Genomic DNA, 144,179 nt, shown 5'->3' with positions numbered 1-144,179 from the left:
GTACTTTTAACTATATTGTGAGTATTTGTGCGATCAAATTTTTATTATCTACTTTTCTCATGGAAATTAGTTGTATTGTTTATAATTTTTAAAAATTATTATTAAATTATAGTTAAAAAACAATCCCAGTTAAAAAGTTATTATTTTAACTTTAAAACTAAGAGGATAGATTTATATTTAGAAACTTTCTCATTCAGCGCTTTATTCAGCTAAAGAAAATAATAGCTGGATATCCTTAATCTCTAGCTGAATAAAGAAAATGATAGCTGATAATGCTTAATCCTTAGCTGAATAAAAAACTGATGGCTGAATATGATTAATCTTTGGCTGAATAAAGAAATTGATAGCTGAATATGCTTAATCTTTAGATGAATAAAAAAAACTAAAGCTAAATATTATTAATCTTTAGCTAAATAAAGAAATTGATAGCTGAATATGCTTAATCTTTAGTTGAGTAAAGAAAACTAAAGCTGAATAAAGAAAATAATAGCTAAATAAGCGCTAAATGACAAAGGGCTTGAAAAGCTTGGTAAGCGGTTGTGCTCTAAATCATTTAATCGAGAATATTAAATGCCTTGGATACCTTAAAATTTGTTTTAGTAAAAAAGGAAAATTCTAGCGGTGAATATAACCTTTAGAACTGCTTCTTCTGGGTAAAATTCTAATAATGTTGCACCAACATTCGGCATTATCGGTACGCATTCATAAAATACCATTTAAATGCAAATAAAAAAACAATTTTATTTTAGGCATTTATAATCCAACCCTCAACTAAGTGTGGCGTTATTTCCCCGCATTAACGGCAACCTTCCACATATTTTGTTCGGTGTTTTTGTTTGTTATTTTGTGCACTGCTTGTGTTGTCGCTTTGATATTGTTTTCAAAATAACCAATATCATAAAAATATTTCTGTGTACAAACTACAAATATTTAATATGCCCTCGTTTTTATAGCATTTTTTGTTAAATGCTCGCACGCTAATAGGCCAAAATTTATGCTGTACGCTCCTAAGTACAAACTAATAAACCTGACCTGTTTTTGATGAGCCATTAAACGCCTACAACAACATGCACTACAAGCTTGTATGTAGGTTTGCAAGTTTGCATATTTTGTTGTACTGTGATTTTATGTTTTTTTTGCAGCAATCGAACAGAATGAAGTTACGTATATTTGTTTTACATTGCTTGCATAGCAATCACTTTGCATATACGCAGATATACATATGTATATGGGATCGTACAATATACTTTTCAATTCATAATTAAGGGTTTTTCGCCGCCAGTCACCGTTCAAGCCGCATTATTGCCAGGTCAATGCTTGTAACATTGCGAATTGATTGTCATTCGTTTGTCTGTGGGATTTTCATATGAATGAAGATGTACATACCTATAAATGTTCATAATATATATGTATGTATATATATATAAATAAATAACATACATATGTATATTTATAGGTAGTTATTGGAAATTGTATGCAAAGTACGCGTATTTCGCTTGGCATTCCATTCATAGTTTTGAATGACTAGCCTCTGGGATTTTTCGCAATGATTTGTGCGCTCTTGTATACATATATAAATATATGCGTACATTAATATTACATTATGTACATTTTTATTAATAAACCTGCGCTAATTTTAACACAATGTTTATATATGAAGTGACGCGCTTTGTCAGCGAATTGTGCTATTATTTACTTCAATTCTCCTGAAGACATTAGCATTATGTGTACTTTTTTCCAATTATTGCGAAATTTCTGTGGTCAGCGGGGCGCTATTTATTTTCCGCCTTTTTCCCTCACTTCTTGGAATCCGCGAAATCACTCATAGCTGCAGATTTCATTCATGATTTTCAAGTAAGCAAATAATTGTCTGCTAATTGCTTGTGCATATTTTCAGGAATATTGTATTCATGTTTATTCTGACGATGACAGCGGATAAAAAATAAAATTAATTGTCTTTACTTACTTGATTTTAAGCGCTTAGTTTGTATGGCAATTATATGCTATAGTGGTTCGATAACGTCGGTTTCGGCAAATGAGCAGCTGCTTATGGAGAAAAGAACGTCTTCAAAAATTTGGATCTATATCTTATAAACTGAGTGACTTGTTTCGCGTATATACAGACATGCAGGCGTTACAAACTTCATGACAAACTTAATGCACGCTGTTCAGCGTATAAAAACTTGCTATGCTGAATCTATGTATACTACATGCTTGCAAAAAACACTAACTAATATTGATATTTTTTTCAAATAAATAACAAAAATGAATTACCTGAAAATTCAAATTAGCCAATTAAATTGTGTTTTGACAAAAGTACTCCATAAATTCTTGCAAAAGTTTACTCCTCACACTTAATGAGCTTGTTTTCAAACTTTGAAATAATTTAACAAATATCACTATTTACAACTTTGTATGAATATTGTGATAAGAAAAACTCATTAGCCGACTCAAATCTGAATTTTCGCATAAAACTGCATATTTAACATTAATTTTTGCAACAAATATGAGTGTGAGTAACAAAATTTACAACACAATTAAGTTCTTAATAGACTCAATTAGACAGACAACAAATTTAAGTATTTTTTTCGCCAATTGTCATCAAAGAGCATCTGTTATACAATGTTTTTAACAGCCTCTTCTATAGTTTTTCGTAATCTCACAATCTAACAGTGGTTCTTTAACCACTTTATGCCACTTGGTTGCGCTATTTTATCGAAGTAATATAATACGCAATTTCGCGTCAAAAATAAATAGTTGAGATAACGAAGATATGCGTCAAAATAATATTTTGAATAAAAAAGAGCTTAAAATCTAATTCGCACGATTTAAGGAGGCTTCAGAAAGTTCTCTAATGGAACCCATTAGAATTTATTATAAAAGTTGATTGAATGATTATATGTTCTGGTTCTTATATGAAGAAAAAACTTAAAAAGGCTTCAGAAAGCTTCTTGCTTGAACCCATTACCATTAAATTTTAAAGTTGATTCAATTAGGCAAAAATTAACAAGTTGCCTGAGTAATCTATTACATATAAATATTATTTTTAAATGAAATAATTCAGGTTGTACAAACGAAAACGAAAATATCCGATTTTTATGAGTATAGATTTGTTAAAGGAATTTCAGTTACCATTCTAGTGATGCTAATTGACTGATGGAATAAAGGGTTTGTTCATTGAAATCGTTGAAATAAAAATTATTCGAATTTCATTTAGTTAAAAAGTTATTGAGATGTCAGAAAGTCTCTTAAAGTGAGTCAATTATATTATTTTTCATATAGTATGGCTAATTGACCAAATTAAGAGTGTCTATTATAAAATATTTTTACATATTTCTTAATTGAAATCATATTAATGAAAATAAAAACTAAGTAGTATTTTTTTGAATCTAAAATGTTGTTTCTGTATGTTTAGTGTAAGCTAATTTCGCGAAATTTTAAACACGCACCGGCGTTCCCGCAAGTGTGCTTATTTCCCATTCGTATTGATTACCAATTTCAAGAACATTACCAAGTAAACATTTGTGTACATATGTACGTATGTATTTGTGTGTGATTGCGGTCTACACGTAAATGGTTTTATAACAAGCCTTGGCGATTGAAATGTCAACGATCAACGTGACGAAGATACGATTACTTATTGCAATTGCATTTTAGTGCGCGTACTGCTGACTTAAATACATACATATATACATATAAATGAATATATATATACATAACTACATAAATTCGCGAGTACATTTCCTGCTGACATCCATCACATGGCAACGCTGGCGACGTTAAAGTTAGCACAAGCGCAGCCAATAAATCAAGGTTGTACAACAAAATCAGTTGGTAATGCAAAATCGTTGAATTAAATTTAATACATTTTCAAAAAACACAAAAATTACAAACACACATTTTACATATCGCACAAGAGCCAACACGTGAGGCTGCAGCTTGACGCAGGTGATTGCTGATAAGTTGTGGGCTGGAAAATAAATGTGCTTATTTACAACTACAAGGCACATACATGCACTCTATATACATATATATATATATGTATGTATATATTATATGTGCGATATTGTTAACATGAAATTATTTACATGTGACATGAAAACTGTACAAATTTATACTGCATCCAGGTATGCATTGGTGATGCGACTCGCCCCTGCATTATCCAACCTTAATTGCTGTCTTTATTTGTGAAGCTAGTTGATTAAATTTATCGGCTCGTTTCTAGCGGTGCCTTCATGTGGAACATCAAACAATTAACGTCTGTATTGTTTTTTTTGATAGCTACTGTTTTTCATTTTGTCAACAAGCGTTTATGGCGACGGCGGAGGCTCTAAGCGTAATTGCCGGCCAAATTTTCCACAGGGCATATAAAGGCGGCGTTTAAATGCACATGAATTACATTTAGTTTTTTAAAGTCAACCTTGATGACATTTAAAGACCATTTGACGTAATATAATCCATGTGTTATTCATATAACAACTGTATTCCATTTCGTCACTTCTCTGCTCGGTGTGGTAAACCCATTGCTCTCGCGTCAATAAAATTGCATGTGAAGTCATCCAATTGAATTCTATAAAGAATAGAATGTGAATAACTCATAAAAATAGTATAGTTGCATGCTATTGTATATTTATTGGATTTATCGGCTCGTTATTTAACTTAGTCCAGTTGCGCGTTCGATTCGCCGCTCTACAAGTTTAAAGCTTCAAACAAATAAATTTGATGGGATCCTTTTCTCTTGTTTTCATTTATAATAATTACACTAATCACCTGGCTGATGCCCTACTGTAAATTTTTTGCAATTTTTTTTATATCTAAAATAAATTTTAAAAATAATCTCTATTTATATTTGTATATATTAAAAGCTTTCAAGCTCTGAAATGCTGCTATATATCACGATTTTACGCTTGTAATGCAATGAATGAATGCTTTATTAGAGAGTGTTTTCAGATTTTCATAAGCTAATCTCTTAACTTCCAAATACAAGTAAATATCAATTCTTTAGGGCTCATCAGAAATGGAAGTGAAAGCTTAGATGAAATTTATGGTATGCAAGAAGCAGCAGCTTTCACGCTTTCGTAAGCTTTAAACTTTTAAAGGTAGTGGCATACTACTTTTTTTTAAATAATCGAAAAGAACTCGTCCGGGAGTTTAAATAAGTTCTATGGTTAGAAAGCTCTTTTAAAAACAGCTTTTGAACTTTCAAAGAGCAAACGAAGTTTCTTTATACACCAAGTTTCAATACCCTTTTTGGGCTAAAAATACAAAATAAAAATTTAAATGAGGCTTATAATATGACATAGGTAGTGATTCCGCAAATTATCTCGGACTCGATATAAATCGAAGAGTAACTTGGGAAAGCCACATTAAAAGCTTGAGAAAGAAACTCAATATTAAAACAAAAAAAATGAATTGGCTTCTTGGGCGAAAATCACAGCTCAGTTTGGAGAACAAAGTTCGACTTTATAAGGCTATATTGAAGCCTGTGTGGACCTATGGTATCCAGTTATGGGGTACTGCAAGCCAAGCAAATATTGAAATCCTTCAACGATATCAGTCCATCACTCTTAGACTTATTGTTGACGCCTTTTGGTTTGTGGCTAATGATCAAATACCCAAAGATTTAAATATTAAATACGTTAAAGAAGAAATAAAAAGTATAAGCACAAGGTGTGTTGAGAAGCTACATGGTCATGAAAATGTTCTGGCAATAACTCTACTGGATAATAGCGATACAACTCGAAGGCTTAACAGAAATCACGTTTTAGATGTACCTTTTAGAGATTAAGCTTTGTAAATATTGTAAATAAACTCTTAATTATAGAATTTTGAATATAATAGCTGTTCTCACTAGAGTTCAACTATTTATGTTATAATATTATATTTTTTTTTTAACTAATTTACTTATTGCCTAATTGATAGATTGTAAATAAATAAATCCAAAAAAAAAAAAAAAAAAAAAAAAAAAAATGAGGTTTATAATATGAAATCTCCTGCAGCTCGAGCTTTTACTTTTTCAAGGACTCTAAGGTTTGCTTTTCTATAACTCAAAAACAATAACGCAAAGTTAAAATGAACTTTGTGGTATGAAAGTTCCTTTAAAGAGAGCTTTTAAGCTTTCAAAGATAATATAGTTTCATGAGCTCAACATACCTAAGGTTGCGGATGAGGATCCTCATCTATTTATCTTATAATTAAGCACTATATAATGTTATAAAGCACTGGAGTTTTATCTAAAAGAGTTTAGTTAATCAAATTATTATAATTTCTTTTTCTAAAGGAAACCACGAAACCACAAATTTTCTTTAATATTACAATATTTTGTTTATTATTTTTTGTTTGTACCATTCGTTCTATTAATTGTCTGAAAATTCATATTGAAAAACTTTCGTGGAACAATAAGTATCCTCACAACGAATTAAGAAATCTATGCAGAAATCGGGAGCATTAGGTTGGTAAGCTTTTGAAGCTTCTCTTTATAAAAGTTATGTACTTTTCTTCAATGAAAGCTTTCTACGAAAAACCTCAAAATATTAATATATTTCTGTTTTAAATTGCATACAAATTTCTAATACATTTATATTCCTGAAGTCAATATTTCATTATTTTTTTCTATACATGCTGTGACGTTAATCCCTTGTTCTAAGAATTTCTGATCCACACGGTTATTACCAATAGCTAGACATTCCATAACTGCTGATTAACCAATCAACCATAAACGAAAATTAGCAAATTAAACACAGCTGTCTGATTATACAACTGAAAACGGTGTACTTTCAAGTTACATACATATGTATATGTATATATATACTTGTATTTATATAAGCGAAAAGTAAAATCTTGTCAAAAGAAAAATAATAAATGCCGAGCTGAAGAAACATGAAAACCAAAAGTAACTTGTTTTTTTGTACATTCAGTTAAAATTAAGTAAATATGTACATACATGTATGTATAAATCTTTGAACATACATACCTACATATATGTATGTACATATGTATATTATTGACACTTTGAACTTTCGTCGCTCAAACAAAAAGCAGCAACAAACATTAATGAAGTAATGAAATAAAAAATTTTGTCGTTATTGCAAAAATAAAACTTCAAACACTACGTTTATACATATGTCATGTATGTGTATACTTATATGCAAATACCATGTACTCACGCTCAAACTAATTATATAAAATATGGCAATTAACACTGTGTAACATTGAGAAAGTGATTGAAACGAAGGTTTATTTGTTTTGAAGAGCATCATATAAATTTTATTGCTGATAAATTTGATGTGCTTTAAGCTTAAGCGTTGATTACGCTTAGGAAAAGTAAGTTTAGCCAACACTCTGTAATTATGCGGACCTATTTATAACCTCAAATGCATTCAATGAAACCAATTTGGCAAAAAAATTAAGTAGAAATGCAATTTACTATTAAAATTCTGCTCCGCTTTTTAAACACGAATTATCCAAAAATATAAAATCCCCTTTCATTAATATTTAATTTTAAATTTTTGTTTTTTGATTTAATTTAACATTTTTTAGTATTGGAATTTTTTGGCCGTTTTCAATATGCGCCTTTTATTGTAACATTTTTTTGTTCGTTGTTATTAGCGAACTTGATTGAATTAAATCGTAATTAACAAAAATTAGAATGCATCATAAATTTATACTAAATATAAACGTTTCTTTGTTGTTGTTCAATAAAATATCTATATTAGCAGCAAAAGCTGTAAATAACGAATGCGGATCATATCAAATGATCAATTTTCAAAAACTGATTAGGCCGGTCCTTAAAGCATTTTCACATGGGATTCAGAACTTTTGCTTCAACAGACTTCTATTCATAAGTCATCAAGCCAAAAATATATGATATATGTATATGTGTATACAAAGTGCGTTCTAAAGTAACGTAAAATCAATTTATTTTATTCAAAATAGTCTTCTTCCGCTTCAGTACAGCTTTTTGCACAATCCAAAGGCATGTCGAACGAGTGTTTCAGCTCGTTGGCCGGTATGGCCGCGACTATGCCGGTGGAAGCCTTTTAAATGAGCAAAGACATTTTTCCGAAAAGGAAGAAGTCGCACGGCGCCATAACAGGTGAATACGGGGAATGATTAATGGTTAAAATGTGATTTTTGTTAAAATAATTTGTCACAAGCGTCAATCGATGAGAGCAATTTTTGGTCGTCAGTCAATTTGTGCAGAACAAACCGTGCACACCTTTCGTAAGCCCAAATGTTCGGTAAAAATGCGATAAATCGATGTTTTGGAGATGTTCAATTCCATTTCCATGAATTTCAATGATGATTTTGGCTGATTTTTGATGAATTCATGCACAGTTTCGATGGAGTTTTCTGTGATTACTGATTTTGATTGGCCCACATTTTGATCGTCATTTATGTATGTCCTCACGACCACTTTGAAAACGTTGAAACCACTCGTGCTTTCAGCTACGGGATATACAATCATCGCCATAAACTTGTTTCATCAATTGAAACGTTTCGGTAAAAGTTTTACCAATTTTAAAACAAAATTTAATGTTGGTTCTTTGTTCGAAGCTCATTTTCGCACCGATAACACAAACACTTGAAACGCAATATCTTCACTTCCAATTGGTGAAATGTTATGAAATCACTTGACAATCGATGGATAGCAGATTCTAACGCACCAGTCGACATATAGATGGCGCCACCAGGGGGCGCTAGATACAAAAAGTCCTGTTTACTTTGGAAAGCACCTTGTACTTTGGTTCGCTTTGCAATATCGCTTATCGTAATTTTCAATTTATTAATAATATTTATTTATTATTATTATTTTTTACATTGTGAATTATTCTTTTCTGTTTGTAATTTTTTTTTGCTATTTTCTAAAACTTCATTTATTTTTTGCTTTTGTGGTTTTTGTGTTTTTTTAATTTTTTTGTTAGTTTTAATTGTTTCATATTGTTTTATTTTATTTGTTTTTAAGTGTATATTTTTTCATCGATATTTTTTTCGTAATTTTCTAAAACCTCATTAAATTTTTGTTTTTGGTTTTTTGTTTTGAATTCTTTGATATTTTTATATAATTTTTTTCTATTTATATTTTTTCATATTTTTATTACTTTAAAAAATACTAAAATTCAAAATCAACTTAATCTTTTATTAATTATTTATTTTATATAAATTATTGTTAATTATTTTTTGCGTATTTTTAAATTTTTTTTTTATTTATAATTTATTTAGTTTTTTTAATTTTTTTCGGTATGTTTTCACATATATTTTTATTTTATATCTATTTATTATTTTATTTTAATTTAATTTTTTTTTATAGCTTACAATTTTTTTTTATAGTTTTTATAATTTTTTAATTTTTAAGCATTTTCATATATTTTTATTTTATTTATTATTATTTTTATGATATTTTACAAATTTTTTTATTTATTTTAAAAATTATTATACAAATTTTTATATTATTTTATTTTACTACTTTATTTAAATTTTATTCAGCTTAATTGGTATCTAATTTTCAAAAGCTTTTTTTTAAATATTTGTCAGAATTTTATTTTCTGAGGACTAAAAAATTGAAACGCATTCCTTAGCTTATCACCGATCGATTGAAAAGCATGAAGTCTTAGTCTTAAAAGTGTTTTAACCAATTTTTGAAACTGCTGGAGAAAGCATAAGAACTTCACTTCTTGCTATCAATAATAAAATAAAAAATGTATAACGTATTTTCACATAAAAGTGGGATATTAAAAATTATTACTGAATAATATGCTTATATCAGCTTTTAAATTGCCGTAAAATGTTTACTTTTATTGCAAAAAGGCCTCCTTCACTTGTTGGATGTCTGTTATGATGAAGCTTTTAATAACTTCTATGTAAATGAGCACATTTACATACTCATGTGTTACATATGCATATATACACAAGTATTATGGCAAGTGTGCGTATTTTTGTGGGGCACTGTTACTAGTCGATTAGGTTACTAAAACCACAAAAACACACATATGTTAATATAACAATAATGCATAATCTCTTGGGTGTGCAGAAATATAAACAAACCCATTTACATATATTATTATTGTTACCGCTGTAGGTACCGTTACCTATTGCAATAAAAAACTTTTACTTGCGCAGCCTAAAAACATAAAAATATGCTTAGATTCACCAGCAGGGGGCAAGTAAATAAAATAACTGCATTTGCCACACATTAACCGCTTTCTCATGCAAACATTTACACTTTGCCCCAGTCGAAATTTTATGATTTTCTTTTGCATTTCCAGCTGCCGCGGCACACACACATTTTTATCGAAATTAAATTTCGCTAAAAATAGCTAAAATAATGGCCTGCGTGTTGAGTGTGGCATGTTATTATTAAAAACAAAGCAAACACCACAAACGCTGCCATAACGGTGCGACTTTTGTCGTGTTAACTGTGTTCCACATACGCCCCGGTGCATTTAAATGGCGCCAAAATTCAGATGAAATGCAAATATCCTGCCGCCGTTGGCCACTTGTAAACAAGCCACTTGCCACACTGGCGAATACAGAAAACTGCCACAAAACAACAACTACAGATGCACACAGTGGCAATTAGTGAACAGCAGTGGTTGAGTAGAGTGCGGTAAGAGTCGTCACCAGTGGCGGTTGTGTGGCGGCAGTCGTGTCAGCCGCTTGAAAAGCATCTGTTTTGACACGCCACAAACGCATCGGCTTCGTCGTCTATCGTCAGTGTGTCAGCGGCATATCCGCGTGCGGCTGCTGCGTGCACCGCTCGCTTCCGCCCGCCGCTCGTGCGTTTCATGCGCTCTCAGCTGTGTACGCGTGTGTGTGCCGCGCTGTGCTTTGCACCGCATGAATATGTATGTGACTGATGTGACTTGCTACTGTTTTTATTTCATACTGTGTTGTTTTTATTTTGCCCCATCAATCATACATATTTATGCGCGAGCGCGCGCGTGTCGTCGCTTCAGTTCCGCCCCCAATGGCGGCTGGCGGACGGTTGATAGCGACGCGCGCGCTCGCACATACATTACGTGCGTATAATTAAATTTCTAAATTCGTTGTTAACTGATAAAACATGCATGTTTTCGCTGCGGTTGCCACTGCGTCGCAATTTGTTACGTTTTGCAATTTTTTTTTTTTTATAAACAGTTTCTGTTTAAGAAAATTTAAGACAGCTCGCTTGTGTACTTACTATTTTATTTATTTACTATATTTATTATTTTATTTTTAACTTGGCGCCAGGAGCAGTTATGCTATTATAGCGAAATTTCCACGTTTTATTGCATTTTTTGGTTCGTGTGCACGCCTTGCAGGAATGGTAGGAAAAAAATTAAAAATGTTAATTAATTTTAAAAATTTTTCACCGAAGTTTTACTCTACAGCTCTGCTTTTTATAGCAATAAAGTAATAATAATAAATCAAATAGCTCAAATATATTTTTGAAAATAATTTTTTACTTTTCGGTTTCCCTAAAAAAACGGAACTGAGCTAGACGTACTAACATAAAATACAAAAATTAAAAATTGATTTTTTGGTTTATTCATTTTACTTTTTAATTTCTAAATTTTTTATTTTTACTGTTTCATTTTCAAAAAATTAAGTCATAAATGACAAAAAATTATTATTAATATTTTTTTTAGTTTTTCATTTAATAAATTTTTATGAAAAAAAAAATTATTTTAAAATAATAGTAATTTTAAAAGTCTTTAGAATTTAACAAACAAATTTTTTATATTTTCTGAATTTCATTATTTACTAGATTTAAATAATTAAATTTTGAAAAAAAAATTAATTTTAAATAAAATGATTTTTTTTATATATTTTTTCTACTTTTCAATTTTTTTTTTTACAAATTAATTAAAAATAATAAAAAATGTAATAAAAAAAAATATACATTTTGAGCACTGTAAAATTAAAAATTTTCTGAAACTTATTCTTTATCCTACTTTTTTTTTAAGTTTTTGTTGTATAATTTTTTGAAACAAATACAATATAATATTTCATGACAAAAATTTATTTAAAAAAATTATAAAAAATTTATTAATTACAAAATTAACAAAAACAACAAACAGAAAAATTTTCTAAAATCTATAATTGTACTTTCTATTATATTTTTTTTTCATAAAGTTATAAGTTATAACGATTCGAAAACATTTAGAGTTGTAAATGTGCAAACTCATTTTTGTATGAAATCCAACAACAATTTTTTTAAACAAGTGTAAAAATTTATAATTTTACGATTTTACGATGCTTTACGATGGGTTGTGAGTACCCCAAATGTAAAAAAACTTACAATTTTATGCTTTATGAAAAACATTGAAAGTCTTTATAGAAAACACAAAAGTATTAAGTTATTGCTAAATTAAAAAAACAAATAGAAAATTTTCTGAAATTTTTTATTAATTAATACTTTCCATTTTATCTTACTTCTAAAATGTTTTTATATAATAATAAATAAAAATGTAAATAAAAAAAATTTAATATTGAAACTCGTTAAAAATATAAAAAAAAAATTATTAATTTATTAATTTATTCCAAAAATGAAAATCAATAAATTTTCTAAAATTTATTATTTCTCGAAATATAATTCTTATTTACTGCTGACTAAGGTATGCATATGTATATGGACAAATGCACATACATATGTATGTACATATAAACCCTGCTTTGCACAATATGCGCATAACTGATTTGTCATTTCTCGCGCTGCTTCCACAACGTGCATTGAAAGCAGAAAAAACATTTGTGCCAAAAATGCCACTTGCCACTTGCCATTTGTCTCAGCTGTCATTTATGACTTTTCAATTGTTGATTAGTGAATGTGCCAGTTGTTTTGTTAGCCATTTAATGTTTGTTGTTGTGCTTTGACAAGTTGCTGCCTCAGCGTTGGCAGCACGTGAAGATTAAAGAGTATAACAAAAACAAATGTAATGTAACATTGCTCGATAAATGTGCAATAATTTTGCACTACAATTAAATTAAAAAAAAAAACGGTTAGCTACTTGTATATAATAGCTGAGAGAAAACAAGTTTAGTTTTTTAGTAATTATTTTGTATTACTTTTTGAGTATTTTTTGTTGTTGTCCAAATTAATAATATTAATATATAACAAAATAATACACTTGTAGGAGGAAAAAAATAAAAGACAAAAAAAATTAAAAAAGAAATTAAAAAAAAATATTTAAAAATGAACAAAAAAATAGTTTTAAACTATTTTTATTTTTATTTTTGTAAATGAGTATTATAGTATTATATTACATCTTATTCTCGTTATTCTTATATATTTTAAATACTTATTATGTTACATTTATAACTGTAATCAAAACAGTGTCACACCCTTTTCCACGTACCGTACTTCGCATCGGGTATTTCACGCCCCTTTGTTGTACAAAAAAAGAATCTGCTTACGTGTCGCAATGCATACATTCTGCCGAATGCACGTCTTCGTCATTACGTATCCATTATAACTGCGTTATATAGAATCACACTCTGAGAATTGCATGCACAAGTTCCATTGAAGTTGTTATTATTCGCTAGCTTTGTAAGTGTACATTCTCCGGGTCGCTCCGTGCACCTTACACGAATTTGTTGCAATCGGCTGGTGAGTAGCTTTCTGCGTATAGAAGTTTGTAACGAAGTGTACGAACGAATTACGCAGAAATACTCAAACTCTTATTTACACAAACTTTTGCGTATAAATTTCGTTAAATCCAACTGTTCGCCACTACAAAGAACATATTGACTTACCACACACGATTCATACCCACATACCTCCCTCAATACATACCACATTGTCTAATGCATGGCGTCGTACAATATTATTTGTGTTTATATCGAATCACAGCTATAAATTATTCGCATACTTTTTGCTCGGCTCTCGTGTTTCGTCCAACACAGAAAGGAAGCGGCGAATAAGACTTGATTTATTATTGACTAAAGTTGTCGACTCATCTTTGTTGATTAAATTAAGGCAGTTAATTGGCATGGTAAATATATATAAGTATATTGTTTGAAGATATGAGTGCATATACATATGTATATAAAAATAAAATTTAAACAAACATCCGTCAAATGAGTTTCGTTGCCGCTAATAACGCTGACCAACACTAAAAAAATTTCTTACAGGGCGCACCATTGTCAGCAAAAAGCAGTTGGTATAACGCGAATTGAAGTTGGCTAAAATCTCAATAAGCTTAGTATATGCCACTGAAAGCTGGAAATTTTAGTTATTCTCACCCTGTATTTATGCTGTTAGCCCAAAAACAAAACTGGAATCGTTGAATTTATTATCATCGCTGCGGAATTTAAGTGTAATTTGTTTAAGTAAATTTGGCAAAGTGCTTTGTCTAATTAATTTACATAACAAGTGAAAATATTGACGGTTATTATAACCATAAAAATAACTTATAACAAAGCGCGTACACTCTTACTTGCATATTTTTATCAGCAGACCACCCTAGCGTTTTAGCTTCATTGCAGAAAAAGAAAAAATTTAAAATTTCTCTGTTGCATGCCACTCTTAAATTGGAATTATATTACATTTTTTCTGTAATTATTTTCAAGTGTGCACAGAGACAAAATATATTAATTCATTCTGGAAAAATTTGTCTGAATAATACATCACACATTCCGAACCTAGTAGCCAACCATAATTTTTTATTATTTATTACCACACTGCCAAGAATTGTCAGTGAAAATTAATCAACCGGCTCAATAGTTAATTATGACATATTGTTATTATTATTATTAAACATGTGTTAGTTTAAGATGTAATTCGGAATACCGGTACAACAGATAGATGCCATCAAATCAATTGTTTATGTGCTCACTAATGTTCGGTAATGCTGGCACACGAATGTACTCGTTAATTAACGACAATACAGCAATATAATCGGTGAGAACCCGTAACAAAATATTTATTTTGCAAATATATATAAAGAACAAGTAATCGGTATAAATATCGAAAATAAAGAAAGAACAAGTAACCATTATAAATATAGAAAATAAATACTTTCAGGCATATATTCGTCAAGACAGGTTTATTAGATATTTGATTTTCTAAAATAAGAAAAATAAACTTCATATTTTCTGATATGTATGATTTAAAAATTTTAGATTTGAAATTCGTAAAGCTGCGAAATGTTTCCCAGATTGCATACTTCCCTACTATATATACAGTTAGTAGAACTTTACTAAACTAGCTATTTAATAACCGTTTCTCTGGAATTCAAGAATTGTTGTATGTTGTTTTTAATATTCCAATAGATGTTCTAGACCGACTTACAATTCCATAGGCAAGATAAAAGTGAATTCTTTCTTAAATATGAAATTTTAGAACTTGTAATTGATTCTACTGAAAAATTGAAGATCGTTGTTAGAAGTTGAAAGTTTTTAGACCGCATAAGAATACGATTCCGTTTCGGTTTCTTATTAATTAATTCAATTACTTCACATTGATGCCACTAGTAAACAACGCAGCACAACGGAACTGTTGAAAATTAATTGAAAACCACACTACCGAATATTTTGCATTGTGCTCGTTCTTTTGTGCAAAATTTAGGTGGAAAGTGCTATATGATTGAATTTATGTGTATGAAAATATAGCCATAGATAATACTAACATCTTTAGTGTTTGGTCTATGATATCTAGTATATATAAATAAAGTACATGTCACGATTTGTCCGGGCTAAACTCCTAAACTACTGAACCGATCTTAGTAAAATTTTGCACACTGTGTCCAGTTTGAACCAACTTAAAAGATAGCATAAATTAAATCTCAATTATATTAAAAACAAAACAATTCTTAAATAGAAAATTGTATAATTTGTAATTCTAAAATAAAATGGTTTCCAAAATTCAACAAAAAAAATCTATAATTTTCAGTAAATTGTTAACTGATAAATATTAGTATTCATCATTGTGAAAATTGAACTTCAAGTACAGTACCATGTTAAAGAAAGCCTTCTCGAAAGTATTTGAGCGGTTTTCAAACTAGATATATTTCCGCCGAGACTTGTCATCTAAAGAAAAGAGTTTATATTACTGGCTATAGGCTCTATTATAAATTACATTTGTACATATTTAACAATTTATTTCGTGCATATTTATATTTCTTAATAAAATTCAGAAAATCGTAAATTTCCTTCCACACATACATATGTGCATGTCACGTGACCACTTAATATTCAATTAATTACTGCAATCAATTTTTTATTATTAAAACACTATATTTTACTGACAAATGCGATCAATGATTGCTAACATTTTTCTTCTTTCTTTCCAGGTAAGTCAATTTGAAAATCCCGTCATTTCAAGCCGTACAACAAACGTTTGCCAAACGATAAGTATGAATTATGCATATTAAAGTAAGGCCATATTTGAAAAGCTAGATAATTTTTTCCATTGCAACTGGAGCAAGTAATTGTTTTGTAATTAAGTGTGTTTCCCCGGAGCAGAGGTTTAGACGAATGTTTGTCAATTCAATTTACTGACCGAACTGTGCGTGGGCAGATATTTGCAAACTTTAATGCAGTTAATTATTTCGCTAAGTGTCTCTAATGGGAGATGAGTAATTTCTTGACTTGCATTTTGCATTTTTCCTAGGAAAAATTTATTGTGCTCATGTTTGCATTGTAAATAATTTGCGCCTGCCCAATTAGGAGGGCTAATTAAGGTTACACTGTCGCGGTAAAACCCGATTTCTATGCGGTCATACGCGTGAAACTTGTAATATATTTTAGTATATTCGAATTACTTAATACAAAATTAAAATTATTACTAAATAACGCTGGCTCGTGCTATTCCCTCGTATTTTAGTAAACATATTGAGGTATTACAGCTGACTAGAGTTACCTAATTTCGCACCCAGACAGTATTTTCACAAATACACAATAAAATTGCGAGAAAATATTTATAGATATAATTATCTAATATTCTTCTGATTATTACTGAAAATTTAATAGCTTTTTAGCTTAAGTGTAACTTTACTTAAGCTAAGTCTAAATACTTAGGAGTCTGAGTTAAAGCTCACGCAAGTCTGAAAAGAAGAAAAATAACTGAAGTTGAAGTTAAACAAGTCGAATGAGTATGTTATTAAACTAGATTTTGATGAAAGCTCGCTTCTTCTAAAAATTAGTTAGATAAAACACTGTGTGAAAGCTTACTGCAAAATGCATGAAAATTTCAATGATGCGAAATTTTATGAAAACTGCTTTTGAAGCGTGGTACCGTGAAGTTAGCGTAATTTTAATTATAATATTTTTAATATGTTTGAAAGGAAGGGTTATTCATTTTTTTGGCTTGCGTTGAAAACTCTCATATTCATAAAGTAGTGCAAGATTTAGCTGAAAAGTCCTATTATATTCGCAAATTAATGAAAGCTCTCGATAAATTAAAATCTTTTTAATATGGTTATTTTGGCGCTAGCGATGAAAGTTCTCATTGTGTTTATAAAATAGTAAAAGCTCTGGGTGAAAGCTGTCATCATACGTACTCATAAATGATAATAATAAGGTTATTTTGGCGCTAGCGATGATAGATTTCACTATGTTCTTAAATTGGTTAAAGGTTTGGGTTCTGCAGTTATTCAAATAAAAAAAAAAAATTATAATATTTTAATGTGTTCCGTATATTCTTATTACAGTATTGTTTGATAAAATACTAAAACGTTTTGACTTAAAGAATATATGTACATTTCATTTTTAATGAAATCTCTAGCTGAAAGCTCTCATTAAGCTCGCAAATTAATGAAAGCTCACCATGAAAGCCCAAACCTTTTTGAATAAGCTAGCATACTAAGAACATTTCCGCTAAATGTAGCTAAAAATGAAAGCTTCGAAGTGATTTCTGTTGAAGTTCAGACTGAAAAACAATTTTATATTAACATTTTCATGAATTCCCTACATTCTTCTCTACAGTATCGCAAGATAAAATACAAAAACAATTCAACTAGTAGAATGTATGCACTTTTAATTTTTATCGCCAAGGCTTAGTCATCCTACGGGCGCACTTTGTTTGCCCCCAAAAAAATTCAGCGTAATTAAAATAATGTCTTTTAAGTTATTCTCCAACACATGTTGCATTTTTATTATGCCTACAGCATACCTGCATATATATAAGTACACACAGTTTGTGAGCTACATTTTATGCCATCAAAACCGTAAGTTGGCATTACTGTCAACTGAAGTTAAGATTTGATTTAACGTGCGAGTGCGTGGCGCGTGAGTGTTTGCAAAGTGTCACAAAGCGGCACGTCAGCAGCGCTGTACCCATTTGTTTTACGCGAGTGTATAGGCAAAATGACGCATAATGCTGTGACGAATTTGCAGGCCCATTAAGGTTGCAGTACCCACATACGCTTACACCGAAACACACCTCCACACCGCCAACCAAGTGCGCCTAACACTGACAAATGCTGCAGCAGTAGCTGTCACTTGGTTCGATTGACGTTCGGTAGACATAAAAACCGCGCGCAGAGTGGCGCAGACAAGCGGCAGACAGTGACGGTGGTGTAGTCAAGCCAAAAGCGGACGACTCACCTATTTATTAGGAAAAGCTACACATCCATACATTTGTATATGGTATATATCTAGCGATTTTTGTATGGATATATATATTTTTTAAAAACAACCAACAACATAACCATGCATTGCTCCAGACTTTCGAATACAAAAATAATTAAAATGGAAAAATATTTCTCTACATACCGATATATGTGTTATACAAAAACACCGTTGCATTCCAAATTCCAAGCTTTGCAGTCGACTAGCTGGCAGCCTGCACGGAATTATGTCAATAGCTGTAATGTACTGTTTTGCTGGCTGACGGATCGTTTGGCTGGCACAGTTGTTGTTAGGACATATGGCAGCAGTCGTCAATTTAGCGCACGAAACCGAAATAAACACAAACATTGCATGGCTGCAGTCCAATAAATATATAGGTTATTGCAAAAATTGGGATAAATTGCGAAACAACAAATGACAAAGTGCATATTAGGGTGGTACTCAAAGTAGGGAAAAAAATTTCAAAATCATATATCAAATCTCAACAGTCATGTATGTTGTTAATCTTAGAGACGCACATTTTATTTGTATAAGGAATATTTGTACATTAGGGTGTCTCTTAAATGTACAAACTTAAGTGCTTGTTTCGAAAAATCTTTTATTTGACAAGATATCTTCACGAAATTTGGCTCAAAATCCAATGCTTGTATGAAAATCTTTTGTATTTCTGAAGATATCTTCACGAAATTTGGTATAGGTTATTATCCGAGGCATTGCTACAATATCCGAACATATTGTTTATATCGGATTAATACAGCATTTGGCTGCCATACCAACGGACCGATCCTAGTCTAGAGTGCTTTTGAGCCCACTAAACTAAAAAAAAATAATTTTATTTCTTAAGAACCACCCTAGTAAACATTCTAAAGCGCAAATATCTTTATGAAAAAGCAAACTTCTTAAATTAGGACGCGATAATTGAAATATATATTTTTAAACAAAAAGCAAATAAGGAATTCTTTATAACTTCATTAAAAGCTCCTCGCCGTTGAAAACCATTATTTACTCATTCAACATTTAGCATTCAGCACAGTGTCTTCAAACGTTAATTGTTATCCTCATAATAAATCTTAATAATGTTTTGCTAATTTTATGCGGATAACTACTATGCAAATATTTGTTGTAGAACAAAAAGTAAATAAAATCAACGAATAAAGCAAATATTTACATTTCATGCTGTTGAACAATTCCAAAATTAAATTGGCAAATGTTTGCATTGAAAGAGTAAAACTTATTTTACATAAGCGTGTATTTATATACTTGTAAATAGTTTTATATATATCCAGCTTTTAATATGTATTAGTATGTATGTAAGCATATGCTAATTAGCAAACGAACATACTAATATCTAGATATACCTGAGGTTAATGCGCAAAATATGCAAAGTGACAACGAACATGGCGGCAGCAAAATGCCAAAACAACAACAAAAGCCGAACATCATCACTTTAGATAAGTGAAATGGCTAAAATCGCACTTAGTCGTGTGAATTAGTCATCGCCGAGCAATAGCTACAGCGCTACTTGCCTGGGTGCTAATGTACGAGCTACCGTTTTTCCCATTCATCAGCCACTTTATTGTTGTAATGGTAACGTATATTTTTCGTATGTATGGTTTTTGTAGCCAGCTTCTGTTGTTGTTTAGAAACTCTTGTAAGATTTATAGCAGGAAGAGTTATGCAAAATTGAAAACATGTCAACAATCGGCAACATTTTTTGTATTGCTTGCTTTGTTCACTTGAATCTAAGTGGCATCTCTTTGAATTAGTTTCTGGTTAGTATTCGTTTTACTTTTTTCTAAGTAATTTTTGTAAAAAACAAGAAAACACGAATCGGGAAATAATTTTATTACTGAAATAATTTTGTCTGATTCACTTTAAAACATATATTTATTTGCTAAAAGTTTCTTATAAAACAAGTTCTTAATATGAGCGATTAAAAAATATTATATCTGAGACATTTTCATTAGATTAAATCGTATTCATATAGGAGTTAAAATTTTCACGATGTAGTTGGTGCAGAGATATACTGTCCATAGTTAGGCATAAGGCAGCCTTTGAAGTTGCCAGACCACTGCAGTATATTTCAAGCTGAGGTCTTTGTTATTGCGAAGTTGGCCTCTAATGCACCTGCAGGCAATTCTAGAGTCAACGTCTACGTAGACAGCCAAGCAGCAATCAAGGCAGTAACCTCGTATCACATATCGACTAGAAGTGTCTTGGGAAGCAAGGGAGCAGTGGAAAGTGCCAGAAGCAAGCAACTTCACTTCTACTCTGTGCCAGGCCACAAAGAAATCGAGACCAATGAACTAGTGGACGAGTTTGGCAAGAATGGTGTACGGCTAACACTTTTCTATACGACGATCTTGACAAAATCATGATAAAGAAAATCAGAAGCCGATGCAAAGAGCTATCTGGGTGCAATACTGCAAAAGCCATGTGCAAAAGGGTAGATCGTAAGTGCACAAAATTCCTATTGGCACTCTATGGAAAAGACTGTGATAGTGATAACACGCGTCAAGCGCAAGCATCCTAAAGAATCCTGACTATTCCTCATGGACCTAGTACCTGAATTCCATCTGGTATCCCAAAGGACCAAAACTGATCTACCTAACATAAAATTAAAAAAAATCAGTATAACCCTTGTTCTGTATTTTATATAAAATTCGTTTCAAGCTGTGAACATACATATATCTCTTCAAACCAGGGTCGCTAATTTTTGAGGAAACAAAATAGGACAATGAAAGTCATTGAAAAGGGAAGAGAATATATGCGATCTGACTTCGGGAAGTGTTATGGGAACGTTTTATTTCGATTTCCGGAAAAACTATAACATCTTTTGTGCTAGCCTTTTCCACATAACCGCAAAATGTATTTAATATATATTTTTGTATTTTACAAAAAAAACAAAAAATTCTTTCCAAAAAAACCTTTTTATGACCCAACCACACTTTAATTTTTTTTCACTTAAAATATTTATTTGTTTACCTTTTTTACTTAATTCGGTTGGTCTTTTCCTTGCTGTAGTCTCTGCTCTCTGATGATCAGTAAATGAAAAAATAATAAATCCCACTAAACGGTTGAAATCTGCTTCTACGAAACAACAGAATAAAAAAAAAACAGTTTGACGTCATTTGATTGGGTATTTTTTGGCATTTTCTAAAAAATCTTAGAAGCTTCATAAATTACCTAAAAAAATACTCTAATTTCCCGAACGAACAACGAATATTTATTCGCTATTCATATTTATATTTATTATAATGCCAAAGAACGCTTTAGAAATCCCCAACCCTGTGTGTATTCACACACCACATTTTTTGGCAAATCACCATCTCTTTTTGCCTCATACTCTAATTCACCGCTAAACGCTGATTCGGCTAATGCAATAAAACCGAGTATCGGTTAGCAGGCATTACACACAAACATATATCTAACCATAAAAGCTAAAACACATTCAGGGGCATCATGGCGCCTACTAAATTCGAGATGAATCTGACCCAATGCGCCGACTGCGGTTAAAGCAAGAAGCTAACAAGAAGTGTGTAGAAAAAAACTTGTTTCTGGGTCACAACGGTTATATGGTTAGAACACGAAAAAATAACTGCACATCAAACTGACATTGATAATAGCTGCTGCCAACAACAACAGCACAACAAAAGTGGTGCACGAATTTTGAACTGTTTTGAATAGATTTGCAATAAATTCCAATCGTTTATTTTGTTCGCGAACTATTTAGGCTGAAGCGCGTTCGCAGCGCACAAAGCAAACTAGACTAAAACGCTGGATTTAATTAAAACAAATTTAAAAGCAATATAATAGCTTATAGTATGGATAAACAAATGCGAGCGTCGCTGTTTGGTAGCAAAGCGATTTTTAAGCGCTAACGAGGCGCGCGCCAATATAGTCAAGCAGCCAAATGGCCGAAAACTATAATAACAATAAAACTTTCTCTGCGGCGATTTGTTTTTACCGTTATTAGCCGTGTTGGTACTCTTGCAATTTTATTTCCTACGATTTGCATTCGGATTTCGATTGGCCGGTGAGATATAGCCAGTCGTGTGTGGTGTTTCCAGCTCAGCTGTTTATTGCATTTGTGATTTCTTTTTATATTTTTGTTTGTTTTGCTTTCATTTTAGTTGTTAATTAAAGCAATATTGGATTTTTTCCTTTTTTGTCAAGGCGGTAGTTGATTGCATAGATATTTTTCAAAGTTTTATTGTCAACAGGAAAATCATTTTAGATTTACTACAACAAAAATTAGCATATATTTGCATGCAAGTCAATTTAACTGAGTTATGGCAGCAATTGAGTGCACTAATTGAGTTGAAATTTATTTAAAATTTTATGTGAGATATCTATTTTCATAAAAAAGTTCATAAAGTCTTTTTAAAATATTGCGAGCTTCCCCATTCCTTTTTCTATTCATTTTTTATTTCATGAAAAGGCTGCAAGTGCAAGACCAAATACTAATGCATTCTTTAATCGAGTCACCTAACTTATTAATCACATAATCAAATGTGGTGTTCTTACAGACAAACACTTAGCATTTTGCAGCCAAGATGCAAACCTTATTGATGCAACTACATTAAGTTGTCATTCTTTCGCCAAGCGTTAGAGAGTAGCGAAACGAACATGCAGCAGCATTGAGTTATTTGATAGCACTGAAAATAAACAGACTATGCTTAAAACCACATTCTATCAGCCGATGAATCAAAAGTGCTGCCGGAAACAAAAATATTGTACTTAAGCGCCAAGAAACCGAAAAGCTGAATTCTTGAAAAGGCTATAGAGCTTATATTTGATTGGTTTGTTACGCTCCTTTTTTGGTGATTTTACATTTTACTTATTTGAAGTTGAGTTTTTAAAATAACTGTATACTTCGTGAAAAGTGTCATCACAAATATAGTGTTGCGATTTGCCAGTGATGTGTTATTTTAAGCTTAATTTGGTGACGCATGTTTTATAATTAGATTTCAGCCAAATTTAGCATTTTTGCTTTGATATCTGCTCTTTGTTTTGTTTGTAGTTATTTATTCACAGTTTTTTATTTAGTTATTCATTTTGTATTATTCTTATTTTGCTTTGTTTCTTGTTTTTATTTGGCCCTCATTTTTTGCTTTCTATTCACATGCTTTTTTTTAAGGTTTTTATGCGCTTCTTGCAAAATGCTCGTCGATACGTATATATTTTGGTTTATTATTTTTTTTTGTTATTTTTGTAGTTTTTAGTTAGTTGCTGATGTTGTAACAAATTAATATGACAAACATGTCGATGTTGGCTGGCAAACAAATGCACTGGCTCTGCCCATTGCTGTTTAAACTCCCATTCATTGAGTATTTCAAGCGATTTAAAACAATTGGTTTTCGTTTTTTATTTTGTTGTATTGTTGTTTCAATGATATAATCGACTTTTTAACATAATTTGTGTTTCTAAAGGGTTTCAGCGTTGCTAACCGTTGATTTTGTGCATGGAATGTAATAAAAGTAGATAAATGAATTTTAATCATAAATCCCTAGTTCATGTCATTTAACTACAATTTCCAACACAGTTTCTTAAATAATCCTAACAATTGTGGTTTTTTTGTATCAGAGTTTTATTATACCCTGAACAGGGTATATTAAGTTTGCCACGAAGTTTGTAACACCCCGGTGACCCTATAAAGTATATACACATATAAATAATCAGTATGTTGAGCTGAGTCGACTTAGCCATGTCCGTGTGTCTGTCCGTCTGCTGGATATATACGAACTAGTCCCTCAGTTTTTAAGATATCATTTTGAAATTTTGCAAACGTCATTTTCGCTTCAAGTAGCTGCTCATTTGTCGGAGCTGCCGATATCGGACCACTATAACATATAGCTGCCATACAAACTGAACGATCGGAATCATTTGTATAGAAAACTTTTGCATTTGACTTGGTATCTTCACGAAATTTGACAAGGATTACTGCTTAAGGTAATAATATAATCTCCGAAAAAATTGTTCAGATCGGATTACTATAACATAAAGCTGCCATACAAACTGAACTATCGGAGTCAAATGCTTGCATTGGAGACTTTTTCAGTTAACGAGATATATTCTGCAAATTCGTCGTGGTTTATTCTCTAAGTTAATCTTTTTATTATTTATATTTATTTATTCTTTTTTATCAGAGTATGTTTCAGTTTTATTTTTCTAATTAGAAAAAAAATTTATTTATATTTTTTGCTTATTATTTTTTTATATTTTCTTCTCTTGTATTTGTTTATTTAATTTTTGAGTATATTTTTATTATTTATTTTTATATTTTTTTTATTATTTATTTTTATATTTTTTTTTATTATTTATTTTTATTATTTATTTTTATATTTTTTTTTATTTATTTATTTATTTTTTTCTTTGTTTTAAGTGTTCTTGTTTCGTATGTATTTATTGCATGTGACTTTCAATATGTTTAATTTGTCATACGCGCATTTACATCAACTCTTTTATTTAAATAAAATGTTTAGTATTTTTATTAGCAGCTTTATTGCTTCTTTATTTCGCATTATATCGTCATTTCAATTCACTTCCTCTTATTTAAATAACATCATTTCATCAATTAGTATTACATAATTTTTTCCGCATTTTTTATGACTTATTTTTTGACATGTTTCAACCCTTTCAACCCACACGCAATGCCGCTTTGTTTGCGCATAAAAAAATTGTATGCCAATTTCATCATCAGATCCAATCGTTTTACGGCACTTAAGTGTGAGCACGCGCCCTCCCGCGCATTCACACGAAACAAGAGCAATGCACTTTTCCTCCAAAAACGCGAATAAACGCAACTGAATCTGAATGCTTTGGCAAACACATAAAACACAAGAAAAAGGCAAATAAATAAATTTAAGCAAAGTGTGCAAAAGATAAATCGTCCGGCAAAGCGGCCGAAAGCGCTAAACTGACCCCAACATTGCACGTCTGGAGGCGTGTTCGGCAAGTGGGCAATCGCTCAAACGGTAGCGCAAAGAAATGACGACTGCCTTTGCAGCAAATGCAAAGAAATTATGCCGTAAATTAAGTCAACGGCAAACATCTGATTGCTCAAATGTCGCAAATGTGCAAAGAGTGGTGCAAGGCACGGCGAATATGCAGCGCATTTCACACTTCGCGTTGACACTTGGTTTTACGGATATTAATTCATTTACTTTTTAATTTTTGTTGAATTTAATAGCTTTTAAAGCACATTTGCGCTGTCTACCGCCGCTTGTTGGTTGTCGCCTGCAAACATGCTGCATGTCACATCGTCGCACACGGCGTATACGCAACCCACCGAACATGAATTGGCCTGCCTGATTTGCTTATGCTTTTTCTTTGTTTTTGTTTTTTAACTTTTTTGTTTATCAGCGCGCTGCATATGCTTGTGCCGTTTTGCATTTTAAGTGCGCGCTTCAATTGCACAAACACATACATATTTATGTATGTATATGTCCATATGTTCGGCGCTCAAATATTTTTTGGGTTTTATTTTTTGGGTTTGCTCGTTGCTTTGTTTTTGTTTTTGGTTTTGAGTATGGAGTTTTTTGTGCGCTCTGTAATTTAAGTGTTATTTTGATTGCCACTTATTTGTTGTTGATATTTGTTTGCATTATTTTATTGTTATTTTTGTATGCACTGGTTTGAGCGCTGTTCCTGTTATCTGATTTTGTTTTGTTTTTGTTTTTTTTTGTTTTTGTAATATTTGTGCATGTTTGCTGTGTGCTGGCAGGTGTTTGTGTGTGTGCGCGTATCCGAATTTAGTAATTCACCACAAATTTTCAGTTTCAAGGTAGTGTCGTTAAACTCGGTGTGCGTGTCGTGTGCTCGGCTCGCTACAATTTCAGTATCTGCAAAAGTGGAAAAAATATACGATCAATTTAAATTATAACAAGTTTGCAACTGCACATGCACACACAGACACACACACTTCAATTGGCACTTGTCAATGAATGCGAAGTGAAGTAGCCATTTGGTAGTCGCTAAACTGTTGACATGCATTGCCAATTTGCGAAAGGGAATGTAACACCGAAGCTGAAGTAATACTTCATGATAGAAAAAATATGCAAAATTATTTTCCGCATGCAATTGATTTGAGTGTTGTCGTCATTATTATTATTATTTTTTTGAATTAACAAAAGTGAGCAATATTGGAAAATCTGAAAAATTGAAAAAAAATATTGAAAATTAAAAAATGTGCAATTTTCAATATTATTAAATTGTGAGTTTTGCCGTAAATTATTTTTAAAAGATTGGAGAAAAGTTGAAAATGTTAAACAACAACATAATGTTATATATTTATAATTAGCAAACATTTTAGGTTATTGCTTTGCCAGAATTGTTACAGAATGACTTTGAAATACGAAACATAATATTTTTGGAAATAATCGCTTATTAGACCAGGGTAAATAATATTCAAAAGCAAAAACAAAATTTGTGTAGACACTTTTTTTTCTTTCAAGAAATTTGTTGTAAACTTACCTTCTTATGTCCAAGCACACTGTATTTTTTATTAAAAATATTTTTTTTCTTCTTATTTTGGCTTAATATAGCGTCAAAATTTCAGGTTAAAAGGGTAAGAGGTCTACTGTTTATAGATTTTAAAATACGTTTCAAACCGTTTTTTTTTTTAATTTATCAACCTTTTATTTCGTAGTAGTGGGATCTTTTTTTCATTTTGTGCACGGCGCATAGTCGCCAGATCACAAGCGGTCGCACTTAGGCCAGTTACGAATGTTACTAAGCTCCAGTCTGTGCATCATCAACGCTTCCCCAAAGTAACTTTGTGTTATGCCCGGTGTTGCTTGTGTTCCAAGACCTGAGGTGTTCCTCCAGGGTCCACTGCTTCAAACCACGACGGCCTGTCGTCCAGCTTAGGGTCCAGTTCATCTGCCTATTCCTATATGACCAGCTATCCAGATGACATTAACTGCGTTTCCTACTGTTTTCATCCATTCGGACGGCGTGGCCTAGTCAGCGTAGTCGAGAGAGGACTTTTCTTCTCAATTACTCATCGGCGTACGCTAGCAGCTGTACACTCTTATAGAAGATTGTATCTTCTCGATTCAGATCTGCAGCTCGAATTATTTTCTCCAGCAGAAGATTGAAGAAGTAGCATGATTGGTAGTCGCCTTGTCTGAAACCTCGTTTGCTATCGAACGGCTTAGAGAGGTCCTTCTCTACCCTGACCGACCTTTCGGTATTGTTCAACGTCTGTTTATACACCTTTATTAGTTTTGCGCGGATACCAAATTCAGACGTAGCGACTTTTCTTGCTGTCAAAAGCAGCTTTAGAATCGTCGAAGAGGTGATGTCTGTCGATCCTTTATTCAAGGGTTTTTTTTCAATATTTGGCGCATTGCTTGTGCCAATATTAAATATTTAATTTGGTAATATAAATTATACATCAAATAAATTGTAAAATAATTATACTACAATTATTTAACAGCCAATTCTATTTGTCATCTCACGGAAATTGAATCTCGCTCGCTGCGCAACTTAATACCCATACACAAATGTCAGTTTGAAGCCTAGATGTGTCGGCAACATTTGTGCTTGCCTCGCATACTTTGGTGTTCTTATTCCTAATAAGCCATAAGCATCTATGCAATCATATACGAGTAATTATCGTGTATAATTCGCAAAAGGATGTGTGTAATTGCCTTTTTTGCACCATAATTAGCAAGCTTTAGTTGCAAGCGGCGCAGCCAAGCAATTTATATGCTCTTCAAGCCATCTCCAACGACTATTTTTAAACCGCAGCTCCCTCAGGCCGCACAGAGACAGCAAATACACAAGGAATGTACGAACGTGTGACTGTTTTCTATCAACATTTATGCGCATATAATATATGAGAGTGTATGTGTGTGTGCGTGTGGCATGGGCAGAAATTTATGCGTGGTCCATTGGGCACAAGCGCAGTTTGTATCTACCAATTACAATTAAATTGCATTCTCGTGTGTCAGCAGCGCGGCTACTGCTATGCATAGCATGCCGAGCAACGCGAGCCCATAACTCTGCGCACAAAGTGGCTTTGTACATGCGCCACACATATTCACTCACATATATATTTGTGTGTGTGCTTGTGCACTCGCGTATTAGTTGCATTATGGTCACTTCGTTGGTTGGTTTAGAAGCTCTATGCGCATGCGCAACGACCGACTGCGTAAAGTCATAGGCACAGCGATAAAATTACAAACTAAAATAAAACAACAGCAACATTAGCAGCGAAAAAAATGGCTAGAAACTGGCAAATCGACAAGTTGCGAGTTATATTTTTAGAAAACCACATTTGGCAGGCAACTATAAATAGTTTAAATGTTGGCCGCAAATGTTGGTTAGTTTAGCTGGTACACAGCGCGTCGTGCGCTTGCTCGCCGGCTGCGGCTGAGGAGGCTAGCCAACATCATGTGGTTGTGTCGGCCTGTTAGTCGCTAAGCCGTGGCTGCAACAAAATACCTTCCTGCCAATTTGAGCGTTTGGTCGTAGCGCCTAACAAAGGCTGACAGGCAGACTGACGCCACAGCTACAGCAGCGTGCTCATTGCTTGGCTTGGACGCGCTTTGGCAAACACATGCTCGTAGTTTACAATTGCAATTGTTGCTGTATGTACTATATATGTATCTGCTATGCTAGTGTACGCGAATTCTGCGGATGTGCGGCTTTATGATTTTTTTTTTTTTTATTATTATTTTTATTTATTTTTTTTTTTGTTTTAACTCCGCATTGGCTGCTGCGTTTTATTTTAGTGAGCTTGGAATTTTATTGCTGAGCTTAGTGGTTCTCTGCAGTAGCATGCGCTTTTATTGCTTCTTATTGAAAGGATGTTTGTCGCAGATTGCAAATAGAATAACAAAATATTTTTGAAAACTTAATTCTTCTGCCCTAGAAATATTTATTTAAGTATAATATACTCAATTTATGACCTGAATTTATGCATGGTGAAAGTTTTAGTATTAAAGCCAGCTTTGATTATTGAGATTTTTAGAATTTTTTAGACAAAAATGGCGGTCCCTACAAAGCTTATGGCAACCAAAATAAAAAAAAAAAAATTTTTGTTATAAAAATATTATTTATTTATTTTCGCTCTTGTGGATTAATTCACCATCATTTATATTTTAAAAATTGTCACATTTATACATACACCAAAATATGAAATATGTGGCAATCTAAGTTCATAAAAAAAGAAAATTTCTGGTGAAATTAAATAATTGTATTTATTTTTAATATCATCTAGTTTATTTTTTTAACTTAACTTTCAAATTAATTCTTAATTTCAAAAACAGCAATAACTCAAAATTTATAATACAACTTGTATCTTTGTATCCTGAATTGAAAAAAAAAACCTTTTATTTAAAAATTTATATTTTGTTAAAAAAATTTTTTTGTTAATAATTAAAGACAAAATATTTTTTTCTTTACATTAATTTAAATCTTGTTGAGATTTTATTTAATAAATTATCAATAGTCGTAAGCACTCTCAGTACATGCATGTGGCAACCTAAATTAATGACAAAAAAGTTGAATTTTTTTAAATCTGCTTTTAATAAAATTTGTGTATATATGTAGCTTTCAGCTTAATTTTCATAAATAATAAAATCAAAATGGATAACATGTGGCAACCTTACTTTATAAATTATTCCTTAAAATTTTTATTCGTCTATCAATTATTTTTAAACTTCTTGATTTGCTTAAAAAAATATTTGAAATAATAAAAACAAAATAGATAACATGTGGCAACGTTACTTTAAAACTTATTCTGTTTAAAAATATTTTTTTTTTTAATTATGTTGAATCTTCTTGGTTGGTTAACAAATATATTTGAAATAATAAAATCAAAATATCAAACAAGTGGCAACCTTATTTATAAATTATTTTGCTAAAATTATTTTTTCTCTAAATTATTTTGAATCTTCTTTCTTTTCAAACTCTTTTAAGCATAATTTGTGGATATTTCTTTCAGCTAAATTTTCATTAAAAAAATAAAATAAAAAATCCCCGATTTGTGGCAACATTGCTCTACTATTCTGAAAAAATATATATTCGCTTTAAATTATTTTCAATCATTCCTCATTTATTGACTTTTTTTTAACTATGATATCCAAATGGTAATAAACACATACATACATAACATGTGGCAACTTAAATTACAAAAAAAAATGTTTTCAATTTAAATATTCATAAATAATAAAATCAAAATACACGACACGTGGCAACCTTAATTTATAAACTATACTAATAAAATTTTTTATTAAATTTAGTTTGAATCGGCTTGTAGATTCATGTATTAAAATATTTTTTTTCATAAAATTTCAATAATACTTGTAAATCATTATGCAGAATATATGGCAACGTAAATTAATAAAAAAAAAACACTATTCAAGTATTTTTTTATTTAAATTTTAATTGAATTTAATTTTTCATTTATCGATTTTTTTATTTAATTCTGTAGAATAATTTTTTGCGTTTATTTAATCCAAATTCTCATAAATAATAAATTAAAAATGTCGCAACATAATTTACAAATAAAATATGTAAAATAAATTTTTTCTCTTTTGTGATTAAATAATAAACAAATCTTTTCATCTAAACTATATATTTTCTAGTGAATGTTAAAGTTGATAGGATTACAATACAAACTACACATCATGTGCCAACCTGAATTACAAAAAACAATCCAATTTACGTATTTCTCTTATTCTTAACTGTAAAGGCAAACTGACACGAAAACTCTACTCTTAATCATTTTCTAATAAAAAAATCCAACTTTTCACTTCACTGACTTTCCTTACCGAGTCGGTTGAATATAAAATTAATTTCAAGCTAATTTTTCTATTCTGCTTGGCACTAAACGAACTTACATATGTGCATATGTAACGAATGTACATACTTATAAGTATATATATACATATATACATGCTATATACGTTAATACTTAAATACATACATACATACATACATGTATAGTCATATCATCCCCTGTCGATTTTCTCATTTTTTCCAATTTCTTCGACAATTTCTACTTTTATTTGAAATTAAAAAAACATGCAATTTTCTAGTTGGTCTGCAATTTGCTGGCTATCAGCTAGCTATTTTTAAAAGCTCTAAAAATAGCCGCACATAAAACTGGTCAATGCACCTCCGCTGCTCGTGTAGTGGCGATAATTGTGAATAATTACTGCAACACACCGCTTTTATTGGAAACATTTGTTGTTTTTGTTATTTTTTTTTTAAGTAACATGCATGCTCAAAGTATGATGCTACCATAATTTAGCATCTAACCGCAAATCAATCAACTGGCGACGACCACGATAGCCAACTACAATGTCTGAGCAACCAAATTGCCGCTTGTAAGACCAAATGCAGCGACATGTGTTCGCGTGTAAGTGTGAATGCAGCGGCCAATCGTCTATTTGTGCAGGCTTAAATTCATACATGCATGTATATATCTATGTGTGTGCATCACTGTTTATGCTGCTTGTTTACAAACGGATATTAGCGGCGAAGTGTGATTGATATGATTTGATTTGTAGTTTGTTGTGTGCCACATCCTGATTGAAATCGATAAAAATAACTCTTTGAGTGGCGTTAGTTGGCTACCTGGAGTGCTGAGCTATTTTCGGAGATAGTGTTCGCTGAAAAGAGAAATGTGATATTTAGTAGATAGGAGTATAAAAGGATATATGTATGTAGCTCTCAAGTCCTGGCGAAGTTACTTTTTTTCCTTAGACAAAAAGGGAAGGGGAAAAAAGACATAGTGTTCTTCTAAAGTTTGAGGAAAGTCTGATTTATTGTCAAAGACCAACGACTTTAAAGAACCCCACAAGAAGTAGTCTGATGGTGTTAAGTCACAACTTCTTGTAGGCCGAAGGAATTACGCGCCGATGATTCCACCAGACTAAAAAACTTACCAATTGGTAATTTAGGTAAATGTAAGGCTGTTCATGAACAATTCGTAGATTTTCTTCGCCCCAGAATCGATAGTTTTGTTTATTTACCGCACCACTCAGTTTAAAGTGAGCCTTATCGAAACAGATGACCTTCTTAAAAACATCGTTATGGGTTTCAAGTTGTTCTGAGGCAAAAATCAGCAATTTCACGAGGTTTACGGTGGTTCTTGAGTGAGAACAATTTTATATGGACTCAAATCCAAAACCTATCTCAAAATCGGTCTGGTTGTGGTTTGAGACAGTCCTAATGCTTGAGAACGTCTTGGAATCGACAAGTTGCAGTATTCAGCAACGCTTGCTTGAACGGCAAGCAACAATATTTTCATTACTTCGAGAGGTGCTTTGTCTTATTGGCATGTGAACATTATGTAAAGAAAATGTACGCTCGAAATTTCAACAAATCGACGATTAGCGAGCACAGGTGGACGATTGTTACGAGCATAAAATGGCAAAAGCACACGAAAAATAGCAATTGGAGAACGATTATATTTTATTATTGGAAAACCCGGTATACCTTCAGTAAAAATGAGGTATATGCTGCCAAGGCTTATTCGTTTAAAAAATGCTTTAATTTTATATATTTTTTTAATAAAAAAAAAATTATACTCATTTCCTGGAACTGCATTAATGAGATGGTGATGTGAAAGGGCGCTCATACATTATAATCACCAAAAAAATCTATGAATAAAAACGGCGCCAAGCCGTTAGATATTCCATCGTTCTAGTTATACTCATAAAAGAGTGAATGATGTGAAAAATACACGCTTACATAACCGATACAACTTAGGGTCCGAAGCTTGCCAAAGGAAGTGAAATAAGTGTCAAATATCATATGCATATAGATGTCAGCTATATGTATATGTGCAGGTATATAGTATATAGTTAGACACTAAGCTAGCGGTTATATGTGTTGGTGAAGACACAGAATGATGAGTTTCTATTAAAGTTTCACACGCCAAATAGGGCACATCAGCAGCGCAGTGATGTGGTGCCAGGTCTCGTGGGGAATGCGCGCGATACAAGAGGAAATCATATATATATTTAAATATATATCTATATGAAAGAAAGATATGGCTTGTATGGTGCTTGTTTCTACAGGAGAGAAGTAAACTTGCAGAGGCAGAACTACTAGCCCGTGCAGTCACACATTTTTAGTGGGTTTAGTGGGTGCGAGAGTTGGCAGAAGAAGGCAATTGAACGGTTTTTTTATTGTGTGTAACTAGAGGAAATCGCCGGAAGGGTTGGCATGTTTAAAGTCCGGTCAGAATGGCGCTGGCGCCAGCTATCGCATACTTTTGGCGTCTTCAACCAAGTTACAAAGCAAAGAAACCTCACACACACACACACTTACACTTAAATGCGCGGCTTGAAGTGGAATTGTGAAAAAGTGAAACAGGAAATTCTTGGGAAAACTGAAATGCGCTCGCACAAGTCAAAGCAAACAAACGTTGCAAGTATGCGCAGCTGACGGCGGAGACACTCCTCCGTGGAATTTCGCTTAGCTGGGAAGTTTATTAAGATTTTTCATCCATTTTTTGTTGTCTTTCGCTTAGATTTGCCGCACTAACGCCGGCTGTAGAGACACAAGCATTGCTACATTGCTAAGCAGTAAGGCGTGAGAGCTTTGTTGCAACAATACGTAGTACATATGTCTTCATATGTTACAGCGTGCATTGCGGCAATGAAGATGTGCATGGACGACAGCCAAGAATGCACAGGCACACACACATACATAAACACAAAAACAACATATGTGACTGCATAAAGTTCGAGTGTTGCAGCGTCAAGAAGACTGGCTGCTGTTGTTGTTGTTGCTGCTGTTGCCTCTACGTCAGCTGACATGCATGCGGAATGTGCAGGTTGCAACGCACAATATGTACACATTGCTGGCGTTATTGTATTTAGACATGCCACATGTCGACCAGAAAGGAGGTGTAAGCTTTTATGAACGCACACATGCATACGTACATACATAAATACTTACTAAGCATTAAATACGTGTTTGTTTGTAGGCCGGTGTGTGTTTGCTGCTTGTGAGCGCAAAAGAAAAGTGCAAATTAAAATGACAGGATGTTGGCTGTGCGCTGACGTACTTGCCACTCATTGCAATGCAGCCATAAACACACACACATATATATATATATATGTATATACATATATGTACGTTGTATGGTGGTGTGTTTGCGTGCGTGTGAATTGCAAGACCCACAAGGCATTAAAAGTTGCAACGCTTTAATGGAACACATCATGCAGCAAAGTGCTACAACAACTCACAACATTTGGTCATTTTGCAACATTTTCTTTTTTATACCCTGCACAGGGTATCTTAAGTATGGCACTTAGATGGAAACATCGGAGACTCTATAAAATATATATATAAATGATCAGCATGGCGATTTGAGTCGATGTGGCCATGACCGTCTGTCTCTCTGAATATACGCAACTTGGTGCCTTAGTTTTTGAGATATCAATCTGAAACTTTGCACACATCATTTTCTTCCCAAGCCACTACTCATTTGTTGGAACCGCCGATATCGAACAATTATAGCATATAGCTGCCATACAAACTGAATCATCAAAATCTAGTCCTTGTACGGAAAACTTCTTTATTTGAAAAGATATCTTTCTGAAACTATACATATCTTATTGCCGAAGGCAATTGTATAATCTCCGCAGAAATTATTCATATCGGACTACTATATCAGGTAGCTGCCATACAAACTGTTCGATCAAAATTAAAATGAAAATTTCATTATACCCATTTAAGTTATAAAAATGTACTGTGAAGGGTATAATAGCTTCAGTGCATCCGAAGTTAACTTTTTTCTTGTTTCTTTTTGTTTTTTGTACTTACCCCCACACTCCACGCGCCTAAACACGCTTGTGGTCAAGAACTAATTAATGAATGCTGCGCCATAAATACACACACACACACACACACACACATGCATATACATGTACATATGTGCATATATCAGACATTCGAAAGTACAAAGCTCATTTGATGCTTATGAATGTTGCAAACTTAGCGAGCATTTCAGCGATGTTGTTGCAAGCGCATTTTGCTCCTCTGGGAAGCGCCTGTCAGCTGCGAGACTGACTATAACCATTTGTAAACGTGAATTTCTCGAGAATTTGCCATGTTTATAAATAGATCTCGATTAAAAGTGGTGTAAAATTAAATGACTGCAAAAAAATTTTTTTTTTGGTTTTTGCTCCTCTGCAATGTCCAAAGCTATTAAAAGTGGCAACTAAAAGGCATGGGGTACATTTGAATAATCAGTTTGAGTGGATTGTGTAATAAAAAAGCTACAAACTTGCGTTCCAATTAAATTGTGCGGAACAAAAACCACTTGTTGCACTGTAGCACGGTTACAATTAAAGCTAGTGATGAGCCAACAGGCATACTTCGATCCTTTTCATTATTCCTTAAACTTTGAATTAACTGTGTTTCATATTATATAAATATCATCACTATGGTTCATGATTTATTCCAAGAAGAAAAATAATTGTTTGTAACATTTTATATCATTGTTCTTTTCTTTCTTTATTGGCGCATCTTTGGCTAATTTTTAAACTATATTATATACGCTCTGTAGAAATTATTTTTAATGCCGGATAGCTATTTTAACAAATCCGCCGAAATGTAGGCAACACTTTCTGCAATATGTCTATAATCCTCACTTTGTCTCAATAGCGCCCATCAGGTTCCTGGAATTCTACAAGAGTGCTGGACTTTTTTAACTACGTGTAATATAGATGAAGCCAAAATGGACCTTAGATCACAGTGGAAGGATCAATTTATTTCTATTATATTTTATACCGCCATATCAAGGTCCATAAGGGAACGTTTCGTCACTCAAATTTCCAAAATCCAAATTGAATTGGATTGTCGAAATTCCGAATTGTAATAAAGGAGTTGCCACATTGCTAGTTTTGCAAAAAAAAATTGTGATTGAAATAAATTGATATTATGTAAAACTGTATAATTAAAGCAAATTTTTGAAAAAAATATTACGTTTTATATATAAGGTGTAGTAGATAAAAAATTATAAATCAGAATAGACTGGCCATCAAAAATATATCAAAACACAAACACATATAATATTTATGTACTAATTTTTAAAGCTCAAGAATTTCATAAACCATTTTTTTAATTTAAAAATTTGATTATAAAATACTGTTTTTTGTTTAAAATGTATAAATAATATTAACGAATGCATTTAATTTGTTGTGTTTCAAAATTTAAAGCCTTAAAAAAAAAAAAAAAAAACTTTTTAGAAATTTTTTTTCTTATATGTCCCTACATCATTTCTTTAATTAGTTTTTTTAAGTTTAAAAAGTTTAAATTCTTGTGTTTAAATTGTTGAAAAAATAAAATTGTTTGTTATTTTTGTTTAGTTAAAAAAACAGCGTTAAAATTATTCTTTTTCGTTTTGTTAAAAGAAAAATAATTTTGTTTGTTAATTTTTTCAATTAGTTTTTAATGTTTACAAAATTTAAATTCTTGTTTTTATGTTTAAAAAGCTTAAATTCTTGAGTTTAAATTGTTGAAAAATTTTTGTGTTTAAATTTTTTTGTTTAAAACAATTAATTTCCAGAAAAATTTCTCCTTTGTTCGATTTAGAGGTTAAAATAAATTGCATTTTAATGTAAAAATAATTTCTAAGTGAAAAATAGTTGTCATTCTATAAATTGAGAATGTGTTAGCAATCATTAAATATTTCGCATAAAGCGTGCTGCCACACGACGATAATAAAAATTGAAATATTATATTCGAAAACGTTAACTAACGCCTCATTACTTAAGTGTATGACTTTACGAAATATTATAAAATATTTTAATTAATATAAAAGCAGTTTTTTAAACCTTGACTGCACAAATACAACTACAAATATTTATTTCATAATATCTTATTTTGCGCATATGAGTTTGATAATTATTTGCTTAATACTCAAGCAGCTGCTGCAAGCGCTGCAAACGAAATTCCAAATATTTCAAATTTCATATAAGTACATAATATATGTATATACAACTATGTATGTAGATACATACATATGTATGTATAATATTTACGAATGCATTTAAGTGAAAGTCTTCTTAGCGACTTATTTGTCCATATGGACATTTATATGTATAGGTGTGTATGAGCGCACGTATGCCCTTTTTAGTGCTGTACCAAAAAAAAATAAATAAAGAAAAATTAAATAAATAAATCTCACACAACTTTCTTTGAAAAAAAAAACAACTTTCCGATTAATAAGATTGCCAGAAAAAAGTGAAACTTTTACTTTTCATATGCAAATGCCTTATTTGAGATGAATTTCTACCATAAAAAAATTTTAATATCAGAAAATGCTTACTGCATCAGTTAGATTATAGCATGTTCTTGATAATACGTATATAAAAATCCATATATACATATAAAAAGCAACAAATTTTCAAGCAAATGTAAATGCTGTCTAATGGCTTAAATCAATTTAGCCGCTCGTGTGCGCGTAGAATACCTAAAAATGCCGCTTACAGGGCTAATAAAACTGGCTGTCGTCGCTGTGTGACTGTGGCTAAAGAGTCAACACCGACTGGCACCGTTTCGCTCATCAACTTAACGCCGATGCCTAACAATTGATAACTGTTTAACTTGTTATTAGCGACGGCGCAGAGATGACAGACGCGCACGAAGCTGTGCATGCAATAGAATTCGTTAATTCACCACTATATACTTTAGTATATAACATAGAAAAATATATATATATATGTGTATATATAAAAATCTGTTACATGTTTGTTCTAGGCGCTTAGTCATTTTATTTTTTATGTCTTATATTTGTTTAGTGCTGTTTTTGTTTTATTATTTTGTTCATTTATTGACACTCGGCAATTTGCGCTGCCAATTAATGTCTAATAAAATTTATTAACAATAAAAATAAGAAATTAACTGTTGCCACCATAACGGCCATGTCTAGCTACCGGTGTTACTGTACTTCGCACAAATGCTGCCTTTGTTGTTGCCTTAGAGCGCCTCTAATATTTATTATTTCACTTTTGCTTCGACTATTTGCTGTTGTTGTTGCTTTTTTCTGGCTGGCAGCACGCCAATCATGACATTCATAATTTACTTCATTTTTTACCGAAAGCCCTTTCATAGGCGCTCGCATCACTTGCTTCGGCACTCAGGTGCGCATACATGATGCGTGTGTGTGTTAGCGTTGTAATTTGGCGTTTCACGCACATTTATTTGCTCAAACACTGCACTACTTACATTAATAAATATTGATTCGACATCTTATTGTGCATAATTCAGGCGAAGAGCGCTTGTGTGCTTTTCCATTTATCAGCGCAATTGTTCGCAACAGTTTGTTTTTGTGGCCGCTGGCAAAGCAACACAAACAAAATCGATCAAAAGTAGCAGAAATGTATTGAAAAAAAGGAAAAAATATATAACAAAAATATTGCCGTACTTTTTGAAGATTTTCATATTAAGGTCAATGTTAACGTTATGACAAAGCATTTTGATCGTCTGTAATGTATTAAATGCTGTTGTTGCTTTATTATCTGATTTAATTCAAAGGCTGCTTTGAACCTTTGCAGTTACGCTCATTTTATGGGTCAGGAAAATTGTGCAAATCATTGCAAGTGTGTATTCTTTTTTTGCAATGCACAAATATTCGATTTTTGATAATAATTTTTCAGCTATTTTTCTGCAAATTAATTTGTTGGTTTGATGTTAATGATTTTTCCAAAATTCGTCAATATGTGTTGTAAAATAAAAAATGTTTTCCCCTCAAGAACTAGATTTTGACCGTTCTGTTTCTATGGCAGCTATATGTTATATCTACGATTTCGACAAATAAGCAGTTTCTTGAGGAGGAAAGGTTGTATGCAAAATTTCAAATATATATCTTAAAAGCAGGGACTAATTCGCATATATATGATATACAGACCGATAAACTGATATGGTTAAATCGACTGAACTTGTCACGCTGATCATATATATTTATGTACATGCTTCTGTCCAGATCGTCATATAGGCAATGCATGGGTTTCCCAATGTTGATCACTTTTTGGGTGTTAGCCATACACCATTCTTGGTCACCTCGTCCACTATTTCATTGTCCTCGATGCCTTTGTGGCCTGGCACCCAGTAAAAGTGAAGTTGCTTGCTTCTGTCAACACTTTCCACTTTTTTGAACTTATGCGCTACAGTCTCATAAAAATTATTTACAACTCAGTTATATTTAACATTTAATACCAAATGATCAGAAAAAATCGTACCTATTTATCTGACCCACAAGGTATATGCAAAAACATTAGAACACGGTTCTTGAAATTCCGCTAATAATAATCATTCAAGCCCTCCTAAATATAGTTTAGCGACAACTGCTTGCACATGACATCATGTCTACTGATCATGTGATTAATGAGATAATAATTATTATGATTATAATCATTGAGTCAATAAATTCATTGAATACGCTGTGTTGTGACTTTTTGTTTTCATTTATAGCGTATAAAAGATAAAAAATTATTAAACTCAAGTTTTCGATACCAAACTGCCGGGGAAATTAATAATTGTATGAAATCGGCAAAACAGCAAATTAACTACTTTGTATTATTTCTCATAATAAATAATTTAACAGAAAAATGCATTTCACACAGATTGTTTATACATTCCCCTGCTATTACTCAGTATAAACATTCAAAGTAGCATGCTTAATCGTATTTAAAGCTATTTTTTACTAATTAAACAGCTTTAATTGCTTTAAACACACACCTGTAAGGATTTTCTAGAACAATCCCTAAAAAACATATTCCACAATATGCTTAGAAAATAATTACTAATATTTAAAAGTAAAATTTTCAATAAACTCTATCAAGGTAAGAGTTATATCTAGAGAATGTTTGAAAGAAATTTATTTTATTTTAATAAATTTAAGATTTTCGAGGTTAGAAGGTGTGTAAAAAGACTTTCGTCATAAGTCAAGTATTAACTTGCTGTTCGTAAATTTATTAAAAAATATGTAGAAACATAATTTTTAACTTGAAAATCTCATACGTTTAATGTTTGACACTAATAATAGCTTTGATTTTCACTATTACAAAAGCTCATTGAAAGCTTTAAATACTCATGAAACTTTATTTACAAAAGCTCAGTGAAAGCTTTAAATACGTATCATACTTAATTCACATACAGTTTTCAGTTTAAAAATTTATTAATTTAGGTTTAAAAAGAAGTCCAGTAATTTGCGACTTCGAAGTTAGAAAATCTCTCATTTTGACCATCATAAAAAATTGATGAAAACTTTGGGAAGTTTTGAAACTTACACAAATATAGGAACATTTAACTTACTCATGAAATATAAAGCACACTTTGAGGGCACATATCTATGTCTTTTAGGTTTCTATTTAAAGCTTATAATTACGTCCAAGCTTTCGTGAAACTTTTTATGGGGGTTTCAAATATAGTTCCATTATTCTTATTATCTAAGTAACAGTGTCACTTTAAAACATTCATAAGATCTAAAATAAAGGTAAAATTATAATTAAAGTGTATACAACAAAGCTTTCATGAAACTCTTTATGGCGGTTCCATCACTTACATACTTCCAAAGCCACACTGCCTACAGCAACACTTTAAAAAGGAAATACACTTTGTTTATGTTTTATAATGCGTTGCAGTTTTCTGAATTATGTATATGAAGGCAATATTTTTCATATCGAGACCACACTTATAATTCGAAACGCTATTGCTGCTGCGAAAATTGAGTTTTCACATGCTTTTCTCACGCGAAATTACGTCATTATTGCCGGCCTTTTACTGCCATGCTTCATTAACGCCGTCACAACAAAGCTATTAACACGTTTTATTGCCCCAGACTTGACCATCATCCACGCCAACTGACTCGCTACCTGCCGCTGGCGCTCTCTTCACTCATGACCTATTGCATCACAATGCGGCGTTCGGTAGCTTATCTAACGGCCTTTTTGTTTTATTATAGTTTTTCTAATTTTTGGTATTTTCTGATTTTGCAACGATTGCGTACGGCTCTTGATCACTTACAACTCATATGTAGCATATGGTATACTATATTTCCTTGTCTGCGATTAAGCGGCAAACTCCTCTTCTCATGAGCAATGCTATTTAATGGCTTATTACATTTTATTTCGTTTTGCTATCTTTACAGTTGGTACTTCCGCAAGATAAAACGAATTGAGGCTGAGAAGAAACTATTACTGCCAGAAAACGAACATGGAGCATATTTGATACGCGACTCGGAGAGTCGTCACAATGACTATTCGCTGTCGGGTGAGTAATGCTATAGAAAATTAAATTGAAATAAAAAAAAATAAATTAAAAAATATAAAAATTAAAAATAAAAAAAAATTTAAATAAAAATAAAAAAATTAAATACAAAACTAAAAAATTAAATTGAAAAATATTTGTTAAAAATATAAATAATTAAATAAATAGAAGTACTAAAATTTAAAAAAAAATAAGTACTTGAATAAATGTACAAAACAAAAATAAAATTAAAAATAAAAATTAAAAATTAGATACAAAAACAAAATAAAAAAAAAAATTAAATTAAAAAACAAAATATAAAAATAAAAAACCAGAATTAAAAATAAAAACAATAAATAAAAATACGAAAAAAAGTAACATAAATAAAAGTACAAACAAACAAAAAATATAAAAAATGTGACAAAAAATGTAAATACAAAATTAAAAAAATAGAAATAAAAAAGAAACAAATAAAAATTACAAAAAAAGTTTAATAACAAAGCAATTTACTTAAAAAAATTAAAATCAAAAATTCAATTGCGTATAAAATTGAAAAAATTGCGTTCGTTTTTTTAAATTTTTTTCTAATTGAGACTGCATGAACAATAAAAAAAGTATAATTTCCACTTTTCTTTGCGCAGTACGTGATGGCGACACAGTGAAACATTACCGTATACGACAACTAGATGAGGGTGGCTTTTTCATTGCGCGTCGCACAACCTTCAGGTCAGTCAACGCAAAAGCTCTTTCGATTTTTTTTGGAAAAATATTAATTTTCCTTGTCTCCTACAGAACCCTACAGGAACTTGTTGAGCATTATTCCAAGGATTCCGATGGTTTGTGTGTCAACCTCTGCAAGCCGTGCGTACAGGTCAGTACTTCATTGAAATTTATCAAATTCACCAACCACATTCACAGAATTCATCATCACACATTTAGTTTAGAACTTAAATATTGTTTTGTTCGCATCAGACATTCACATTTACTTACCGAGCATACATCGTGTTTGTTTATGTTTCTACTTCGTATTGTCTTACGAGTAACTAACATCGTCTCATACCCTTGCCTTCATTTTTTTGGATTGTATGATTTTCTTTGTTACAATTTTATTTATCTTTTTTGTCTTTCTACTTTTACAATACGCTCCAAAATAATTGTATAATTTTTTTTGCATACTAAATACTACTTGGAAAAATATTTAACTAACAACTTAAAACAATTCACATTTAAAATTGCCACAAAAAAAATATTAAAAAAAAAAATAGGCAAACCAATTTGCGGGTATTTTCGAGGTAGGAGTTTGTTCTAACTAAAACACCAACCCACACACACATACACACATGCCAAACGCCACCCACCAATCACCAGTCAGCAGCAGTCACCCACAATTCCGCTGTCACCTAGCTGCCTGTGTTGTGACATTCAATTAGTGTAAAAAAAAAAAGAAAATTGCATTCACGCCCTCATGGCTTGTAATGAATTCAAGTGTTTGCTTTTTTCACCTTTTTTACCATACATAAATATATTGGTGTTGTTGTGTTTATTTGTGTTGTTGTCCTCTTTAAAATGTGTCTTCTCGTTGTTGCATCACCTACTCACATAATCGTCGCATATTTGGTTCCAAAGAATTGTACTGCGTTGAGCATTTTTAGGGAGCAGATTCCATCTTCACCACATTACATATTTATTTGAAGCAGAAGTTTCTTATTGGCGATTTTATTGGTCAGTCATTCACAGCATTTCGTTTTATCCACATACAAGTACTCTACAAAAAACAAAAACAATAAAGGGAGCAGATTAAAGCATTCATGATGTTAGATTATCTAAAAGTAAAATAACATCAAGGAAGTTGAATGGTGGAAATTGAGCGAAGAAAGTAGATGTGCGCAAAGTTTCAGATCCATATCTCAAAAATTAAGGGACTAGCTTGCAACTATACAGAGAGATCGACGGCTATAACCAAATCAACTCAAATCGTCATAGTGATCATTTATATACAAAATTTTCAATGCTTTAGTCTGTCCCTCCACCCATCTATAACATAACGCATAAGTAACATGTACATACATACACAAAAATATATGTAATTGTCTGCCAAAAGCAGCTAAATGTACCGTTACACACCAGCCAATGTACATAACACGCCTACTCACAGTCCAACATAATATCTAACATACGAATGTCATTTAATCGTGTTTTTTATTTCATTTCCGCATGCAGATTGAGAAACCCGTTACCGAGGGTCTATCGCATCGAACACGCGATCAATGGGAAATCGACAGAACTTCGCTTAAATTCGTACGCAAATTGGGTTCCGGCCAGTTCGGCGAGGTATGGGAAGGCTTGTGGAACAATACCACACCAGTGGCGATTAAAACGCTGAAATCAGGTAAGTCTAAAAATGCCATGTGCATGCTAGAGTCTTTTATTAATTCACATTTATTATTTTCCAATTTAGGCACAATGGATCCAAAAGACTTTTTGGCCGAAGCTCAAATAATGAAGAAGCTGCGTCACACAAAACTCATACAGCTCTATGCTGTTTGCACCGTGGAGGAGCCGATTTACATCATCACCGAGTTGATGAAGCACGGCTCACTGTTAGAGTACCTGCAAGGTGCGTTGCCGTTCATTCTATACAATTAACAATTTATTCTTGCTGTTCAGCTATGCATTCTCATATACATACATACATACATATGTACATATAAATATTTATACGCCCATGTATTTGTATGCATTAGTTTGTAGTTTGTCATTGCGTTACATGAAGCTTGTAATGTGCAGTCGAAAATAATTTATAGTACTTGCAGGCAAGGGACGCAGTCTAAAGATGGCGATACTCATTGATATGGCAGCGCAAATTGCCGCCGGCATGGCTTATTTGGAGCAACAGAATTACATTCACAGAGACTTGGCAGCGCGTAATGTGCTGGTGGGCGACAATAATGTTGTCAAGATTGCCGATTTCGGTTTGGCGAGGTAAATATGCTGGTTTGTTATGGGGGGTCTGCTGTGGCGTTTAGCTATTAGACTACGCAGTTCACCGCACAGCGTGCGTGAATCACTAATGAATAGATGAAATGACAGAAATCTAGTGTGTAGTGCATTTGTGAACTAGATATTTAGAATTGTGATGAAAACGGGTTTGATATGCGATCGATTTTTACAATTGTACTCATTTCTGGTCCGAAATATATCAGTGTATTAAAGAAAAATAAATCAGTGGTATTACGTACAACAAAGAACATTTCTTTCAAAACATAAATTTGAACTCTCCAATAGCTTTTCTTTCTATAATTTTTGTTTTGCCTGAATTTTGAGAATTTTTATACAAAATAAATATTTTATAACAAATCTGTGTCTTTCAAGATGCGCAAGAAATGGTTTTGCTAACTTAAATATTAATGTAAAAACATAACCTTAATTTTTTTTACATTTTTTTTAAAAAAAAAGGTTAGGATAAAATATATCTAATTGTGTTTAAGTTTCTAGCACACTTCGAATTTAAAAATGGTTAGAAATTAAAATAATAAATCGTAACCTAAACAATTTTTGTACTTTATTTCTAAAAACTTTAAACTTAAAATGTAAGTTATTGCATTTAAGCTCCTGGCGCACTTCAAATTGAGAAATTTGTACTCGGACTGGTCTATTTTTGGTTGTATTGTTGTACAACCTTTTTTGGCTCGACTGAAGTTTAATCAAAATCAAAAGAGAAATCGTAGTATGTTGGAACTAATTGGAAAAGGAGTTTACCTTTGAAAATTATAAAAAAAATTATATAAAACCATGTTAGATAGAACTAATTGGATAAGGTGTATTCTTTAACAAATATGAAAGTAAAATAATTTATGTGCGATCTGTGGCCAGGTAGAGAAAGTGGTCGAACTTTTTGGGGTTAGAAACGGTTTATCTCGATTTCCATGAAAACTACGAGTGCTATAGAAAAAATTTATCTGGCAATGTTGTAGTTAATGAAAAGATCTATAACTCTTGTATACAGAGTTTTTCCACATAACCTGAATATTTATGCGAAAAATTCAACGAAGCCAATTTTTGGGTTCTTATTTTAATTGATTTAAAAAAACATTTTATGTGCGTTGAAATCTCTTCTTTCTGTTGGTATAAAAATATATTCCTTACATTACTAAGGTTACTTTTCTCGGAATTTTCAGGAAAAAGCCGCGACTAAATGCTTCAGTAACTGAGAGCCCCGTTCCAAAATACATTTTGAGTTTATATATACTCAACTTTACTTTGATATTCTGTCATTTACCTATTTTGTTTGATTCCTGTGGTTTTTATCATTTTTATATATTTTTATGTATGTATATGCAGTCATATATTCTTATGCTGATTTTCAAAATCAATTTCTGTTTTTAGACTTATCAAAGAGGATGAGTACGAGGCACGTGTCGGTGCACGCTTCCCCATTAAGTGGACAGCACCCGAGGCAGCCAACTACAGCAAATTCTCCATCAAGTCTGATGTATGGAGTTTCGGCATTTTGCTCACCGAGTTAGTGACATACGGACGCATACCATACCCCGGTAAGTCTAGAAATTAATTCATATTTTTTAGTTAAAATGTATTTGCTTTTTTCGAATTATTACTAAATTTTATCACCACCCCCTTTGCGCAGGTATGACCAATGCCGAAGTGTTAACGCAAGTCGAACACGGTTACCGTATGCCGTCGCCGCCGAACTGTGAGCCACGTCTATACGAAATCATGCTCGAGTGCTGGCACAAAGACCCGATGCGGCGACCGACCTTCGAGACACTGCAATGGAAATTGGAAGACTTCTACACATCCGATCAGAGTGATTATAAGGAGGCGCAGGCCTACTGATAAATGCTTTACACTTCCAGCAGCACGTCTCACATTAGCGATAATATAAAGAAACCACATATACAACATAGCAATTGCCAACGCCACAGGAACAACAACATCCACAATAATATACACAACAATTTGAGTAAGATGAGCCGCAGCAGTAGTAGTATGTTGCCGATTGGTGCAACAGCAGCAGCAACAACAACAGCAGCAGCAGCCGCACTTAATGAAACTGCCAAAATGACAACAAAAACAACAACAACAACGTCGATAGTGAATAGAACTGAGGCCGATGGTGCTAAGTCGATGCAAATAGCAGCAGCAGCAGCAACAACAACAACACCAAAAACAATTAAGCCAATACCAAAGTTGCGCCACATGACGAGCAAGAACAACACACATCGGCATGGTAGCAAAACAAAGCAAAGCAATTCAAAGCATCTTCCCAAATCGGACAATTAAGACTAATAACTGTTTTTTTTCACACACACACAAGACATTCATTTACTAATAATGATTAGTTGAAAAACGAAATGAAACTGCTTAATTAAAGCAAAAATTAAACTTATAATTTAAATTAATGCGAGCAATAGGGTGAGGTGAGTCTCGTGAAAATTATGTTTGTGAAAATGAAATTTGCATGATTTGAAAAATTGCGCGAGAATTTTCGAAAGCACATTGCATACGCGGTAGTAATGTAATGTAGTCTAAACTAGTTCTTATATAAATGTATTTAGCCAAAATTTTTTGTTTTTTCGATATTTTCGTATCACCTTATTAAAATTTGTCACGTTTTCTTTATTAATTTTAAAAAGATATATGTTTTTTACAAAAGCCACAAATAATAATGAAAATAATTAATGTATTATTATTTATAAACTATACATACATACATACGCCTATATATATATATATATATATTATACATATATTTAAAATGGACATATATAAATTTGTAGGCAAAAGTAAAACGCAAATAAACGTACATACACATCATAATGACATAGACATTGTAACAAGTCCAAGTTTGTTTTTTGTTTTTGTATAGAGAAAACAAGCATAAATCATCATACAAACATACAAAACGCATATGCAAATAAACACAATAATATATTTAAATTTAAGTAAAATTAATGAAATTTGTTTTACAATGACGTTTTGTATTGCTTATCATCACTACTTTAATATATACTTACATATGTTACGCAATTAATTATACTTATGCACACACACACATGCATACGTAAACGCATTAGCAAGCAGCAGAAGTAAAAAGACGAAAGTGAAAGAAAACAAAAATCAAAATGAATGCATGAGCTTAGCGCATACTCGTGCCTTCTTTGCGCATTTCAATATTTTATTTTTTCAATTTTTGATTTTTGTAAAAACTGCAAATCTCCAAACAGCAATTCAATTGTCTTTGTTTCATTTGTTATATTACCTTAGCCTACACTATGGTTCCAATGCCAGGTAAACAACAATTATTCTACGAAATTATTATTTTTAGCAAGTGTTTACAAAAGCTAAAGGAATCAACCAGCAGTAGCTATAATCTATAATCAAAAGCAGTTAGCAGTTAGCATAATAACACATACTTACAAATATGTTTATTTTGTCAAAAGCAAATGTTCTATTTTTCACGCGAATGTTTTGTAATTCTAATTTTAGTAAACTTAATATTTACATACATACATATATGTATATGAATAAATTTTATATTTATATATACACACATATATATATAAATACATATTACCATTTAAGTAATGTTAGGTTATAACTATTATTATTACTTTTATTATGAAAGTGAATGCAAATTGAACGATTAAAATAAATCTATACAAATTTATATTACAACAAAAAAAACATACGTCCGTTTATATGAATTGAATGTGTATTGGATTGAATTCAACTGTGTTGTTGTGGTTGTACTACATCCCCCTCCGTATAAAATGTTGGCATTTAGTATTAGTATATTGTGGATTGGCGAAAAGATAAACAAAATCAGCTGTGGGCCAGCTGGCGGCGCGGCTGGCCGGCAGCAAGTGAGACATATGTGTTGTTGCGAAGTGCAAGTTTAACTCTTGATTAAAGTAAAAATATGAATATGTAGCGAAAAACGCGTTAAAAAAAAATTGAATTTAATTATGTGTAATGATTGAATTGATGAAGCATGATTTATGCAAATATACATTAATGAATTAATAATTGCATGCGAAATACTTATAAATATGTACGACGTAGTTCGTTTGAACTATTTTGCATTTAGCTGGAAGGCAGTATAAACGATTTGTAAATAAGAAAAATTGCACTTGATTGATTTTTGATTTTAGTGAGATGTTTTTCTTTTTTGCTTTTAATGAAGCGTTTCTTTTTTACTTTTAATGAAACGTTTTTCCATGCAAAAGTTTTTTTTTAAATTCGTTTTAAGTTTTTTGTCTTTTGTTTGATTAATCCGCAGTACTTTCCAATTTAGTTACGTTGAAGGAAGCAAGAGGATTTCGCTTTTAAACGTATGCGTTTATTTAGAGGAAAATACGTGTTAAATTTCAATGCTGCACCCTTTAGTGTGCAATGACGACTTAAAAACGGTTTAAACGACGTAAAATTGCGAAGTATGAGCTAAGTGACTTTTTGCAAAGGTAAATTAACAAGTTCCATTTCAAACTCCAATACTTCCCACAATAAACGGGTCTACGGACCCCGATTTTTGAGCGAACAATAGCTATCATGTCAGCAGTTTTTCTTTAAACTTAACAGGGTAATGCTTTGTGGCACTACATTAACACCACTAAAGCGAAACGGACATGATAAACGAAAGTCTGTTCCCACGACGTAATCGGAACGTACACGGATTTTCAACTGACCGTAGACTGTTACCTATTTTCAAAATTGTGGCAAGAACTTCACGCAAATGCTTTGGAATACAAGAGTCTGCTTTTCTATGGCCTAGCCACAACGTAAATTAAAACTATTTGGCAAGTGTTTCTAAAATTATGTTGACTGTCTTAATAAGAATAGCAAAGCAAAAAATTTTCCAAATAAACTGTGCTTCAAATTTGTGATTTAAGGAATTATTTTAACTGAAGGGTCCCTAATAGTTCTCTGTTGTCCTTGCTATTGAAGCTTCAACCAAATACTACCGAAACCATTTTAGCGAGAAGTCAAAAAATGTGTTGTTGTTGTAATGAGTACCTAATTCCCGTTATAATGGTAAGGGTTAATAAGCTGTCATCGACGTCATCCAAAAAATGTGTCGTTCTTACGGGTTTTGTTGCAGGAGAGAATGACTAAAACTCACACGATAGTCTGCTGAGATACTCTGCGTTTCGTAAGAAATTACGATTTATCGGAGTCTAAATCTATAAAAATAAACACTAAAATCAACGTTCAATATATAATACAAAACAAATAAATTAATGATGGGGAAGACTTTGCCTACCTAGGCAGCATAATTCACCGCAAGTATCCTTCCCAAAATCCTTAACAGATTATTTAAATCCAATGTTGTCTCCATACTGCTTTAAGGCTGTGAAACCTGGCTTTTAACCGACCACCTTGGTGGAAACATCCGAAGATGGCTACCTATGGATTACCAACGTATACAAAAACTGAAATTTGGAAACACGTCAACTAAATTGCGAAAATAAAGATGTCGCACACACTGTGATACCAATGAAGTTTGGTGAAAACCTCTGGATAGAAGCCAACAAAGAAGTCGTAAGGGAGGCTACCCTAAAGACCATGTGGAGGAGATTCTTACACAAAGAAATGGGTGAATTCCGAAAGTCGTGGAACTAACTTCAACTGTTAGTAAAAAACAGGCTCTGCCGAAAATGTTTTCTTCAGATCCTGTGTTCCAGTGGGAGATAAAAGAATTGATGATAATGATGAATATGATTTAAATATCAATAAAAAGTGATCGCTGCGGTCAAGTTATTTACTACTCCACAAAGAGTTGCGGTTCAAATCTCGGCTGCGCCGAAATATTAAGTTTTTGATTCGTTTTGAAGGCAGAGAAAACTGTGAAAAGCACTCAGTGAAATTGAAGCTCAAATATGCTTTTTTTTTGTAAATATGGTGGCGGAATATCTCTTCTCTTCTTCTGTTATGTGGATTTTCGTTAATATTTAAGTTTCCTTATAAAAATGTATTTTATCCTAAAATTTGTAATATGATTTGAATATGTATCTATTTTACAGGCGATTAATTTTCCTTATGCAATTTGATTTTGTGCAATTATTGTTTATAAAAGGGGTTTTATTTCCGTGTGGACTGCTTTGTGAAGTTTTGGTTTGAAAAATTTGTTATTTTTTGTGCGATGATTACAAAGTCTATAAGTTCATTGTAAAAACGAAGTCTCCTTATTAAAAAAATGTATGTATATGCAAGCAACGAATTTTTCTCTGTTTTCTCATCACACAAATACACACATAAATATAATACTCATTCACACTCACAATTAAGCATGCAAACAGTTATTTGTGTAAGTAAATAGTTATATTATATATGTATAAACAAAAGTAAATTAAATATATTATGCAATTCTGAAAGCTTACTAGTAATCTTTTCTTAAAAGACTTTTTTTTATAAATAAGTATATAGTATATATAACTATTTAACTTATTGTTATTGAGTATTTATTTAGCTGGTAAGGCAAGTTAATTGGAGGTAGAAATTAATGAAATGGTAGCCTCTCACCGAAAGTCATGTTGGCTACAAAACTTCTAAGTTGGCGGGTCTGTGTAATACATTACTTGTTTTAGAATGGGAACTAGAACTATATATCGCCACCTCAGATGCAAAATAACGTAACATCACTTTTGATAAGTTTACAGGCGAAGGAAAAACGATATAATACTTGTAGAAATCACTCATACAGAAACAAAATTTGAGGTATGAAATGGTTATATGTCAGTTATAAAGTGGTTATACGAGTATCTGACAGCGAGAGGTTAAAATTTTATGATACATATACATATGTAATATGATTTAGTAAATCGTAAGCAATAAAAAACTCAATTTCGAGTTGTTTGATGATACGTAGTTTTGCACTTTAGGTGACGATATCAACTAACATTTTGAGATCTATATTTAGAAAGGATTTTACAATCATAAAATTCCGTATTATTTTTAAACAGATTACTTTAGATTGTTCATCAAGCATTTTGTGTTATTTTACGAACAAATTTTTTTGTGTCAAATTACATAATTTACAAATCATTTAACTTTAAGTTTATTATTTTTTTCGAACACATTAAAATACTTTTAATAAATGGTAACTTTTAAACTTGCTTTGAAGTTTAATTAATTAAGTACAAAACAAATTATTGATGAACAAGCAAGAAAAAAACTGAATAAATAAAAAAAACTGAAATAAAAAATAATAATTAATAACTTAAATAAAATTCTAATTAAAAAATAATGATATTTTTTTTAATGATAAAAATAAATTAAATAAATAATTATTTTCGTTTTTTAAAAATTATTTAATTTTACATTTATTAAATTCTTTTCAATTACATTAAAATACTTTTAATAATGGAATCTTAATTATTTTGCAAATTAAGTAATTAAGTACAAAAAAAATTTGTAAAATAATAGAAAATCATTTAAGAACAAACAAACAAAAAACAAATTTGAAAATAAAAAAAATAAATAATAAATGATACAAATTTAATTAATTAAGAAAATTATTATATTTTATTTTTACAAATGATTTAACTTCACGTTTATTATTTTTTTAAATTCCATTAAATAATTTTAATGTAAAGTTAATTACTTTGCAAATTAAGTAGTTACATACGTATGTGCAAAAATAAGTAATAAAAATCATTGACAAACAAAAAAAATAATAAATTCGGAGATGGAAAAAATAATGAATCAATGCAATAAAATTTTAATTAAAAAAGGTGATCTAATTAAATAAAAAATTATTTTCTTGTTTTAAAAATTGTTTAACTTTACATTTATTGATTTTTTTTTTCAATTATAATAAAATACTTTTAATTAATGGACAGCTAATTATTTTTAAAATGAAGTAATTAAATAAAAAAAAAAAAAAATTTTGAGAAATAAGAAAAACTCATTGATGAACAAACAAAAAAATTTAATAAATTGGAAAATAAAAAAAATAATTAATTATGAAATTAAATTAAAAATTAATGAAAAAAATTAATTAATTAAATGAAAAATTATTACTTTAAACTACTTTAAAAAAATATTTTCTTTTCTTCTTTTTGGAATAAAATATTGTTTTATTCTATATTAAGTATTTACTTTCTCCACTAAATCTTCCATTTTCAAACACTTCTAACATACAATTATTTAGATTAGAATGTGCTAAACTATAAATACAATTTTAGTATAGGGTGTTTTCTACCGGCTACATTATGGATATCTAGTAATTATGTAATTATTATACGTATAAAGTGTGTGCTTAAAATAAAAAAAAATATTGTATGCCTATTTAACCCCCTAATTAAGAATTGAAGGCTGATTTTAGATAAAGAAAAAGAATTAGTACACGGTAGGTTTTAATTTGTCACTTGCTCTTTATGGACGGGAATTGTATGCAAAAGTTAAAGTGTGTTTAAAAAAACCTTAAGGAAAAGCATAAGCGTTGGATAAGCGACATACATACATACAAGTGTAGTAGCACAGCGTAGAGGCATTACAATTATGCAGTTATAAAGAGTTCTAATGAGATTGTTCAACAATTTGAAGTTGCGAAAATGTAAGCGATAACTTAGAAATGCGAAGACATTGCAAACAAATAATATTGTACGAGTATGTAAATGTAGCAGCAATGGGAAATCAAAACAGTATTTAAAGTAGTGTAAAAATGACAAAAATACTTATATAAATACAACATTAATAACAAAAACCTAATTTAAATGTATTTGAAAGGACAACAAGCCTTCAAAGTGAAGCGCTAGAAGAGAGTATTTATTTGGAAAATAAATAATGAAACAATTGGTGATGGCAGAGCAGTAAAGAGAGCGAAAAACAATAACTGTAGTGTAAGAATATGAGTGAATAAAAATTTCCAAATGTATGCCATGATGCACGAGTATGTAAAATTTTGAAGAAGATTAATAAGCAAGCAAAGTGTGGAATAAGGAATATATGGCAAAGTTATAAGTCTTCAATGCATTTTATAAATCCGATGAGTTTTATATGAAATTCTTGTAATCGCTAGTAATGTTGGCTCTAAATATTTAGTTTACATACTTATTTCATATATTTAAATATTTTCGAAAATATTTTCAGTTAAAAAAAAATTATATTCTAAATGCATATTCAAACCACTTTAATGAAAGTAAAAATTTTTTGATGCAAGCATCATTATCATTTCTCATAAATTTTTTCTATGTTTTATACTCTTGCAACATTTTGCTACAGAGCATTATAATTTTGTTCATCTAACGGTTGTACGTATCACCTAAAACTAAGCGAGATGGATAAAGGGTTATATATATGTATATGAATGATCAGGATAATGAGGCGAGTTAAAATCCGGGCAGCTTTCTGTCTGTTCGTCCGTCCGTGCAAAATGTGTTTTACTTAGAACTGTAATTTGGCACAGGAGAGCGCAAGAGCAAGAACACCGCCCTTTAATTGGACATACATATTTCCTTAACCACTCTAAACTAACCAATTTCGCTCGAGACAAGTCTCTTTTTCTTCTTTTTCTTTATTGGCGTAGACACCGCTTACGCGATTATAGCCGAGTTAACAACAGCGCGCCAGTCGTTTTTCCTTTTCGCTGTTTGGCGTCAATTGTAGATTCCAAGTGTAGCCAGGTCCTTCTCCACCTGATCTTTCCAATGGAGTGGAGGTCTTCCTCTTCCTCTGGTTCCGTAGGCGGGTACTGCGTCGAATATTCTCAGAGCTGGAGTGTTTTATATACATTCGGACGAAATGACCTAGCCAGCGTAGCCGTTGCCTCTGAACTTTGTCAATATCGCCATATATCTCGTACAGCTTATCTTTCCATCGACTGACGTTTTCGCAGTTCTCAATGCACAAAGGAGCACAAATCGATGTCATTGGTGTAAGTCAGCAGTTGTACACTCTGGTATAAGATTGTACCTTTTCTATTCAGCTCTGCACCTCGAGATATTTTCTCCAAAAGCAGGTTGAAGAAGTCGCACGCTTTGTTGTTCTTCAGGCGAGTGATTGCTACTCGAACTTCTCCATGGTCGGGAAATGGAATGTCTGCTTTCTTGTCATCGATTGAGGGATCAGGTTCACAATCGCCTGGTGTTATACTTTCATTGCCATTCAGCAATCTGCAGAAGTGTTCCTCCATTATTTCCGTATGCTCTAGACGTTAGTCACTAGATCACCTCTGGGGGTTCTACAAGAGTATGCTCCGCTCTGTTAGTCGACTCATCTTTTCGGAGAAATTTTTAGTATTATCCCTGTCGGCCAGCTTGTACTAATGCATTTCGGCTTCTCTCTGTTTTTGTCTGCAAATGCGTCTCGTTTCTCCCTTCAACTCTCGGTATCAATCGCATCTCGCGCGTTTTGTGGTCGATTGTAACTTTGTGAGGTAGGCAATCTGTTCTCCCTTCACTGTGACGCGGCACTCCTCATCGTACCAGTTATGCCTTTTTTTTTTGCCTTTTACGAAAATCAATGGTTACGTTTGCAGCTGTCCCTAAGAAGTTTGAATTGCCGTCCCACAGTTCCCATATACCGGGTTGCTGACGAGTGCTCTCAGAGAACAGGAGTGCCAGTCGAGTAGAAAATCGTTCGGCTGTCGGTTGTGATTGCAGCTTCTCGACGTCAAACCTTCTTTCTGTTTGTTGACATTTGTTTTTCCCTGCACAGAGGCGGATTCGTATCTTGGCTGCAACAGTGGGTAGTGGTCCGAGGCGATGTTAGGGCCTCGGAGCGCTCGCACATCTAAAACACTGGAGACGTGTCTTCCGTCTATCACAAAATGATCGATCTGATTGGTGGCTTTGATCCGAGGCTGTTTTATCCATTTTGTTGAGCGTAGTTTTTACGTGGAGGTCCCAAACTTAGCGCACAACCCTTGGTAATACTTAGTCTAAGACCGGAAATCGTGTGCTTTTTGAACCATATGAAAAAAAAACGTGTCTGGACTCTCCCAAATTAATGGCGATCAGAGAACTTTCCTCACCTGCGCGAACTTCTACACATGACTCCATCCTTCTAGAGAGTTTTAAGCGGTTGATTTATACTTTCCAATAATGAGTGATTGATTTGGTTAAAGTAGGGAGGCCTTATAATCCGTAGATCCCTACTATACATATAAGAGTGTGACTTATTTCGAGTAAAAAATTACATTTTAATATTTACAATTTGAACTAATATCCAGGCACATTGAATACGCCGCTGCACTAGAGTTGTAATTTTGATCTTTTTTTTAATTTTATTTATTTTTTTTTTCTATAATGTCAAAATAGTGTATTTGTTATAAAATTTTGACACTGACAATCTTGAGTCCAAAGATTTTAGAAATGGACAGCTTAGTCAAGATTGTTAACCACTTTGTTTTTATTCTGCTGAGACCTATTCAATATGCTTTGGTTAGCCATAATTCATACATAAATTCCACACTCAAAGCATGCATGTTGCCCATTAATTTTAAAACGCACAGTTACTCATAAAAATGTTCTACAGACAGAAAAACTAACACAACATGAAGAAGAATTCATTATATCAATGTACATATGTACGTGTAAATTGAAAACGAAACAATAAATCATGGACCGACCTCCAAGAAAATATTAAATTTCAAATTATTGTCAATAATTGAGTTCATTAATTAGTTGTAAAAATATAAAAAGAAATAATAAAATAATGCTTTGTATTAATAACACTTGCCGAACACATAGTACACACGCACATACTATGTCTAGATGTATATGCAGTATGTAAATGGAATGCACGTAATTGTATACAGAACCAGTTATAATTGAATTGTATGCTATAAATAAAGATCGTTCTTCTTTTTCTAAAAAAATTGCCGTGTTTTAATAAATTCATTGCTTAGTAGAACACATAAAATAGGATTATAAATACAACTGCTGATTAGACTGAGCTTGCTGACATTCATTTCCTTAACTAGCAAATCTGACCTGAGCAGGTTGTCATACTTTATAAACAATATCTTCAGAACTCAGAAATCGAGCAAGGCAAATCTAACAAGAGCTTTGAGTTTTTCCAGCGAGCTCACTTAATCAGCATCAGAGAATTAGGCGCACACTCATACAAAAAAGCATTTTTTGAGATGACCTTCAGCTCCTTCAGCGAATTTTTTTTATCTCTTCGACCGACTGAAAACGGGTTCTAGTTTCCAATTTCAGTTTGAGGAACAAAAAGAAATCAAACAGAGCCAAATCTGGTGAAAACGATTATTGATCGATGGTACTCATTGCGTTTTTGTCTTTGAATTCGGTCACAAACGTACTCTTTTTAAAAAAAACTCAGCTTTACCGGACGAGTCGAGCAAGAACGTATTTCATATCCAAAATATCCACCAAAGTCATTCGAATGGACGAGATGTCGAGCTCTCTTATCAACGTTCTCAATCTGGCCTCACGATTTACAAGCACCATATCCTTCACTTTTTTAATATTCTCATCAGTTGAAGTGATCGGAGGTCGTTCAGGCTTTGGTCGATTTTGAAGGTTTTGTACCACTCATAGGCTTGTTTTTTTGATAAACCTGAATCACCGTAAACCTTCTTCAACATTCGCAACAATTCTGCACCGGAATTTGGTTTAAAAAAATAAAAAATTTGCGACAAATTCTTTGTTCGATATTTTAATCCATTGTAAAAATCGCAACACACTACTGAGGTGTACTTAAGCAGCTGCTATAAATAAGCTGGTTGATAGCGCGCTCATATTTGGCCTATTAATTAAGGATAGCCCTAATAACTTCGCAAAATATATTTTTTTGAAATTCAATTACAATTTCCGGGGCTGTTTTTCACAATATATGTGAAATTTATTAAGTGCACAAGTTCCCGCTGTTTGTCATTAGATAGCTCCAGTTAGTGGTGATCGATTTTGTTATACAAGTACATTGTACATATCTCAAACGGGATAATCTTAATCTAGGCATTCGAAAAATATACTGCCATCCTACATTAGTGAATTTGTTTATGAGTCATATAATTTTGGCTGTGCGAATATGTCCGATTCTTGTCAAATAATCGCAATTTGCAGGAATTGTTGACTTTTTTTTCTTTCAGTCAAAGAAATCGGCGACTGAAGCACATCTGTGTATCAAAAAAAGATTACGGAAGTGCTGACTCAGTAAAACAACGTGATGGGTTTTGTCGCTTCGAAAGCGGCTTAAAATCATTTCAAAGCGACTAACTGTGCAAGGAATGATTCAGAAACAAGGAACTTGTCAAGGTAGGCACGAAAAAGGGATTCTGTTGCATGATAACGCCCGTTCCACTTTTAATTTAATAACTTACTAATAACATAAAAATACCGACATTTTGTTAACTTTTTATTTTTTTGGAATTTTAGAACTTTTTATTTTAGACCCATCTATGGAGAAGGCCGAATCACTTTCCCTAACACCGTCACCAAACCTTTTACTTTGTATTTGAGAAATGTATATAAATATATCTTTCAAACTTTAAATAAACTGTTATACAAGGTCTGTCGCAAAAGAAACAGAACTTTTTAAATATAACTGTTTCTGGTGGCGCCACCTATTGGTGGGTATATGAAATAAAAAGTTTGATCTCTTGTTGACATTTCGTAAAAAATTTAATATAATTGGAAAACTACAATCGATGTTATCGATCAAAAAGTAACAGCAGTTTTTGGTCCTCGGTCGTAAAATGCATTTTCAACAAAGAGCAAATATTAAATTTTGTTTTAAACTTGGGAAAACGTTTTCTGAAACATTTCAAATGATGAAAAAAGTTTATGGTGATCAGTGCCTATCCCGTAGTAATATGCATGAGTAGTTTAAGCGATTCCAAGAAGGTCGTGAGGACCTCTGTGATGATCAGAAGTCGGGCCGGCCAAAATCAGTGATTACCCAAAACAATATTAAAAAAGTGCAGGAATTTATTAAGAATGAGTCGAAATCTTCTTTGCATTACATGGAAATGGAGTTAAATATCACCAAAGACTCCATTCATCGCATTTTGATAGATAAATTGGGTCTACGGAAAGTGTGCTCCAAGTTTGTTCCGCACAAATTGACTGAAGAGCAAAAATTGCTCCGAATCCAATAATGCGCCGTGTCATCGGTCGATCACTGATTTTTTGACCAAAAACTCCATATTAACCATTAATCACTCACCCTACTCACCTGATCTGGCACCCTGTGATTTTTACCTATTTGGAAAACTTCATTTGCCCATGAAAGGACACTGGTTTCAGAACATTTCAGCTATCCAAAAGGCGACGACCGATATTCTCAGCATTCCGAAAAATGACCTTAAACACTCATTTGAAATGCTAACTGACCGGGCTAAACGCTGCATCGAAGCACAAAGAAACTACTTTGAATAAAAAAATATAACTTTTTAAAAATATTAATTTTTTGTTGTTTTTTTTAACAGTCCTGTTTCTTTTGCGGCAGACCTTGTAGTTGTGTTTCTTAATTCCAAAAAATCACTTTTTTCAGGTGTCTTTCTTAACCTATCTTGATTTCGACAATTTAAAAGAAATAAGTTTTTGTGCTTTTTCTACTCCAATATTTCATTTATGTTATCAAAATTCCTCAGGATGATTTAGTGGATCTCACGAACTTCATTCAAAAGTTAACTCGTTTCTAGGCACTAAAGTTATAAAAAAAAACAAGAAAAACCATTAACTTCGGTTGCACCGAAGCTAATATCTCATTCACAGGTTTGTATGGAAGCTATATGCTATAGTAATCCGATCCGAACAATGCAGTAATTCATGTCAAATTTCGTGAAGATACCACGTCAAATGTGAAAGTTTTCCATACAAGGACTTGATTCCGATCGTGCAGTTTGTATGGCAGCTATATGTTGTAGTGATCTGATGTCGACAGTTCCGATAAATGAGCAGATTCTTGAATAGAAAATGACGTTTGCAAAACTTCAAAACGATATCTTAAAAACTTACGGACTACTTCATATATATACAGGCGAACAGACAGACAGACGGACATGGCTAAATCGACTCAGCTCAACATACTGATCATTTATATAAGTATATACTTTATAGGGTCTCCGACGCTTCCTTCTGGGTGTTACAAACATCGTGGCAAACTTAATATACCATGTTCAGGGTATAATTATCGGTGAAAAAATATTTTCGATTAGTTACTAAAAAATATATTTGAAACTAGAGGATCCGGCCACGCCTTGCTGTGGTATACATTTTATACTATTATTCATATAATAAACTATTCAATACAGGTATAAGAATCCAAGAGATTGGAAAAAATTACGAATTTAAGGCTGCTTTCTCAATGTCTGGTTACCAGCTTATCTGTCCAGTTAATCGAGTTGTCCACTTAATAGATTATACTTAATAAACATCAATAATGTGCATGTTTAATGCAGATGTCCGCTTAATAGATCGTCCTTTTAAAAGAGCTTTCACTGAATTCATTATTTATGAATTGTTTTAACTATTCTATCTTCTAAGTTGGTTCGAACTGGACACAGTGTGGTCAATTTTACTAAATTCGGTTCAGTAGTTTAAGAGTCCATCGTGGACAAACAACGTGACATGTACTTTTTATATGTAAAGATTTGAGGCTAATCGGTTTAGCCGTTTTCGAGTAATGTTGGTCACCGACTTTAAAAAGACCACTTTGTGAAAAACGCGTTTAAAGTTTGCCCTTGTACTTCCAAGCACTCCGAAACATCTTTTCAAATTTGCGTGTAACTTCGAAAATGTTCACCGGAACGATGTGAAATTTTCTGTAAGTATTCTTAAATATATAGGATGAAAAAAAATTTTAATCAAGTTTTTGAATATTCTAACTGTATATAACCTCTTAATGGAAGTGGAACACGTGAAAATTTATGAACTTTTAATTTATGGTGAAATAATTGGGATTCAGATAATAATATATGTAATTAGTTTACCCAAAGAATCTGGAAATTGAAACTATGTACGTATGTATATAACCTAAGTGTAACCTATGTATATGAAAATAAAATTCTGTTCAGGAAATTTTATTATTATATACAGTGGCTCATCAGCAAACAGAATCTTTGAACTACTTGCTTTTAGCAGGGTACATCTCGCAGCATTGGTAGATCTTCTAACTGGACACTGTTCCATGGACTAGAATGCAAGTTGCCAAAGCTATATGGAGGAAATAAAGGTGGCCTCTTTTCAACAGTCAGACTTTTACTCTCTGGTAGACACACTTTTAACAAATTTGTGGTCGTGTTGTGTGTATTTTTTGTCGAAGGGTTCGATACTCCATATCTGGCAGTTTTGGGAATCACGAAGCACCAGCGTTTATAGCTAACGCAAGGTGCTAACTTCATTAAAGTCAAAGTAAATGTTATTATATGAAATCACACAAAAGCAAAAGAAATAAAGTACATATTTTAGAATCTTTTGTGTAACGTTAAATTAAATTATTTTTTCGGTAAAGTACCATTGATTCATGCGAACAGGGAACATTCTCTTATTTACCGGACATGGTTTCGTTCATTTGACATGTTTACTCTACATTCGAGGTCATGGCTGGATTGTCGTCTTTTGGTCCTAAATTACGGTACATCACAAAAACATGAATCATCCATTTTGTATACATATTGGGAACTTCGTATTCATTATGAATCTCTAATATGACAAAATTTAACTTCCGCCTTCATCCGAATATGGCTCCCATATCGTTTTCATATATTCTTTTAAAGTACTTAAGTACGTCATATCAACTGCACTAAAAAGACAAAAACAAAGCTTCTGTAATGCAAATATACTTTGCAAATAAATGTCAAAAAGCCGGTTCTGCTATTAACATTAACATTATTCTCCGTAATGTTAACCATAAAATATTAAACACAAATGTTAGCTGGTTATTACCCAATACAGATTTTCGCCGATACAGAATAAGAATGACGAGCAAAATATAACGTATTCTTCGGATCTGACCTCCAACGGATTTCTCCGCACTATTAAGAAGAATGTAATTTTTTGCGATTCGTTCACCACGTCTGCGACGAACTGTTTGATACCCATCACACCCAATAAAGTTAATTTTCGACTCGTCAGAAAACATCACAAATTGCACTTGATTTGCAACTGCGGTTTCAAATTAAGTTTTTTAGCCCAACTTAACCGCTATTATTTACTTTTTCTGGTCAAGAGTGGCTTTTTACAGGTCACTTTACATTCCCACTTCGGTAAGCTGATTTTGTATGGCTCGATCTGAAATATCGTTCCTAAATGATTGCTGCAACTTTTAGTCTCGGCTGCGTTTTTAAATCGGTCTTGTAATCTTGTTGTAAGTTAACACAGTATTCTTAAGCTGATTGCTTAGTTTTTTTTTTGAATCTTTCGTCCTTTCTAGTTCGTCAGTTTTACGATATTTTTCCAAACAAAGTTCCATTGAGCTTTTGTAAAAATGTGTTTGTGTTCTTTATTTACCAATAGAATTTTGTGCTAATGAAAATTTTCAAAGGCCTCATTATGCTTACTGGGTGTTCTTGCAATTAAAGTTGTTTATTGTTTATTCGTGAAGTTATGTTAAGGCTCTATGTTAGCTAACATTCTTATTTTCTCTACTCAAACTAACACTCTTTAGAATTACAGTGGACATTGAAGAAGTTAACATGATTGTATATGTGCTATTTGCGCTGTGTTTTATAAGGTTAAAACCAATAAATATTTTTTTAATATTAACTATAATTTATATTTTTACAAGATATTATGTTCATATGTATGAATGTACATACGTATGTATGTATATGTATATTACATGCAATATAAAACAACAAACATTTCTGCAAAATCAACAGCACACAATATTTAAACGGATTTAACATTCTTGAATTCACTTATTTCCACTGTTAAATTCTCGCTGCTTACTTTAGCCAGCGAATGTTAATAAAAGGAATATGTAAAATTCTCTGCTGTAGCAGCGGCGGCTGCTGCTGTAGAACGTCGATAACAGTGGAAACGGCAAACCAAACTACTGAGAGCGTCAGAGTAATGTCGGCAGCAGAAACGTGTGCTTCGTTGGCGGCGCTTTAGTGTTCGTTCGATTGAAAATATACATAATTGCACAAAATAATAATTTATAAGCACAAATTAATTATTAATACAAAAAAAAATTGCTTAGAAAGGTGCCAAGTAAAGGGAATTCAAAAGAAAGTGAGTTTATTTTATAAAATGTGTATTTTCGTTGGCTGAAAAGCAGCGTGTATGGTGCGTGTCTGTGTGGTTGTCTGCAGCCCAGCAACCACCCTAGCCGAGTTAGCACGTGAACGCGCGGCCAAAATGTGCAAAACATAACATACGGAAGAGGAACAAGGCAGAATAAAAAGTGTATTAATAAAAAAATGAAATAAATTGTAAATTTATGGTGACTATTCCTCGATAGCAATGAAAGTTGCAGCAGTTGCTGGGCGGCAATAGTCTGAGATGCAAAAACTTATCTGAAGGTCATTGGTGGTTTAATGCATTGTTGCTTGGTTGGCGACTGGTGTGTGTGTGTTGGCTTGTGGCTTGTTTGGTTGTTCAGCGCTAAATCTTGCTACGAAAATCAATTTTTCTACAACAAAAATACACGGGATAACCACAAGTTCAAAACGATTTCAATATCATAAGCTAGTCGGAACATGAAGCACCTCTCAAGCGCAGTGCTACAGATTCACATGCACATATAGAAGCTTCATGTACATACATATGTACATATGTATGTATGTATACAGTAATGTGGAAAAATTTAGCAGTGTTCATAAACAAAATTTTATCTTAAAAATTAAAGAGTAGTGCAAATTGACAAGATTTTTAACTCATTGCTCTTAAGCAATCTTCCACGCTTTATTTTTTCTTCAATTTGTAACAATTTTGAAAGATAGATGTATCTACTGGCTAAAATTTAGAATTTTTTTTTATTAAAAGCTATATATTAAGAAAAAAGTTGCACCGGATCGAAATCGAGGAGTAAAAATTTAAGTGGCATAATTTATTTCCCTCTCTTAGATTCAATAAGCTTGTTTGCTTCCCAATTGTGATGGAAAATTGAATCACTCTCTATCGAACTTTTTATTACACAAGAGTTCTAAAATTTATTTCCATTCGCTGATTAATTAAATGACCATAATCAATATTGTTGCTATATTTTTGCTCCATATTGTGTCTGTGTCTGTCGTTTTTGTATACATACATACGTACTCGTGCATATGCTATGATACCAACATTTTTATTCGCTAGCCTATGCTCGCTCTGCGAACTAAAAATAAATAGAAGCCGGCAGAGATAATAAAATGTTCCTAATATTTATTCACATACTTTGTATACGTACATGTTTGTGTATATATTTCAAATGTAAAAGGAATAAACATTTATGTTTGTATATATGTACATACATATGCCGCGGGAAAAGCACGAGAACCTGTAGAAAAATTCGCTTTGCCGGCGGGCTTATTGCTTGAGTAGTTAATACAATATCATAGCAAGGCCATGAAAAAACGTTAACTTCTGTTGCACCGAAGGTTATGGTAATATCCCTTACAAATACAAAAATTTCAATACAAGAACTTGATTTTGATCAGTCATATGCATGACAGCTATATGATACAGTGATCCGATCTGAGCGGTTTCTTCAGAGATTTTATTGTTGTCTTGGATAATAATTCATATCAAAGATATCCCGTTAAAAAAATAGTTGTCCATTCAAGAACTTGATTCAGTCAGCTTATACAGGCACTATATGCTATGGTGGTTCGATGTCGGCAGTTCCAAAGCACTGAGTACTTGTTCGTATATATACGGGCACGAAATTTCAGCTCATTATGCTAATCACTTACTTATGTATATCTGTCTATGGTAGACTTGATAGGGACGTTTCCTTTTGGGTTTTACAATCTCCGTGACTAACTTAATATATCCTGCTCATGTAGTTGTGCATAAAACCGTACATTGCTTATGTACTAAATTGCTGAGCACAGGCCTAATTTTACATGTTCTCAAAACTTCTGGATATGTGCCCCGTGAAGAAAAATTGCATTATCGTAACTGTACTACTATGAGCAAAAATAGTAAAACTTTGTTCATAGTTTAAAATTTTCAATTTATTCTTCAAAATCTATGTCATTCCCCTCAAAGTAATTCGCCCTGGCCCCAATACAGTTGTGCCAATGTTCGTCACAATCTCCAAAACAGTTGTTATAGTCACTTTCCGGAATAACCTTCAGTCCTCTTTTACGAATAGCTTCGCGCAAACGATGCATAATAATCAAATAATATTCCTTGTTGACTGCAATTCGCAGCGCAACACACCTCGATAATCGAAGAAAACTGTCAACATAACCTTGATTTTTGACCTGCTTTGACGTAATTAATTTAGTGATTTTGGAACCAATCGTGCTTTCACTTTTCTTAGGAATATTTAATCTTTCAAAATGGTTTTCACTTATTTTTCCGATATTCCAACGACACCATTGAGATCAGTGACTGTTAACCGTCGATTATCAAGCACTAATTCCTTTATTTTATTGACGTGTTTATCATCAGTTGATCTTGCTTTCCGTCCTGGACATGGTTCGTTGTCAAAAAAGCACTAGCTCGAGACTTTTTCCATTATTCTCAACGTTTTGGTATCAGAAATTTGATTCCGCACACAAAATTTCAAGGAGCTTCTTTGTTGAATAATTTCACTCATTGTAAAAATCGCCCAATGCACTTTATGTACTTCAGAAAGACACGCGTATACTAAACACTAATGACTATTTTGATGTGACATTTGCATAGATGTCACTCACAGAAATATCCAACTACAAAAAAAAATTTTGACGAATATGTTTTCGCGTGAAATTTATATTAAAAGTCTTACTATTTTTTGCCCACTCTTCGATTATAATCGTAGATGTGTGTATATACATATATAGGCCAACATTTTTTTCTATTTTTCGTAGACATGTACATATATTCATAAATGGCTACTTTGTTCTATGCTCAGTTCAAATTCCTAATGTTTTCCACATTCTTTTTATCTGTATCATTCTAAATATCTGTATATATAATAAAGGAGGTTGCGGGCCCGGAGTTCTCAGTATAAAGTTAGAGATATGTATTGAGGTATCTAAAGGCTGGAGTTCGTATAGTCCAATCTCGGCAATTTTTATGCACATAACAGGGGCGTTATTTGTGCTAAAATTTACCCGATATTATTATTGAATATACTTATATACAATGCACGTTGATCTTATCCATAAGACCGAAACACCAATTCAGAATCACTCTTGCAAACAAGTTTGGACTGAGTAGGCAATTGAAGAGTAACGCACAAAACCAAGTTCTACAAGTCCCTTAGCATTCCCATTCTGCTATATGGTGTGGAGGCATGAACAATGGCATCATCTGATGGTCGACTCATTATGAGGATTCGAGAGAAACGTTTTGCGTAAGATTTATGGTCGTTTGCGCATTGGCAACCGCGAGTACCGCAGTCGATGGAACAATGAGCTGTACGAGACATTGACATAGTACGGCGAGTTAAGAGACAGCGGCTGCGCTTGCTAGGTCATGTTGTCTGGATGAAAAAGAATACTCCAGCTTTGAAAGTTTTCGAAGACCTCCGATCCATTGGAGAAATTTGGTGAAGAAGGGCCTGGCTTCGCTTGGAATCTTCAAGTAACGCAACCCTGCGAAGAAAGAAACGACTGGTGCGTTGTCGTTAGCTCAGCTATAACCGCGTAAGCGGTGTCTACACCAGTAAAGAATAAGATGTTATGATGAAAATACGATTCGTACCAATATGAATCGCTTTAAGCTGAAGCAGAAATCGTAGCGTTAGTATGAGCCGACAATGTCCTTATCATATATATTATATTGGCGAAACATCGTTGAAATACTTAATTTTAGGTCAATTAAGCAAACTGAAGTCTCATGGCATTGGGGGGTAACAAGAAATATTTTCGTTGGGAGTTTCTATGCCGCTAATAAATATTTTCTTACACAAACTTAATTTCTGATATGAACATTTTGATATGCACTTTTTATTTCGTATCTGAACTTATGTAAGTTTTCTTCAGAAAATACGTATGCCGCTCATATAAACTAGTACATACTACGTAAAGAATCGCTTTTCTATAGAAATAATTGATTGATATTTAAACTCAATTAAAAATATTTACTTGCACATAGATTAAGGGATCTTAACTCTGGACAATTTTTTGTTATCTTTACTGGAAACGGAAAGCTTGCAAAAATGACAAACATTATACTATACATACCATGGATACACATATGAATACATGTATGTATGCATGAAAATACAAAGAGAACGAATACACCCTGTCAAGAAAGTATCTGGAATTCCTCATTTCCCCCCCTCTTCACCCGCTTATATGGAAGACAGGTAAATTTTGTTTTCCAAGGTTGGTGCAACTGTCCTTAATTATGATGCCAAAAATTAGCGCGAACTGTCAGTCAGTGTGTTTACAGCAGCTGTTTATGTCAGTGACCTCATTAGCAATAGAATCAAGCCTCTTCCTTATTTGACTTCTTTTAGTCACAGGGAATCGCAGCGAAATCGCTGGGAATTGCAACCAGCACACGTGCGGTTGTGAAATCCCAGGCTAATGTTGAATCCTCTCTCGGCAGTCATGACTTCTATGACCGGCAAATTGGTTAGAATTGATATAGCCGCCTTAACAAATTTGTGACAGGCCGAAGATGTTTTGTAGACATGCGACGTTTGTTTCGGTCAATACTAAGGAGTTCTGGACAAAACAACGAGCGGCCTTTTTAGCTGTACAAATGGAATGTCTGATTAATAGACCTAACCTATCCTAAAGCTAGACTGACATTGCAAATGAATGGGATAGGATCTTTAGAAGTACAGAAGTAAACTAAACAAAGCCGGGTCCATTTGCAACACAGAAACTACTGCACCCATTTTTATAATATCCAACGAATTTGTTGTATTTTCCAAAAAATACCCATAATCACTTAAGTTTACTGTGAAGGGAATTTAAAATTGATTCGATATATAAAACTTGCAAAATTATTTTGCTTTCAACTTCGAGATACGGCCCGATGCCATTTTAAGTGTCACTTCTTTAAATATTTATGTTTTCTAGATACTTATGTATGTACCTTTATCTGATATCTTTCATCAGACAGTTTATTTAATGTTAAGTTTGTTTATAAACAACTCGGCTGTTTTTACATACCTACAAATGTCTACAAGTTCTCTGCTCAACATACATACATACACAATTAAATCGCCAACGTTCAATTCTGAACAAAAGAACATACTTTTCAAATACTCAGGCGTTATTGTAGCTCTTATTGAAATAAGCATAAACATACCTTCCGTTTCCATTCATGAATTCACCCTGTAGAGAAAACGAGAACTTTATACTTAAGATAATGATATATGTAATAATTGTACATATGAGGTGTTCAGACATTTTTGATTGTGAACTGTTCTGAGACCACCCAAGGATCAGTTACCGATAAATAATAGAATTTTCTAATACATTTCGCGAGTTTTTCTTAAAGATCCCGTTATGCACAATGCAGCGAGCCTCTGAACCTTTTCCATTGGCTTCTGGTAGTTGGCTTTCAGTATTCCTGTTCACCATACTACTTGTTGCCGGAATTGGAATCTCAGGCACCTCATTAGCAATGGTCGTGGTATTACCCATTCACCTATCTCTTATGATACATACAAAGCAGTCCATCACAAAGGGATGATTGGCAAAATACGTCAGCCTTCGCTAGGTGCCGCCTGACTGCAATATAAAGACTATGCTAGACCAACTTGAAGCGACACCCATTGCCAAGTCGACCATTGCCGACCAAGTTTCAAGTTAAAACTGAAGCAAAGCTAATACTGAGTTCTTGGCAACTTTTAAAAAAAATTTTCGAGTGTATAAAAAAATATAATTAATAAGTGTCTATACATTTATAATGACATTTGGTAGCTGCTGTACCAATCTTCGAAATACCCTTTTTCACAGGCGACGGTGATTTTAAGAATTTTTTGTATTCGAAACAAATTAAAAAATGAGATCTTGATATACCTAAACAAATATTTATAGCAAAGTACGAACTTTTTTTACTTAAAATGAAAACAGATCCAGTTTTTCACAAAAAAAAATTAAAAGGATAACGAAAAATCTCTCGTACTTTATTAGATAATATTACTCTGGCAAAAGTTCGATCGCTTAGACCCCAAAGTGTATACAATTGTGAAATGTCCTTTTTTCACTATGCTACCATAACAAATTCGTTTTATTTTATCCTCGACTGTGCTGACATCTCTCTTTTAATTGATGACTGTTGTAAAATAAAAACAGAAATTTTTGCCTCCTTGTCCTCGATATTCCTGCAGGGGTTTGTAAATATTTACGCCACTTGATACGTTGCATGTTGCGTGTGGTTACTGGCACCTCTGTCTGCCCATTACCTTGCATTATACCATTTGAATTTGCACTTTATGAGTTGCAAAAGTGGGCTCGGCATGCATTTCCACAATTTTCACACATCAACATTTACTTATATACATATATATGTATATACTTACAGGTATATGTATGTATGGATGTGAGTGCATCGTTGGCTGCTTTGTTGGAACATTCGCAGAAAAACTCTTTGGTTGTGCTTTTTTCCATAAGAATGCAGCAAAGCTTTGTGTGTTGTTGTTGTTGGTCGTTTTTGTTACTTGTGTGCATAATGCGAAAAATTAAGCATTCAGTGAAACGAAACGCAACAAAAAAGTCGGCAATAAGTGGAAAAATGCACAATTTCTATTTGTTTGCAGACGACGGCATAATGAGTGGGCACTACACGCCCACGCTCGGTGACATAAGTATCTTTTTATACATATACGTACGTATAATACGTATATATATAAATGACGTATGTATGTGCGTTCACGAGTGAATGAATGAAAATGTGCGATTTCCTTGCGCAATAGCGCCACTTAATGTAAGCCGGCTTTGGGTACTTAAAGCAATAAAAGTTGTATAAAGTTACCTCAGAAGGTGTTAAGAAGCTTATTTAAGACTGGCTTAATTGTATTAAAAACTATTTGTTGTTATTGTTAAGTGTGAAAATACGATTTTTATTGAATTAAGGGCGAAGCATAATTTTCAGGTAATTTTTAAAGTGTCGTACAAAAACGGCAATTAATATTTTTATTATCCATTTTTTTACTAGTTATTTGTTAATTTTAGAAGAGTACAGAAAAAAATTCAAAACTAAAAAATTTCAAAAATTATGAGCTGACGAAGTGGGGGGTCTCTAAAAATTTCCACGTGACCATACCCATGATTTCAACCCTCCTTGTTATCTGAAATCAAAAAAAAAAAAAAAAAATTATTAATCTAGAATAATGTCGCAGTGGCCGGCACTACGGAAAAGTGGGAAACATTTTTTTTCACAAAATGGCGACTGCCTGAAAAAAAAAGTTTTTTTTGATCACTTTATCTGACTATTTCGAATTTTTTAAAAATAATAAAAATAAAAGTTTGGGGACGGGGATAGTTCCAACCATAGACAAGCCTACAAAGAAGGCTCTATAAAAATTTCAAGTAAATCGGTATAGTAGATCCTGAGAAATCGTGGGTATCGTTCCGAAAAAGTCAGTTTTGAGAAAAACGCGTTTAAAGTTTCGCGTAAAGTCTTTTGTTCGATTAGTTCCGGCCGAACCAATTTGGATGCCGGGTCAGAAAATTGCCTATATCTCCGAAAATAATTTGAATTTTGAAAAATCCTCCTGTACACATATTCTTGAATAGTTAAACTTTGAAAATATAAAAAAGAATTCAATTTTTATAAATTTCTAGACCAGAATACCCCCTTAATACAAATAATTAGCTTATATATGATTATATTAACGAAAAGTATAGAAAAAAAGTTTGATTAGACTTCGACCACGTTGTTTAGAGTGTAAACACGATATTGAACATACATATGCACATTACGGTGGGTTAAAAAGCGATTTTTTTTTGCGTTTCGTATACTGTAAAATTGGTGGATACACATCTAAAAGAGGCTCACTTAGTATGACATCTTAATTGTAACGGGAAGAACCTCCGCCGAGCGATTTTCCATTCTTTCTTATTATCAGATAGAAATATACATATCTTGCTTCCACCTTCTGCTTTATTGGCGTAGATACCCCTTACGCGGTTATAGCCGAACTTACTAAAGTAGGCCACTCGTTTTTCCTTTTAGCTGTTTGGCGCCAATTAGAGATTCCAAGCGAAGCCAGGTCCTTCTCTACTTGGTCCTTCCAACGGAGTGGAGGTCTTCTTCTTCCTCTGCTTCTCCCGGCGGGTACTGCGTCGAATATTCTCAGAGCTGAAATGTTTTCATCTATTCGGACGACAGGACCTAGCCAGCGAAGTCGCTGTTTCCTAATTCGCTGAGCTATATCAGAACCTTTAACTCGAAAATTCGTAACGCCGACTCATCAGATGTTGTCATCGTTCATGCCTCTGTACCATATAGCAATAGGGAAATGATGAGTGACATGTAGAATTTGGTCTTTGTTCGTCGAGAGAGGACTTTACTTCTCAATTGCCTACTTAGTCCGAAGTAACACCTGTTGGCAAGAGTTATTCTGCGTTGGTATTAATACTAGTTTCAAGATAGACGAAATTATTTACGACTTCGAAGTTACGTGAGAGCTAAGTCGCGAGTGCGACGACTGTTTGTTTGATACCAGATCCATTTTCTTTGTTTCTTTGTTCAACCAGGAGAAAGCAGAACTAAATAACAGTGCGTTTGCTATGGCCAATGATATCGATTCTTCGCTGACGTATCGCGTTCACCACATTCATCTGTCATTGTTGGTTTGGGACATATAACTGTAAAAGCCGTATTGAGATTCTGACTCGTAAGGCGTCCTGCTAAAATCCGGAAATACTCGTAGATTGTCGTGTACTGAAATCAGCAGCGATTGATAAAATGACACTTGTCTGAAGACAGCCATGAGATTTTTGCAAAGCGAGTGTATAGTGATTGATCTTTAGTCGCTGGTGGATAGTTTTAAGAAAGTAATTCCAGGTTGAACACCAACAATATTCTCTGAACTAGTTTCTTTTAAATATTTTTCACAAATTTTAGACCACTAAATTTACATTAGATTATAAGGCAAATCTGGTATGGGAAACTTTTTTATTTGAAGAAATATCTTCATGAAATTTGAGGAGTACTGGTCGCATCTAAGCTAACATTTTTTCTCATTATTTTTTGTTTTTATTCATTGTAAACTCGATTAGATTGTTTTTGAATAACACCTATAATTATCTTTATGTGGATTATGGTTTAGCATATGTCGTCGGCTCTAACGAGTACATAGCTATTGTTAGTTACCGAGAGCATTGAATGGGGCGAGTTAGACAGCGGCGCAGGGATATACATATATGAATGGGACCAAACTAGATAATCGAGTGGAAGGTGGTATAGTAGATACAGAAATCGCCTTCCCTTTACCAGACCACTGCAGTGTCTTCCAAACGGAGATCACAGCAATCAAAGGAAGTATTGTTGTTCTGACAATTAGCGTACTCACATTAAGGAATATATTTATATACTCATATGAATAGCCAAGTGGCGTTGAAATCACTGAAGTCTCCTATGGTTTCGTAAAAGTTAGTGAAAGAATACCTCGACCTCTTAGTGGATCTAACAACATATTTCTCGATAAACCTCCAATGGGTTCCAGAGCATAGTGATACGCTTGGTAACTGTGAAGCAGTTGAACCAGCCAGAACAGACACCAGCCTAGAATTAGACTCCGAAAAAGAAGGTATTTACATGCTTCTGACCACTTATAGATGTATAGCCGAGTCTCGGTGGTAACAATCCCTAACTTGCGCAACAAGCAAACGGCCGAACATGCCGACTGTTAAAATTGGAAAAGAATGACATAAGAACTCTAGTACGGGTGCTAACAAGTCACTGTCTGATTGGCAGACATGCCAGCATACTAAGTGTACCATGCAAAGAATATTGTTTACGCTGTCAGGAGGTAAAAGATGAGAAGACGGTAAAACATCTTATATGCGAATGCAAGTCTCTGTACAGAAAAAGAATTGCAACTATCGCTCGGTTTCTGGATGACGTTTCAGTGATTGCAAAATTAATACTACATGTACTGATGCACTTCAGCAGAAGGACGGGGTGGTTCAGGGAGGAAATATTGGTCCTGGTGGTATCACAACTGCCGGAGACATTTTTTTTGAAATTTCAAGAAAGTGTTAACTTATCAACCAACTTTTATCAAAGCGATAATTCATTTCGGGATTAAAAAAACAACAAAAAATTTAAAATAATTATTAAATGTATTTTATTAACCGATGAGTTTTTTAAATTACTTATTTTCCATACCTTATTTCATTTCAGACATTTTAACACAACCTGATTGCGAACATTCGAAGAGCACTCCACAGTTAGGTAATGACGAGTAGTACGGGTCCGAGAATTGTTATCATAGGCGCAGGCGTCTCTGGAATTTCCTGTGCTGTACGACTGCTCGACTATGGCTTTCAAAATGTACTACTACTGGAGGCTGAGCCTCGGATTGGCGGGCGTGTGCATACTATTCCGTTCGGCGAGAATGTCATAGACTTGGGCGCACAGTGGTGCCACGGTGAAAAAGACAATATTATCTTTGAGCTGGCCAACAAACATAATTTGCTCGAATCGACGGGCGACGTCTATGAAAATTACCAGTGTATACGCTCAAATCGAGAGGTTGTGCCCGAAAGTGTGAGTCAACGGCTGAAGGATATAGTCAACGATAGTTTAGTGACACGTCAAATGGAACTGCGGAACTGCAACGGTTCGCTGGGTAGCTATTTAACAAATAAATTCTACGAGGCTTTGCGTAGACCCGAAAATTCCGATATCGATATGGCGATAGCTAAAGAGTTCTTTGAAAATTATCAAAAATTCGAGAACTCAGTTGAAGCCTCGGACACGTTAGATGAGGTGTCTGGACGTGGCTATTTGGAATATTGGGAATGTGAGGGTGACATACTACTCAACTGGAAGGATAAGGGATTCATTGAATTCTTACGTTTGGTGACGAAAGCGCGTGAGTTGGACAATGAATTGGGCGTACTGGAGAAGCGCGTGTTGTTGGGCAAACGCGTGACACAAATTCACTGGCGCCGCAATGATTACGGTGTGGATGTGAAGTGTGACGATGGTGAGGAGATCATTGCTGATCACGTGATACTCACTACATCGCTGGGTGTACTCAAGGAACAACAAATAACACTTTTCGAACCGAAATTGCCTGTGGAGAAGCAACGTGCCATCGATGGACTGGCTTTTGGCACGGTAAATAAGATCTTTGTGGAATTCCCCGAAAAGTTTTGGCCTGACGACTGGACTGGTTTTACAATGCTGTGGCGCGAGGAAGACATCAACGAAATACGTGGCACTTCACGCGCTTGGCTAGAAGATGTCTTCGGTTTTTACTGTGTTAGCTATCAGCCAAAAATTTTAAGCGGTTGGATTATTGGTGCCAACGGACGTCACATGGAGACATTACCCGAAGATGAAGTGCTTGACGGTTGCATGTATCTCTTCCGCAAGTTCTTGCAATGGGATATACCCAACCCAAGTAGCTTTAGAACTTCAGCCTGGTATACGAATGCTAACTTCCGTGGCTCTTACTCATTTCGTTCCATGAACACCGAAGAGATCGGCACCAGCGCACGCGAATTGGCGCAACCACTCACGGTCGTAACGAGTCCGCCACTAAGTAACGGCGGCGAGTCGAATGCGAATCCACTCTATCCACAAACACGTTGTGATAAACCGATCGTGCAGTTCGCCGGTGAAGCGACCAGTGATCACTACTACTCCACCGTGCATGGCGCTGTGGAGGCGGGTTGGCGCGAGGCGAAGCGCTTGGCGGATTTCTACGGCATGCCACGAAATGGCAGAAAAGAACCAAGAGCACAGTTATAACAGTTTTAGGACTTTGGATGCTAGTAGTGACACGTGTTGGATAATTTTGTCTCACGTTAGTCACTGTTGCAGGCATTCAGAGTCCCGAATATGCATATTGAAAGACATAAATCGACAAATTTCCATTACTATCCTCAAGTAAATATACAGAGAATTGTATTCTATTAAAGACACTACCTGCTTAACTTCCAGTCAACTAAGAAAACTAAAATAAATCAGTCGGTAATTATTTAACTGCAACTATTGTAACAGTAAAGTCAGCACTAGTCTTCGCTTAATTTTCGAAGTTAAAATCTCTTTATTTCTTTGTAAAAAATAGTAGTGGTAGCGGTGATGCAACGCTCGGAAAACCATAAAACCACTCATAGAATTGTTTAAGATTGCTTTGTGAAGCATTGTGCTTTCGCTTAGCATACTCGCAGGCGTTCTTCTTGTGATTTTTGGGCGTCACGTATTCATTGCCTTTTCATCGATTTTATTATTTTTCATTTCGTATTCGGTTATTAAAATTTATAATAATGGTTGCCATGCAATTTACAAGATTATTAACAAAAAAAAAAATATTTAAAAAAATAATGATAATAAAAACTAATATAAAATTAAAAAAATCCAAAAAAAATAAAATAAAAAATGTAACAGTCAACAATTTTGCTATATTCACAAAAGTATAATAATCTATATTTGTTTACGTACGTACAAAATTAAAACACAAACAATGGTTGATATTCTTATATAATTATATAAAGTCACGTAATAAATTTTAAAGAAACAATATTGAGCTTGATTGTTAAACAATCCATATTAATTTTAACTACTGAGAATTGTAATGTTTGCAAACTAATGTAACTTTTTAATGCATAACAATATAATATTGTACAAACCTTAATGAGAATAACTTAGAATAAGTGAAATTAGCTCCTGTGTATATTATACTGGAGAATTATCGCGCGGAATTAAATTCCAAATTTATATTTCTCAGCAGCGTTTACTTCTGCTCAGACAAGTTCTACAGATTTAGCCTACATTTTATGAAATTAATAAAACACAAATATTTGCTGAAAACACCAATACCAATATTGTTTTAAAATTTCCAAACAGTTGGCAACGCCGCTTAAAAATAAAGGGAGGGGGTTCAAGGTTTCAAGGTAAAAAAGACCTTTTTGCGAACTTATTTCTTAAATTTGGATTGAGTAATTTTATTCAAACCTTTTGTACTTTATTGAGCGTACATGTATTTTATTGAGGAATTTATGGTAAAAGGGGAAGATTTCATATCTGATGAACGACAGATAAGGGCTGGTGTACCACAGTGCAGTGTTTTAGTCCCAACTCTATACATCATACATACAGCAGATCTTCCAACAGCTAATAATGTATTAACATCAACTTTTGCGGATGACACAGCTTTAGTGAGCCACATAATAACATCAAGAATATTAGCGGAGCACTTAAGTTCTGTCGGAGAATGGTGTATAAATGTAAGCATGGCGAATAAATGCAAGCACGCTACTTTCTCGCTAAGACCAGAAACGTGTCGGACAGTTAAAATAAACAATGTTCTAGTACACCAAACGAATGAAGTAACTTATCTTGGTATTCACCTAGATATAAGACTTACGCAGAGAAAACATATAGCGAGTAAAATAAATTGCATGAAGATAAGAGCTAGAAGTTTAATTTGGCTTTTAAATAAAAACTCTAAACTTGGCCTAGACAACAAAGTGTTTTCTTAATATAATGCAGTCATAAGCCGATTTGGATCTATGGCATTCAACTGTAGGGTATGACTTGTGCATCTAATATTGATATAATACAAAGGTTCCGATCAAAAATGCTTAGAACAATTACTTGCTCACCATGGCTTATGCGGAATGAAAATATCTATAAAGATCTTGCTATTCCTATGGTAAAGAAAGAAGTAGGAACAGCAGAATGGAATATACATATATCTAAACTCCGAGATCACCCAAAGCAATTGGCTAATTCTTTAGTACATTTCTGCGATCAAACACGCCTAAAAAGAAGAGATATGCTTGCGTACTAAAGAGCAATGTATTACCAAAAAAGCTCAATCACTTGCTTGAGCTTGTCTAGTTTTGAATAGATTTAAAATTTCATAACTTATTGTTAGGCTTTCAAAACAAAAAGCAGATCCAATAAATAAAAAATATTACAAAAAAACTTAAGAAATAAATTCGCAAAAAAATTTATTTTTACATTGACACCCCCTTAAGCCCTACTTTAAAGAAGAGAAAACCTTAACTTCGGTTGCACCGAAGCTAAAATACCTCTCACCAATACACAGATACATAAAATATTTCTTACAAGAACATTGATTGGTTAGGCAGCTATTGCTGCAGTGGTCTCATTTGAACAATTTATTCGGTGATTGCTTCATTGCTTCAAATAATTTATTCTCATGCAATTGCTTGAAGATATTTCGTCAAATGAAAAGGCTTTCCATACAAGCACTTTAGTCCGATCGTTCAATTTGTATTATAGTGCTCTAATGTCGGCGGTCTAGATCGCCCTGCATGCAGGCCTGCATGTCTAAATCGATTCAGCTCGTCATGCTGTTCATTTATATACTACTGTGAACAAAAAATAGTAAGACTTTTAATTTAAATTTCGCTCGAAAACCTATTCGTCGAAGTATTTTTTTATGTTGGTATGATTGTTTGTGTGCCAAATGTCATATCTAAAGATTACCTTTAGTGTTTAGTATACGCTTGTCTTTCTGAAGTACATTAAGTGAATTCAGCGATTTTTACGATAAGTAAAATTATTAAAAAAAATTGCATTAAATTTGGTATGAGGAATCAGATTTCTGGTGCTGAAACGTTCAGAATGTTGGAAGAAGAAATAACGGAGACTTCGTAAAGTATATATTACTATGAGCAAAAAATAGTAAGACTTTGTTAATAGTTTTACAATTCTTAATTTATTCTTCAAAATCTATGTCTCTCTCAAAGTAATCCTCAATACACTTATTTTGAAAATGGGACAAAATGGCGTTTTGAACAAAAATTATTCAATTTGGCCCTTTTTTCGACAGTTTTTCGTAGAAAAAAATAGAACGATTTCAAAAAACAGACTTCCATAGCGCGATAGAGAATGACGGTAAAAATGTTCTCTCGAAATTGAAACTACATATCTTCGAAACACTTTCTTGGAAGTGGAAACCGTTTGAAAAAGCAACATTCTAAGAAAAACGCGTTTAAAGATTGTAGTCGCTATGTTCTCCACTATTTTGCCTTTCTACACGAAACGCTGTAGCGACCGTAATAATTAAAATTTCGATTTCAAAATTTAAGAAAATTTTTATTACAGTGTATAATACCCGATAATGCAACAAAAAATCGATTTTCCAAATATTTCACACTCAGATGATCCCTTAATATATCCTTGATCAGGGTGTATTCCATGCAAGAACTTGTTTTTGATCATTCGGTTTGTATGGTACCTATATCCTATTGTGGTCTGAAAAATAATAAAACATATTTGGAGATTATAATGGTTCTTGGGTTATAATTTCGTGAAGATACCTTTGTCAAATAAGAGAGGACTTGAGTTTGCTACAGTCAAGCGATACGAACAACTTGTTGAAAGATTGTAGCGATGTCATGGATAATAATATTTGTTAAATTGGGTGAAGACTCTTTGACAAATTAAAGAGTTTTCTATACAAATGCTTGAATTTGATCAGTCGGTTGTATGACAGCAATTGGTAACAGTCCAACATTAGTATATTGCAAACTCACATTCTCGAAAAATTCGCAAATTCACAATCATCGTCTAATCATCACCTCAGATGAGGCCCAATTCTGGCGTAATAGCTTCGCCTGCAAACAAAATTGTCCCTATTAGGGTGAGTTAAAAACCTCGTGTGGTTCAGGAAATGCAATTGCATCCCCAAAACTTGACTGTTTGGTGCGAATTGTGGTATGGCGGCATCATCGCGTCATATTTATTTGAAAGTAAGGTAGAAATTTCCGTTACAATCAACAGTGATTGTTATAACACGATGTTGATGGGCCTTTTCCCTCGTAATTTGGTGAAATCGACGCGAACGCTCTCTATTTCCAACAAGAGGGTGCCCCGCATCAATTTTAAAATGGGTATATTGCGTGCAAATTTTGTTTGCTCGTTAATTTCGAGATATGGCTCAGTCTAATGGCCGCCAAGATCACGCGATTTAACGCCTCTGGATTATTTTCTCGGGTAGTAGCTTTTTTTGAGCTACTAATTTTTGGAAATGACGTTGTCATAGTTTCTAATCAAACTCCGGAGCTATATCATAATTTAAAAAATTAAATATACTCAAATCCGATAACAAGTAACCTCAACAAAAATAATGCATTGACAACAAATAATAAGTGTTACCATATGTAGTATTGTTCAAGCGAAAAAAGATCACTAAAAAGAGAAAGAAATGGAAAATCATTTAATATTTCGCATCTCTTTATAAGTCCCGGTGTTGGAACAACCAGGGTAATTTTTTTTAAATGTGAGCGAAGACCGCTAATGCATAAAGTGTTTCTTTGTCAAGGGCCTAAGCACATCCTGATGTTGGACGGAACAGGGTTAATTTAAAAAACTTTGAATTACGTGTATTTGTTTCATCGATATTAATTAAAAAGAAAATTGTTGAAAATCTTAGATATTCTTACGGTTTCAGTACGAAAAGGCTTAAGTGCTACTTATTGCTTTTTTAAATTTAGAGTATTCCACTCTTTGCATGCTCAAATATGCTTTAAATTTACATGACATTCTACATTTTAAGATCTGTTTTGATTCCTTGAAATGTTTTCAATATTTTCCTAGACAAATTTTTAAATTTGTTAATGAAAAATTCTATTTTGTGTTTTCTTTTCTTTGGCTTTGCATTTGAAATGTGTTTATTACCGGCACAGAAGAGTGATTCCAGTTTAGACGTCAGTTTAACGTCCGTCAGTAGTGAGTCCTTCGTGCATTCAACTAGTTTCAAGGAAGGATCACAGAATATCGCAGGGGAACCCAAGTTTCTTATTGTCGGCGCCGGTGCGGCCGGTATCGCCTGTGCGGTGTCGTTGTTGAAAAAGGGTTTCAAGTGTGTGACCATAATTGAGGCGGAAAATCGGATCGGTGGACGGATTTATACAAAACAATTTAGTCACAATATTGTTGAAATGGGTGCACATTGGTGCCATGGTGAAAAAGGTAATATTGTCTTCCAAATGGTTGATGGTAAAAATATGCTGCGTTCCTCAAGTTATATCTACACGAACTTCGATTGCATACGGTCTGATGGCGAGGTTGTGCCGAGTAATGTGGTGCAACAATTGAAAACTATATTGGCACAAATATTTGCCAAACGTGACGAGGAATTACCGACATTTGAAGGTACGCTCGGTGAATATCTTTTCAGGAATTTCTTTAAAATATTACACCGTGATGAATATAGGAATATCAATGAAGTAATCGCAAAAGAGTTTTTCGAGAATTTCGCGAAAATTGAACGATCGGAAACATCAGCGGGACTTGATGAAATGTCTGGGCGGGGTTTTCAAAGTTATAAAACCTGCGATGGCGATTACTTATTGCATTTTGAAGAAGGTTTTCTGCACTTTCTTCGCACACTAATGGGAGCCGATGAGCTTGGAAATGATTTGGGCATACTCGAAGACAAAATTCTATTCGGTATACGCGTGAAAGAGATCATATGGAACCGGCATGACTTCAAAGTCGAGGTGACTTGTGAGAACACAAGTGCCATTTTCCTCGTCGATCATGTTATAGTGACTGTGTCATTGGGTGTACTGAAAAGCAGAGTAAATCAAATGTTCACTCCTGAATTGCCAATATCGAAGCTTAATGCCATCGAAGGGCTCGGTTACGGTAGTATTATGAAAATATATCTAGAATTTCCCGCGCCATTTTGGAGTAGTCAATGGACCGGTTTGGCAATGCTTTGGCGTGAAGAAGACGCTGCGGAGATACGTGACAGCCAACGCGCATGGTTGGAAGATATTTACGGCTTCTACAGAGTACCCAGGCAACCATGCACATTGGTCGGTTGGTTGGTCGGCTCAAATATACCACTCGTTGAAACAATGCCAGATTTTGATGTGATTGACGGTTGTTTATACTTGCTGAGACGTTTTCTACCACAATGGAAAATAAGTAATGTTGTAGATTTGGCTAGAAGCACATGGGATACCAACATAAATTTCAATGGTTCATTTTCATTTCGTTCACTCAAAACAGAAGAGTTGTCCACATCGCCGGCAGAGTTGGCACAACCAATAACTATGCTGGGGCCGGCCCCAACCTATCGTGTGATCACTCCTCTTAAAGGCGCTCTAGCCGTTAAGCCGGTAGTACAGTTCGCCGGCGAAGCTACACACGATTGCTATTTCGGTACAGTGCATGGTGCAGTGGAAACCGGTATACGGGAGGCCAAACGTTTAGAAGGTTACTATGCCGTAGATATATAGATAACTCGATGTAATATTTACAATAAAGCATTTTACGAGTATATTGCAAAATGAAATTGTTAATTGTCTTTATATTACTCTGAAATGAAATGAGTCCGAAGCGAAATATGTCTGTCAAAAGTAAAAGCCTTGAGAGACATGAAGAGCAACTATCAATATAAATAATTATTGAGACTCGATTATAGAGATAAGTAAAGTCCATTATACAGGTCCTTCATTAGAAAGTTCTAGTGTCATTTTAGCACTGCCAAGTACTCCTCACCTAGTCTTATGGGTATCATATCTTTTATCCATTCATAATATATATATAGTCCACTCCCCCATTATTTCGGACTAAGTAGCAATTGAGAAGTAAAGTCTATTTTAGCAGAACTAATTCTATAAGTCATTCATTATTCCCGTCCTGCTATATGGTGCAGGGTGCGTCTGATGAGTCGCCGTTTCGAGTTTTCGGGAGAGAAGTTCTGCGGAAAATTTATGGTCCTTTGCGCATTGGCAACGGCCAATATCGCATTTGTTGGAACGAATTATACGACGAATTAAGAGACAGCGGCTACGCTGACTAGGTCATGTCGCCCATATGGATGAAAACACTCCAGCTCTGAAAGTATTCAACACAAAACCCGCCAGGGGAAGCAGAGGAGGAGGAAGACCTCCACTCCGTTGAAAGGACCAGGTGGACAAGGACCTGGCTACGCTTGGAATATCCAATTGGCGCCACGTAGCTAAAAGAAGAAACGATTGACGCGCTGTTGTTAACTCGGCTATAACTGCGTAAGTGGTGTCTACGCCATTAAAGAAGATCATTCTCCCGAGAAACAACTACAATATCGGTTTTTATTACAAAAGTATATTTATTTTATAAGGAACACATATTAGTTAATCACATGCAGCCTTCTTCTGTTACTCCCTTATCACTTGGGGCTTGAAATCAAGTTCAGAGGCTCGTTTAAAAGATTCAGCATACAACGGTAGACGCTGTGTCATTGGGAAGTTCCAGAAATCTTTCACCTGTCTGCACAAATTCAAATCTAGCTCGGTCACAAGTAGGCCATCACGATGCCGTGATAAGCCCGGGGTTCGTGCACCATTCGGTGCCGCTACATAAGACGAACCGTAAAAGGGTCCGAATACTTTATGCGCCTTCTTGCCATCGCCGGAAGTATATTCATTGGGAAACTCCTCGCTACCCACACGATTTATTGCGACTGTGAAATAACTATTTGCGATAGCTGCATTCCGCGCTTCAATTCCCCAGAGTGGTTCGCTCAGTGCACCTACGGTGGCCGATGGATTAAATACAATTTCGGCACCGTTCAAACCGAACATCATCCAGTTTTGTGGATGATGGCGTCCATAGCAGATATTTATAGCTATCTTGCCAAAGTCTGTCTCGAATACTGGATGACCGGTGTTACCTTCCATATAGTAAGTTGATTCGTTGAAGTCACCAACACGTGGAATGTGATTTTTACGATGTTTGCCGAGGTAACGTCCACGATTGGATATCACGACCGTTGTATTCCAGATAGTATCGCCATGCGCCGTATCACGCTCGAGCACTGACGACAGAATGACCATATTGTAGGCTTTGGCGAGGTCTTGCAGCATTTTTGTTGTCGGACCGTTCTCAGCCTCTTCGGCGAACTCGCACCAGGGAAACTTTTCGCGTGTGCAAAAGGCAAATGGCATTGCTAGGTATGGAGAAAACAAATGGTACAGTCTAATTTTTATATATGTATATATGTAAACGTTTTTCTTTTGGAACTTACTCCACGCCTCCTGCATGCATATAATATTAACTTCCGCCGCCGCAGCAGCTTTGATTATAATCCGTATTTTATTCCAGATGGCTTCGCGTTGTTTGTCCACTGGAGCGGTGGTGGGCAGTACAATAGAGTTCTGTATAGCGCCGACTCGCACGATGCGGGGCTTTCGTATGTGCTCTTTCTGTGCTGAAATGCGATAGCCCTGGATCTCAAAGTCATTGTCAGCAGCTAAGGCGGTCGCAGACGCTGGCAGTTCCAAAACATCACTGTTACAAAACAAACAAATAAAAAGTTACATGTATACATTTGTATATAAATAAATTTTTTATAATAGTTCAGAATGTACGAAGTTTTCTTTTTCATAAGTCGTTTAAAATTAAGTTAACCATTGATTTTGGGTTCACAGAGCAGCGATAAGCTGCAGAATTTGGAATATAAAAATAAGTCTAAGGGTATTTAATTCCAATACGTTTAGACATTGTCGTCTGTGAATATAATAGACTTCTCCAGAGCTCAGTGTCTAATAAGGAATGTTTATTGGATCTGATAATCTTCTTAAAATTTTAATCACCTGGACTCAGTCAACTATCACAAAGGTAAAAAGAATAAGGCAAAAACAGAAGTGAGAGGTTTAGTTCTAACTAATAATCAAATATAATTTTTCGTAAGTAATTCATATTTCGATAATGTGTTGTATTTTTATATTTCGAACTCTATTTTCTGGTCTATCTCTATAACTCTGACAGCACGTAGCAACATTAAAAGCCGGTATTAGCCCAAGAGGGACTGTTTTTTAGAAACGATGTTTTAAGTATTGAGTGGTGATCTTAGCGGGTTAAAAGACATGAAATAGGCGTCTGCGTTAGGAAGATCTTCCCTTTCTTCCCGACAACATTAGTATACTACTATGAGCAAAAAATAGTAACACTTTGTCCATAATTTTAAAATTCTTATTTTATTATTCAAAATCTATGTCGTCCTCTCAAAGTAGACCCCCTTGGCTCCAATACACTAGTGCAAAAGTTTTTCAAATCCTTGAAACAGTTGTTAAAGTAAATTCCCGAATTGCCTTCAATGCGCGGAGTGAATAAAACGGTTTCCCCGAAGCGTTCGTTCAGGGTTTGCTGAACAGCCAGAAGTCACACAGAGCTAAATCCAATGTGGTTGCGGCGCTACTTGTTTATGGGTTGAAAATTTGGCGAAAAACTCACGAAGAGTCAATGCAGTGGGCGATGGTGCATTATAGTATTTCAAAAACTAAGATTTGTCGGTTCATAGGTCCGCTCTCTTTTTATACTCTTGCAACCAGTTGCTACAGAGTATTATAGTTATGTTCAGCTAGTGGTTGTACAAAGTGGGCGTGGCCCAGTCCTTTAAAAAGTTTAATGTACATACATATCTCCTAAGCCACTTAAGCTACAACAACTAAATTCGCTGAGTACAAATCTTATAAGACAGTGTGAAAAAGTATGAAATCAGGGGATAACGTCGCTCACTCCCGATATAACGGTACGGTCAAAACTACTAAAAGCGCGATAAATCAATAACTAAATACGCCAGAGACATTAAATTTTACCACAGAGATGGTATGAGAGAGCTTTATGGGAGCTGGTGTGAAAATTGGGAGATGGATGTGGCGCCGCCCACTTTTTTGTGAAATCCTATATCTCGGGATCCGACCAAACGATTTCTACAAAATTTAGTACATGTTATTCTTCTTACATTTTTGAGTTACATTGTGAAAGCGAACGAAATCGGACAATAACCACGACTACTTTCCATGTAGCACCATTTTAAATTCCACTAGATTCGTTCAGTTTCCAGTAAAACACATCAATAAGCAATTAATGTAACGGGATAAAACTTTGCACAAATAATGTTTTTGGCGTGGGCCACCTTATGACCGAAATTTGTTTAAATCCAAGAAAAACTGTTGAAGCCCCTAGGTACCGAATATTTAGACCCCGTGTGTGATATATATAACTGAAATTAAGGGATAACCTTCTCTTACCATGGTATGTCTGTAAATCAAAAACGGGTTGAACCAATACTTCCCTTAGCCCCCATATACTTAAAATAATGATTTTCGAACTTCCGGGTGACTTTTTACCGATTATATCGGCCAATATGTGAGTTATCCCAATGAAAATAAGAGAGCGTACTTTACTCAGAACAGTGCACCTTTGTGCTCAAAATAGATAAATTCGAGCGAAAATTTGGCCTAGCCCCTCCATAACTAATAACAGTTTTTTTAAACTCTTTACTCTATATAATTGGATTTACACCTTAAAGTATTTCCCTGGCTTTGATTTTTGCAAGTTGCAAGAGTATAAAATGTTCGGTAGCACCCGAATTTAGCCCTTCTTTACTTGTTACTTGTGCCCATTATTCTTGAATAGCTTCGCGCAAACAATTCATAACTCTCAATTAGTATTCCTTGTTGACATTTTGGCCGGTCGGAAGGAATTTGGAGTGCCTTGATTTTTGACGTGTTTTATCGGCTTCGGTTCACCTATTTTATTACGTGCTCGGATGGTCGGTCCTAAAACGCTTCTTTATGTTTAAACATTCATTTATGCGATACGATTGTCTATGATCACCGGCGTTAATAAAATCTAAATGTATTATCTAGAGTCAAAGCGTTCTATTTGCTAAATTTCGTTGACACGTACAAACACCGCATAATTTAACCAACTGCTAAAAAAATTTTTACCAATTGAACCAAAGAAATGCATAAATTATGCTCGTCGAGCTTTTACACAAATGATACAGTTATAGTAAAAATTCGTCTAGAGTTCCATTAGCGCCGCGTAGAGAGTCCATTGCCATAACAATCGGATCTATGTAAACGAAACAAAGCTGAAATCCTAGATGACAAAGGCCTGCCAAGCTAGATCAATTTGAATGGTATTGCTGTGCTTTAATCTTACCAACTTTGTGCTTATCAATTTTCTCTAAACAAAATGAAGCCCTTGCACCGAAGTGGGAAGGGTGCAGAAAAAGGTTTATATAGTATACTATTTCTTCTGTATCAATACACATTAATACATCTGGAAGAATATAACGCTTATTTAGAGGTTATCATAACTAGATTAATCTTAGGAAATCTATCATATATCCTCAGCATCAAAGTATTATTGAAACTATCTTCCCTTTGGGATCATATAAAGCTGCAGAGGTAAAATGAAAGAAGAAACTCTAGTGCCACCTGGAACCGGTAAAATTTATTTAACATTAGATAAGTATAACTTAGTTTTTTTTTCTGTGATGTCTGTGTGTACGCGTGTAGTGCGTGCTTGACATAATACTATTTAACCCTGGTCGAGACCAAAGGTCTGATACACTTAGTCGAGACCAATGGTGTTTGGCTAGGCCAAGTGGGGTTTACATACATTTGTATGGAAATACGTGTTGTATTTACGCTCATATATGTACAATATAGATACATTTTTGAAATTTCTTACCTCTCGATTTGGTTGAAATCAAATGGACTGCCTTGTTCACGCTTGGCGTGGCAATAGCGTTCACAAAAAATGTAACATTTTGAGAAAAATTACATTTTTCTTAACCTTTAAAACGCTCTAGCGGCTAAAGTATTTGACCTAGATAAACATACAAACCAGTTTGGACATGTAGCGAACATGAAAACAGATAAATCAACCGTGCGAAGTGATAGAAACATACCAAAGTTCATATATTTTCATACAAAATATATGGGGTCTAGCCAAGCACCATTGGTGCACTAAGGTGTAATATTATAATATCCTTTTTTCGTCCTTTTCGATGCGATATCTTTGAATTTTTTTTCTGATTTCTATAGACAATAATATTCTAGGAAGCTACCTGGAAGCGCAAGTCGTTTGCTACACTCTAAATATATTTAAATAACATTTAAAAACAAAATATGCCTGGCCAGACCCGAGGGTCTCGATGAGGGTTAAAAGCTTGTTGTTGTATATACTATATATTTCTACCCCGAACAAGGTATATTAAGTTTGTCACGAAGTTTGTAGCACCCTTAAGGAAGGGTCGGAGACCCTATAAAATATATACATATATAAATGATCAGTATGTTGAGCTGAGTCGACTTAGCCATGTCCGTGTGTCTGTCCGTCTGTCTGTATATATACGAACTAGTCCCTCAGTTTTTAAGATATCGTTTTGAGATTTTGCCAACATCATTTTCTCTTCAAGAAGCTGCTCATTTGTCGGAACTGCCGATATCGGACCACTGTAACATATAGCTGCCATACAAACTGAACGATCGGAATCAAGTTCTTGTATGGTAAACTTTTGCATTTGACGAGATATATTCACAAAATTTGGTATAGATTATTTTTTAAGGCAACAGTGTACTCTCCGAAAAAATTGTTGAGATCGGATTACTATAGCAAATAGCTTCCATATGAACTGAACACATAGTTACTAAAAGAAATGCACCTGTGAAGGGTATTTTAGCTTCGGTGCAGCCGAAGTTAACATTTTTTCTTGTTTATTAGCAAGTTGTCACACTTGTCAAATACCCATCCTTACCTTTAAAATTGTTTATACCCTGAACAGGGTATATTAAATTTGCCATTAAGTTTGAATCACCCAGAAAGTAATAACCAGATATACATAAGTACTATCAGAAAGTCGGAGACCTACAATAGATATCTACATATATATGTAAACTATCAGCGGGACGAGCTGAGTCGTTTTAGCCATGTCCGGTTCTTTGTTTGTCCGTCTGTATATTCGCGAATCTTCTTCTTCTTATATAGAGATATCGAACTAAAACTTTGCAGACTTCCTTTTCTCAGCTGATATAAGATCACTACAGAGTATGGCTGCAATACGAACTGATCGATCAAAATACCTTTTATACTTTTTATGCTATGCAAATGCTATTGTGAAGGGTATTTTAGCTATATTTATACTTATATAGATATATTTAGTAGTTTATGCATGGTATGCATAACATCGCTGGGGGTTTGTCGCGCGTAATGATTAAACTATAAAACAAAACATACACATACATATCAATAAAATATAACATATGTATGAACATACGATTTTTTTTAAATATATTCGTATACACATTACTTAAAATGTTCATATCATTTACAAATCAGACGTCTAATTTATGCACCAAAATAAAGTTGTTGTCTCCAGATAAGCCTGTGTACATAGCATACCAAGAGAATATAACTTTTATGACACCCTACTAACTGATAAGACAAAGGTTGTATTATTTATTTAGAGTCGCAGATAAATTTTTTCTAATTCACTGTTATATAATTAATGTTTGCATGCACTCAGCTGTTCCAGTTCGATTTCAAAACAAATTAGTCTCTTAGTCTATACGCAATTGAAAATTGATATTTTTATTGTTTTGCTTTCAACGACTTACTGTTCGGGGACGCCGTACAAAATACGCTTCACCTCCTTTAGCTCATTTTGCGGTATGTGTTTCTCCAGGCACTCTTCCAGGCTGTTCAAGTTGAAATCAGACATCTTGAGTTGCAAATTTTTTCAATTTATGTTTGTTGCAGTACAAATTTCGAAGCTTAAGTGTTGTTTAATACTTATTTAATTTAAGCAAATTTCTTGGTGTTTTGTAATTTATGAAAATATTCAATTTTGACCGAGTGGATCTAACCAAATCCGCTGCTTGCTCGCGAACGAATGACAATGTTTAGAGGGCTCCCTCACTTGGGTGGTGCCAATGCAATCTAAGATTGTTTAAACTTTTTGTGCCGTTCAATTGCGTGGCTCTCAATTTTTATTATTTACTCGCTGCGACAGGCACATACATATTTATTAGGTAGGTGAATTTGTTTGGCTCTATGTTAGCTAGAGTGTACGCTCTTAATTAGTTTGTTAGTAGCTTTTGCGAGACATCGCTGTTTGTACATGTTTATTTATAAATATTATATATATGTATATGTATGTGTATATGAGTAAGTTTATTCCACGATCAGCTGAGTTAAGTTGAGAGATAGCTAGAGAGAGAGAGAAAAAGCTTTATCTGTCATTTGAAATAATTTGTTTTTATTTTGAATACATGTTTTTATACCCAAAGAAAAATGTTAGGAATGCCATAAGTTCGAACCGAGATCGATAAGAAATACAAGCAACTTTTATGAAGAAAACTTTATAGGCGGTTGAAACCAAAATGAAATGAGTTTGAAAGGAAAAAACATAATACATTTAATGCTCTTGCAATTTACAGTAATTAAGGGGGAGCCTGCTTTAGAGGCTTAAAAAATCTATATTTTGAGGATTTTTTTGAGAGAGAAAGAAAGCGAAATTTCAAGGGTTTATAGTTATATATTTAAGCATCATTCACAAATTTTTTGGATACGAAATCTTTGATATTCCGCCTTTGGGAAGCAATTGCCCGATGCATCTCGCATGCGCATTTGACGGACGGCCGGCAGGATGCAGCTCGCAATTTCTGCCGGAAACAATAAATTCAAAGAGATTTATAATAACATATTTTCTAGTTAAACTAAAAAAATTCCAAAAGAATTGTAAAATTTTACAAATTTTTTATAAATTGAAAAAAAGGTGGTTTTGACCAGAAAAATTTGACTTTATGTTGTTTAAAAATATGTTCAAACTTGGCTTTTCTTAGTTTTTTTTTAGTTTAAATAGAAGATAATTTAATGCGAACGATAATAAACTTTGACCCCATTCCACACGATATCTATCTGCTAGACGCTCGGTCACTATTTCACTTCTAGCTTCGAAAATATTTCGAATTCCCATCTATAACTTTGGGGACATATTCTTAGATTATTTTTAAAGAGATTTAAGCAAACAAAAAAATTTCGATTTTTTGAAGCTTCTAAAGCCCCCCTTAAGGACGGCGAAATACTTACAAGGTCTGTCGCAAAAGAAACAGGACTGTTAAAAAAACAGCAAAAAATTAATATTTTTCAAACGTTATATTTTTTTATTTAAAGTAGTTTCCTTGTGCTTCGATGCAGCGTTTAGCCCGGTCAATTAGCATTTTAAATGAGTGTTTAAGGTCATTTTTCGGAATGCTCTTGAGAATATCGGTCGTCGCCTTTTGGATAGCTGAAATGTCCTGAAACCAGTGTCCTTTCATGGGCAAATGAAGTTTTCCAAATAGGTAAAAATCACAGGGTGCCAGATCAGCTGAGTAGGGTGAGTGATTAATGGTTAATATGGAGTTTTTTGTCAAAAAATCAGTGACAAGCGTCGACCGATGACACGACGCATTATCGTGCAACAGGCGCCAGGACCCTGCCTCACGGTATTGTGGTCGAGCACGACGTATGCGTGACAAAAGACGCATCATAACACCAAGGTAAAACACAGCATTAATCGTTTGGCCAGGTGGGACGAACTCTCGATGTACAATACCCTCGGAATCGTAAAAGCAAATCAGCACAGAGGTCCTCACGACCTTCTTGGAATCGCTTAAACCACTCATGCACATTACTACGGGATAGGCACTGATCACTATAAACTTTTTTCGTAATTTGAAATGTTTCAGTAAACGTTTTCCCAAGTTTAAAACAAAATTTAATATTTGCTCTTTGAATTTTACGACCGATGACCAAAAGCTGCTGTCACATTTTGATCGATAACATCGATTGTAGTTATCCAATTGTCTTAATTTTTACGAAATGTCAACAAGAGATCAAACTTTTTATTTCATATACCCACCAATAGGTGGCGCCACCAGAAACAGTTATATTTAAAAAGTTCTGTTTCTTTTGCGACAGACAACGTTCAGAATGTTGGACAAAACTTTCGGCGATAATTGTTTGTCGCGACAGGATTTCACGAAACGTATTGAGTCTTGGCTCTATGGTTACGACCCGGACAAAGGTGTGCCGAAGAATTCTTAAAAAGACGCCGCAATTATGGGCCGACAACTCTCGGTTTTTGCCCCACTATAATGTATTGTCGCATACAGAGTTTGCACAGAAAGTAATAGGACTGATTTTCTTCCACTGAAATTGTACTGTGCGTGTGCGCAAGCCGAGTGTTCGTTTGAGCAGAGGTACGCGATTAAATTCTGTGAAAAATTCGGTAAATCGGCGACAGAGACGTTTGATATGATCGAGCAGGCTTACCCAGATGTTGCTTTAGCAAGAAATGGTGTTTTTCGGTGGCAAAAGGTCTCTTTGGAGGGAGAGAGGACGCTGATGAAGACCAGAAGAATGAGCAAATCCACAGTGAAAACGATGCTCATTGTCTTTTCTGGCATCAAAGGCATCGTCCACCATGAATTTGTTCCTTCTGGACAAAGCGTCAACGCCACGTTTTACTTGGAAGTCCTCAAGAAACTTAAAAGAAGGGTCAATCGGGTCCGACAAGACATCGCAGCCGATTAGAAGTTGTACCACGAAAACACCACGACTCATTACGCCTTTCTTGTGAACAGCTACCTACCCACGGCCGGCATGCCAACGCTTCCGCATCCGCCCTACAGCCCAGATGTGGCCCACTTCGAACATTTTTGGTTTCATTGTCTGAAAAGGCCGATGAGGGGCAAGTATTTTGAGACGAAGAGGGGATCAAAGCAACATGCACTTCGGCTCTCAAGACTATTCCGGAGAATGCCTTCCGTGACGCCTTTAATGCTTGGAAATCGCGCTGGCAGCGCTACATCGACGCAGAAGGAGCCTATTTTGAAAGTTTTTAAAGAATTGTAACGATTGGTTCAATACATTTTTTCAAATCGACTCAGTCCTGTTACTTTCTGGACAAACCCTGTACTGCATTGATCCTTCGTAAGTTTTTTGGGGTTAAGTTTGAGGGGGACGACATGGATTATAAAAAATAAATTAAGAATTTTAATATTATGAACAAAGTCTTACTAGTTTTTGCCCTTAGCAGTATATCCTATAATAAAGAAAGCTTTCAAATTCTAAATTCATTATTAGATAAAATGTGAATGGATTTTAATTATATATTATATATATATGATTCGTAAAGTCCAACATATTTGTATTACAATTTCTCTAAATAACTCAAATTACGATACTAATTATATTAGTAATACTGTGGAAAAGTAATTACAAGTAGATATAATCATACCCCGAATAAGGTACATTCAATTTATCGCGAAGTTTATAACATCCAAAAGACTGAAGGCCTTATAAAAATATAAACTATATAAAGCATATACTATATATGTATAAATGGTCAGCATGTCTGACCGTTTGTATATACGCGAAATAAGGGACTAGTCATTCCTTGAGATATCGATTTGAAATTTTGCATATTGCCAAAAGCTGCTCGTTTTTTGGAATTGGCGGTATCGGACCCCTTACGATTTAAGGGCATGCACCGGTAATGTCCGGTTCCTTAATTGGGAAGGTGCCGTTGCCCAGCTGGTTGATGTCCTCGCGAAAATAAAGGCTGACATCATCGTGGTCCAAGAAGTGCGATGGACGGGACAAGGACTGAGATGAGTAGGTCCTTGTGGCATTTACCACAGTGGCCATATAAAGGAGCGCTAATTCGGTGTGAGATTCGTGGTGGGAGCATATAGCATATAGCTGCCATACAAGCAGATCAATCAACTGCTGGAAAACTTTTTTATTGAATTTAATTAATTCTCACAATTTCGGCAAATATCATTATGCTATGCATCGCTATAATCTCCGAAGAAATTGTTCAGAGTGATCCAAACTTTGCATACACCTATCGCACAATCTCAGTGATAAAAACGAAGTTCTTGTATGAAAACTGTTGTTTTTTTGTGAATGGTATTACAAATTTGGTGCAACCGAATTTAGGTTTTTTTCTGTTTTTACATCCAAGGCTAACAGAAACATTCTCATCTTATTTTAATGAGAAAAAATCCATAAGAGGAACCGAAGGCATTATATGGTAGTTGAGCAATGGAAACAAGACTAAGGTCTAAGATCTCCCAGATTGTCCAATATTTTCGGTAACCGTCAAGCGGAAGTTTGATAATACTAAAGTATAAGAGAGCTGTTTTGGCTCGATTTTATGCATTTTTAGCACAAGGACACAATGTTGTCAGACAATTATATTCTCTGAATTTTATTAATATATCTCAAAGTCTGTCCGATATTTTCCATCAAAGCTCAGTTTTCGGTATCAGGGGTTTGAAAAATTTTAAACATGATGGTACGATTTGGAGAATTTTTAAAAAGCGTGGTTAAAGATAGTCCTTGTTCAAAGTTCTATTCCGATACCTTCATTAGCGCTTGATTTATAAACTGTAAATTGAAAGAAGCAGATGGCATTTAAATGGTTGGTTGGTTGGTTGAATGGTTGTCTGATTATGTTCGATAACGCACATATTCAAACTGTCACTGCTTTTTACTTATATAAAATTAGAAATATTACAATTTAGAAAAAAAAATAACGTATTTGATTAAGATTTTCTCTTCTTTTTCGTTTGTCTTTTGTAATCACTGTTAGGGGTATCTCTTTTCAAATTCCAGCAGTAGTCCGCTAACATTGACGCATCCCATCGGCCCTGGTATCTCTTTTCCATTGTCGACATATCTTGGTGGAATCGTTCACCATGTTAGTCACTTACATCACCGCAGTTAGAAGGGAAAAAATCAAGATGAGAGTGAAGAAAATGAATTTTTAGGGACATATTGCAACCCAACTGTTGCAACAAGTTCAACATAATTTTTATTTCTCTTATTGCCCAAAAAACCATTTCATTGCTTAAGTCTCGATCATAGTAATTCCGCTTTATCTTTTGGCAAATTTAAATCTCGTATAAGGTCGCTGAGTTCATCTTGCGAAATTCTATGAGGTTCGTCACAAAAAATATTGTCACCCACAAACTGTGGCGATTGTGAGGTTGTAATCTCATTGTAGTCAACTTCCATTGAATTAATCGCTTCTTCAGAATCTTGCTGGTATTCTTCGGGAGGTCGAGGAACAGGTAAATCGATTCCATGTAGTACAGGTCGCGATACAGAGGCTACGTCAGGGTATACTACGCTTCGTTTCTTTTTTCGTGATATACCGTGCTGGATGGGTGGAGTCAAGCAAAAGTCATTCGCATAATTGGTAGGTTCCCTCTACATCATTGGTACACCAAAAGGCAATGAACGTTTCTTTTTGTTTAGCCACTTAATCAGATTTGTGGAGCAAGTTGTGCAACTAAAATGTGGTACCCACGATTTATCTTGGTTTTTAATTTTAATTCCAAAATAATGGAAGTAAGCAGTTTCTAAACGTTGTGTTATTGAGCATCTTTGGTTAGTAAGGGTCACCTTACCACAAGGCCACAAGGTAGAAGGCAATTTTGATGTAGACCAGTGTAATTTAATGTGAATTCAAAACTCAACTATAACCTTGTCAGCCGAGTGTCTCGAGCGTTTGGGACTGCCTACTGAAGTCCATTTCGTAATGATATACTGATGTTTCATTCATTCTCTTAAACTGTCAAAGTAACTTACTTATAGAGTTTTATCAGTGCCAGACTGTTCTTTGAAATTTTGTTTTTAATCGCGATCAAAGCTTTTTAATTTGTAAAAATGCGTGAATCACGTGATCTACGCATCGTTTTGAGGTGACAACTAACTCACTCAAGTTTATGTTAGTTTCAATGGTCTATAAAATACTCACTCTATTCCCTTACTTTCAAATTTACCCGGTTACTTTTAAACGTTTTGAAATGGCTGCTTGAGTGTCTAGCAAAGATTACGCGAGCTCTTTTTTATGTACATACTTCACAAATACATACTTCTTCAAAAATGGTTGGTCGCCCCGGACGTTCCTTGTGCTCCAAGTCAAAATCAACACTTTTAGATCGTGCAAACCACCTTTGGAACGTTTGCTCAGTTATAACATTTTCACCATAAATTTCCACCGAAATGCGATGAATTTAACGCTCCTGAAGATTGTGCGTGATTCTGATAAATTATGTTTGTCTGGAAAGAGCTAATACCTATATTTATTAATGGTGCTTAGCTGGGTGTTTAGAACAAGCTTTGATAACATTTCTAACCTTAAATACTATTATACACACCATTCACATTAGTCGGTATTTCCAATAGAAATTGGATATAACATACATATTTATAAAAAATAATTCCAAATAAAACAGATTGATATTCATTGTCATAACTTTTTTATTAACAAAAATGTTCCATTCTTTATTTAAGTATGTTCTCTATAGAAGTTTAGATATTATGTTACACTTAAATAATACAACAATGTTTGATTTAGAAAAAAAAGCGAGTAAGTATGTTTAAAGAATAATAGCCATTGATGTAAGTTATGGAGGGTAGAGACTGCTTTTAAATTTGTGGCGATGAAGTAGAAGGCAAAATTAGACTTATGTATATGGATGGAAAGTGCAAATATTTCACAATTACTCAATGTTTTAGCAATGAGAAACAAGTTTATTAATTTTTGACCATTACTGTTTGAAAAGTAGAATTTGTAACGGGTGATCCAAGTATAGATATTGTCAATCTATCATGTTTTTTTTATTCAGTATTGTTTGACTTTTTGTCATAGAAAGACTTAGCCCTGAATAACTTTTACAAACGCAAATTCACGTTCTGTAAAGAATGTGTGTCTTATGTTCAATATAATAGGCCTATTGAGCTCCTATTCACAACACCATCACCCATCTTGAGACCCAACATTCATTATTGGATAAGAAGAAGTGAAGAAAATATAGCAGCCATGGCTGAGAGTGTACACGAAGACCCCTGGAGAGTCGATTCGGCGCTGGTCGTAGCAACTCGGACTGACGTATGGAACGTCGAAAACCTTAAATTGAAAGAACAAAATATAGGTTTTGCAAGAATTAAAGCCGCTAGTCTTTCGCAAGCGACTTCGCTTCGCTCTATGATGTCTTGGAAAGTGCTAAGAAGATCCGACGTTTTGCAGCAAAACTTTTTTTCAGTGATTTTCTGGTTGAATGGGTATGTAAAAAAGCAAAATTGGTGCTTGAGACGAAGAGCGGCCTGCAGAAATTCAAGAGTTGCCATTTCATCTACAAAATAAAACGGTTTGGTGTGGTTTGTGGGCCGGTAGAATCATCGGTCCATGTTTCTTCAAAAATGATGCCGGTAAGAATGTAACCTAAAATTGAAGCTCGTGATCTCGGCGACATTTGGTTTCAACAAGACGGCGCCACTTCCCACACATCGCATCGATAAATGGATTTTTTGAGAGAACATTTCGGTGAGAAGATAATTTCAAGTTTTGGCCGATCGATTGGAAACCAAGATCGTGTGTTAGTACACCGTTAGACTGTTTCCTTGGATATATTTAAGGTCTAAAGTCTAAACGAACAATCTCGCCTCGGGTTTGAAGCAAAACATCACGCGCGTCATTCGCCAGTTTCCAGTCGAAATGCTTGAACGAGTCATCGAAAATTGGACTCAACGGATGGACCATCTGAGCCGCGCCAACAGTTGAAAGAGATAATCTTTAAATAAATGGCAAAGAATGTTGGATGATAACAAACATTCCCATTGAATTTGAAGATACTGTGTTTTTTCTTTAAAAAAGTATGGAACCTCGAAATGGATCATCCTTTGCAAGAATTTCACAATTATTTAAAGTTCCAGTAATGACAAACAAATTTATTAATTTTTTGCGAATACTTCGTGAAAAGTAGAGCTTGTAGCATAAGCATAGAACCGCTAACGTTAAATGTATTCGGGAGTTTGCCATCTATGTACATATACATACGAGGTGTGTTCAAAAAGTATCGCGACAGTTTGCTGACAGTTTTCTTCGATTGCAGGGGCGTGGTGCATCATGAGTTCTTGCCACAGGGAAGAACGGTCAATAAGGAATATTACCTGCAAGTTATGCGTAATTTGCGCGAAGCAATCCGGATTTGTGGAAGAACAAAAATTGGCTTTTGCACCACGATAACGCCCCTGCTCACACATCGTTGCTTGTGCGCGCCTTTTTGGCCAAAAACAACACACTAATGATGCCGCAGCCACCGTATTCCCCAGATCTGGCCCCCTGTGACTTTTTCTTGTTCCCTAAACTAAAGAGGCCCATGAAAGGACGACGTTACGCTTTTCTTGACGAGATAAAGACGGCATCGAAGCAGGAACTGAAGAAGATAAAAAAAATGATTTTTTGAAGTGCTTCGAAGGGATGGGGATTACTTTGAAGGGGACCAAATAGATATTCATGAATAAATAAATAATTTTTGAAAAAACATCGTACATATGTATGTATGCATATAATTGAAGAAAATTGTTAATTTAGTTGATGTCGAAAGTTTGACATTTTGAATACTTCTGGAAAGTTGCCTTTGCTTTAACTCTTTTCTTTATCGCAAATTGTGACCATAGTTTCTCGAACGAAAGTTTCGAAAACTTACACGAAAATAACTCAAATTGCTTTCATTAACCAAATTCGACTTATGTAGAGTATGGTTCTTTAACATATTGCCACAATAATGCATTAAAGTATGTACATATGTATGTGTTTATTTTTGTTTGAGTGGTGAACATACAGTTGTCATGTTTTGTCTGCAATTTTTTAACATTTTGTTGTTTTGTTTTTATTGTTTAATAAATTTTTTATTTCAACATTTTCATATTGATAACATTTCATTATATTATAATATAATAATATGCATTTTCAATTTTAATTACAATAGATAATAATAAGGATTATTTGTTTATAATTTCACGCTTATATACACTGTAAATATATATATTTGTTATTACACTTTGGACAATCTGCTGTTTTTATATAATTATACATATGAAATAAATAGTCACATTCTTATAGAGTAGTACTTTTATTATTGCATTTGTTCGAATAGTGTTTGGTAACATATCTTAAATTTTTGGAAACTCTATTTTTAATTTTCATTATTCCTTTCATTATTATCGCTTGTTTTATTTTTGTTCTCAGTAAATTGGTAAATTTTTTTAATGGATGTGACGACCTTAAAAAAAACTGGAAAATTTTATGTAACTATCTGCTACAAAAGCGACAAGCAACTGCTTTAAAATCTTAAATAAGTTTTAAATAAAATATATAAAATGCAATTTAGAATTTTAGGATTGAGGTTGTAAATATGAAAGTGAAAGCCTGATTGGGGTCAAAATCACTCAATTGATGAGTCTTGGATCTATGCTTAGGACCCGGAAATAGGCGATCAGTCGACCGAATGTCATGACAAAGCAGGCCGAAAATCAAGATTATCTCGACTGTTTTCTTTGATTAACGAGGCGTGGTACACTCGGAATTTCAAACTCAAGTGCCATTTCTGACTCGCGGCTATCCTCTGCTGGTGACAAAGAAAAAGTGAGTATTATGCATAGTTTGCGCGAGGCTATTCGTAAAAAGAGGCCGAAATATGGCCTGCCAACTCTTGGTTTTTGCACCAAGATTATGCACTGTCCCATATTACATTGATTCTACGAGAGGTTTTCGATAAATTTTTAACCAATATCGTGCCGCATTCACTGTATTCGCCATATTTAGCTCCGTGTGGCTTCAGCGAACTGAAACGACCGCTCCTAGGGAACCGCTTTGAGTCTATTGAAGACATGAAACGTGAATCGCTATGCGCATTGAAGGCTTTTCTCGATATTGATTGTTTCGAGGATTGGATTCAACATATATTTTGTGAATAATATGAAAAATCTTTGAGATGTTCTTTTTTTCCCTATCTTTTGTTCCCTATGTTTTGTTCCCTAATCCAGCTGTTACTTTTGTAATTCAGATCAATTATGATTTCGCATAAAAAATAGAACCGAATTAAACTCGCTTGTGTCGACTGCAATTTCGAATAGACTTTAGGCGAAAGTCACGCGTTTTTAGACGTGCGGTTTTCAATGAGACAATACTTGTTTCGTAGTTGGTATTTTTTACAGCTGTTATTTGATTTACACTCAGTTTGTATTGCCATTTCATAATGACAAGACTTCCTCCGGTTCGCACGACACGTCGCACGCTGTGTTCGAAATACGATCGAGATAGTCGCCCATTCGAGTCGATAATTAGAGCAATTTTGGCTCGGTTTTGCACCACATTTATTTTATTACCCTAAGAGGCAGTGAGGGCCGAAAAGGCTTTTCCTGCTGTGGACCGAACGAGTTCATCCGCCATCAAACGGGTACATTCGGTTGATCGGGCGAAAACGAGTTGCCACTCATCCCGATTTTCACAAAAAAATTTTGTTCAACGATCGAGCTGACTTTTGGTTGAATAAGTATGTTACAAAAAAAATGGTTGCATTTTGAGGGATATAATCCAAAAGCTATTGTTGGGAACTCGTCGCATCCGCAAATAGTCTATGTATGGTATTCTTTATAGGTCCATATTTCTTCAAAAATGGAACAGCTCATGATGTTAAACTGAATTGGAGGATGTTGATGTGAACGAAACAATCAATTTATTGAAAGAAACTTTAGGTGAGCACTTTCTCTCGTGTCCTGAGCTTATGGCGTGTCCTCCAAGATCGTCCGATTAAGTAGTTTGCTTTTTATATTTCGGGATTAGAGACATTAGCCATGTTCTATTGTCTTTCAAAATAAAAAAAAAAGAGTTTGTATTGTCGTGGTGAAGAATGATCCGTCTGCGGCATTTAGTTTCCGTAATTTCTTGAAAAACAATGACAAGTTGATGGTCGTGTATAATTCAGAATTTACTGTTTTGCTTTGTTCTAGTGGTATTGTTGCTATATAGTTCATCCAGTTGTTCCAAAAAACAGGCAACCATTTCTTTAAAAGTGCTTCGTGTACAAACAACTTTTGTTTGATTCGGTTGAGCGTGAAACACCCAAGCAGTGGACTGATCTTTACTTTCGGGCGCATACGCGTAAATTTTCTTCATCTCTCACAATTTTATAGACATGTTTCGAAGCACAGCTATCGTATTTTTCCATTCGCAATACCAGCGATAAACATTAGCCCTTGATGGAACTCATCGCCAAATACTGAATTAAGTTCATCGGTGCTCTTTTGCTGAGTTAATCCCCGTCGGAAGTTAAAAATCGATCGAAAATGTTCGCGGTTTAATTCTATTATATTTTTTGGTCGAGATGCAAATAGCGGTCATATGTCAAAACGTTCTGAGTATGTATAACAACAAAAATGTTAAGCTTTACGATAAAGTTGTGAGTTGTCAGAAGGCACCCTTCCTAAATACCACTGGATTACTTTTTGTGGGGTTATGTGAAGTCGATTATCTACGCAGATAAGCCCGAGTCGATTGACACCTGAGACTAGATTAATAAATGAGCATTGCACCGCGACCTAAGGTCTATTGTGCCCTCATTACCGTGTAGAGCATTATTGCTGACATACGACCATGATTGCTATAAAAAGCGGTCGAAAATAGGGCGGTCGCTTATCCGAAATCATTTTTCAAACATAATGGCAAACCCTTGTTTTTATAATAAAGCTGAATTCTTGGCTGTACCAGTAAAGTAGATGCATTTTATTTATTCTTGAAAACTTTTTTATTGGTTTAGACACCGCTTACGCGCTATCCGATTTTACAATAACGCGCCAGTCGTTCCTCCTTTTCGTTGAACCACTTGTCTAAAAACACCTTTTATAATAAAAGTTTACAACGAAGATTTTGCATCCCAACGCGATACAACCATTTATTATAACCCGAATGCGATGTTTATATACATACATATTTTAAGCTGAACTAATATTTTATAAGATTTTCGAAAAATTTATCTTAAATTTTTAAAATTTAAAATGACAATAAATTTAAGATAATTATTTCTTTTAATAACAAATTTTCCAAATATTAGCAGATAAAAATACATACATAAACAATTATTATAATAAGTATGTGGAAAGGGTTTCGAAAATTGTGGATGCTGGAAAGGTCGTCTGTATTCAGGCAAGCATTTAAGGGTTAACATAACGGCTTAGGACATAGACATACGACATGAATAGCATAACTTGGAAATTGATAATTTTTGCTTTTAATATATTTTTTCAAAATTACAGCGATAGCATTACTTAAATTCCTGGAGAGAGTGCTAAATATAATCTTTTTAGATATTAAAAATGTATTAATTGTTTAGGCAGTTTCAAAGTATAGCTAATATAAATTATATATTTACTATATGTATTTGCATTTCAGCAGTGAAGAAAAATATTTTAACTAACAAATATTCGTTTGACAGCAAATATTATGACATTAAAGACATTTGCTGCTTAGAAATGTTTTTTACTTGCGCTAGTTGAGTTTCAAAGTAGAAAAAGCGAACTAAAATTATAACAAAATTTAAGGAAAATATTTCTGATTAAAATTTTATAGTTTTTTATGCATTTGTAATACAATTTATTTAATATAATATATATATATATATATATATATATATTATTATTTTTTTTGCAAAACAGAATTATTTTACTTACATTTTTATATTTAGAATTTCATTAACTACATTGACGAAAATTCAGCGATAACTTCAAAATCGGTAGTATTTTTTTGTAGGATCTTTGCACAATGTTTTGTTTTTTAATTTAATTACTTTACATACACATGATTTTTGATGCAGTTGGCAACACTGAAATTATGTTTTTATTGTGTACAGACACGGAGAAGTTGATTTTTTTTCTAAATATTGTACATTAGTAATTTCAGTTTGGAATATACAATTTTTTTGTGTGTGGAGTTTATGTATATATGTATATACATACATATATTTATATAAGTATGAGTTACGCATATCCTACATTCTTTATTGCATTCATCAGCTACTTACATTTCTTTGAAGGGGTTTTGGAAACATCCCACGCCAACTGGAAATCTTTACTTCCGCTTTTGTTTCATACATTTTTGTTTATGCTTAAAAAATTCAAAATATTCGGAAACTATTCAAAAATGTTTTTTTTTTCTTCATATATTTTGGTGTTTTTATGTCAAATTCATTAAACAGTTTTTACTTTTTGCTTTAATAATTAAAATTAGGTATTTATTGCATGTGTATGTATGTATGTATGTATGCATGTATGCATGTATTATTGTATATATGTATGTATGTGTATATTATATTTGTGTTATTGGTTATTGGCATTTGTTTTTAGCATATTCATCAGCAGTGTTTGTCTTTTTCTGGTTGTTCCTTCTGTTTCCACGGCCAGTTTAGCCATTTTATTGCACCCAGGCGGCGGGCGCCCACAGCGGCTCATTCTCCAAACGTTGCACTACATTCATCAGCTGTTCGAAAGCCGTTAGCAGATCGTCGTTCACGATGACTTCGTCGAAGAAGTGACCGTAAAGGAAATCGATGCGTTCGGCTGATTTAAGCATGTCGTTGAATTCTTCGTCCTAAATGGTAAAATAGTCACGGCTTTAGTTAAAAGTGTAAAAATGCTTTTCGTTTCGTTCTCATTCAAAGCTTAACATTCTGTTTGCTACCTTAACTGTTTGAAGAGGTTTGTAACTTGGCTAAGCTTTAGCAAAAGCTTTGTTCGGCATTCAGTGGTTGCCAACCTATTTAGTTTTAAATTCCAAAATAATGGCGGAAACTCATCTACAGTTAACATAATATATTTTTGTTGTTGTAAAAAATTTAAAACCCGAAAAAATAAAAGAAACGTAGCAGGTTGCAACAAATTGGCAAAAAAAAATATTGAATGAAAAATAATTGACCAGTGACTTGGAAAGGGAGAAGGAGTGGTTAAACTAGCGTTAAAATCGGCTTGTCTCGATTTCCGTGAGGACAAATAAAAAAATGTTTGCGGCATATTTGTAGGTAATTAATACTTTTACTTAATAATGAGTTAGTTTTGGTTAATGTTTCAATTAATGAAATTTTATTAAAGCTTTTTCATCGCAGAAATGACTTGTGGGCATTATAATTGAGAAAAAAGATTTTGGCAGTTTCTTAGAACTCGGATCTGGTGCGGTGCTACTGTGCTGTTCTATCCACCTTATTATTTTGATAGGAATTTATTTCAAAGTAAGCTTTCTAGGAGTTCTCTACACTAACTTAGGTATAATACTTGTATAATAGATAAATTTCTCAGCAAATAACTGTACTACAATTAAACTATAAGAAAAACTCCTTTCTGTTTTCACGTAATATTTAATCTCCCACTTTTCACCGTTATACTTACCGTAAAACCACGAGCATTACTCTCGTCGAAAGTGGACTTGGCTCGCGACTCCGTGCGTGATTTTTTCAAAACATCAAATTCTGGTGGCTTTATATGGATTATAAACGGTTTCGTTTGTACCGTGCGCAGCGCTTTAATCGCTTGATAATGTGGACTGAGCACGCAAACACAGCCGGCATTCACAATGGATTTGACACTCTCGCCGGAAGTGCCATACAAATGACCCTTATATTCACCATGTTCGATAAATTTGCCAGCAGCGATATCGGCCTCCATTTTGTCACGTGCCACAAATATGTATTCGCGTCCTGCGACCTCGCCGGTGCGTATTGGACGTGTGGTGTCTGTTGAAATATAGAAGACATAAATAATTTTGTAAATCTCAAACGATTTCAGTTAGTAATGTCTTACATGGCACTGGACTGCGAAACTTTTCGGGGTCGCGCGCTACCAGGCGACGCCTCAGCTCATTACGACCCACGCCTGGTGCGCCGATCAGCACAACTGGACGGTAGACGCCCGGACGTGGATATAATTTGGCAACCTCTTCATAGGTGGCGATCATTTCACGATCAAAGTCATCGTTCTCTGTCAAATCGTACATAATCTTTTTAGTTTTGGGCTGACGGCATGAGGAAGTGCTACTGCTAGAATGCAATATGGGTGTACCGGGCGGGGTGGTGCATATGGAAGCGCAAGAGCCCTCTGATGGCGGTTATTTGAAGTTGATGCGTTAGATTTTAGTTTTTCGATTTTTTGGTCGAAAGGAATTTAGTGGTCAAATTGTTTGTGGATGATGATGATGCGGACGTTGATGATGAAAATGGCGGTAAGTTGTGCACCACATACACAAACACACACAAGATCATGCAAAGTGAATATTATTGAAAAAAAGTTTTGGAATTCACGAGTTATTTAGTTTAGTAAAAGGTGATTTTTTGTTAGAACATTTAAATAAATAAATTGTTGTAGGTATGTGCAATGCATAAAGCTAACTCACTCTTTGAATCGGCATCATTCGTCTCCATTTGCGAACGTTCGTGTATAATGCGCCGCTCTTGCAGCGCACGACTGGGTATCAGCCCAGCGCGGGCAGTGCGTTCCGACTCCTTACGTGCCTGCCACCAATAGGCGTCGTCCTGCAGTGAGAGAAAAGTTTGTTTTTGATACAGTACAAATACCATCGTATATTTGTTCTTACCTGTGATACAATATGCAAAATATCGCCTCGTTGAAATGCCAGTCCCGCCTCTTTGCAGGGTATGTAGGGATCTGTTTCGGGATTGTAGTCGAAATGCGCACGTACACGCACCTTGGACTCACGCTGGCCGCCCTTGCCATCCGATGGCACCAATTTGAAGGTGATCGTGCCCTCAGAGTTTTGCTGCACAAAAGAAATAATTTGAAATCTAATTCGTTCCGTTATATGTCGGTCTTCGCAACTCACCAAAATACTTAACACATCTCCGGGCGTTTTCCCCTCCACATTTATGCCGTTCACCTCGATCACCTCATCGCCCACATGTATCAGTCCGGAGCGATCGGCGGCGCCGCCGTGCATAATGCGCGCTATAATTATCTTTCCCGTCTCCTCGTCCGTTTTTATCGTTGCGCCCTAAAATTTAATTGCATGCCAGGTAAATTGGTCTGGAGTATGCGCTTAGGATTTGAAAATGTTTTCGAAAATATTTGCAACACGAAAACTAGCAATTCACCGTGGTGTAAACAAATTAGGTAAGTGTAAATTTTCAAAATACTTAACGCACATAAATTACGACATCGAAAGATGTAAATGTACTCGAGTTTTTGAAATAAATTCTTTTTCGGGTAGTGGATGTGGGTGGGTATATATGTACATCTGGCCTCGGGTGTAATTGCTAATGGTGTTCTTATTGGTTTATGGGGCAATAATAATAAATGTAATAAATTTAAGTGGATAAAGTAATTGTTGTAATTAAATATGTAAAATTAACGATTTGAGTTCAGAGCCAAGATGTAGATGAGATGCAGCACATGCAGTCTGAAGGCGGAAGTGCAGTGGAACCTTGAAAACTTTAGGTTCTTAACAGTTATGCATCAGATACTTGTAAAGTTTTTATCGCTTCTCGAGACTGAACCATTAAAATTGAAGTTCCTGGTTTCTACTAAGACCTAACCTGCAACTCAATTTATAAATTTCACTGCTGTCGGATAATTTGTTCGGCGATTAACAATTCAAAGGCTTTGCTAAATTCCGTACATACTAGAGAAAGCCAAGGAGGTAGTTTCTGCCAAAAATATAGAACAAATCCATAAAATACAAGTAATTTTGTTTGATTGTAAAATTTAGTCATCTAATATTGCCGATATTTTAAAGAAGCCAAGAAAAGTATTACCCAAAAAGGGTTGCCGGATGAGCTCACATTGAATCAAAGCATATCAAATCATTGAAAAGATGGCTAGTTAAATTGTGCTTGAAGTTGTATCCGAATTTTCATATCATATTCTTTGGATACTCTTATAGCCTTGACAGACGGCTGCGTTAATCCGGATTAACTGCGCACTTAATCAGATCCAAATTTGTAGGTGACAGACGGCAGCTATGCGAGTTTGAAACTCTCATAAACAGCTCATTGTCCTTTTTATAATATTTTCAATGAAAATTGATAGGAGTAAACATTACGGTTGTTAGCCGACCAATTTTTACCAAACCATTTTTTATTACAAAAGCATATCAACACATTATTTTTAAAACTGCATCATAACATAGAAGTTTTATTATTATATTGAGAATTTGATAAACAGCTGTCAGGGTTGCTTGTATTTCATTCACAATAGATGAAAATTGGCCATTTTTAACAATGTTGCCAACGAAAATCTCACAAACTCCCTAAAATTTTGAGAGTTATTTTTGGTTTCAGCAACGGAGTTAGCTGTGGTAACTCCTGAATTAATCCCGAAAAATGCAATTAATCTGGATTAACGCTGCCGTCTGTCAATGCTATTATCCTTTTTTTCTGTTCTCAAAAGAAGGGTTACTGAAAATAAATTACTGATGAGACCTCCTTTGAAAGAAAGTATAATAATTGATTTTTTTCAACAGGCAGGGTAGTTGTTTTTCCAATCGCCTTTTTTCGATGTCCTTAAATCTCATTTAATCGAGAAATAGCTGACTCCCAGTGATGAAGTAGCATCGAGGAATCGACCAAAGAATATACTTTATCTGTTTTGTTTTTAGAAGATGTAAGACATGGTAAAAGCTATAGATTACTGGAAATGTTTCAAAGAAGTTTGAGAGTGTGTAGATAGAAAACTCATGCAGTTAAGTATAAAAAAGCTAAATTTGGGGTCGTGAAATTAAAGAATAGTTGTATTTTCCAAGTTAATATCGATAGCGTCGAGAGAATTGTGGATGAAAGGATGTTTTTAAAAAAATAAAAAATTTCTCTTATATATTAACCGAATATATTATAGATACGAATCTCGACGCCGCCCACATTAGGTTTGTCACGATGGTTGTAACATTCAAAAGGAAAAGTCACAGACCTCATAAAATAATTACATAAATGTTCAGTATGTCGAGCTGATTCGATTTAGTCATATCTGCCTGTGTGTACGCGAAGGAGTCCCTCAGTTTTTGTGGAACCTATCTGAAATTTCGCGCATCTTTCTTTCTCCCAAAGAACCTGCTCATTTGGAATCGCCGACATCGGACCACAATAGCTTATATTTGCCTTACAAACAGACCGATCCAACCCAAGTCCTTGTAAGGAAAACTTTTTTATTTGATGTAATTAATCCTCACGAAATTCGGCACAGATAACCTAGACATCGCTGCAATCTCCAAGCATCTTGTTCAAATCTGACCACTGCACAGCGAACGAAATAACCAATGTGACACGGTTTAATTCAACTCTTCGAATGTGGAATGTGATAATGAAATACTCATTCTATAACCCCACATGGGATTCCGAAGCAACTGGCGTAGACGTCAATTTGATGCGAAGGTTTAGAGTAATCGCAAACTTTGCTCTGTGAATATTTTTAAGCGAAACTGGAGATGTTTTCGTTAGCATGTATGTGTGGTTCTGCATGCCTCCATTTCACCAAAATATTTTGATTATTGAAGGATGTAGCAGGTTAATTGAAAAGTCCCGCTGGTGAGTTGATAGGACTGTCCTTAATAACTTTACCAAATATGAGCGCGATCTGACGCGATCTTTACAGCAGCTGCTTAAGTCGGTAGACCTCAGTAGTGCGATTTTTACAATGGATAAAAATATCGAACAAAGAATTTGTCATCATAAATTGTAGATTAGTGTTAAAAAATAAAATGTTTCTATAAAATCAAAACAAAAAAATATTAATTACTTCATCCACTGTGCACTGTAGTACAAAGCTGACATTTAACTGATCAGTTCAAATCAAGACAAGACAAGGGGTTTCATAACCTTTTATGCCATAAGCAATACACCTGTTGGGCATATTATAGTTTCGGCGCAGCCGAGAATTTAACATGCTTATAATATTAATCTTCTTACTAAAAAAATCAAACAAAGTTATTTGCTAAATTCGGCTCAACGTGACATTTAGGCATTTTCGCACTCCAAAACTAGAATATCCGTTTTTGTTTGAATGCATGTTTTTGAAGGCGGTGCACCTACGACTCGGATGTATGTTCATATGTATGTATGATATGTGTGTTTCGAATAGTTTATAATAATAGTTTAAAATACAGCAAAAGTTAGCAGGAACAGACATCGATATATGTACATATAGTATGTGTATGCAGGAGTTTTAAATTACATAAAGTACACATTACTTGTTCTTAAAGACAATTACTTACAACAATCGGTTCCGCACTTTGTGCTCCTGACTGTGGTTTGGAGTGAGAGAGAATGTGTGTGAAATACACGAAGTACAAATTTCGATAAAAAATCACATATTTTTGTTTTTGCATTTTTTACAATACACAAAAGTAGTATATATTTAAACTTTTTGATGAACGTTTCAACATTAGCAATATACTGAGAGTGAGCATACTTTTTGGAAAAAATATTTGCGAATACACATAGATTTGTACAAGAAAAGGCGATGATGAGAAGTGTTCGGGTTTTTTACAAGTGTAACTGTTAATTATACTCATATGTGGGTATATGACTGAGGGAATAGTTTTGTTGTTCTGTTTTGTAAATAATGGTAGAAGACACCATACAATTGATTTTGTGTTTGAGAGGCGAAAGCGGTGCAGCGATTAGTGTATAAAAATTAAGCTAAGAAATGAAGAGATATTTTTTTTTTAATTCTTCAAATACTTCTTATTTAAGGATATGTTGTATTACTGAGAGTACAAGTAATTTTTAAATGTTTCAGCTTGAAAGCTTCTGCAGCTAAATTGCGAAGAGTATGCGAGGACTTCGATAGTTCATGGATCGACTTTACCCACTTTCGGCCCCAAATATGAACATACTTATTCCGGAACAAAGTTTACAAATTCTGTAAATTTAAAGGGCGATCTATTTCGAGGCTCCCTACTTTTTTAAAGGAAAAACACAAAAACTTCGAATTTAATGGGGAGTGTTTATTATCATTCGAAAGAACATTCTTTGCCATTTATTATTTGAAGATTATCTCTTTTAAATGTTGGCCGCAATTACATCTCAGATGGTCCATCCGTGAAGTCCAATTTTCGATGACTCGTTCGAGCATTTCGACTGGTAACGAAAGACACAGGTGATGTTTTGCTCCAAAACCTGAACTGAAGCGGGAATGTCTACATAGAATTTAGACTTTACATATCCCCACAGGTAAAAGTCTAACGGTGTGATATTACACGATCTTAGATAACCTATCGACCAGCTGAAATGTGAAATTATCTGCTAATCGAAGTGTTCTCTCAATAAATCCACTGATTGGTGCGATGTGTCGCATGTGGCGCGGTTTTGTTGAAACCAAATGGCGCTGAGATTACGAGCTTCTATTTCAGGCATGAAATAGTCGGTTATTACGGCGCGATAAAGGTCGACATTGACGGTTACGTTCTCACCGGTATCATTTTTGAAGAAATATGAAGAGCAAACCACACCAAATCGTTTTTTTTTGGATGAAATGGCAGCTCTTGAATCTCTTCAGCTTGCCATTCGCCCCAAATGTGGAAATTTTTATTGTTTACATATCCATTGAGCCAGAAATGGGCCTAGTCGCTGAGTGAAATTTGGCTCGAAAACGTCGAGTTTTTTTTTTAATTTTTCAAGAGCCCATAGAACGATGCTATGTTAATTGGTCGATTTTCTACGGTTTTCGTGTCTTTTCTCAGCTACGGCTGTTACATTTTCTTCACTGCGTGCTGGACATGGTCTATTCGGCCCAATAATGAATGCTGGGTCTCAAAATGGCTGATGGTGTTGCGAATAGTACGCTCTGTAGGGCCATTATATTGACCAGAAGTTGAGCGAAGCGCTCGAAATACATTCTTTACTAAAGGTGAATTTTCGTAATAAAGTTGAATGAATCAAGCCTAAGTCTTTCCAGGGTAAAATGCCAAAGAATACTGAACAAAACTAATGTGACAGCTTGGCACAACTCACCCTTGATCTGTCAAAAAAAGGCTATTGAGAAAAGTACATCTACTTGGATCACCCGTTATAATAGTTTAATGTCTTATGCTGTTTGAGCCGAATCTCAATAAAAAATAATTATGTGTAATTTTGAATATTCCAAAAGATGGAATTAAGAGCCCAGCGGTAGTCGCGCCCAAAATTGAAAAGGGTCTGATATTAGAATCTATGAGAGAGTGAGTTAAATGAGTGATAACTCCCAATCCTCCCAAATTATTTTTAAAACATATCATCAAAACAGTTTTGAAATAATTTAAAAATTACTTGTACGCTTTCTCGACTCTTTCGTAGACCAATAAAATAGCTTTTAGTGTATGGCGTTGAATCGATCCAAATGAACTGAGTAATTTATGCAGTGAAAATAAATAAAGATTGTGTTAAAAAATACAAATAGCACTAACAATAACAAAAGCGATGAACAAAGAAAGCAGAGAGAAGCTGCGCGATACCCTAAACTGCGAGAGTGTAGATATAAAGAGTTGAGTGAGGTTATGTGTTTGTCGGTGAGTATTGTGTGGGAGTGGAGCATTGATGCCACAGGCCGTTGCCTGCATGAAATGTCGATAAAATTGTCGATGATATTGGTAAACGAATGCATTGCTGAAGAAACTATGTTAATTTCGTTTATTGTTTGAAATCTTTGGTGGCTTGTGATGAAGCGATGCGGGTGAAATGATTTAGCAAATTTCAGTTTTTTTTTATATAAAATTTTTTCAATAATAGCAGGTTGAGCGGCTCACTTACCAACGGTTCGTTGCTCTTCACCAGTTGGACGATTTTAATTGTTTCCTCATCCTCATCCATTTCGATGGGTACTTCCGGCAGATGCGGATAGAAGTCCTTCTGCGCAATGGCATCGTGTGCATATAAAAGGCTCTAGAAACAACAAAAACATACACACATACAAACATATGTGATATCATGCAAGAAGTGCTGAACAAAATGAAGCTGGCAGAACTCACTTGTAAATGCGGTTCTTGCAACAAATGAAAGGCCTCTTTGCATTCCTCGTTCAGGTGGCAGCGTTGCGATAACTGCTCCAGCACTTCGTACAGTATCTGCAGCAGAAGCATTTCGTGAATTTGAAATTTTTCTTTATCTATATACATAAGTATGTGTGTGCGCTTGTTATTGGGCGACAATATTACCTGTCCGGAAGTGGAGAGTACTGGCGCCAGTCGATCGTCTCGACCCACTTTGGCCACTTTTGTGTGTACATTGACAAGCGCGTTGAGCTCCTTTGATTCGAGCAAGGCTTTAAGGAAGTCGATTTCCTGGTCATTGGAGAGATTTTCCGCCTCCTTCAGTGATGTTATGAGTTTCGATAGTGCTGCATTCAGTTTTTGCGTGGAAGAGAAGAAAAACATGTTATGACACGAAACAACCAGAAAGGGGTAGGGGTTGTGCAGAGTGCAAAGAAGGTGGAAAAAGTTAACGAAACTTTACGTGCATGCAAAATCCTTTTGGAGTGTGATACTTATGATTAAAAATGAAGAAGTTAATGGGAAGAGTGGATATGAGAACACAATAATCTAAAATAAACTAAAAGATATCTCGAGTATTTCGTACTTACCGGGGTCCCAATTTGTATCTGTAGCCATAACTTCAGCTGTCATCCTCTTAGTTCAGCAAGCGATTTTTTCTGACATGCACTGAAAGAAATCGGAAAAAAAATTAGACTTTTGGCAAACAATCTTTATGTCTGATATTGATTTAATATTTATACATTTTTGCTATAAGTCTGAAGTACATGTTTTAGAGTACCAAGCCTATGAGCTTGAGCCCGGGCTCCAATACAAGTTTAAGACGATACTCAAGTTGAAACATTCACAAAAAAAAAAAAACACGAAATTTTACATTTTGATAGCTTCATTAAGAATAACCCTTTCCGAAATTTGAATTATTTTAAAAGTTAAGCTCCCACAATTTGCGCCAATTACCATGGGATAAGCCTCCTTAATATCCCAAGAAAGGTCTTATCGTGCGTAGTGTGTGAAACTGAAGCTCACCCTCTGAATCGGGAGGGACCTTTCCGAAACGTTCGTTCTAAGCGACGCATCAGACAAAGGGGCTCTCTATCGTACGACTTCTTCAACATATTACTGGAGAAAATAATACGAGGTGCAAAAATAAATAGAAATGATGATGATAGATGGTTCTGCTTTTTCCAGTTTGGATAAAGAAGCGAAGCGTATGGGTTTGGTTGTGAACAAGACGAAATATATATCTCCTATCATCAAACAAACAAGCATCGCCTTTGCGACTTGGCTCGCAACTCACTGTTGACAGTCATAACTTCCGAAATCGACATTATCAGCCTTCAAATGCTAAGCAGAATCACTCTTTCCAACAGGTGCTACTTTGGACTGAAGCAATTTAAAAGTAAAGTCCTCCCCCGACGAACAAAGATCAAACTCTCCAAATCCCTCATCATTCCCATCCTGCTATATTGTGTGGAGGCATTGGAAGTTTTGTGGTTCATTGACAACGGCGAGTACGGCGACATTGAGACATCGACTGCGCTAGGTAGGTCATGTTGTCCGGAAAGAAGCTTTTCGATTCAGTATCCGCCGATGGTAGTAGAGAAAGAGGAAGACCTTCACTCTGTTGGAGAGATTAGGTGGAGAAGGGCCTGGCAGCACTTGGTATCTCGAATTGGCGGCAAATAACGAAAAGAAGAAACGACTGACTCACTGACGTTAACTCGGCTAAAACCGCGTAAGCGGTGTCTACGCCAGTAAAGAAGAAGAATATGGGTATAAGAGATATTGGCACCATACACAGAACCTTCTGCGCACTTGACTCCGTTTAATACATGGCGGAGGTTCTATAATGGTATGGGCTGATTTTTGTTATGAAGAAAAAACTTCAATAAGCTACGTATCAACAAAAATGAATGCAACAATGTATTTAGACTGGCTCGATAGTGAATTGACAGATTGTAGTAATCACTTGGCGCCAGGTTCGAATAATAAGTTGAATGTATCGAAGCTCCCGGAACTTATGGCGATTTACTAACGATGTGTTTGGCCAGTTGTTGACCTGATAGAACGTAATTCCTTTCCTATTAGCCAAAGCTAATCGTTTTTGGGAATCTGCTTGGTTGAATTATTGGTAGTATACCTCTGAATTAAGAGTTTGGGCGTAAGTTAACAGCTCGCAGTATATTTTTTTCCGCCAATCTCACCAAAAACCATAGGGTTATTATAAGCCAAGTATTCACAAAACTATCTGTTTTTTATGATATTTATTGGGAAATCATAGATTTTATTTCTCTAGACCTTATATATTGTTTTTTTACGTATATACTATATATATATATATTTAGTATATATTAAAAATAAAAATATTGTTTGTGGAAATTCAATTTCAAGAATTTTTAAAGTGCCATAAGCAAATGGAATTATTTACGAGCTTTAAACAGCTGATTAAACGACATAAATTTGAGGCTTTTTTTAATCGATACTTTATATTGACAAGTATTTATAACTCTTTTCTAACCATATCCAAAACTATACACATAAAACTGTATATATTTCACTTCAAGTCAATTTTTCATACGCCACAGTAGTAGAGTACATAACATATACACTCCTCTACTCATATTGTAAATATCTATGACCTCAACAAGATTAATTTCCAAGTCCAAACACATGCAGTGTCCTTATCAATTTGGTAGAATTTTTCAAGGTTTTGCGTGCACGTAAATGAACGGCAACTCCCCCATTTTCCACATTTTTGCGCCTCAAGCTCTTTCGCATCGATTGGCAATGAATAGTAAATCTCCGCAGCATGTTCAAAATGCAATAAAAAGTTCGTGGAAATAATTGCCAATTATTTATAAAATGTTGCTCCAGTTAAACACATTAATTAAAAGCCACAAATTGTAGTCGAGCGATTCATTCAAACCTTTTATAATATGTATATTTGATTTCCACGTTCCCCCACATCAAATTCTTAGCGATGGTGACCATATTGGATGAGTGGGAGTGTTTGCTTAGTTGTGTGTATTTGCTGTGGGGAATTCGACTCTTTGGCGCCCAAAATCACAGCATGGAAAATCATGTAGAGCGCCACAATTCGGCAATCACAAATCACAAATAAGTCTATAAGCATACTCAACCAACCGTATATAGACGTAAATGTATACAGTGGATGCCAAAACTAAAACACAAAACTTATCATTCAACTATGAAACGGAAAAAAATTGATTTAATGGCATCTTTTAAAAGTATTACTCTTGAGCAGTGATTTTGCAGCGGTTCACCAACGGCATGTTTTCTTACAAAAAATATCGGAGAAAAGAAACTGACATATTGTGTGGGATAAAATATCGTATATGGTAGTTGGCTATACTCGCATGTAGTATTGGCAGTCTTCGATTCGATTAAATCATACATTGGGTTTTCAATAAGAGCACTACAAAAGTTAAATACAACAGAAACCGTTTGGAATATAAATGAAATTCTTTACTCCTGTGAAAGTACATTCGGTGCCATTATGTATGGAACTCCATTTCTTTTGCATCGCCTCCACGGGCACGCGTGCAGAAGTCCTGACGCTGAACTCAATTTTCGACTTTTATTTTTCAAGTATAAATAGGCCGGGTTGGTTTGTTGGCATAGATTATCGACTTGCCCTAGCTCCACAGGAAATAGTTTAACAGCATCAAATCGCACGACCGAGGCGGCCATTTCGTGAGATAACGGAGCCACAGGCCACACAGCGAATAAGACAATCGACTTATTGAAAACCAAGTTTCGTCCGATTTGGACCAAAAATATTCGGTTATTATTGAGCGGTAGCGATTCCCATTGACAGTGATGTGCCGGTCTTGATCATCACCGAAGAACCACCGCACCAAACCGTAATTTTTTCGGGATGCAATGGTAACACATGGAGTACGTGTGGTTTGCTTCCAGACCAATAACGCATATTTTTCTTATTCATGAAGCCATTCAGCCAGAAATCAGTCTCATCGCTGAAGATGAATTTTCCATGAAAATCCAGATCATTTTCATTTTCAAGTTGTTGTTGGATGTAGGCCAATATCTTCTCACAATTTCGGTAGTAAATTTTAGTAATTTCGACTAGTTGTTGGATCGCATATATAAGTAAAATATAAATATCTTTTGACGATGAAATGGAAAACCTTACTGAAGAGAAATGTCAAGAGAGCGGGTGTATTGTTGTATTGTTTGTTCGATTCGCTACTCTCCAACGTTCGGCTAATCGAAGACAGCTAATACTTATTACTTTACCCCTTTGACATAAGTTCGTTCATTCAAGTTCGTGTTTCAATTTGGGCGCATACTGTATATACACATATACATATTGGAGTGTTTATGTCGAAAAGTGGCAATCAGCGAATGAAGTGAAATGTGAATTCTCGATTACATTGCTGTGTATAGAATGATGGATGTATTTGAAACGTGGCAAAAAAATCAATGATTCGGCCTATTGATTAGAGTTTAGCGTGTTCGCGATGAAAAGCACGTGCCTTTTGATGGTAGCGATGAAAGTTAAGAACGCGGAAGTGAGTGTATAAAAAGGACGCTTTATTATGAATAATATATGGAATTGATATATAAAAAATGTATATAATATTTGAAAGAGGCAACATGCACACGAATATTATTACCAAAAATTTGCAATCTTGATTATTTGTATCATTATTTATTTTTATAAAACATATGTTTACGGTGGAAACTCTGATAAAATCAAAAAATTCAAGCTTCACTTAAGGTGTCTTATTATCTTCTCCACATTCTGGCGTATAAATACTTGTAACGAAAAACGAAGTACAAAAGGCGACGAAAAATTAAAACTTAATGTTACATGAAATATGCTTATGAATATGACGTCAACTCCAAAAATGAGCTGAAACCGTAAAATTTGCTGAAGACACTGAAGGTCAACCCAATCATGGCTGATATACGTAAGAAGTTTATGAAAAATTGAATTAAGCATTGGTGTGCTTGAATTGGTTCAAACTAATATAAATATTTATATTAAAATACATTTCGTTTTTTTTTTTTTTGTTAGTCCGGGTCAAATTTGATCAGATCTATTTTGTGCGCATCCACGATTTTATGAGTCGAATATTCCAATGCAAAGATAATAACGAAGGAAGAGTAAAAGTGTGGTAAAATAATTTCCCTGTCCCCACGGCAAAATACCTAGGGGTTGAAATCGATACCAAATTGAATTGGAATATTAACATAAAAACCCAAATAAATAAAGCGTGTATAGCCTATTGAACCAGCCAAAGAAAACTTAGCAGGAATTGCGGACTTAAACCATAGATTAATTTCGGCGTCGCCTTCTACTGCGTGATGGCTTTAAGTTTACTGGTCAACTCCACTTGTCATCATTTTTCAAGAGCGTACAGCTGCTGGCGTATGCCGATGATATTGATATCATCGGCCTCAACACCCGCGTCGTTAGGTCTGCTTTCTCCAGGCTGGACAAGGAAGCAAAGCAGATGGGTCTGGCAGTGAACCAGGGCAAAACGAAATATCTCCTGTCATCAAACAAACAGTCGTCGCGCTCGCGACTTGGCTCTCACGTCACTGTTGACAGTCATAACTTTGAAGATGTAGACAATTTCGTTCATTTAGGAACCAGTATAAACACCACCAACAATGTCAGCCTGGAAATCCAACGCAGGTTAACTCTTGCCAACAGGTGCTACTTTGGACTGAGTAGGCAATTGAGAAGTAAAGTCCTCTCTCGACAAACAAAAACCAAACTTTATAAGTCACCCATAATTCCCGTCCTGCTATTTGGTGTAGAGGCTTGGAGGATGACAACAACTGATGAGACGACGTTGCGAGTTTTCGAGAGAAAAGCTCTGCGAAAGATTTATGGTCCTTTGCGCATTAGCCACGGCGAATATCGCATTCGATGGAACGATGAGCTGTATGAGATATATCAGCGAATTAAAAGACAGCAGCTACGCTGGCTAGGTCATGTTGTCCGAATGGACGAAAACACTCCAACTCTGAAAGTATTCGACGCAGTACCCGCCAGGGGAAGCAGAGGAAGAGGAAGACAACCACTCCATTGGAAGGACCAGGTGGAGAAGGACCTGGCTTCGCTTGGAATATCCAAATGGCGCCACGAAGCGAAAGGAAGAAACGACTGGCGCGCTGTTGTTAACTTGGCTATAATCGGGTAAGCGGTGCCTACGCCAATAAAGAAAAAGAAGAAAGATGTATACGGCCATCATTTGACCATTCTAAATTATGGAGCACTGGTTGGGTGGCCAGCATTAAAGAAACCGTATAATATCAGGAAATTAAATGGAATACAAAGATGCAAGTGCACGGTTCACTGGAACTATTAAATCATGTCCAACCGAGGCGCTTAATGTGTTCTTGCATCAACTGTTCATAGACGTGTTTACTCGGAAAATTGCAGCAAGCTCTGCTATCAAAGTAAGGAATTAGGAGTTTGGAACCTGAAATATTATAGACAAAGCGCCATTCTGAACTAGCTAAATATAAGTAAATCATTCTATATTCTCCCAAAGTTACATTTCAGTAATCATTTTCGGGTAAGCTTATGGAGAAGAGGTTTATTAGAGAAGGAGAATACTAGCTTTGTCTATACCGACGGTTCAAAATGGACTGCGGTTTAGGGGCGAGTGTTTACTCCTATGATCGTGAGACCTCTCTTTTTATCCGCCTACCAAATTTAGCCAACATCTTCCAAACGAAAGTATTAATACCTGTGTTGTCCCACGGAAAGTTATAATACGAGTATAATAGAAGCCAGGCGGCATTGATGGCGTTGTCGAAGTCACAGAATAATTGCAGCGTAGTCTTCAACTGCATGAACGCTTTAAGCTCACTGGTTTCCACTTCCTCTGTGAATGTCCGCCCGACATAAAATACTTAGAACCGTTCAGGCACCAAACTTTGAATGCCCACAAAGGCTGGATATATTTAAGTGGTTCAAAGCGTCAAATGGTTTGAGCGCAACAATGAAACGGGATAGCCAAATTATAAAGTCCAGCGCTAGTTAAGCCCATGATGGCACGATTCCATGCCTACCTAAGTAATTACGATGTCTCATAATAATATTATAAAAACGATTCCGTCGAAGGTCTAAAGGTCTGTTCGTCCGTTTTGAATAAAGAAGTAGATATGCTTGTACATATGTATTGTCGAACAATGTGGGGCTATTCAGAAATAAATAACAAAATCAGTTCGATGCACTGGAAAGAAGAAAATAAGAGGACAAAAACCAAAGATGAGTAAAGTAGTGGATTATGATCTAAATTCAGCAAATCAATTATCATTTCCTCTTGATGGAGTCATTTAAATATAATATTTTAAAGTTAAATAAATCTTAAGAAGAATAGGAACAAACAGAAGAATTTCAAAATAAATACGCCGTTTTGTTTTTAAATTGTCAAATTAGTTTGCTGCCTTTCAGTCTACTATGTCGGAATCAGCCAGGATATGCCACACAAAATTTGCATGTACTGACATAGTTCCAAAGAAGCACATACAAACATACATGTTTCGAACTAATGTTCAAATACTGAAGTTTACATGGGCAGCAACTGCACCAAGCCTTAAATACATACATTCGTATTATTTGTGTGCATTAAAACAAAATGAATGAGCAGTTTTTGGAGTGCATCCAAACAAAAGCCACTGGACTAAATGCGCATGAACTCATAACTCAAAATACACACAGCCATATTTACATAACGTGTTGAAGTATGAGCGCAAGCAACAGCTAAAACAATGCTGGAACTCAGTAGAATGGGCGAACAAGGCAAAAAACGTGCTCATTACATACTTACAGAATAGCGCATGTTTCCGAATAACAAAAACTATGTAAGGAAGAGGCTAATACGGGTGCAAACGGAACGATATACATATAAGTGCATAGGCACTGTTTTTGAGCGCCGCGACTCGCTCAGGCATATTTCGGTTTTCAAAACCCCGCCCTACTCCTATCTGTCAAACTGAATAAGGGAACAAAAAAATTGTTTTTGATTTGCTCTTTACTGAGATTAAGTTAGCTGTAGTTTTCAAATATTTTTCCCCAGGTTTCATTTGAAATAATATTTACATACTTTTTTTGATTTACAAGTTTTTGATTGGAATTTGTCATAGTTTGGTTTAGTGGTTTTCTATGAAGTAATAATTTTTTTGGGAGTTGGTTTTGTTGACAGCTGTTACTTGATTTATACTCAGTTTGGCTTGTCATTTTAAAGAACAGATTTACTCCGGAACAACGTTTGCAAATGCTCCAGGCAGAGTCGGTAATTCATAAATCGGTTTCGCATCATCAAAGGTGCTGTACAGGGCGCTCCAAAAACGCTATTGGTGCTGTGGAGTAAAGTATCGAAATATACACTTCGGGCTGTTCCCAACCACTTTATGGCTAATTTTGTCGAAGGATCTAAGTTTGCGGGCTTAACAATCCAACTGTTGTCAGAATTGAAGTCGAACGTCCATCAAACGTGACGTAAGTTCGATAAATAAGTTCGAAACAAGCTGACCTCTAATCCTGACTTTCACGACAAATTTTTTTTCAACGATGAAGTCTTTAAATGGGTAGGTATGCAAATAAACGAAATTTTCGCTGTTGAGCGATGATAGTCCACAAGCCATTGTTGAGACGCAGTGACATCATCAAAAAGTCTATGTTGTTTTCGAATGAATGGCCCATATTTCTTCCAAAAGCAATGGGGAATGTTACACAAGTAGAACTATGATTAATAGCTTTTTCGTACCGTTGGTTCCAATAAGACTGTGCTACAGGTCATATAGCCAGTGTTGTTCTAAATTTACGGTTCATTGATGGAAACTTGGTTCGTAGAAGAAGAAAAAAACACCGATTTTATTCTGCCTTTTTACAGAATCTTTTTATGATTTTGGTGTCCGATATATTCTTTTCATAAAAGAAGCTTTAATGGCTACCATTAAGAAATTAGTCATTTAAGTAATCCCACTTTCAGTAAAATGGTTAATTACGAAACAAAATAGCTCTTTTAAATTTTGTGAATTTTTTTTATGTTATAACAACGAGTTTGGAGAAGGGAAAATCGGACCATCAAGTGGCTAACCCTGATATATATATAATGCGCAAAATCAGACTACCACCACGCCCATACGGGACAAAACTTTGCACAACTAGTGCCTTTGAGGTATACAATATTAAATATAAAAATGGTCAAAATTACACCATAACTGAAAATGCCAACTTTTTTACTGGAAACAACGGTCAATCTGTGAAATATAATAGAGAAAATTCGGAGAGAGTCTCTTTCTGATAATAAGACTTATCAGTGTAGCTTTATACCTAGAAAATTTACAATCGACCAGATTTTCAACATACGCCTAATTTTGAAAGAGACCCGTGAAAGGAAGATCGACACACAACACCTCTTCGTCGATTTCAAAGCTGCTTTTGCCCGCACCAAAAAGAACTGCTTTTATGCCAATTTGTCTGAACTTTGTTTCTCAGAAAAGCTAATACGGCTGCGTAAGCTGACGTTGAGCAATACCAAAAGCTCTGTTAGGATCGAGAAGCACCTCGCCGAGTTGATCGATACCGAACGAGGTTTCAGACAAGGATACTCCCAGGTTTCTCCAGGTTGGACAAATAAGCGAAGCAAATTGGTCTAGTAGTGAACGAGGGCATGACGAAATATCTCCTGCCATCAAACATACAGCCATCGCACTCGGGACCTGACTCCCAAATCCCACTGTTGACAGTCTTAGCTTCGAAGTCGTCGATAGCATTAACACCAACAACAACGTCAGCCTCAAAACACAATGCAGAATGACTCCTGCCAACAGGTGCTACTTCGTACTAAGTAGGCAATTGAGAAGTAAAGCCCACTCTCGACGAACAAAAACCAAATTCTACTTGTACAAGTCACTCATCATCCCCGACAACATCTGATAAGTCGGCGTTAAGAGTTTCCGAGAGAACGGTTCTACAGAGGATTATGGTCATTGGCAACCGTGAATACCGCAGTCGATTAAGATACAGCGGCTACGCTGTCTAGGTCTTGTCGTCTGATTGGGTGAAAAAACTCCAGCTTTCAGAGTAGGAAGCAAATGAAGAGAAAGACCTCTACTCGGTTAGAAAGACCTGACTACACTTAGAATCTCCAATTACCGCCAAGCAGCGAAAAGGGAGAAACGACTGGCGCGATGTTGTAAACTCGGCTAAGTATAACCTCATAAGAGGTGTCTACGCCAATAAAGAAGAAGACATATAGTAATTTTCGTTATGTTAACAAATCTTACTACATATATAATGACTTAGTGCTGAACATGACACTTTGGTCTTAATTTCATATCCCTAATATCATTAATTCCGATCTTCTGGTTGACGTTTTGAAGATCAAATCAATATATCCAATTTAGCCTCTTCGGTTAAGTTCATGTCAGATATAGGGGATGATTTTAATATAATTTTCGTCGAATAATGAATTTTTAATTCTTTCGCAACATTCTTAGTATGAAGTTTTGTCAACTCCTGAAAGTTTTGACTCGAGCATATAAAATGTTTGGTTACACAAGAATTTATCCATTCATTGCTTTCTAGTTAATGCTTCAATGGTTACAGAATTGTAATATGTTTAATAATTTTGAATTCGAAAAATTAATTCTATTTGCAATAATATCACTACATTCTAATAAGATTTTATAGGTATTCTGATAACTTAAAGGAACTCCATAACTATCTCGATTAATCCGTGATACTTCAAACAACCATTTGGTGAACCAAACCGTTATATTTATGCAATATTACTGTCCTCGGGTGTAAAGAAAGTCGGCTCAGCAACTCACCAACATTTGAAATGTAGCTCCGGCGAGCTCAAACGACGAGGTAGAAACACACCGAAAGGATGCACGAGCGGTGACAAACAATAGCTGGAAAAGAGGCAGAGTTGCAGTGGCAGCTAGTTCGCATTGTTTATCGGTGCAGCAGTCGCAACTATATATTTTTGTGTTGTTGTTGTTCACTTTGTTCTTATTGCAGCTGGTTGTTTGCTTGCAACGCGATGTGCTATTGTTTTTGCAAAACGACAAGTGCAAGGATTCACCACTACTAAGTATTATATGTATGTATGTGCGAGCTAACAGCCGTTATGAGCGCACGAATGAGTTATTCAAGAGGTGCACTACTATGCACGTGATATAAGTATATGTATGTATGTACGAGTATATAACGCTTTTGCAAGCGACGGCAAGTGGGTGTAGGGGTGCGTTGGTGTGACGGTGAAATTGTATTATGCTTATGCTGTGTAATTTGAAAAGAAAACACAAAAGTGTTGCGCTTTGTGGGCTTATGGTCGAAAGAGTGTTGCCTGTGATGCGCGGGGGGGCCTCGCAGTTTTTACATAGCAAGAAGTCGCAACGGCAAAATGGCCTTTCTATTCAATGGTTTTTAGGTCAATTTCATGAATTTAAATGCCATTTTGTATGAAGTGTCACGTTTTGGTAAATTGAATCATTAGAGCAGCTGGAAGGATGAATTGAGCTTTTGGCCATTTATTTTTTTGGAAGCTTCTAAAATTAAAATTGTTATAGTATACGCTAGGTCGGCATAACTGGTGTAGAGTCTTCTCTTTTCTATGATTTAATCTCAGCATTATGAATAATTCCAATATTAACGGTTTTCAACAAATCCAGTTAAATCTTCACTAGAATCGGGAGACAGTACCTTTTTGCAATTAATGCCATTTTTTGTAAATTTCATATTAACTTGTTTGCACTTGTCGTTTTCTGGAATCTTACACATATAATAATATTAACCTTTTGGAATTAGGTATTTGAAAATTTACAGCAAAGTTGAATTCTAGAACGATATAATAATTTCATAATCAAAAAATACTATTGGCCAATCGTCGAATCACCATCAGAGGAATCGCTGAAGAACTTAACATATCTATTGGCTCGTGGTTACATTCGATTGTAACCAGTTATTTGGCTATGAGTCCGTTTGCCGCGAAGTTTGTGCCAAAATTGCTCACTTTCGACCAAAAACATTGTTGATATTGCTCAGGAGAGGTTTGACTTAGTCCGCCAGACCCAGATCTACTCCAGAGGATCAATAGAAGCTGCCGCATAAGCTAAGATCGGAAAAAGTGCGCCAAGATAGGTCAAATGTGAAGATGCAGGAGTGTCTTGCAGCATGAGTCGTATGATAAGTAAAGAATAGTACCAACGCAACTTCGGCATAGCAATCCTTTAGCAGCGCCTGGATTTGTGGAAAAACAAAAATTACATAACAAAATAACACATTAATGGTGCCTCAGACACCACTGCGCTGCAGCATAATACCTGCTAAAACAGACGGTGCTAGAAGAAAACATGGATGTTGCCCAATTAAGCGAACAATATTCTCAACGTTCAGAAAGCGCTTAGATTAAAGATATAAGTGGCAAGGCAGCAATATGGTCCTGAAAAGGACAAACTTTCACATCACGCTCCAAGGAAGCCATGGGCGAACATATAAGAAATGTATTTTGTAAGCTGCTATGCTCGTCCTAGCGCAACGATTAGCAAATTTGAAGATTTTCCTCTAGAGACCAGAAACAAAATATAACGGGAGATTTTAAGGCATGGTCTACTGTTTATGGTTGTAGAAGTATACCTACATCATCGCGGTCGCTTCATTCTGGAATTTTTGAGTCAAATAAACCTTACGATTTTAAACAATGGCACATAAAATACCTTTCAAAGGGAAATAAGGCTTCCATAATAGACCTAATGTTTGCTAACGACGCGCTTAGCATGCGTACTAAGTGAAAGTCGTCAGATATGTATGCAAATAGCTACCGTATGGTAATAATTTCGAGTACAACCGAACTTTTTGTACTCCAGGGAAGCACCTTAAGGAACAAAATGTACACCAAAAAATAGAAATCCAAGCAATTAGAATTATTGTTGAATTTTCCTCACTAAAAATATGTAAAAAAAAGAGATTTTTAGATTATGGAAGGAAATCTTATGAAACTTGACTTGTAAGTTCGAGTTATACATGTTCAATGATATACATATATGTATATACATATACATATATATGTATGTATATTAGAGTGATTCAAAAAAAAAAAATTTTTTTTCGTTTCGTACTCGGAAAAATAGGTTCCTAGACACCTCTCAGAAAGCCTCTCCAAACATGAGTTTTTATTTGTAACGGGAAGGTCCTCCAACATACAGTTTTCAATTTTTTCTTGTTATCAGATAGAAAAATTTATATCTCGCTTCCAACTACTTGAAAAAATATCTTGTTCCTTAGATTTTGTAGGACATTGAATGCTCTACCAAAAAGGTCTATTATAATTTTTTCGTAAATCCAAATGTTTAAAAGATATTAACAGTTAAACTTTGATTATTTTTGGAAAAATTTTTTATTTCTTATGAATTTTATAACTGAATGAAAAAAATCATTATGAAAAAGGTTTTAGGGGAGGCTTTCTTAGAGGTGTCTAGGAACCTATTTTTCAGAGTATCAAACGAAAAATTTTTTTTTTTTTGATCCACCTTAAGTCTTGCATTTTGATGTTTGACGATGAATATCGCGTAAACGCTTAACTTAATCGAAAAATCATATAAGACCATTTTTAAAGAGCAGTAAATTTCCTACAAAACTTCATCGTTCATAATATTTTTTTTTCATTGAGTTATAAAATTCAAAAGAAATAAAAAATTTTCCCAAAAATAATCAAACTTTAACTGTTAATATCTTTTAAGCGTTTGGGTTTGCGAAAAAATCATAATAGACCTTTTTGGTAGAGCATTCAATTTCCTACAAAATCTATGAAACAAGATATTTTTTCAAGTAGTTGGAAGCGAGATATAAATTTTTCTATCTGATAATAAGAAAAAATAGAAAACTGTATGTAGGAGGACCTTCCCGTTACAATTAAAAGCTCATGTTTGGAGAGGCTTTCTTAGAGGTGTCTAGGAACCTATTTTTCCGAGTACGAAACGAAAAAAAAATTTTTTTTTTTGAATCACTCTAATGTATATATATGTATATATGTATAAAACTCATGCACTCATGCACTGACAGCTTTATTCGACAAAAGGCTTGTTAGAAAAACGAAAATCATTCTACATATGTTGTATATGAGAGTGGGGGGTAGTATCGTCCCGATTTTATCTATTTTTGACAATACTACATTCTTTAAACATGCCAACTACCAATACCATTACCAACTATATGGACACCCGGATGTTATATGTTTATTACATGGGGGCTAGGTCAAGTTTTCGCCCAAGCTTGTACATTTTAGGCACATAGACACACTGTTATCAGCAAAACACGTTATTTCATTTTCATAGAGGTAACTCATATGTTGGATGATATACTATGTATGCGGTATAAAGTCACGTGGTAGTTCGAAAATCGTTGCGTTAGGTATATGGGGGCTAAGGGAAGTATTGACACGATTTATTTTCACAAAATATCATTTGCAGACTTCTTGAAATTCTTGTAAATTAGATTGGTTTATTTTATTTTGTATTTAAATTAGAGGGTTTGTATTCGTATGTACATTATTAGAGCAAAATTCTTTCTATTCATGTGGTTTTCCGAATTGATATGAATCATAAAATAGCTCCGTAACTCAAAGAGAAGCATAATTTATTCGTGTTTATTTTGCCACTTCAGATATCAAATGCAAACCGTTATTTTCTAAAATATGTACAGAAATGTGTACTTCACTTTGAAACTCCTTTGGAGCACTTGAATTCCTATGAAATATAATATCGCCAAATAAAAAGCAAACACTTAAACGTGTGAGTACCACCGCCAACAGCCGAGGAAGAGGAAGCGAAAGAAGAAGAAAATAAATTCTTATACGCTTCACTCTTTTAAAGTAAACAAAAGTGCAAAATAGTGTGGAAGCACCGCACCAACTCGCTGTGGTTCCCGTGTTTGTATGTGCGTGTGTGTGTGTGTGTGTTTGTGGTTGCTCGCATTCATATGGCAACCACGAATAAATAAATACTCAGCTCCGGCGAAATGTAGGCGAATATGTGGATACTTGTGGACAAAAAGAAAACTTACTTTTTGCTCCGCTTTGTTGTTTGTGTGCATTTAATGTCACACAAAGTCGCTGCTCTCATATTTCACATCCTCGCATATTGCCCCACTGAACGCCCTTTTAATAACGCACTTGTATTTACTATCATACAAAGTTGCGAAATTGCTACCAGACGGCCCCCGGCTGGATCCACCATACACGAGTACCACTATTGTGTGTGTGTGTGTGCGTTTGTGCCGTCGTGTTTTGCAAATTACGCGATTCCAGTGAATTTGGCCAATGTAGCATGAATGAAAATGTGTGAGCGCCAAAAAGGAGGTATTAAATTTCTTAACTGTGATTAAAAGCCTTACAGCTACTGTAAACAACAACAACAACACTTTCAATAAAGCGTTTGCAGACCGTGAAATATGAAAATTGCACGGTGGCTTCAGAGAACTTTTGAAAATTCATAGCTGGTGCACATTAGGGTGAGTGCATTTTGTCTTTAAACGATAGATACTTGAAGAGCGATAGAGATAGAGGTAACGACAGCTTTGTCTCAATAATTCTTATAGTTTCACAACATGTTGCTTCAGACTATTATAGTTTTGTTCACCTAATTGTTGCTTTTTATAGGATTCGGACTACTGCCACGCCCACAAAACGCCATTAATTGGAAGTTTTAAGTGCCATAACTAAACTCCGCTTTAACACAAATTCTTTTGGGTAAACGAATCGCACAAAAAAGGAGGGTCTGTGATTTTAAAAATTTTGAAAAAGTGTTGTTTAGGTAAATCAACCAAAATTAATGAGGACAATGTATTTTGGCACCCCCTCCACATTGCGATAATGGGTGCCATCGGATTGAGTCGAAGACATTCGATACGCTTACTCTCTTCATAACACAATCCATAAATATTAAATTCCATGTGATTAATTCGCTTTAGAGTATACGATAAATATAACGGGATAAAACTTTGCAGAAATAGTGTCATTCTGAACAACTTTGCCTAATAGACTACGGATCTAAACCCGGTCTCGAGCTAGCGATATTTAAGGCGAAGTTTTTAATGATCATAAAAAATTGTTCGTCATCATCGGAATCATTCAGATCTGACAACTATATCATATGTTTCTTATACAACCGATTATTCAGAGTTTCTAAACGTCACCTTAAAAATCGTTGGCTAGAAACCAGTTTTAGATCCTTAGACTCTAAAGCAAGTTGGCTCCAAATGATCCATAGAACATTTCCCGCATTCGAGATTTGAGAAAAAAAAATTGACCCGCTCTATTATTCAAACATTTTGCCGAAAATATTGGTTAATGTGTGAAATATATTATTGAAGGTTGGAACGAATCTTTTCCTTATAATAATATACTCTTGTGCCAAAAATTAATAAAATTGGGTAAATACTACATCCCTAATACACATATTTCGAACGTCGGTTGACTTTTTAGCTTATTAACCTAACTTATATGAGATTTCTTGAACCAATTAAAACAGTTCCTCTATCTAATAACAGTGTGTCCGTATGCACCTAGTCTCCATAAACCCAATATAAAGATTTCAAACTTCTTTACACCATACATATCAGTCAGTTTATTATATATCTTAGCAACATTAAGAAAACGTATAATATTGGATATACGATAGTTTAGTGCAGAAAATGAGTAAGGTTGGTCAACAATTACTTCAATCACTAAAGAACTTCTCCTAGCTCAAATACACCCAATATAATGATTTCCATTTACTGATTGATCATATACCCAATGTATTACATTTAGTCTCTTGAGTCGATCGATTTCAACCAAATTCGACATGACGCTATTTTAATATTTTTATTTCACAGTGTGAAAATGGGCGAAATCGAACTACAACTTCGCTTACTTCCCATATAACACAATTTCAAATTCCTTTGAAGTGCGTCATCTTTTGACCAAAAATTGTCCAAAACAAACCGGAACTTTTCAAGCCTCTAAGTACCAATATTCGACCCCCAGAATCCGTAGTTGACTTTTGACAAAAAATATCGGTCAATGTGTGAGATATATAATTGAAATTCCGAGAAAATTGTTTCCTTATAATAGTATGTCTGTATATCAAAAATGGGCTAAATCGGATCAATAATTACTTTAGGACCCATACATGTACCTACCATAAAGATTTCCGAACTATCGTGTGACTTTATATCGCATATATCGGTCAATATGTTAGTTATCTTAATGAAATTGAGGGAGCGTATTTTAGTAGTATTTCAGTGTATCTTTACGCTTAAATGGGATAAAATTGAGCGAAAACTTATATAACTGCTATTATTCCAATTATCAGGATTTTCGAACTTTACTCCATCCATTCTATGATTGATGATTGTATGTGAGGTATCTTAATGAAAGCCAGGGATGTTAATTGCAATTGCTTCAAATTAAGTTATCGAGTGTACCTGGGCAATTAATTAATACAATTAGCCCTTCCCTTTCTCTGCCCCAAACACACTCCACATAATGATTTCCGTCTTTCCACCTTTCCTTGTTTACACCTTTCAGGTTGGTCAAAATGCGTGAAGGCTATACCTTGGTCTAAACATCATACCTTTATTATTTATTTATTTATTATTAATTGCTATCTATTTGTTGACTTTTGCCAAATCAACCCAATTTGTTCGATTTCGCCTCTTTAATGGAGTTATTATCACATATGTATCTTGAATATGATTTTTATATAATTTTAGCGGAAGCGGAAAGAAAAATATGGCATTAAAACTAAGTCTAAGTTGATGGATTTCAATATAAGTCAAGAAGATACCAAATTTGATTGTAACTTATTCACGATTCCATCGAATAATGGATGTTTAACATCTTTACGTCATAAATGAAAGAAGATTTTAAGCTATATTCATAAATTGCTTATCTCTAATCATACTATGTAAATAAATAGTAATTACTATGCTTTAGGTAAAGTTTTCTGGGTAGTTTTGTGGAGTTGTAGCGGCGGCACAGGATTCTAGTGGGCGATTATACTGTATGTGGTGTAAATATTAATATTCCAATACATTATTATATCACCTTTCTTAAGATTATAACATTAAATTTACTGTCGTTTTTAAATCAATCAATCGAAAATAATAGATGGATGGAGTCATGTGTAGAAGCTCACGCAAGTGCGGAAATTTTGGCTGAGTGCCATTCACTTGGGAGTGGCCAGAAACTATTTTTTACATATGGCTCAAGCAGCTCACGTCTTTCGTTCTTATACCAAGTATCCTCTAGGTAGCCAAAGAACAAACATCCGTTTGAAGGCGAGCTATTGAAATATTGGAAATGTAAATGTACTCTGCCCAATCCACAAAAGGGGAGTCCCTACAATTTGCGTCAACTACCGTGGGATAAGCCTCCTCGACAAAGCATATAGGTTCTATCGAGCGTATTGTGTGAAAGATTAAAGCCCACCGTCAACAAACTGATTGGACCTTATCAGTGTGGCCTTAGATCTGGAAAATCAATAACCGACCATATATTCACCATGCGCTAAATTTTAGAAAAGACCCGTAAAAAGAAAATCGACACTCCCCACCTCTTCGTCGATTTCAAAGCTGTCTTAGACAGCACGAAAAATAGCATCTTTTACGCCGTGATGTCTGAATTTGGTATCCTCGCAATACTAAAATGCCTGTGTAATCTGACGTTGAGCAACATCAAAAGCTCCGTCAGATCGGAAAGGACTTCTCCGAGCCGTTCGATACCAAACGAGGTTTCTAACAAGGCGACTGCTTTTCGTCTGACTTCTTCAATCTGTACGAGATAAACGACGAAATTGACATAGTTCAGCGAATTAAGAGACGGAGGCTACGCTGGCTACGCTGGCTAAGTCATGTCGTACGAAAGGACAAAAACACTCCAGCTCTGAAAGTACTCGACGCAGTACCCGTCGGGGGAAGCAGAAGAAGAGGAAGATCTCCACTACGTTGGAAAGAACCGGTAGATAAGGATCTGGCCTCGGTTGGAATTTCCAATTGGCGTCATCTTGAGAAAAGAAGAAACGACTGTCGCGCTGTTGTTAACTCGGCTATAATCGCGTAAGCGATATCTACGCCAATGAAGAAGAAGAAGAATGATTTGACATTTAAAGAATAACGGTTTTAGACAGACTTTCACGTTTATTTGAGTATGTGAAAGCTTTGTGTAAAGTGGCTGTCTCAAGAGTATCGATATTGTACCATAAATTAATGCAGATTAAACAATCGAGATCGGAACCTTATGTATGTATATTATGAGCTTCTAAAACCGGATGAAAATATTAATTGGGAATTTAATTGAATGAATTGGTTTTAGTTGTTTAAAGCTTAAGGTCAATGGAGGTCTATGAATCTAAAAATCCGATAAACCACGCTAATTAAAGACTCAGTACACAACGAAAAATGGGTGACTATCGGCACCAACTTGACGAAAAAAGATTATTAAGTAGCAACTACATAAGCGCGCGTTCGAGTGACGCCAGGCAGGTTCAGCTTTTCGAAGTCGCCCACTCGCGGCTTGCGTGCAGATATCATTCGTGCATATTTGCCACTCCCGCTGGCGTCGCATGCAACGTGTGCTTTGTTGTTATTTATTATTGTTTGTTCTTGTTATTCTGCTGCTGCTAGATGAGGGTGCGTTGATAACTGACATTGAACTCACACAAACACATACACACAGTTGTACGTGCGTGCTTATGCACCCACACATAAACATACATGTATATGAGTGTTTGTGTTTGTTTCTATGTTAGTTTAATAAAATAGAGCGAAAAGAGATAAAAGCGAAAGAAAACGAAGAAAGCACATTGCCGGAATAAGCAGCGGTGGAAAAGGACGTCTCAAGACCTTGAACTAGTTAAATTAATGTTACTAATGGAATGACGCCACACACTTCTCAACGCATGCACACACATCCACACACACACATACAAATTTGTGAAATGCACTTGCAAATTGTATAAGCACATGTGTAAGTACGCATAGCGTGAGCAAATGCCCAAGTTGCTTGCACATCAATTTAATGACGGTGACAGTCAGTCGACTACCAATGCATTTAACACTAATACTCGCACACACACACACATACACAAGCCAACATATGCCAACCAGTTCTCCTGGTACCAATGCATTTAACACTAATACTCGCACACACACACACATACACAAGCAAACATATGCCAACCAGTTCTCTATGCTGGTATTTACATAAGTAAATTTCAAACGACCGTGCCGCAATATCAAGTGGTTGCCATCAATCTAACAGACACCTCAAGAATTAAGTTGCCGTAAACAGAGAATTGCAGCAGCACACATTCGCACACACGCATATGAACGCATGGAAATGGTGCTAACGCAGTTGGTAGCCATGCCGTACTGCCCAGAACTCAATGACAGCATTATTCAGTGTTTGCATTTCAGCTTGGAGTATTTTCACTTCATCAGTATTAGCACCTAGAAGCAACCGATTTTCTTTTCTAACTGGCTAAGCTCTTAACTTGTTGCTATTTATCATTTGACTTCAGAATTCGTGAATGTTTTGGGGAGATCAACTTAAAGTTGCTTGGTCTGACAAATACAACTAAATTTTTGTACTCTGAATAGGTTATACATATTAAGTTGCTGCCGAAGTTTATGACAACTAGCAGGAAACGCCGGGGATTTCATATTAACGGGTGATCCAAGTAGAGGTACTTTTTTCAATAGTCTTTTTTTGACAGATAACGCGTCAGACGTGCCAAGCTGTCTTGTTATTTTTATTCAGTATTACTTGGCTTTTCGCATAGAACGACTTATGCCTGAATAACGTTTGCAAATCATTCAACTTTATTAACAAAACTCACGTTCTGTAAAGAATGCGTTTGGCGGGCTTCACTTAACTTATGGTCAATATAATTGGACTACTGAGCATACTATTCGCAAGATCATCACCCATATTGAGAACAAGCATTCATTATTGGATAATATTCGATCGAATAGACCACGTCCAGCATGCAGTGAAGCAGCCGTAGCTGAGAGAGTACGCGAAGATCATGGGGATTCGATTCGGCGCCGTTCGCAGCAACTCAGACTGACGTATGGAATGACTTCGCACACTTTACGTCGAGAGCTTAAATTGAAAGCGTACAGAATACAGCATATGCAAGAGCTGAGGCCACTCGACCTTCCTAAGGGTCTTAAAAGGTTGCAAGAAGAACCGACGTTTTCAAGCTCAATTTCATTCAGTGATGAGGCCCATTTCTGGCTCAATGGGTATGTAAACAAGCAAAATTGCCACATTTGGGACGAAGACCAACCTGAAGATATTCAAGAGCTGGCATTTCATCCAGAAAAAACAACGGTTTTGTGTGGTTTGTGGGCCGGTGGAATCATCGGTCCATATTTCTTCAAAAATGATGCCGGCAAGGAAGTAATCGTCTATGGTGAGCGTTATCGCTCCATGATAACCGGCTAGCCTGAAATTGAAGCTCGTGATCTCGGCGATATTTGATATCAAAAAACTGCGCCACTTCCTACGCATCGCATCAATTAATGGATTGAGAGAACACTGCGGTGAGCATATAATTTCATGTTTTGGGCCGGTCGATTGGCCACTAAGATCGTGAGGTATCACACCGTTAAGCTTTTACCAGTGGGGATATATAAAATCTAAAGTCTATCTCACTTCGATTTAGGCCTTGGAGAAAACAACACCCATGTCATTCGCCAGTTAGCAGATGAAATGATTGAACGAGTCATCAAAAATTGGACTCATAGGATGGATCATCTCAAACGTAGTTGTGGCCAGCATTAGAAAGATATAATCTTAAAAAAATAAATACTAAAAATGTTCTTCCGAATGATAATAAACATTCCCCATTAAATTTGAAGATACTGTGTTTTTTCTTTAAAAAAAAAGTAGGATCCTCGAAATGAATGACCCTTTATATATATAGGTTTGAACTTTGGTACCCTAAACAGGGTCAATTAAGTTATTACCGAAGTTTGTAACAAGTAGCAGGAAGCGTCAGAAACTCTATAATATATGTACGAGTATATACTTGTATGTATGTATGTATATAAGTAATCAGCGTGAGGAGCTAAGTCGATTTAGTTATAATCGTTTGCCAGTATATACGCGAAATAGTCCCGGAGTTTTGAGATACCAGTCTGAAATATGCACAAGTCTTCTTTTTGTCAAGAAGCCGCTCATTTGTCAGAACCGCCGATATCGATCTGATCAAAATCAAGTTAAGGGCTTTAAAAACATCCAACTTTTTTGCAAATATCTTGGAAGCATTCTCTGAAAATATGAATAAAGAGGTCTGTCGGTATCCTATTTACGAATTTGAGTTAAAAAAATTTTCATCACGTACAGTTATTTTTGTCATTTTAGTAGAGGGGGTTAGTTTGAACAGTACACACCTTGACTGAAACACAAAAAAATCTTACGTGTTAGAAAATTTATACTACGATTTTGGATTTTAGCAACCCAAAATTAGCAAGAGCAAGGAACAGCCTCTAACTTCACAGTCGCAAAATAACTTTAAACTAGTGTAATTAGCAAAAGATTGTCGGGTGCTCTGAAACGTTCGTGCAAAACTTCAAATTCGTTCTTCTCAAAGCTATGTTTTTTGAGCAGGTGACTAATGCAGTTTGAAAACCGCTCGGTAGATTTCAATTGAAATTGTTTTTAGATGAATCTCCAAGGATTAATGATGGCCATCACAAGAAGGTTTGTTTGGAACTAAATCAACAAAAACAGCCATTACTTTTTAAATTATTAATAATTTTTCAAGTATCTGATAAAATGATGGTGTTGTTTTTACTTTTTAAAACAAACAAATTTAGAGACGAAAGAAATATATTTAAAACTAATTTTTTCATATATCAAAAGTTATTCTTTCAAGCCAACATTCTTTTGAGTATATAGTACAATCGTTGAAATTGTTGAATATGTACCATATTCTTTAAGGGGAACATTGTGAAACTACAATGACTAAAATACACTCACCGCATTTTTTTCTCTCTGAACCACCCCGTGCTTCTGATGATGATCTTTAATACAAAAAAGATTAATGGAAATTTCGAGACATTGTCAAGCTATTTATACTCGTATAACATGTTTGTCGATTAAATATCTACAAGTAGCCAGAGGCATATAAATTTCCTCTTTAACGTAGTCTAATTGTAGGGTCATTCCCGCTTTGGGTGGTGCATCTGAGTCACATTTTAGAGAAATATCACAATTCGAGAAATTGAGCCATCTGTTCCATTGTCATGGTTGCTCAATCTATGATTTAGTGCAAGACCTACTTTACAAAAGGCGTTGCCATCCTAATATTCATGAACGGAATGTCCAACAGGCTTTTCTGTTATCTTTAGAATTTCAACTATTCCATAAATTAATTTTTAACAGTATTACTTTTATTTTGCTTCTTTTCTTTCACGGTTCTACTGTAGGTATTCATCGTCTTCGATGCGATTGTTTCACCTAGCTTAGAGACGAATAACAACCAACAGCTTTTTGTCATAATGTCATGCTTTTGTAAGACACCAAATTCCATTTCATTAATTTTTTTATTTCAAAAAACTCAATATGCTATATCTCACGAATCAAAGTTCGACTCCTATGAGTACAAAACTTTTGAAGATTAATTCTAACATTTAAACGTCTGAATACTCGTATCTAACGACCACCTTATAGAAAGTAGGCACATTTTTCAGTCTGTCTAATAGGGAGTGAGCAAGACAAAGGAGCAAGCTTTGGAAAAAATATCCGTAGGTAGTTCTTGAACTTTTCCCCTGTCTTCTTTTTTAATATAATCTTTAAAATCCTACAAGTTTAAGAAGCCTTCGTTTGGCTTCCCATCAAGCCAATTTTCGGTAAATCTCTGGTTAAATACCCAAGGGCACTACTCGAAATTTCTGTTAACGGTTTTATGAGTTACTTAAGGCCGAATTGATAAATCTATTCGAAATTTTGTACACGAGGCAGATTGTTTTTCCCTTTTTAACGTTTAGGACTTGTACTAGTTTCCACGTTAATTATTTTAATATATTAAGGTTCGGTAGTTGTGACTTGTTGCGTCACATCTTTTTATCTTCGAAGCTTTTTCTTGCACGAATTTTGCGACTGTTGAATGTGATATTTCGATGGCTAACATATAATTGTATCGATAGACTTTTCCTGTAAATATTAGTTGCTAATTCAAATAATTAAATCGCTTGTATCGGCATGGTGTCAAAAAACAGACGGAAACTTTGAAATTTCATAGAATTTTTTAGTATTTTAACTCGATAGTAGGAAATCCGTATTTTCCAAAATTGAAGTCTCCCCGCCTGCAAGTTGCCTAAGTTCTAAAATTCAAGTTATTGAAACTAAAAATTGTATATTTACTTACTTTTATGTCATAAGGTGATGAAAACACACCCCCCTTACTACGGTGTAAAGTTCTCTTAATACATATGTGCTTACCCAAGAAAACTTTTCTTTTATCCTTCTTATATGTTATAGACATACCTAACATATCCATATGTAAGTCTGTACGAATATATATATCTAAACAATGATGCGTTCATATTTTTGAATTATTAACAAATAATACTTCAGTCATTCCTTTACGGTGGTGTTGCATTGTTTCCGTTTTGTTATTCACTCTAGAACAATAGGAGTGCACTTGCACTTGCTCGTGTTGGCCGATGACGTGATATAACTCAATGTGAGATTGCATGCGTCAGCAAAGGAATTTCGAAGGCAGGAAGGAAGAAACGAAGACAGGAAAGTGAAATGCTTGGAAGGATGTACACATGTCAAGTGAGTTTTGTCAATTTCATACTTTGTTTCGAAGAGCGAAGCATGCCCATATAACATATAAATTTGTTAACTATTTATGGAAATGAATATTTGTCAAACCTTGTGTTCCAATGGAAAAATATCGAGAGGTATAATATTTGTACAGGATTTTATAATTTCTTCTGTAATGTGATAGTTGTTATATTATAACTAACTTTGCCTTATAGTTCTAACCTTAACTACAATACTGTCGAAAATTCACGACTTTTAAGCTATTCGTTCTCAAATTATTGGTCTCAAAGTGACGCAAACGCTTAATAAAAAACTCTGCCCAAAAATGATCCAGTATATTCAAGGGACAAGTATTGCTTGGCTGAACACTGTCATAATTGCTCTAGAACAAAGTATTTTCCTCCTTGGGAAAATGAACAAAAGGTTGTAATGCCAAAAACCGAAACGTGTTTACATCATTACACTACTAAGTTAAATCAGAAGTCAGTTGAATTGTCATTGCTTGGTGAGAACCATCAAAGTAAATATAAAAATCGACTGGCAGGGTTTTCGCCAGTATTCATATAAGATTATATTCATCGAATATCGGGAATATAGCAACAATCAATTGATAACAGTTCTCTGCACTAGTTGAGATCAAAGTTAAGCCAAATTTTTGGGCCAAGCTATCTTCTCTCCAATTGGTAGTACAGTGCGTTATGGCGAAAGGGCATGGAAGTATTCCTTAAAGTTCTGGTTAGTTTGGTTTTTCGGAAGAGTGGAAATCACGCAAACAATACAGATAATGCTTTGTTTAAAGCAATTAAAATATGAGATTTCACATCTTCATAGGATTCAACCAAATTGTGTTTTCGGATATATAGCTATATTCGTGAAATTTACCAAGACATGGGAGACTTGATTATTGTTTCATTGCCTTAATATTGCGAACTTGGAAAGCTACTGTTCTTATGCGGCGGAATATTTAATTTTCATTCATTTGAGGTTAAAAACTGACAATTTTTCTCACAAATATGTCAAACTTTGTGTTTGAAAAAGTGTTTTTGCGAGTAATTCTTCTTCATTACTAAAATATGAAGAAAATGTCAGCCGAAAGTCATTTTGGCGAACATGCTCTATTTCAGAGAACGTGCCAAACTTAGAGATTTTAGTTTTAAAAGTCAAAAGGCGGCCAAAAGAGTTTGAAGATGAGCAGATAGAAGCATTATAATATTGTTGCCAAATACAAGCAGAGTTCTCAGAATTCTTGGGAGTTACTTAAGCAGTAATTTCCAAACGTTTAAAAACAGCTGTACAGATTCGAAAGTAAGGAAGTTAGTTGCCATATGATATAAAGCGAAGATATGAAACGAAGATACGATTTTGCATGTCAGAAGTGCTACTTGAATGCTACAAAAAGTAGTCGTTTTTGCATCAGATTGTGACTGGTGATGACTGGTCAACCAGCCTAACCAACAGCAAAGACGAATGCCCATGAGACCATGACGCAGACTTGAAATCATTAATAGAAAACGCTACCGAGAAGAACTCATCAAATTCAGGCGAACGATTGCCGTAAAGCACCTGGAATGTTCGATTAGACACGAGGCAATAATGTTCCAACATTGCAAGGCTGGTTGAAGTCAGCGGCTTGCAAGTTTGTTTTCCCCTGGCTTAAAACTCAGACCTCAAGGCTTCTGAATTCCATTTGTTCCACTCGATGCCTGCATTTGCATGGGTTCTGACCTATCGGTATAAAGTTCAAACTAGAACAGGTTATCAAAAGTTGGTTTGATCCATTCTTGACCGCCAAGCCGACGCAGTTCCTTTGGCATGGAATCCACAAGTATGAGAAAATGTTAAAACTTCAGATGGAACGTCACTGTATACCTCTTGATGACGATCGGTTAACATCTTCCTTTAACTCCAACAAAATGAACATAGATATACTGTTTTTAATGACATAACTTGGTTTAAGTTTAAGGTACTTAGATGAGATATCAGAAGAAATTATATTTGCTATGAGTTAAGTTATAAATGTTTTTCTTTGAGTCAAATATGTAAATAAATTTGTTTCGGAAGTCTACTAACAATTTCGGCTGCAAATGGCAAAAATATTAATACTCAAATGAGCACGAAGTAATCTTTTATCTTTTCGTAGTATTCTCATTACCTTCAGAATAATATTCGCAATTTACCAAGTTTAAAGATAAAAACCGCAAGCACTGGCTATCCAGAAATGCTTTCAATTTAAGTAGCTTTGCGGCCAGGAGTCAGCTACTTTCACTAAAAGCCCATAAATAAGTAATTTACTCAAACATATGTCTTCGGAAATTCGAGCAGCAGTCAGCCAGCTGAGGATATGATGCCATTATCGAATTTTAGCCAAGCGCCTTAAGTTTTCCGTTTGATAAATGTAAATGACTTAGAGAGAAATATGTGCGAAAATGGCCCATAAAGAAGTTGTTGACTTCATTGTCGTGTTGCTTACCTCAGCAGGAGTAATGCAGAAGGGGGTCTCTTCGTGCGGCTGCGATAGTTGACTTCGCCTCTTTCTTACTTTTTTCTACGGCACTACAAATCACACACAATTCATTGCACACGGAATTAAAATTTCATGAAACACACACGGCTGAGATTTATGAAGCAACACATATACATACATATGTATATGTTTGTATGTATGTACTATTTATGCACTCGTCTGTATGTATGTGGGTATATGCGCCCTTTGCCGATTGTGTGTAAGTTTGTTTGCCTGTGGCACATAAATCTGCAATTACAAGGTTTCCGTGTGTTGTCGAGCCAAAGATTTTATTTTGCTTTGCCGATCTTACAAACAACAATTCACAACAACAAACTTTTAATATACCGACTGGTATTTGTTCTTTCTTGCACAATTTGGGTATTATGTTTGTACATGTGTATGGGCGTCCGTCGCTACACCCCTCTGCCGAATTGCACAACCGTCACTTTGGTTTTTTGGCCACCTTGCTCGCTCGCTTGTTTTCTTGCACAGCCACCACCGAAGGCGCAGGCGAAGACAGCGGTGAAATTATGAAATTTCTGCCTTTGATTTCACTACAGTGCTGTCAAGTATATAACGGTACATACTTATGTATTTTATCCACACACTTCGTAGTATTTTGTGCACAATTGCAATGCGAACGTTGCGTACGCTATTTATTTACTCTCGTGCGAGATCTCAATTCACAGCACTACTTCACTTGTTTCGACTGCGACTACGTCGAGCGAAATATTTTTAACAACAAGGAATTTTTTTGGCCAGCTATTTTTAGCTGTAGACGTGTTTTTTGCGCGTTGCTCGTCTAAACGGAGCTGGCTGAAGGGAGGTCTGCGTATGAATCGAGCGTAGCAACGACCTCAGCACTGAAATGCCACACTGCGGAGCACACTTTCACCAGCTCGATAAAGCTTTCAATAGAAATTTCATTTTCCAAATCACCACATTATCTTTAAATTTTGCTATGCACAAATTTCCACATGCCTAGTTGGCGAGCTCCCTATGAAATAATGCAGGAAAATTCTTTGTATCACTCTTTTTTTCTTTTGATTTTGGTTTCTGCTTTACGTCCAACGCTTTAGCCCACACAACCGTGCCACATTACCCGTCCGTCTCAAAAGCGAATCATTTCTGAATTGTATTTTAATTTCTGTGCATCGAGTGGAGAACATGCAGCTGAGCTGACGTTTGTTGTGCGACGGTGCTCCGACGAGTGAATTGTGCTCTTTTTGCGCTCTGTTTCTGATTGGAAATGTCAAATGGTGACATTTCCTGCAACTGACAATGTCAGACAGCTTTGTTTGGGGTAGAAATGCGCATGTCTTCGGCTATAACGGTAGTCTAGTGGAAGAGGGATGCATAGCTGTTGCAAACACAGGGTGGTTTTTGTCGTTATTTTAATGAATTCACTTAAACGACAACTAATGAAACGTGTGTTTAACCCTAAAGGCGAGCCATTTCCTGTTGAATTATTTTCAAACAATAACTAGTGTTATGTAATAAAGTTAGTTAAGTTAATATATGCGTTATAAATATGTAAGCAATAAAAGCAGTTAACTACATCGAAGGGTATGTAGGTATCATCTGTGATTAGACACTTTAAATATAGATTTTAATTGTAACGGGAAGGTACTCCGCTATACATTTCATTTAAAAAACATGTAAATATTCAGCACTACAATAAAGCAAAAATATCGGCCAATCTTTGTGATGTACTGTGACAAAAAAGTAAGTTGAATTAATTATCAATATTTATATTGTCGCCTAGGAACGAATGCTCACCAGATGTAATATACTTAAGCCAATGATTTTTCCAATCCTCGAGACACTTTTCATAAGTACTTTTTGGGATGGCCTTCAGTATCTTCAAGTGAATTTTGTGTTATCTCTTCGATCAACTGTAAACAGGTTCCACAGACCGGAAATTTCAGTTTGAGGAACAAGCAAAAATCCCACGGAGCCAAAGCTGGTGAGTCCGGTGGTTGATCGATGATATTCATTGCGTTCTTGGCTTTAAATTAGGTCACAATCGTGATTCGATGCGATGGTGCATTATCATCGTGTAAAATCCATAAATTGTTCTTCCACAATTCCGGCCGTTCGCATGTCAAACTCATAAACCCATGAATGTTGGCACAATACATGTTTTTGAAATATCATTTGCTCGGGTGATTTAATTACAAATTCCGGGTGCCATTCTAATGAAATTAGTTTAATCCTAATGAGAATATTTCAATCATATTTTTTTATTTTTATGCCGACGAAGATCAATAATGCTTATAGTCCTCATATACTTAATATAATTATTTCCAGTTTTCCAGTTGACCTTTATTAGTTTATTTAGGTCAAAATGTGCGATATTTTAACCACATAAGTTAATTATAAACTCCAACCCTTAATATTACGGCATCTCCGCCACGGGTTAATTTATCCTTAGTTTGGAGATCGACACTTATATCCAGACTTTTGGAGATAAAAATATTCGAGTCAAGCATGAAATCGGTTGCCCTATATGCTGAGAGACGGGGAACATTATAGCAAGTGTTGCAGAAATCTTTTTTTAAACAATGTCCTCCAAATAATATCCGTATATTTCATATATATATTCTAGTATTATTAGCAATGCTAACCTCTGGACCGCAACCAAGCAACTGCGCGTATACCATTTGTGGATTCCGACGCCGTAAATGGAAATGGATCTGTAATACTTTGCGAAAATCTCAAAACGGCATTGTCAGAACAGCATCTCCAGGAGGTCGAAGAAACGGGAGACCAGCCACGACATAGATGCGTGAGTCGAAGCAGGAACGTAGAAAATCGGTCATTAGTGGGAAGAATTTAATTTCTATCGACAAATAAATGTGATTGTAATTTGTTTGTTGAGACCCTATCTTCCATCCAGGCACTATGGGGATATATATTTTTAAATATATAAAAAGAACATTTTTCATCGATCGTAGCTAATTATCACAATTTATCTAATTTAACACACTTCTTATAACAAAAACATTACGATGTAGCGCTTTATCAGTAAGAACCATTCTGTAAAAACCCAGCCTCGCTAGCCTTCATGAAATAAGAATTCATCCAACGAGAAAGTTTTATGTTAAATATATTTTTATGCTTATGTACAAACTCTCTTAAAAAATAAGTACTTAGTCACAAGTAATTTAAAATTAGTGATCGGTTTCTCTATATTAGCCTAGGAAACCGCCAGCGACACCACCAGCACCAGCGAAACCACCGCCTGAACTCTCTGCATAGCGCGCTTTGTAATGACCACCTCCGAAACCGCCGCCGATGCCTTTGAAACCACCCAAACCGCCGAGACCACCAACACCTCCAACGCCACCAAAACCTCCTAGGCCACCGCCAAAGCCTCGCGAGCGAATATGTATGCTGGTGCGGTAGCGCTTGAAACCACCGCCAAAGCCAGCACCAGCGCCTGCTAAACCACCGATACCAGCACCCGCCAAGCCACCGCCTAGTGCCGCAATGCCGGCACCACCCAAACTACGACCTTCAACACCCAGTGCCGGCTGTTGTACTGCGACCGGCTGTTGCACCACGATCGGCTGCTGCACGCTAGATATTACAGGCACTTGCTGTACGCTTTGTAGACTAGATATCACTGGAACTTGCTGAACCTGTTGCAATTGAGAATATACTGGAATTTGTTGCACCGATTGTAATGCGCTGAGGTCGCCACCGTAATTGGTAAACCCATTGAGCGCATTCGTGTAAGCGTCGGCGTTGCTGTATACTGCATTGTTGGCGCTAAGTCCACTGAGACTGTCATCCAGACCACTTGCTGCATGACTATAACTGGTACTGGGTCCACTGAAATCACTCGTTAAGCCACTGAGATCTGTCGAAAGGCCAACTAGGTCATTGCTATAGTCACCATCAACGCCGAGAGAGCGCGTTTGTCTGTAGTCGGGTACACCGTAACTCGTGGCTGGCGGCGTCAGTTGCGCCTCTTCAGCATAAGCAGTAGATGTTGTGAGAGCTAACAAGCAAGCTAGTAACACTCTTGGCTGGAACCACATACTTGCAGTGTATTCTGAAAATTTAAATCGTTGTCGTATAAGATTTTCAGATTGTATTGTCAAGTCAAGTTTATCTTGCGATTGCCTGTGCTAATATAAAATCTTTTCGTAACCCCATATGTCTTATATAGTTTCACACGCTTTAAGCTTAGTAAATACTAAGTTTCGAAATTTGTTTTTGACATTTGCCGACGTGGCAAAGTCATTACACTTCACATCAACAAATTCAAGTTCAACAGATTTGCGCTCTCAAAAAGGGAAAAGTAAATACGCGTGTGCTCACCTCGGTAGTTTCCCAAGTCTTATTTACTCTTGTTTATGAAGAGTCATGTTTGATAGTCGTTATTGATCATTTCAATTATGTAGCCACGAAAAAACTTAGTTTACTCAGTTATTGCATAATCTCTGGCAGAGTACCTTCGAAGGTAATGAAAGATCAGTGGCAAGCTATTGATGACGTTTATGCCACGATGTGCTGTTGCTTGTCGTCTTAGCTTAGCAGACCAAGAAACTGTTTGTACGTGATATTTTGGAGTAAGCTAGAGCTCACCGCATGTTAATGACCTTACCTCGTCTGTTTGTTTACATATCTGTCGCGGAGGTGCTAAATAACTACTGGCCCGGAATCAGAAAGTATTGAAGAATTGTTTACCAGTATAGGAGTCAATATTTTACTTGAATTTACTAGACAAAATATCATGAGAAGCACACAAAATATTGGATACTCTCAAAGAGTTTATATTTTGCTCTTTTAGAGCTTTCCTGAAGTCAAAGAGATCATTTAGAAATACCATAAATATGAATTTCAATCGACAGTTTTAAGATCTTAAATCAAGAGTTATTTTTTGGAACTCTAATATTTTGAATATATTGTATATTTGAATGTAAAGTAGGAGGTCGTAATCCATATTATAGTCTTTTCGTTCTTCTTATCCCTGCTTTGTACCCTATATTTTAAATCTGCAATATGGGCAAGATGCAATAAAACAAGAAACTTCAAATAAAACTTCTTTCTCGCTTGAAGCTCGAGGAGTCACTTTTTCTAATACTGGTTACCGGATCGGATCCAAATAATGCGATTAGAGGATTAATTTTTCTTTCGTTAGTTGTCTACGCTAGCACTTGTCAGCAAATTCAATATTAAATTTGAAGTTGTGCTATTCGGTATTTATGATTTTTTCAGTCAAAAAGTTCAAAAGCTTATTAAGATAACTCATAACAAAAACATTTTATTATCTCATAATAAAATAAATATCCGATACTTGTTTTCTCAATATATCTCAGTTGGAAGGTATTTACTTATCACTTAGTCAGTATGAATTCAGACTCAAATAGTGGTCTCATCACGAAAATTTTGTTGGGTAAAGTACCAATTACTTACTAAAAGATGTAAACACGAACAGCGTACAGTAGAATCGATCATTAAAAATGTTAACAGCGTCACATTGCACGATTGAGGCGCCAATTGACTGGGCCATTGATAACACGCTCACCAAACTTAGTTCGATTACCATTGAGCGGTAGCGATTCCCATTCATAGTAACGTGCCGGTCTTGGTTATCACGGAAGAAGTACGGCCCAATGAGGCCGCCGGCTCTTAAACCGCACCAAACCGTAATTTTTTCGGGATGCAATGGTGACTCATGGAGTACGTGTGGATTGCTGCCTGATCAGTAAGCATATTTTTCTTATTGACAGAGCCATTCAGCCGAAATGAGCTTCATCGCCGAAGATGATTTTGCGATGGAAATCCGGATCATTTTCACGTTGTTGCTCAGCCCAATTCACGAACATACGACGATTCTTGGGGTCAAGCGGCATCAGTTTTTGCGTCAATCAGTTTTTGCAAATTTCACCACAAAGTCGTTGCAGAGATGCCCAACGATTGAGAACGAAGTGTGAGAGACTGATTTGGCTCTTCCTCAATTTATGCGCCAGAGGCAGCAATATTCTCGGCAAAACGGGCACTTCTTCTTTTTGAAGTGCAATGTCAAATGAGCGGGGAAAAATAGGGCGTCGTTTGCTGCCCCTATTGGACAGGTTCCTATTTAAAAACCCGTTATAAGGACTGATCTAATTATATTACTTCTCGTCTTGGTAAAATTGTGCCGTCTTATCTGAAAAAAATGCGTGTGCTATATGTTTAGAAACAGTTTTAAAAATAAGTGCCAGTGA

The 144,179-nt window shown here is 34.8% G+C and overlaps 6 protein-coding genes across 14 annotated transcripts in view; 3 read left to right on the top strand and 3 right to left on the bottom strand.

The window, feature by feature from the left end:
- The window catches only part of LOC126757412 (pneumococcal serine-rich repeat protein), a 77,251-nt gene extending 29,153 nt beyond the window's left edge, over positions 1–48,098 (top strand). For 2 of the 5 annotated variants that reach the window (XM_050471308.1, XM_050471309.1), the window contains exons 4-12: positions 41,678–41,799; positions 42,417–42,501; positions 42,568–42,646; positions 43,041–43,067; positions 43,996–44,164; positions 44,234–44,392; positions 44,580–44,757; positions 46,162–46,328; positions 46,421–48,098. In XM_050471308.1, coding sequence (XP_050327265.1) covers positions 41,678–41,799; positions 42,417–42,501; positions 42,568–42,646; positions 43,041–43,067; positions 43,996–44,164; positions 44,234–44,392; positions 44,580–44,757; positions 46,162–46,328; positions 46,421–46,629 — 1,195 coding nt within the window. In that variant the 3' untranslated portion in view covers positions 46,630–48,098. The remainder of the gene's footprint in view (positions 1–41,677; positions 41,800–42,416; positions 42,502–42,567; positions 42,647–43,040; positions 43,068–43,995; positions 44,165–44,233; positions 44,393–44,579; positions 44,758–46,161; positions 46,329–46,420) is intronic. The other 3 variants (XM_050471310.1, XM_050471311.1, XM_050471312.1) reach the window with 3 other exon arrangements.
- A 14,682-nt stretch (positions 48,099–62,780) lies between these two features.
- LOC126755909 (spermine oxidase) lies at positions 62,781–75,803 on the top strand. The gene is made up of 2 exons (XM_050468633.1): positions 62,781–62,939; positions 73,158–75,803. The coding sequence occupies exon 2, from the start codon at positions 73,212–73,214 to the stop codon at positions 74,733–74,735; it is 1,524 nt and encodes a 507-aa protein (XP_050324590.1). The 5' UTR covers positions 62,781–62,939; positions 73,158–73,211; the 3' UTR covers positions 74,736–75,803.
- Positions 75,804–79,559: 3,756 nt separating this feature from the next.
- On the top strand, positions 79,560–81,211 carry LOC126755442 (spermine oxidase-like). The gene has a single exon (XM_050468019.1). The coding sequence runs from the start codon at positions 79,580–79,582 to the stop codon at positions 81,209–81,211; it is 1,632 nt and encodes a 543-aa protein (XP_050323976.1). The 5' UTR covers positions 79,560–79,579.
- Positions 81,212–82,041: 830 nt separating this feature from the next.
- On the bottom strand, positions 82,042–88,665 carry LOC126755965 (beta-ureidopropionase). Its single transcript, XM_050468705.1, has 3 exons — positions 88,373–88,665; positions 82,984–83,246; positions 82,042–82,905 (listed from the first exon to the last, which is right to left on the bottom strand). Exons 1-3 carry the CDS (start codon positions 88,474–88,476, stop codon positions 82,115–82,117), a joined length of 1,158 nt encoding a protein of 385 aa, XP_050324662.1. The 5' UTR covers positions 88,477–88,665; the 3' UTR covers positions 82,042–82,114.
- A 6,392-nt stretch (positions 88,666–95,057) lies between these two features.
- Positions 95,058–139,155, bottom strand: LOC126757469 (MAGUK p55 subfamily member 7). 5 transcript variants are annotated; one of them, XR_007666740.1, is made up of 13 exons: positions 137,923–139,155; positions 111,204–111,282; positions 110,779–110,960; positions 110,593–110,688; positions 110,375–110,506; positions 107,860–107,889; positions 104,482–104,649; positions 104,236–104,418; positions 104,035–104,173; positions 103,446–103,739; positions 103,035–103,378; positions 96,542–102,243; positions 95,058–96,479 (listed from the first exon to the last, which is right to left on the bottom strand). XR_007666740.1 is itself a non-coding variant. In XM_050471400.1 (12 exons), exons 2-12 carry the CDS (start codon positions 111,244–111,246, stop codon positions 102,067–102,069), a joined length of 1,788 nt encoding a protein of 595 aa, XP_050327357.1. In that variant the 5' UTR covers positions 111,247–111,282; positions 137,923–139,155; the 3' UTR covers positions 95,058–102,066. The 5 variants fall into 5 exon arrangements, 4 of the variants coding, with proteins under 4 accessions (XP_050327357.1, XP_050327359.1, XP_050327358.1 ...); XM_050471400.1 differs by having other exon boundaries at positions 95,058–102,243; XM_050471402.1 differs by having other exon boundaries at positions 95,058–102,243; positions 103,446–103,622.
- A 1,997-nt stretch (positions 139,156–141,152) lies between these two features.
- On the bottom strand, positions 141,153–142,004 carry LOC126754943 (keratin, type I cytoskeletal 10-like). The gene has a single exon (XM_050467165.1). The coding sequence runs from the start codon at positions 142,002–142,004 to the stop codon at positions 141,153–141,155; it is 852 nt and encodes a 283-aa protein (XP_050323122.1).
- Between the last annotated feature and the right edge of the window lie 2,175 nt (positions 142,005–144,179).

This window comes from Bactrocera neohumeralis, chromosome 4 (assembly GCF_024586455.1).
Source record: "Bactrocera neohumeralis isolate Rockhampton chromosome 4, APGP_CSIRO_Bneo_wtdbg2-racon-allhic-juicebox.fasta_v2, whole genome shotgun sequence".
Taxonomy (NCBI): domain Eukaryota; kingdom Metazoa; phylum Arthropoda; class Insecta; order Diptera; family Tephritidae; genus Bactrocera; species Bactrocera neohumeralis.
Note: the sequence above shows the minus strand (reverse complement) of the source record. Positions and strands in the feature narration are given on the sequence as shown.

Coding starts and splice junctions, on each gene's coding strand:
- LOC126754943 (XM_050467165.1), bottom strand. CDS start 142,004: ATGTGGTTCCAGCCAAGAGTGTTACTAGCTTGCTTGTTAGCTCTCACA.
- LOC126755965 (XM_050468705.1), bottom strand. CDS start 88,476: ATGTCTGATTTCAACTTGAACAGCCTGGAAGAGTGCCTGGAGAAACAC. Junction 83,247..88,372: donor TTGTACGGCGTCCCCGAACA/GTAAGTCGTTGA, acceptor GTTTTGTAACAG/TGATGTTTTGGAACTGCCAG. Junction 82,906..82,983: donor ATGCATGCAGGAGGCGTGGA/GTAAGTTCCAAA, acceptor CTCCATACCTAG/CAATGCCATTTGCCTTTTGC.
- LOC126755909 (XM_050468633.1), top strand. CDS start 73,212: ATGACGAGTAGTACGGGTCCGAGAATTGTTATCATAGGCGCAGGCGTC.
- LOC126757469 (XM_050471400.1), bottom strand. CDS start 111,246: ATGACAGCTGAAGTTATGGCTACAGATACAAATTGGGACCCCG. Junction 107,890..110,374: donor TGAAGAGCAACGAACCGTTG/GTAAGTGAGCCG, acceptor TCCAAACCACAG/TCAGGAGCACAAAGTGCGGA. Junction 104,174..104,235: donor TTTTGCATATTGTATCACAG/GTAAGAACAAAT, acceptor CTCTCACTGCAG/GACGACGCCTATTGGTGGCA.
- LOC126755442 (XM_050468019.1), top strand. CDS start 79,580: ATGAAAAATTCTATTTTGTGTTTTCTTTTCTTTGGCTTTGCATTTGAA.